The 121,896-nt window shown below is 39.2% G+C and overlaps 3 protein-coding genes across 19 annotated transcripts; 2 read left to right on the top strand and 1 right to left on the bottom strand.

Annotated features, from left to right (window-relative positions):
- The first annotated feature begins 1,389 nt into the window (after positions 1-1,389).
- CCDC28A (coiled-coil domain containing 28A) lies at positions 1,390-10,371 on the top strand. Of its 2 annotated transcripts, XM_082306324.1 has the most exons (6): positions 1,390-1,501; positions 2,343-2,537; positions 5,282-5,445; positions 6,359-6,513; positions 7,154-7,176; positions 8,250-10,371. In XM_082306324.1, the coding sequence occupies exons 2-6, from the start codon at positions 2,380-2,382 to the stop codon at positions 8,302-8,304; spliced, it is 555 nt and encodes a 184-aa protein (XP_082162450.1). In that variant the 5' UTR covers positions 1,390-1,501; positions 2,343-2,379; the 3' UTR covers positions 8,305-10,371. The 2 variants fall into 2 exon arrangements, with proteins under 2 accessions (XP_082162450.1, XP_082162451.1); XM_082306325.1 differs by lacking the exons at positions 7,154-7,176; positions 8,250-10,371 and having other exon boundaries at positions 6,325-6,420.
- Positions 10,372-23,547: 13,176 nt separating this feature from the next.
- On the bottom strand, positions 23,548-92,675 carry REPS1 (RALBP1 associated Eps domain containing 1). 15 transcript variants are annotated; one of them, XM_082306539.1, is made up of 21 exons: positions 76,490-76,552; positions 74,479-74,730; positions 71,919-72,115; positions 66,652-66,782; positions 62,470-62,623; positions 56,291-56,418; positions 55,644-55,806; positions 55,272-55,335; positions 54,256-54,410; positions 48,747-48,886; positions 43,891-43,971; positions 40,708-40,795; positions 39,765-39,866; positions 35,531-35,603; positions 33,121-33,239; positions 32,294-32,358; positions 30,961-31,146; positions 29,488-29,583; positions 28,739-28,887; positions 28,011-28,116; positions 23,548-26,914 (listed from the first exon to the last, which is right to left on the bottom strand). In XM_082306539.1, the coding sequence occupies exons 4-21, from the start codon at positions 66,724-66,726 to the stop codon at positions 26,846-26,848; spliced, it is 2,013 nt and encodes a 670-aa protein (XP_082162665.1). In that variant the 5' UTR covers positions 66,727-66,782; positions 71,919-72,115; positions 74,479-74,730; positions 76,490-76,552; the 3' UTR covers positions 23,548-26,845. The 15 variants fall into 15 exon arrangements, with proteins under 15 accessions (XP_082162665.1, XP_082162663.1, XP_082162672.1 ...); XM_082306537.1 differs by lacking the exons at positions 66,652-66,782; positions 74,479-74,730 and adding an exon at positions 92,404-92,674 and having other exon boundaries at positions 23,549-26,914; positions 28,782-28,887; positions 76,490-76,613; XM_082306546.1 differs by lacking the exons at positions 66,652-66,782; positions 74,479-74,730 and adding an exon at positions 92,404-92,674 and having other exon boundaries at positions 23,549-26,914; positions 28,011-28,111; positions 28,782-28,887; positions 76,490-76,613.
- Positions 92,676-111,668: 18,993 nt separating this feature from the next.
- Positions 111,669-115,938, top strand: ABRACL (ABRA C-terminal like). Of its 2 annotated transcripts, none has more exons than XM_082307892.1 (3): positions 111,669-111,734; positions 114,189-114,255; positions 115,413-115,938. In XM_082307892.1, the coding sequence occupies exons 2-3, from the start codon at positions 114,195-114,197 to the stop codon at positions 115,595-115,597; spliced, it is 246 nt and encodes an 81-aa protein (XP_082164018.1). In that variant the 5' UTR covers positions 111,669-111,734; positions 114,189-114,194; the 3' UTR covers positions 115,598-115,938. The 2 variants fall into 2 exon arrangements, with proteins under 2 accessions (XP_082164018.1, XP_082164019.1); XM_082307893.1 differs by lacking the exon at positions 111,669-111,734 and adding an exon at positions 112,004-112,049.
- Positions 115,939-121,896: the final 5,958 nt, after the last annotated feature.

Genomic DNA, 121,896 nt, shown 5'->3' with positions numbered 1-121,896 from the left:
ATCAGAAAACATACAGTTTTGAACATCTTTCTTAGGTAAAAAGTAAAATCTCTTTGCAAGTAGAAGAAATCCAAGTTGACAGACAAATTGTAGAGATAGTTGGTAAGTTCATCCCTCTAGGCACCAAACTACCAAAAACGCCTGGAGCTACTAGCCATAGCTAGGAAAGACGTGCCAAGCATTCGAGTCCACAAAGCCATCAATGACAGGGAGCACTGAAGAGACAAGTCATGACCAGAAATGCAATTGTTTGAGTTCCTCTACAATAGAGACAGTGCTACAAAATAGACTTGGGGGGGGCTGAACTTATTAATTACTAAGGCTAGGTAGACACGCCCTGCTAATGTTGCCTGCCTTGAAAATTAAGCTCCTGCAAGCCAGCTACTCAAGACTGGAATTAAGGTGGGAGAAGACAGAAAGCTGCATCAAACTAAACGCGGCAGCAGGGTCCTCCTCATTCAACTCGGACCAGTAACCCCCCCGAGAACGCCTGTCGCGGGGATGGGACAGAGGAGTGGGTCCTGCCCGTTTATCAGGCCGGTTTTCTACCCCTGCTGCTTCTCAACAGAGAGCTCAACAGCCGCGAAGGGGAAGGAAGAGCAGCCAAGGCTCGAAGAGCTGCAGCGTGCGAAGGGATGCCGCCACCTGGAGCACGGGGCCTGCCACTGACGAGAATCTGTCGCGCACCGAACTGCGGCTTCGAGCCTACAAAAGCTATTCCCGTTGGAGCTTCTGTACCTCTGCAGGTGACAGAGCTCCCGAAGTCCCACGGGGCATGACACGCACTGCTGCCCGGGAGGCGGCAATCCCTTTTCCAACCACTCTGCTCTCCCTCCGTTTCTCACATGTTCGAGCCGCGGAATGTGCCGTTTCACCCGCATTTCCAGCACGGCCAGCGACGCCTCCGTGAGGCGCCTGACACGCATGTACACGCTGGAGGGCTCTAAGGCGGCGACGCGGCCCGCAGCCCCGCGCCGTGCTGTGCCGTGCCGTGCCGTGCCCGCCGCGGAGGGCTCCCGCCCCTGTGGAGACACCGAGGCCAGAGTCCGCTGCCCGCCTCGGCAGCGGCTGTGCCCCGTCCCCCGGAGCGCCGCGGGAGGCGGCTGCCGGCGCCGCTCCTTTCGGCCGCTAACGGCCGCTCCGGCTCCACCCGGCACGGCCCCGCCCCTGCACGCGGGGGCGCGGGGAGAAGCGGGGCTCTCACGCATGCGCGGGGGAGCGCGCAGCCCCTCCCGGCGCCGGCGTCGGTGCCCTGCGCGCGGGGGGCTCTGGGAACGGCGGTCGCCCGGCCCGCCCGGGGGGGGTCGGGCCGCCGCGGGGGGCGGCGCCCCCACAATGCACCTCGCGGGGCGGGGCGGGGCTGGCCGGGCCGCTCCGCCCCAGAGGGCGGCGGTCACGTGACCCGCGCGCCGGGCTGGGCCGGCCGCTTCCCCGGGGGAGGGGTGAGAGCCGGCGAGGCCGGGGGTCCGCGCGCCGCTCCGGGGGCGGGGCCTCCCCACAGGTAGCGGGCGGCCGGGGGGCGGGGCCTGCGCGTCGGCGGCTGTTTAACGTTCGCCGGCGGGGGGAGAGGGCGGCGGTTGGTGGGGGGAGGGCGGTGGTACTCCGGGAGGAAGCGTCACGGGTCTCCGTGCTAATCAAGTGACGACCTACAGTAGGGGCTGCCTGCGCCCGAGGACGGGGGTCGTTCCTCCGGGCGGTGGGCCCGGAGCGGGCGGCGGCGGGGCAGCGGCCCTCGGTGGGTCAGCGATGGCGCCCTGCGGTTTACATCGGTGTGCCCTGGGACGGAGGCTTTCAGAGGAGGCGTTTCCCCAGGCGGGGACGTCCTTAGGCAGCACCCAGTAATAGCATATATAATAGCAGCAGTATAGCATATATATTATTGGGTAGCACCCCTCAATAGCATATATAATAGCAGGAATAACTCGGCATCAACTGAGTGTTGACAAAGCCTCTCCCTTTAGAAGAGGTTGTTTGGCAAGGATGAATCGCGGCATCCTCATGCCACCGTCGTTTCTCGGTCAGTTTTGATTGGTGCGGACTTGAGTCATCCCGGTGTTTTCCAGCAATAACCCATGGGACACAAAGCTTGAGGTCATTCTGAGGTACCCGTCGGCTGAAGCTGACGCGGATGATTTGAATTCCTGCTTGTTTTGCTGATCAGGCAGGCCTGGGCGGCTTCTCCTGAAAACTGGATTCTCTTGTTTGAAGAAATGAGTAACTGCTCATCTTTGAAGAAACTATAAAGCTGTATTTCCGTGCACTGTGACCTGTTTTTTCCCTTCCTTTTATTGTAAATGCCAGTTTTAATGGGTGTTTCTTACTTTATTTTCTTCCCTTTGGAGGACAAGAAATTAGTCTAGGTGCAGTAAATGGGAAGAGATGGAAGAAAGGAAAATCAAGAGGAGGAGCCCCAAATCGTCTACCAGTCACCCTGCCCAGGTTACTAACTCCAAGAAAAACTCCGTGCCAGTCAGCAAAAGTACAGCCTTTTCAAATCCCGCACCACAGCCTGCAGTACAGAAACCAAAGTTAAAACGGTAAGCTTGGGAGCATCAGCGGAACGCATCAGGCTCAGCGGAAGTGAGAGCCAGAAACCTGCCAATGCTCGGACAGTCTAAAGGGTGTTGAGCCTGGCTGGGACAGAATGAAAAGAGCGAGCTTCAGACTCTTGAAAATTTTTGATGACGTGTCCGTTTTAGCAAAGCAATTTGTGTTTAATGTAATACAATGGTTATTTTACAGAAAAAGAAGATGCTTGATACTACTCTTGTAAGCTTTGTAAGATGTGACAAAATGCTGTAGACTCACACTGGTAACAATTTAGCTGAAGAGATGATAGCCTGATGCGGCTGGTGAAAGACAAGAGTTGGGTGATCAAATATGGCAAATGTGAGCATCGTATGGGAGATAGCAGAGCCCCAGATGTACAGCTGTGAGGAACAAATAAAATATTACATGACTGCAAGGCTGGAACTCACAAGTAGGGCAGGAAATGAAGGACGTAAATTGAACAGGATGAGCTAGAACTGGAATTTCCGTGTGTTTTTTATTTGGGGACCCATCAGTGGGGGCAGCGGCAGCTCCCAGGCCATACTCATGCACAGAGAGAGGCATTCAGCTCTTCAGAAAGTACCATTTTGGAGTAGTTTGTGTGTTATCAATGATGCATCTATTGCAGTTTGAGAGTGTTAATTTTCCTGCATGTTAGAAAATATATTTCTTGGCTGTGGCAGATACAGTAGATAAATGAGTGAAGAGGGGTTTTAAAGTGAAATGTTAGCTGGAGAGAGGCAGCGGAGTTTATTGATCTGTAAGCATTAGCTGAAGATTAAATACTGAACTGTCCTCTTTGGCACAAATAGTTTGTCTAAAGGACCCAGTATTGGCCTGATGGAAACATAATGCATTTCTGCAATGTAAAGTCTATACTTTTTTTTTTCCCCCCAGGGAAAATATGTTATTAATTTGAGGGAAATAATAATAAATACTAATGTGCTATAAAGTGGTGGTGCTTGCAGCTGACTGTAGAGTTTATTAAGACTCCACACTATTCTGCAATCTACTAGAAATTCATTTTTTGTAGCCCACAATATTGGCTAAAGAAGAAAATGTCCTTTTTGCTTTAAGTTTTAGAAAAGGACATTCTTGCTTAATTGTTAAGTGAAGCTTCCCAAGCAGTAATAATACAATTTCTCAAACTCTCCAAGCAGGAGTGGCAATTGACATAACAATGCGACGATGAACGGCCGTTACGATAGTGGAGTAGGAGTATTTAATTCATTTTCACGTCATCTGCAAGAATCTAATGAAATAAGTTTTCCAGGAGCGGTAATATATTGTATTAAACTTCAGATACAGGCGGAAAAAATCGATGACCTTTCTGGCATACAAACCTTTCTTTAAGTCTGAAATGGAAGCAGAAATAGCCAGAGTTAAACCTCAGTTGAGACGTGTTGCTCTGAGTTGAACCAGATATGGTAACTGTTGGACCGTTAGTTGTTCCAACATATAGTCTATGTAGTCTATACAGTGTTTATAAACTACAGAAGCTGTTAGGCTGGAAAAAGAATGATTATTTCCCACAGGAAAGAGACAATTTATGACTTGCAGAGCATGGGAGTATTCAAGGGAAGGGTGGAGCTTACTATGCTGTAAACCCTCTTATCTTCACTAATTAAATAAAGCCTCTTTACTAAGCCTGTAATTTTTTTAACATCCCATAGTATTCCGAATTTTCAGTTTTAGGCTCATCATTTTTCAGATTTCAGGGTTTTTCAGAATCAGGTTCTGAACAGGCTCACCAGGAGGCTGCAGAAGCCACCGTGCCAATGTGAGAGGAAGGCTGTGCGCACACATGGATGGGCAAATCAGGGATGAGAACAGCCCCTTACCTGAATCGTATTAGGTTAGGATGCAGTCTGTCTGTCTGTCCGTCTCTGGGTCAGAGATGGAATATGCTATTTCTTACTGGTAATTGAGTGTTTAGCTTCCATGGTGATTGCGTGTTCATTTGGATTTATAATTCATTTTCATTCATGGAGTTTCTATGGGCACATGGTGCTCTGAATAAATTTTATGTCTAGAGAAAAATGTATGGATTCAGGGATTTTGATGGTTCTGTTGCAAAGGGGGCTGTAGAGAATTTTTAGCACATTTAACATTTGTTCAGGCATGGACTAGTTCCATTTGGTATGTGCTAGAGGACTGGGAGATTGCTTTTGGTGGCGAGTTTTACAAAATTGGCATGTTATTTGAAGGTGGGAAGAAGGAGCTCTAGGAAGATTTATCTGGACGCAAGGTCACCTTCCTGTATCGGTTATAACGAGTTGATTTCCACACTGTTTGCAGCCTCTAGGTGTTTGCAACAACAGGAGCATACGATTGCTGAGGGTTTTTCTCTCTGGCTTAAAGAGAGTTTGCAGATGCTTTTTGGGTGATTTTATGTAGATAATGCCCCATGCATCATGTGTCATTGTTGGGTAATGGTCACCTTTAGATTATTAAGATGGCCATTACATACATGTGCTCCACTGATGTTTCCCACTATTAATAGGAAAGGAGATTGTTGGAATCCTTCATTTTGCAGTATCAAAGTGTCAAGATAGCGATGTTGTTCTTTATTCTTAAGACAAACTGGTGATCCATTTTTTAACTTAAAAAGAGTGATTGAAATATGGAGTATATATTTTCCATTTCATTTTCAGAGCCCTACATTTCAGATTCTCAGTGAAGGTGAAAGCAGGAAGTAATCTTTTTGTTTAATTACTTTTTTTTTTTTCAGTGTAATAAAAGAGAAAGCCAAACCTCCAGGAGGCGAAGCAAAAGGGGCACAGGCAGCACCAATCCAGCATTCTTTTCTCACAGATGTATCAGATGTCCAGGAAATGGAAAGGGGACTTCTGAGTCTCCTGAATGACTTCCACTCTGGCAAACTTCAAGCATTTGGTAAGTGCATGAATTGTCTGTATACCGTAGTTGTTTTATACCTATACAGTGGTAACACTTGCAAACGAGTGTGCTGTATGGACAGACCGCCAGTTTGTCATGTTGGACTCTGCTGTATGAAATGAAGTTTAACATAATTAATAGATCTTACTGCATTTTTAACTTACAGTCCTATTGTAAGGTTGTCTTTGGTGTGAGATTATTCAAATGCCATTTCATTGTTCCCTCCAGCATGGCTTACCAAAGGCAGTACTTGGCTTATAGGTTTAAGATAGCAAGTTTAAAGCCACTTATTTATGATAGTGTAGGAATAATAAGAAGTAACTGTATTTAGCACCTGATTTTGCTGCATATTAACACTTTAAACTATTGTTAACAACTTTTATGGAATCCAATGCAAGTTGCATTTTACCCAGCTTACTCTTCTGTCTTAGGCATCTTACTCTTCTTACTACTTCACAGCTGATGGAGGTTTCAGAAAAAACATGACATTTCCGCTTCCTTTTTTTTGCTGTATGAGTAGAAAGATGCGTACGTGCTTCTGCAAGTTTAGCGTTAGGTCAGCATGTCACATCAATTCCACACCGATTTTACAAGAGAACCTGAAAAGTCTGTATTATATAAAGCATCAATTACAAGAAAGAAACCCCCAAGATTAATCAAAATTAGAAAGAAGGTTTATTGTGGTCATATTTAAAGTTAAAAACCAGGGCTTTCCTAAATCTGAGAGAAACACACCACCAGACAGGATGACAGAAGCTTCAGTAGTGAAACAGGGAGAAATCATTGAGAAAGCAAATGAACTTGTAAATTTGATGTTTAAGCTCCTCTTCTCTGATGTAAAGAGCTGCATCTTCGCACCTTTGTGTGCCTTCTCAGGTTTCTTTAGATAAAGCTGTTGCTTGTCCTTCAGGAAATGAATGTTCCATAGAGCAGATGGAGCATGTGCGGAGTATGCAGGAGAAACTTGCTCGCCTCAATCTGGAGCTCTATGGGGAGCTGGAAGAACTCCCTGAAGATAAAAGAAAACTAGCCAGTGACTCCAATCTGGATAGGCTGCTATCAGATGTAAGTACTGGGAAGGCAGAACAGACAGAACTTTGCCCACAGAACTCGGCCTAGGAAAACAACGCTACTGGGTGGGCAATGATTTACAGTTGAGGAGAACATAGTTCTGTAATGAACCAAGACATGAGCCCTACCCTCATCTTGGTTTTGAGAAAACACAGTGCCTTTTCTTTTTTTGTAGGCTGCTGCTTGTTCTGGTGAGTAGAGCAGTCTAGCTGGAAACTGTCTGAGGGTGTAGGCCTCTTTAGAGACAGCTGATGTTCCAGGGAACTACGACCATGTTCCCTGTGGTCCCTCCTCCTGCATCTGGGGAAGACCACACATAACAAGGAATTTAGATCTGTATATTCTACACTTTCAGATTCTCCTTTCTCTAGTATATTTCCATAAAAACCAAACCTGTTAAAATTTCTTTCATTTCCCGAGATCAGCAGATTTAAACTTAATTTGGGACTTGCCTCTGGTGTAGAACTCAGTGCAGGTTTGCTTTGCTTTTTGTAATAAAATCATAGATTTCGGCCCAAACTATTAGTGATTTCCTTCGTTGTTTTAATGTATTTTTCATCATACCACCGTAATTGTTGCATTTATTTGACTGACTGACATGCCACTTCTGATACTTTCTACATTTATATTGCAGCTAGAAGAACTGAATTCATCTATGTATCCTTTTCCTTAAACGCCTATTTTGCATTATAATTACTGCTAACTGTAACCAAATTACAGTGTATTTCCCCAGTAACTGTTGTCTTTACAGGAGTCAAATGGCTTCAATAACGTCCGTCCTTTTAAATTGCAGTACTGTAATACAGCATGGCTTTTAGGTTCTTCCTGTACATAAATGACCGAATCTTAACACTTTTAATTACAGGCTGTTTTTGCACATGATGATTTATTTAGCTAGTGTGTAGCACTTTAGACAACGTGTTGACAGTAGATGGCAAGGCCTGTCAGAAGCAGGGTCTTTCTACGTGCTTCTTGCCGAGACATTCGGGAACAAACATACATGACAATATTCCTTCTACGGTACTCAGAAATGTTCTGTCCCATTGCTAAGTGAATCCTATTACCTTTTAGTTTTCTCTAGAAATGTATGCAGCTGTTTATCACTGATTTTACTGTGAATAGTGGACTGACCTAACTTTTTATTTCTAGGGTCAGACTATGGTTGAGTCAAATACTTCAGCAGAGCTTTGGTGACTGAACAGATGTGTGCTCTTAGCCCACCCAGAAGAAGATAAAGCCGAATGTCTTAGCTTGTCTTTTACATCACGCTTCTGATAAGCTAAGAACACAGTTGAGGAGTGTTGCATTCCGTTTATACTGCAGTCTAGTTATTTCTGGTGTTACGCGCTTTGTGTGCATCGAGGAAGGTGGGACTCTGGTTTGGGACTTAAGGTACTGCACCAGTATATAGGTTCCTTGTGTCTGTGGAAAGCTGGTTAAGGCTAGGTCTCAAAGAACACAAGTGGAATGTGATAATATCACACAACAGTGATAAAAATAATCTGCCATCCCCTTTGATCTGCCAGCGAATTCTGGAGGTATGTAATGCCCAAGTCTCATTGAGGAGGATTAATGTACTGGTTGGGAACTAGCATAGGACTTAATAGAACTGAATTCATCTGGACTGGTGCATATCTGTCACAGGACTAAGCCTAGTTTCGTGTAACACTGCTATCTTGTTTATACCTTATCTATATGTGAAAATGTTATTCCTTAATGGTTTGCTTCAGCCAAAAACTACATTTAGCAGATGCTCAAGATATTCCAAATAGTGCCACAGGCTGAAAGAACAGCTTTGTCAATGTGGAATCTCCCAGAAGCTTTTCTTTTGTTTTTCCTGACAGTGGAATCTGGAACAGTTGTTGTTTTTTGGTTTTGTTTTGTTTTTTAATTCTACAGAATGAAGAATCAAAGTGCAAATCCAGGTGTTTATTTTTGCACATTCCTCTTTAGCACTGCGTTATGTCAGGACTCAGTATCTAGAGTTTTAAGTAGATTGTTGTGACGCTACTCTTTTTATTATGGCCTTATCTAACAGAAAAATTGGGGAAACTTGGAGGTACATTTCTTCTGCTCGGTGTTGTTCACAGGGTTGAAAACGATATATAAGTTCATTAGGATTTCTCCAATTTTTATGAAGGCAGCGATGATGTTGCCTTTCAGATCAGCACACAGACAATCTGCACACTATATCTTTAGTGTTTTGTTGATCAGTGATGCCACAGATTAATCTATTATTAATAAAGTAAAACATTTTAAATATATGACGTTTCATTTAGAGAAGCTGCTGTCTGTTCAGCTAAGATGCGAGTTCTTGCATGGTCAGAATGTTTGCACAGTTTACTTTTTTCCATTACTGTGAATAATTATAAAGTGTCACTAGATTAGAACTAGCATGCATGCTAGCAGTCCACGTACTCTGATTAAGTATTGTGAAATTCCAAAATTGGGTAAACAGTTATTGTTCAATAAATCCAGTATATGCAATTCTCTAGTCATTCCTATATTACAAATAGTCTGGTATTAACTGGTTATCATCTTTGTGTTCACAGTCAGAGAAAAATTTCTGTATCAGTGTAAAATCAGACTGGTTTTAGATCCAAAATGTCTATCCTGGTCCATCAAACTTTGCCTTTGGTTCTAGATTTATTTTATATTCAAGTTTTTAGGCAATACATTCAGAATCAATATTGCATATACTTACTGCACAAGGAATGAAATCTTTATCCTTCTACTCGAGAGTGAAGTTTTCATCAGCCGAAAGTGGGGATGTGGCCGGGGAGCAACAGGTGCCCGTTGCTTGGCACCTTTGGAGACGGTGCTTCTTCAGCCGCCGGAGGCAGTTGTGGATCCCGTTAGCGCCAGCTCCTTCCGGAATCGCAGCTGGCGCCAAGTCTGCACTCTGCAGCTGGGGACAGAAAGATCACGCGAACACCACAGAGTTTGTGCTCTGGCTACAAACTCGGCCTCAAACGCTGTTACTGCCTGCCCCGCCTGCCAGGCCAATCTCAGCGATGAAGGAACCAGTAGGGATCCCAGCTGGGCTCTTCCTTTGGGACGTTCGTGTTCTTCACATGATTTAGCTCCTTTGTTGTTGAGATTCTCTGGGAGTTTTGCATCCTGGTAAAACTACCTCCAGGTCCCAGCCTGCTGCTGGGTACGTACCTGCGATGCTGTGAAATCCAAAGTCAGCGTAGGAGAGCTAGAGTACAGCACGCTCCTCACAAAACGAAGCCAAGGGTTTTTTCCCCACTCTTCAGCCAGTACTCGGGCCGTTGGCGTTTTCCGCACAGTGACTTCTCGCTGTCGGCACCGCGGCCTTGGTTCTGTGCAGGCTTCTGAACCTCAAGCAGCAGAGCAGCATGATTTCGCCTCAAGGTGCGTAAAGGTGCGATGCACGTTACGGTGGCAAAAGTCACCAGGAGAGCTGCGTTTCTACCGGTAAAATGACGTTTGTGCAGCTCATTTGGATTCGGGAGGAGAGCTGTACCCCCACTCGCCACTTGTTGCCAGTGCAGTATATTGCAGCGCCATAAATCATACTGGTCCCAAAACACACTTTTAACCAGTAGCTTTCCAGCTGAAATTATTAAGCTATCCGACAATAAAGAGAATTCTTTTTCCTTTTGGGGCTCCGTCATCTACCTCTGCTTAGGCTTGTGACTTCAAACACATTTCAGGTAACTTACAAATGCGTGGTCTGTTGGATGTCTTGATCTCTACATTTCTGTAGCAATTTGTGCAAGTACATCAGACATCGGTATGATTTGAGATGTGGACACAAACAAATACCTTGCTCGAGCAGCTGTTTAGAATTACACAAGAATTAGCACCTTTTTCATCCACCCCCTTAAGCCCACAGGCAATCGCAAGTCACTAAGAATCATTAATTGCAAATAATTAAGGAATTAAAATTCTCTTCTCTCCTCCTGGATGCACATTTGCGTCTTTTACACGATCCATTAATGGCGTCTGCTCATTATCTTTTGGATTCGTACAAGAAAATTTTGTAGCAAGGTCTCTAAGAGACCAAGCTTCTCCTCAGGTGGTAATAAACTAATCACATTTTTCGGCTCTCGCAGGAAAAGAAAAAAATCTAATATATTTGTGACAGTCTCTTGTAATTATCAATGTACATAAATGGCTGCATAAAACGAGCTCCTTCTTTTCTGTTACCTTGTTTCCTGAAGAGTTGTTGATGGAATGAAAGTGCATTAAGGTGGAATGTTTCCTGGCCTAAACGAAGACCGATAAGCGGATACAGCGGTTGGAAGATGATGTTCTGTCCTGCGTCACTGATCTAGATTACCTCCCTCCAAGAGACATCTGTAGAACCTCGGTGAACCAAAAAAGAAAATAAAAATCAGGAATAAAAGCTCATAGGAAAGGAAGGTGTCTTAGAGGATTTGGTGGAGATGGGGAAGAGATGTGGCCAGCAGGGCGAGGGAGGGAGGCGGTTCTGCCCCTCTGCTCCGCGCTGGTGAGGCCCCACCTGCAGCGCTGCCTCCAGCGCTGGGGCCCTCGGCACGGGAAGGACGCGGGCCTGTTGGAGCGGGTCCGGAGGAGGCCACAAAAATGATCAGAGGGGTGGAGCACCTCTGCTGCGAGGAAAGGCTGAGAGAGCTGGGGCTGTTCAGCCTGGGGAAGAGAAGCCTCCGGGGAGACCTGATTGCGGCCTGTCAGTACTTACTTAAGGGGGGCTTATAAGAAAGACGGGGACAGGCTTTTTAACAGGGCCTGTAACAAGAGGACAAGGGGTAACGGTTTTAAACTAAAAGAGGGTAGATTCAGAGTACAAGGAAGAAATTTTGTACGAGTGTGGTGAAACACTGGAACGGGTTGCGCAGAAGGGTGGCAGATGCCCCATCCCCAGAAACATTCAAGGTCAGGTTGGACGGGGCTCTGAGCAACCTGATCTGGTGGAAGATGCCCCAGCTCATTGCAGGGGGGCTGGACTAGGTGACCCTTAAAGTCCCTTCCAACCCAAACCATTCTATGATTCTATGAGATGAGAGTCAGTGGTATTAAATTAATTGCCTTTTTCTTCAAAAATAGCAAGACAAATTATTAAGGCAGACATCTTTTGTTTAGAAAATATACTGAACTCTTAAAAATAAGTTTTAACATAAATAGGTAAGGCCTGATTTTTTTTCCAGTAAGTTTATTAAAATGACAAATGTACACAAACGCTAACTTCGCCATGCTGAGCTGTCTTGACATTCTCATTGGTGTAAAGGAACAGAAACATACATTTATCAAGGCCTACTGACCCGCCGGTACCAGTGTTGAGCAGATTGTGTTTTACAACTACAGTAACACAAAGGTACAAGGAGCAACGGCATCAGGGCAAAGTGTGTGTGTGGGGAACGTAAGCCTGGTTCAATTTGGATCGTGACTTTGTAAATTTATTTCAATCAGTAAGAAACTGGAGTATTTACTGTGGAGTTCAATGGCATGGTAGAGCCTTATAAGCCGCACACAACATATTGAGACTTCACAACTACATCGCAATCTTTGTATTTTATATCGGATATTGATTGTTAATGCCTGTTCAGTATCCCAAGTCATCACGGTTGTGTTGCAGTTCAAAGTATTTCACCTTTAACGCAGTATACGCAGGGATTCTGAAGCATCAGTGTATGATGCTTAGCATGTTTCATACGCTTCCACTCTTGAAATGCGTCTGTACTTTTAGTTCTGTTCATTACAGAAATTTAAAAATGCTACTTCACTCTCCTCACCTTCCCAAAGCAGAGAGAGAACTAAGTGTATCTATTTTTTTTTATTTCTTCAAACACACGTTCATGATTTTTGCACGAGTTATACTCTCATCTGTCACATAAAAAAATGAAGGAAATACACCTTCCCCGTAAAAGGCAGTAAACCCCAACTCCTGCCCTAGGAGAGGAGCAGATGTGGGAATGCTTTGTCCACACAAAGTCTCAAGCTTCTTATGAGAAATCAAAGCTCCTGTTTCCACGTGGGCAATTTCCCCAACTATTCCCTTGTGTCACTACCGACTGCTGTGGGTGTAACAGGCGCTTGGTGGGTACTTTTTTCTAGAAAGGAGGTGCTCGGCACTTACCTATCGCAGGGAAGCTGGGTACAGAGCTCACTTCTTAAAACTGAAGGTGGCCGCCAAATTTGGCCTAGACTATCCCAAACCGCACAAGGATGCAAGCGGGCTGACTGCACGTTAGAGTTGCTTCTTCTAAATGCACTTGCATTTCATCACGCCTCAGGCGATCGAATCTGGCACTTCATGTCAAATGTCACACACACGGATCAGTTCTGTCCACGTGCAAACACCGAGTTCTGCATTCAGAGGCTGTTTAGGATCACTAACACAGAACATGTTTTAGCCAGAAATACTGGAAATTCATTCCCTTTTAATTACAAATAATTAAATTCACTGTCAGTGATCTATGCCTTGTCCAACCTTACTGTCGTCATCACAAAACATGGGCTTTATTTATCACAGCCCTCTTCACTCGCTATAAAAAGACAGAATACTTAATGAGTACATACAGATCCTCGACTGGCTGCCCAGAAGCACCAATGCAGCGTAAAACATTTGACAGCGGGAACAAGGCGTCGGAGCAGGCCCCACGTAACAACTGCGCTGCAAATGGAGAGAAGGTATTTTATTAGACCTGCATCAATACAGCAGAGCAATCAAAATACAAGTTGTAGGCTTCAGCTGGCTGGTTGCATGTTTGCTTCTTTGCTCTCGAGAACGGGCTACTATTGCTATACCATACTATATAATTTCTTTACAATCATTAAAAGCTTGCAAGGAAAGAGTACTTCTCCAAATCACATCCTTTCAGCGTTGCTTTGGAAAAAACAAAGAATTTATCTGTGTCAATCTGGCAGCAGAGAAACTGATTGTATCACTCTTTAAAAAACAACGCTCTAAATGTTCGAACTACTGGAGATAATTTCGACACAAAATGTAAAGCAACTCTCAGAATGCAATGATTAATAAGGGGAATGGGGTATACTGCACATAAGAAACACCATCAAAAATACAAATATCTCTGCTCACCTGATTTGGCTTTTGGTGCACAAACAGCTTGGTGGAGGAGCTCAACTTCTCTCTTCAAAGGAATGAACCAGCTGACACATCTAGCTGACCAGCAGACCTAATTTAAACCTACAGCCATGGATTCAGAAAGGCACGCAAACAAAAACCAGCGGTCCCCTCAAAGCAGCCTAGCACTCAAGAGGCTGCTAGTCTGCAATGGAAAACTTGCTAGCCATTTCTTAATTTTTGTCACACACATTTGAAAGTTGTAGCCCCTTGGAGTAAATCTACCTTGGGAGAAGATAAAAGCGTGCCAAGTGTGGATTTACAAAGAAAATGATTATCAGTAATTTGTACTTTAAAACACCAAAAGCATGGGTAGTCAGGCACTGGAACAGGCTGCCCAGGGAAGGGGCTGAGTCCCCATCCCTGGAGGTGTTTAAAGGACAGGTAGACATGGTGCTCGAGGACATGGTTTAGTGGTGGACTTGGCAGTGCTAGGTTAACGGTTGGACTCTATAGTCTTAAGGGTCTTTTCCAACCTAAATGATTCTATGCTTCTATGTTTTTAAACTCCCTGCTCCCCATATGGTAACAGCACTGGAAATGGCTTTCTCTGCCATCAAACCCCCTAAGACATGGTATAAACGGAGTGGCTGAAGTGCTCAAGTTTATAAATCTGCAATCCCACATTATTAGGTAATGAAGTTGGTTTTTCTGCCAGAAAAGTTGGGTCTTCAATAGCAAATGAAAACCATGTTACAACAGAACACACCATTACTTCTGTAAGTGTATTTAGCCAAAGAACTGCTGGTGAGCTGGATCGGGAGCAGAAGAACCAGCCAAAGGCTCGTTTTGGGTAGGGTTTCAAAAACATTCTCAAGCTTCCAAAACTGTGCGTGCTGGAAAAAACCCCAGCCTGGCAGGGCTGTAACCGTGCACCTCAGGGAGCTACTGGCTCTTCACTCGTTCTCCCTAATGAAAAAGTCTAACAAACAGCAGCAGGGGGTAACAGCGGGAGATTTTTAATGGAAGGAAGTTGTTCCTTGTTACTATCCAACACTTCCAACACGATCATCGCCCCTGTTTTGCATGGATATCTGTTTAGACTGGAAAGCACCGGTCTTTACACAGAATTTGAAAAATATTAAAAAGATGCAAACTTTAAAACAGCTCCCTCTCTAGCATGACGGTATCAGGGACATTAGAAATCAGGGGGCAGGGGGGGGATGTTGGTGGTTATGGCATTCATCTTCCCAAGCAACTGCTATGTGTGCCAAGTCCCTGCTTTCCTGGGCACGGCTGAACACCTGCCTGCTGACGGGAAGTTGTGAATGACACTGAGCAAGAGCTGGAACAGGCTTTAGGTAAGGGGCTAACTGAACTTGGTCAGGTAAAATTGATGCAAGTAAAACAGTATTTCTTAATACTTGGAGGAAACAATAGCTTAGTTATTTCAGCATCTGTTTTCACATTAACAACTTTGTTGTGCTATATATATTTACGCAATGTTTAGTTAGTTGATTGTCCCTGGCTCTGACACCAAGGCATTCCTCTTTTCTTCTCCCTAGACTGGAACATTACCAGTGTCTCGTGATAAGTAGCTGCTGAATACAGAAAGGACTTGCAGCGACTGCCTGCTCTTGCTTGCCAAGTTTTTTCTTTTGGTCAGAAGGTCAGTCCATAGAAGACTGACCAAGTACCAAGATGAACACTCCAGCCAGAGCAGCACTAGAACTTACGTTGCCACGCTCGGAGACAAGAAGAGAGCAAGGGATTCTCATCGGGCAGCTCTCACCATTTTTCTGTACAAAAGGCCTTAAGTAAAACCGAGCCTGAATTCCTGTGCAAGAAAACTCAAGATTTTTCCTTTTAAAACTACCAACATAATTAAACATTCAAAAAGGCATCTGTCTGCTCCCCAATGAATGGCATACTCCAGGCGTATCTGTTGATTGATGGTCTTGTTCTCGGACTAAGTGCATGATGTCTGGGTCCTGAGGAACAATAAAAATGAAAGCTGCAGTTCATGACCTACAGCCAAAAAAATGTTTTAAATTAATACTTCTCCTAATGATCCTTCTCAGCTAGGTTTTGAAAAACAGTGACACACTTTGCATAACACTTACTAAGGAATTAAGGCTGACCACATTTAATACAATAAATATTAATTTCCTATAATAACCATGTAGTTTACAATTTTTTTAAGCAGGTCTCAGATTCTGGAATAACTGCAGATCCCTATAATGCTACTTGGTTCTCTAAAGAGTCAGTTTAGTTTTGATCATTTTTAGCTTGATTTTTAATTTTGACCCAAAACAGATTTATAAAACAGTTCTTGCATTGTCTGTTTTTAAGTAGTCAAACAATTGCTTGAAATGCTTTCGTTTGCAAAGTCCCAAAATAAACAGAACCTGACTGTTAATATGGGACATTTTTTGAAAAGAACAGGCTTACTAGCTTAGCTCTTACTTACAACTTCGCTCATTACCTTTTAGTTTTGACTAGGAATCTGCAGGTTGTTAAAAGCCTCATCAAGCACTTTTAACACATGCAAATAGATAAAGTGGATGAGCACAGATCAGTTTTACGAACATAAACGACATGTAGAAGTCACTGTGTACAGTAACTGGGATAAGGACTACACGATTAATCCAACTAAGTATCACATTGACTCCTTCGTGGATAAAGCGCTCACCTTGCTGTTGACTAATAAAGAAAACCAATTAGTATTTGCTTTTTTCCCTACTATACAATTATTATGTACACAGAGCTCAGAAATTATCCCTGCATGGAGCGTGACTTGGCCCATGCCTCCAGGTGTACTGCTCTCTCTTCAGTATACCGTGTACCGAGGCCAGCGGGTCAGTTAATCCACCCATCTGCCGGTTCTCGGGGTTTCCCTTCGATGTCTGTTTTAGGTCAAATCAATGTTTCGTGGCTCACCGTTCTTAAAGGACATTCACACCTCTGTCAGAAAAACACTGCTCGGATTGGAGCAGTGCCAAAGAGAAACACAGATTGCCACTGGGCTCTCACAAGAAAAGGAGGCGTGAAGATGGATGAGCCAAGTTTGCTGCTCGTAACTAAAACCTGTCATGCAGGATGAATTCGGACACTTACGGCTCGGGATGCAGAGCCTTTAAAAAGCATTTTCTCAGGATTTTGTTACTCCAGTAAGTTTGATTGCATTGCTAATACCTACTTTAAAAGCTTTTACCTGAATCTTTATAATCATAATCATTGTAACACATACATATTTAAGACTTCTGCCAGTCAAAAAGGTTCACAGAAACTATGGTAGCTAGACCAATGAATAACTTTAAAAGCTTAATGCAAGTAAATAATTTAAACAATGTATTTCCTAATCAAATGCAAAAAGGTTTGTATTTAATTCTCCAACATATCACAGAAAATAAGAGATCTCTGAATCACAGGACTAACAGCAGGATGAATAAGAATGATGTGTAAATCACCAGATATAGTTTATAAGGAGTGAAATTATTTTACATTGTTTTCTGTACATTTTTATTTTTAAGCTACAGCTTACTATATAAACGCTAGAAGACGAAAATGACCAGGAAAATAGACGTAGAAATGTACATACCAGTATTTTTGTAGCAAGTGCTACTTCTTGCTAAGCAGGTGCCTAGAGACCATTTTTATTTTGGAATTTGTAAGCAGAATTCAGAGCTGAATGCCTCAATGAATACGTAATTTTGACTTGTATACTTTTAACAACGAATAACCCTTGCCTTGAATTCAGTTCTCTGTTGTTCTTGTCCTCTGAGACAAAAACATCTATAGATATTATAGAGCAGAAAAAACCCAAGACGTTTTTTAAAAAATTTCATTGTTTAAACCATCATGGGAACAAAGTGAAACTTGAGGTGGTGCTGCATTTCAGCTGTTAGTCCCCAACACTACTGAAATTTAACATTACTGAGTTAACAGCACCAAAATTTTATTCAGCCTCAGAGTGAAAAGTCCTGCTGCATGCAGGAATACAGAAAATAGACCTTTCTTCAAACACCATTAATGTGACATTTTTTGCTACAACTTCTCATCTATCCTAGAACAAAATTTAAAATATTTTAATAAAAATATGTCACTGATGGACAGGGCTGCTATGCAGTTTTAAACTCAAGTTTAGGTTGTTGATTTGACAGGTCGCCCTGTGTTTACTTAGTAAAGAGCACAAGCCTTTTTTAGGATCTCTGCATTAAAGGGATAATTGTATTTGAGTAACTGCAGGACGAGTTTCCAATTACGATGCCATCACCCTTCTGTTTTACAATTACGCAAGCGTTAAAAAAAAAAAAAATATCTTTTTCTTCTCAAGCCGTGTAAAGCAATTCTCTATTTTAACCCCTTAGTGTATTTTTCCAAACCTCCACCAGTCACAGACCTTCTACTTTAAAGCTGCTGGCTGAAACAACTAACTCGGATTTTAGGGTGAAGACACAGCAGACACGTGACCCAGGCTTGCCAGGGAGCTGCTCACAAGTGAGAAGAGCTACGTGCAAACACTGGAAATTGTGAAGAAGGTTTATTTTATTCCATGGAAAGCAGCATCTGAAGTCATGTTAGTGTTCAAGCGATCTTCTCTGATATCACGACCTTACAACTGGCTAAGTGTGCCCTAGCAACTAAGCCAGGCAAGCAAGAATCTGCTTAAAAGAGCCGCTGAGACAGTACCCCTCCTCTCAAGCGACTGGAGCTGTCACGCTGCCTGGGGCACTGGGCTGAGCTGGGAGCCCTTACTCCAATTTTGCTCCTACTGCTGGCTTTCCACACCCCTATCCCTGGAAGGCTGTTGCTTTTCTCTTCTTTAATGGCAATCTGTAGCAGCAAAGGATAACAGAAGTCAAGAGCTCCAATATCTCAGAAATGACTGTGGGGGTTCTGCAATGAGACCTGACCTGGCGGATTTCCGTATTAGCACTGAACTTTGCTGAAATAAGGGTTTATAGGGAGACTTGTGGCCCGCTTCCATGAGAGCTGTAAATCTATTTGAAGCCAAAAAGCCTCCATATGACATTTCTAATGGCTGACGTTAGATCTAAATTTTGAACCTTAAAAAGTTATTATGATCTGTTATAATGATTTCTTCTCCCTCCTATTTAGAAATACCAAGACTAGTACAAGACCTCCAACATCTAGCTCTTTAATAGTACTACGACAACAAAAACCAGAACATGAAACAACCGAGAACAAACTAAGTTTTCCCACAAACTGGAAGACTGGGACCAGAGCGAATGAAAGAAAAAGAGTAGTTCGCAAACACTCTGACGACCCTGATCAATGCAATATTGCAGCACTAAGCCAAAGGCCAAAATACTGAAGACTGAAAATTTCAAAATACTAGAACAAATACAGTTTAACAGTTAAGCACGTGCCAATACAAGAAACATTTATATGCAGCCCTTAAAATTGCAATGCACTTGTGAAAGAAAACAGAGGTATGTTGTAAGAAAATGAAAATCAGCATTCCAGGTTAAAACCATTCAGACTACCATTGCAAGAAATAATAGTTGTTTCAATTTCTGTCAGGATTTTCAATCTAATTTAATGTAAAATAAAAAACACCACAGAAACAACAAGAAAAAAGTAAGCATTTCTTATTTTAGTTTTAAAAGCTGGCAATTCAGCTGGTTCAAAATGTAACCTTGGCAGACCTACTTCAACTTTCACTGGTTTTACAAGAAGGAATATGCAGCCTAGCTGAGAAGTAGTCTTTTTCTTACTTTGTACAGGCTAAAAGTTATAAGCATCTTAATACTTTCAGAACAGTAGCAAGGGGCTGAATAGGCCACCAAATCAAACAAGGTTTGAGATCAAAGCTGTACATTTATAAAGTGTCTTGAATTCACAGACATCCTGAGGATCTTAACAGCAAAACCAGAAACCTCTCACTGGGTTAGCTCCTAACTCAAGAATGAAAAAGAATAATTAGTCTTAATACTACAAACATATGCTAAGCACCAATCTAGAAAGAGAAAGTAGGCTAGAAATGTTTTTAAATTAGTAAAACTAGTCTAAAAAATTTAAAAAGCCCAACTAATTCGGATTATATTTTACAAGGTAACAACTTTTGTTCTCATTTGAAATCTAGGCAGATCTTAGATATTCTGACAGAAACATTTCCAGAGTAAAGTCAGCCCAGACCTTAAGCAAATTATTAAGTTCAGTCTACCCCTTCAAACACGTACAAACTTCTTCAGCAACATGCTTTATCCTGCAGACTCAGCAGTTTGCAGGGCAAAGTTGAGACCGACAACAGAAGTCCACATCTACCATGCTGGAAATGAAAAGGAACTTCTCACTTGACAGAAGAGTTAGTTTGAATGAAGGTTTGATTCCACAGGATCCCATGTCAGGACTGAAATCTTCTAAAGACAACTACAAGCAGATTGTAAATCCAGATGAAACAAGAATTAATTCTGCATTAAGACTATTAATTTCATGCAACTCCACAGCAACTAGAGGTACTGTACTACTACAGGTTTGCATCAGGCTGTATTTTCACCTGAAGGTTTCAGGAATGCACTTAAAATACAGAATTGCTTGGAAAGAAAGCTGCATGCATGCACACTTTCACATATCTATTGGTAAATTTACATGCCCAAGTGAGGATCACACAGAAATTCACGTAATTCACTGAAAGGCTCACTCAGTAAGTTCAGTTTGAAATTACCAGCTTGATCATCCAAACATGTGGATGCAGCATAAAATCATGCGCTATTATCCAAGAGCCTATCATTGCAAATCTCAACCCTATTCCTACCTAATTTAAACAGATTAAGTAAATACGTATTTAGACTTGTAATTAAGCACCAAGTATCAACATAGTATGAAGCACCCGAGCTGGACAATAGCACTGCATCTACAGATACTGGTACACACAGTTGCAAGCTTCCTTTGGATCCACCATTCAATCTATTTGCCCCCATTTTTCTCTTACCCTTACTGTTGGCTTTAAAGTGTGAGGACACAATATAAAATAACACGTAAAATAATACATCATAGTGCCATCTTTATCAAAATTCTAAACCCCAAATCCTAGCTTGGAATCAACATCATATCTATTTTCAGTTCCATTTCTGGCAGTACTCACTTTGTATTAATTGAGATCAGGACAGTCTGAAGTTGTGACAGCTGAAATGCAACCCCACTTAAATCAATGGATAACATTTTTTTCCACAAGCAGAACAAAAATCTTCCTATTATTCTACATGCACAGCTATTTGCAAAAAGGAAGTTTTAAAACTTCAAAGGATTCCATTGTTTGAAAAGGCTATGGGAGAGGATAAAAAAACATTCACAAAATAACATTTGATACTTTTGGCATGAAAAATTCTAAGAAATTATCAATTTTAGCATGTTTCTTGGTTAGTGAGTCCACCTATGGAAGCAACTTGGCAGAAGCCATAAAATCCATCAAAATGATGAGTGTCTTAATTTTGATAAAATTATATGTGAATTAATACTACTTTTCCATGGGAATATTTTTGCTTCAACACTACTTTATCCCCAAAGATAAACTGCAGAGCAAACCAAGCAATATATTCCTTTTAAGTACCCTTCTACAGCAAAAGGACCTCTTGATTCTTCTGTGACCTCTCGGTTCCTTCTGATGAGAAAGCAGGTGACTATGTTCCTTCATGAGGGCAGTGAAAGGCAATGAGATTGAAGCTCTAGAAGAAGGGTTTGTTGTAAATTGGAGCACTCTTCTTCCAAAGGCAGGGATACATAACAGAAGAGACAAGTTAAAGTTGGAGACACGTCACTTCTGCATTTTCTGATAGAATACATTGAATTATAACTTCCTATAAATTCCTTTCATAATCTTTTTCTTGAAACACATACTGTATTTTCATACTTAGACTGAATTCAAGCTTTGTATCAGTTCAAGAAGATCTGCAAAATAAGGCACAACAGCAGTTAGTATGTAGTGCTGAATTCCACAGCAGTTAAATGAAACACACTCCTAAGATACCATAGGGGTTCCCCAAAAGAATTTCCTTCAACATCTGCCGAGAAATCACATACTGCTGAAGCTACCCACTATACATACCTTTTTGCTAAGCCTGACACAGCCAATCATGTACGCTAGACCTGCAGAAGCCCCTGACAAGTGTCCACAGACACAAGTGCTTACAGTTTACAGCAACTGTTGTAATGCTTACTCCACTCCCCACTCCCCCACCTGCATGTCAGGGCAAGTCATTGATTTTAGTGCCTCCTTTCTCAATATGCAACTCTTCTTTCAAATGCTAGACTTTCTTATGTGCCTTTTGAATGGATACCAAAGACAACAGGCTCCTTGCAGAAGACGCTCCCGATTCAAAGTGCTGTTTCTTACATTTAACTTGTTCCACCCCAGGGACCATACCCTCTCCTGTCAGTTTAAATGCAGGCTTATTTGAGCCAAAGAGAGAAATACAATTAGAATTCTAAAGTTAGATGACAGAAAGCAAAAGCCACCATTGCTGCTATATAGGATGTATCAAAGAGTTTACATGCATCGTAGAGTAGGATGTATCTCGATCTCTGTGAGCTCCTCAGTAGACTGGGAAACAAATACTCCAGTCATGTAAGGTTCAACAGCAGTATTGCTAGAATTCGCTTCTTCATCAATACACCACTGAATGTCAGTTTAAATTGCTTTTGCTACTTATGATGTTTTGTTCACTTCCTAGGTCACTCATAATCAAGACAGTAATTTCAACTGCTTCCCGATTAGATGCATTCTTAATATCTGTAAGAGTGAAAGTGTCAAGAACATATTCTACCAGAGATGGAAGAGAATTCATGTAGCTTTCTGTACTACAGTATGCTGTCAAAGTGTGACAAATAGTACTAACAGTCTTAAAACTTTGGATATAAGCTATGAGATCACAAACTTAATATTTCATAGAGCCACAATTCTGAGTTTTTGAGTGTTATAATGAAACAAGGACTGTTGCTGACAATAACTTAAATGCAAGACATTGAATACCTATATCTCAGTAAGCTGGAAAAAAGTACTGTAAAATCACTTTGGAGTACACTGTTAGTGTACAATCTAGCTTTACAGCAGGAACTGCACCTTTAAAGCCCATTTTGCCGATTTAAAGAAATATTACTGAAAGGAAATTACACAGTATTAAACCCTCCCCCCAAACACAGAATTGAATTTTGAAAAGACATTAATTCAAAGACTCCTGTGAAGAAAAGGTTTATATTTTGCTTAGGTAGTCATTATCAGGACAACACTGTATAGTCTCACTTGGTTATTAGTATATAGACATTTTTAACATTGTTCCTATACAACCACTAAAAAGTTGTTTTCAAAGACTATTAAGAGAACATAACATTTACAATTTTTTTGTTATTAGAGAATAAAGTCCTTGGTTTTCATGTGTTTTCTTCTAGAGAGATGTATTATAAATAATTAGTACATCAATATGCATGGCAAAACATGCTGGAATTCTGCTTATGAAATTAAGTTGTACGTATCAAAAAATGGAACTTCAGGGAGTATAACTGAATAATCAACTGCACATGGACTGCTCTGTAATGTATTTAAGCAACTTAAGCATGTAAGTATGTTTAAAATACACCAGCTATTTTTTAATCTTTCACACAGAGTAAGAATTGCATTGTTATTACTCACTTGGGTGTAACATGCTGTTGTAATGCATTACCATTTCATGAAACTACATTCTTCTACAAACTAAGAATAGAATGAGTCAGGAGACAGTAATTTTATTTTATTTTCTTTTACGAAAAAGGGATTAAGACTAGGTCATCCATGAAGTTGCATTTAGAGACAAACTCTCTGCATAGCTGAACCCAGGAGAGTAGCTCAACTTTGCCCTAAATGTAGAGCGGAAACACAGCACACCCCATCCATAAGGGACAGAGACATCTCACACAAGAAACAACGCTGCAGATTTATTTTCTTTAGTTTTAAGTTTTATAACCTCAAATTTGTTTATCCCACATAAGACATCTTCAGTAATAAGAGATCCTCTAGTTCATGTACTATACAATTGCAAGTAAAATGAAGGGCACATGAAGTACAAAAAAAAAAATGAAAATACTAGCTTAACATTGGGTAGACTTAAAATACTGCTCAAAAAAAGTGGCTTTTCAGCTTTTTACCTTTGCAGTTTGGAAATCTTCTCTGCAGTCCAAAGACAGGCAGTGAACGGAGAAAAAAGCAACTCCAAAGCAGGTAGAATGAAGAAAGAGGCACATTAGCAGGAGAAACAAAGGAAACTCATATCAAACAAGAAAAAGAGACACTCCTCCAATCACAGAGTCCAAAGAAACACATTTTGCAGGTGTTTCAGAAATGCATGCTGCTGTCCATCCATTCATGTACCCTAGCTGGGTACATGAATCACACTCCAATACTATTTAGTAGTCTACATTTATACTTGCAATATGGAAAGCACATCTCTTGTACAGTACATAATTCCTTGCCCCAAAGAGCTTACAATCTAGGTTCATAAAAAAGGATGCATCAAGTAGCTGGATCAAGATCAAACAAATGGAGAAGACAGGGAAATAATTTTATAAGGGATTAAAGTTGGGTTACATTACTAAGTGAGGTAACTTCTGAACATCATTGGCAGTGATGCTCTTAAGACATAAGAAACTCTTCAGTTAGAAGCTCTTCTAATCATGAAAAACTGGTTTAAAACATACTGAATGATGCATTAGAAGTAATCCACAAAAATTCTTAAAAACAGACTTGTTGGCAAGACACAAAAATGTTCAGGTTACCCAAGTTCTTCACTTGAGACACTAACTTGTCATTCTACTAGAAAGATATGGATGTTACTGAAATTCATATGTACATGTCACACTTGAATGTAAAGGGCTCTTTATATTTAAGCTTAAAATGTTAAATTCTGATTTAAGAATCCTGCTGCTATAAACATAGGCTTAATACTTAAATATTAATATGAAAATAGTTCTATCTTAAAAATGTATTTTTAACTTTAAAATAAACTATGGACAAGATACAGTTCGTTTGAAATCAACATTCTTTGACTACAGTAAGTGACCCACTTTTCCCACTTTTTTAAACACTGGTCTTGCTACTTGGCAGTTGTAATAGAAGTGACTACTCCATCACCTTTAAAGTTTTTTAGTTTTGGGTTTGGTTTGGTTTCGTTTTGTTTTGGGGTGATTTTTTTTTTTTTTTGCATTTCCCTGGTTATATCTTACTTTTTAAAGTCAAAGTCTTGCACTTAATCTAGTAGTTGGCAAGACATAGTTAAAATGCAATTTATATGTAACCTTTGTGCCCATTTAGCTATCATTTCTTAATCCATTAACATGCAAGTTATCTTCTTTTCATGCAACTACGACATTTATGTCTTTCATACCAGGGAATCTTGCTTTGGATTATGTACACAAGCCACCTGCAACACTTCCATGACATTTGAAAAAATGCTGGAATAGTTATAGTAGTAAAATTTAACCATAATTATCCATTCTGTATATGATAACAAAAAAGAGAAATACTTCTTTTTCACCTTAACAAACAGCATATCCAGTGGAAAAATCTGACTTGAGCTATCCTTTTGTAAGGGAAGCAGATATTAAGAGAATTTTATTTAAGCATAGAAGTGAGACAGTGAGGATAAGGACTGCTAACAAGCAATCCATTTAGTTTTAATTTTGAAAGGTACTCTCACAGAAATCAAACCAGAAATGAACACTAAAGAACTATACATTTCTTTGACCCAAGTCAGTACTAGCATTTACTTTTTAGAAGTTACAACTATATTAAATTTGCTTATAGGAGGATACAAAAGGAGTATAGCCACAGATTACCAAGAGAATTTGATCACTTCTGACTAACAGCTAAAAAATGAGGGAAGAAAACGGTCAAGGGATTATGATCAACTGTTTCTTGTACATGCCACAAAATTACAAACAATTCCCTGCAGACCTGTAATAAAACCCTCCCCACTCTTTGAATGAGTTTCAATTCCCAGGTAAAGATGAATCAACAAGATTAAAATATTGTGCTGTTTTATTGGTGTAAAAATCACACAATTGCTAGTTCTGATTCTGCAGAGATACATCCATGCAGTTAAACATCTATGATCCCACAGCCAGAAGAAGCCATTAAATAGAATATCTGCTGTTAGTCAGCAATTAATGCAAATTTACATATGAGATCAAAAGGTGTGTATCATACAATATACAACAAATCCTAATACAGTACATCAACCTGAATAGCAGGATACACTCAGGGAACTCTGTTAATAGTGAAGCCTGTCTATATGCCAGAGAAATAAGGCCTGGAAACAAGATGACAGAAGGTACCCCAGAATTCCTAAGAAGCAAACTGTTCATTTTTTGTTTTTATTTTTTTTTTGGCTGGGAATTAGAAGTTCATAGAGGTATTGACATATTACTTGACGATACAATTTGTTATAGTGAAGACTGGTGGATGTGAACTGTTATTAAAAGGTCATGTGTGAAACATGCAGTTACAGGTGGTGCTTAGGTAATGTGGTATTAACATGTTGGGGATTTACACCCAACTCTTTTCACAAAAGGGAGGACTGAAAAAGGTCTGTTTGATAGACGACCAATTGTACCATAAATCTTTATATGCATGCGGCTGAATCGGGATCATGAATGGATAAAATGTGAACACCTGGCAATCTGTGGTTACATACTCTATAATGTATGCAACAAAACGACAAAATCAAATCCAGTTGATGTGGCAAACAGCCTGCAAGAACTCTGTCAACCTGAATAAGTTGTTTATTGCAAAGAGGCAGGCTTTATAGAATTGTGAACAACTTTCCAATTGTGAAAGGCAGCTTGGGAAGTAACATTGGCTGATGACAGATTACTAGTTTTTCTCTTTTCTGGCACAATAAAATAAATGCCATAGCGAAAGAAAAGTTTATGTGCTTAAAGTTTAAAGTCAACTGATTAGCAATCCTCTTCTGCAAAGATGTTTCAACGGGAAAAAGAAACCACTAAAAAATTCCAGTTGGAAATTTTGGCGACAAACCCTGCAAACTCAAGTCCAACAAAGATCACGGATGCCCACAGAAAATGATGTGAGAGGCAGTGTCACAGTCTAGGAAAAAGTTTTTTTTTTTCTCTGTACTGAAATTAAAATACTTAAATACAAAAGTGGACAAATTGACAAAACAGAACCACAACATTTAATGTAGAATACAGTGCACTGAGCTAGATGCATGGATCTTTAAATAGGCTTTGAAACCAATACCCCTTTCAAAATTAGTAAATTCACAGTTAACGGCAGTAGGCTTAGAGGTGAGAGAAGGGTCGAAGTTGTTCCAGTTGGACTTCCAGGGAGATTCTCTCTTCAAGAACATCCTACAAAAGAAAGATTTTTCTACTGACTGTCCACAGAAAATGGATATTAAAAATTTCCTCATGTAATCAAAACTAGTTAATGTCATCTTCAGGTTTGAGAACTAATGTCTAGGTCTTTTCTAGAACTCTGGAGAACTCTTCCCATAATCTGAATAGAATATTGGATCGCTAGTAATTACTCGTAAATGAAAATCAATACTTTGCTCAAAGGTGAAGCCATTTAGTATTTCTTCATTCCTTTCAAATCACCCAGAACCACAAAACTGTAACCAGCTGCAAACCCAAATATAATATTTTCAAATGAAGTCTAAAATGTTAAGGGGGTAAAAGCTCTCATCTCAGTTAAAGGATCTGAAAATCACAATTTTTTTCCCAGTTTTTCCTCTTACGTGAATTTTACACACCTTGACTTCCATAAACAGTAACAAGTGGAATTTAGGCTTGATAGTTGTTAAAATGGCCTGTCCTACAGTCTAGACAGTACCACATTCATTCATTCATGTTTACATTTAAGATTTTTTTTATTAACTTGATAATGAATATTAGATATCTTAAGGTAAGAAAGATGGCAAGAGAAAGATGTTAAGATGGTGCCTACAGATAAATCCAAAAGAATAACAGGTGACCTAGGTAAACAGGTGACTATTATTGTTCTTAAACTGCAAGTTTTGTATTCCACATTATTACATTTGTTGAAAAATACTTATAAATTTATTAAACCTTTAAGGTTTGCTTTTTCCTTTAGAAAGGAGGCCAATTCAGCTGCTCTTCTCAATACAGCTTTTAAAGCATCTGATGAGTGCAACAGCTACTCCAAGTTATTAATACTAAGTTAAGATTTCTGCTTTTTTAGTGTAGCTGAAAGAAAATCAATACATTGAAAAATGTGTTTTGTAGTAGCAAAAGCATCCTTTGGAATTTCACAAAGCTTGTCACAATTAGGTATATTCTATGATCTATAAAAACAACTAAATATTTTATATCAATATCCTCTACTATATATATCATTGGTTTGCAGAGATGCCTGTTACTGTGCATCACTAACGTCTTGCCCTCTTAGACTATTCTCTTAAACAGACAAAGATTATGGAATTACCTTTAGTTGCTGCTGTAGTTCACTATTCAATCTGGCCAAAACAGTGTTGGTTTCCTTGTTACGTCTGATTGATGCCTGAATTGCCTTCTTGTCTTTCCCCACTGATCTGAGAATACATTATAAGTATTGTAATAAGTAATTTTGTTGCTTAGCTGAATATCTCCTTTATAGCTCCTCTTTTTAAAATGAGCAGAATCCCCTCTTCAGTTTTTTTTACCTTGTTACACTTAATTTTCCTTCTGCCTGGCTCGATTAACCTTGATTTTTTTGCATGGAAGCCACATATACTTGGTTTCAATGACACAGCGAGAAGCACGTTTTTAAAACTTGTCATAGTAAGTTTTCTGAAGTACCACATTCATTTACCTCAAAGTGACTAATGTAATAGTTTACTTTCATGCTAGGACACAAAAACTATACATTTTGGACTGTTCATAGTGACTATTATTTAAAATCAAACACTACATCTTAATACTTCCACAATTTATTTCCAACATACTTGCAGAAGTTAAAAGAGTTCACAATCCAAAATTCAAGATCTCTAAAAAGGTCTCTCAGTAGCAGAGACTACAGGATGATCTTGTTTAAAAAACAAAAACCTTTAAACTGTTAAATTAACCTAATTCAAACACACTGAAATTGGTTGCAACTCCTAGAACAGAAAGCGGGTATGCTGTTTACATGTAAACTTTCCAGTAACAGATGTATTTATACACTTCTTGGGTTACCTAGGAATAGATGGCTGTGAAGCAAGAACAGCAGCTATGACACCTGTTTTCTGTGTATGTTCCTCAGCTTCAGGTCTTAGCTCATCTTCTGATTTTAATCTTCTGCGAATAGGCTTTGGTGGTGGAGCAAGTGGGGTAGTGCCTTTACCCTGAAGAGGAAAATACAGCCTATTAATTCTCACAAACTGCATTTTCCTTGGATTATAACCTGGTAATTTGTGTTACACACTCCTAAAACCCGTTACTGAGCTAACTGAATTTACAACCTATCAGATATTTTCTGATAGACATCTAGCTGCATTCTCATAGGGTCTGGAAAAAAAAACTTAAGTACTAAATCCTACCCCCTGGTGAAAGGTCAGTTAGTTGCTACACACTGACAAGAACTGTGCAAGCAGAAACATCATGGTACAACTGACAATTGCAAATACACAACATCTGAGAGCACGCTTCCCCCCCAATAATTATGTGTCTATAAAAAAAAAGCTACTGTTAACCAAGCTCTGCACTAAAAGCTTTGTTCTGTTTCAAAACCAAGTATCTTAATTCTCTATCTCGAGAATAAAGCTAATCATTAACATCTTCTGATGCAAAGATTCACCATACACCTGCCTATTTCAAGTACATATGGGGCCTAGAAAACTGGGTTCAAGTGGAAGTGTATGAAGTTGCTGTTACAAATCAAAACAGTTGTATAATTTCATATGCATCAGACAACTGCACTCTCCTTCCAAGTGTACTTTGCATACCGCACTAGTGGGGACATTAGCAGGTGCTTTGTCTTCAACTCTTCCATCTGCTTTGGCAACTCTAAGAGAACTTGCAGAATCAGAGGGCTTTTCAACCTAAAGGGATATAAACTATATTTAGCAGTTGGAATAAATAGAAGTATGCCGTGTTTCTGATACATGAACACAGTTAACACTTAGAATTCCAGTTCAAGTCTTCTTTAGAAGCACAGGCTGGAATACAACAACAATACCTGCTTTGGAGCAAAACCGCCTAAAACTATCTTGGTCACAAACGCTGTTTTGGCCTGGGAGCAGCTTACAGAAGAGACACATAGTACAAAGCTGTACTTCCAGAATCAATAGTCAGACCTGTCTTTTGATACGGACATTGGGATTTGATACAGAATCTAAAATCACTATAAAAAAAAAGATTAAGTAGTTACTCAAAAGTACTCTGCTCTCAAGCGTTGTACTCCAGATGTTGGAAGACCTCTGAATAAAGTCAAATCACCAATCTTATGAGGCACTGATATGAGGCACTGTATATTACAAAAGAGGCTGTGGCCTGATGATAAACTGCCACAGCTGTTTCGGCTGTTATATTACCACCATTATCTATTTGTTACTGCCAAAGGTTAGTCCCTCCAGTGAAACATAAAGCAACTGTTCCCCACCCACCTCGATGCAAAACAACCATCAAGCTTAACTGAAGCAGTTTTCAGTAGCAGCCTAAGCCAACATAGCTGATTTTGCAATGAGGTACATGGAGAGTGCTCAAACCATTCTTCGTCATTGACCTTCCTGGTTAAGGGAAGCAAGAACATGCTGCTGGTAGTTGGGAGAATTTTGAAGCACCACAGGTACTTTTGCAACTGAGGATGCAGAAGTGCCCCAGAGAACTTACAATCTGGATGAAGGCTACAAATTATGAAAGGAAAACATGAAGTAATTCATGTAATAGCAGTAAGCTATTATGACATCAATAGTAATAAACCCTGAGGCTTCCAAACTTTAAGTCCTGTGTTTGTAGTAGGAAACAAGGTTTTGTAAACATCTCTTAACGATCTACTATAGAAGGATGCCAAAGCTTATTCACTTTAGCTGTCTGTCCAATGGCTTTGAACAAAACCAAATTACTGGAGTTTTAGCAGATGTTTACAATACTTGACAGTCATCTCATTTATTAAGACAGACTGCTTGAAAACTTACCAGTACATCAGAGCAGAAGAAAAGTTTTGCCTGTCACAAATGCACCAACACAATCATGTTTGTGCACATATATGCTAAGTACAAAATCTTTTAAATTACAATCTGCCTAGGTGTTTGGCAGTTACTAAATAAATGTAGCCGTGTCTAATGCAATTGCTTTCTAGCAATGGATTGGGACACCATAAAAAAAACCCTACCGAGTTCAAACAGCAGAAGTAGGTTTTAAAGTCTCATAACTGTTGGTGGTATTAAGTAATCGACAAAATCTTCACTTCTGCTCACCTGCAAGACTTCCGAGTGTGTTTCGATTTCATCTTCCTCCTCTTTGTTTACACCTGAAACAGCAAATGCCTCAAACTGGCTGAAGTCTGCAAAATTTGGCTGTTCTGGTATTTGCTGAGGTGAGGTACTGGTATGAGCTATTAGGCCTTCAGCATCTACTGGGCGATGCACATGAGGACCTGCACCCTACAATAAAATAACAAAAATATTTAGTGACGTTGTTCTTAACATAGTTATCTGATGCAAAGAATCTTGCCAAACAACACTTTGTGACAGAACGTTAAGAATTATTTGCCTTTTTAGTGGACAAAGATTTATGTCCTGTCAGTAGGACAAGGTGCCTCTAATCCAAGACAAAGAGATAGACCACTCTCTGTACTTATAAAAATAGAGATATATTTAAGAGAGAAGGAAGTTCAATCAGATGTGCTATTATTCAGAGAATGAGACCAAAGATGGATGCACTGTAGGGCTATCTAGACTCATTGGACAGTAGATGTTTCTGCTGTAACACAGTCCGGCTTGGCTCTGTCAGGTTTGATACAGATTTTTAATCTAGTTCCATAGGGAAACATGCTTATGTGATGACACTTTATGTAATATGTCTGCCATTGTACCCTCTTTCCTTGCAGATGATTTCTGGATCCATTGACTGACTTCAATTGCTGGTAACTCAGACTCTAACAAGTAGCTGCTGCTGAAAAACAACTGAAAAGCAATTTTATCTGTCCCATGTCAGATCTGCACAGCAGTTGAAGGACTCAGCTGGTTGAGACAAAGAAAAAACAATTTTCCAGTATTTGTTTTCTACCGAATCAGCTAACTGAACTGACTCAGACGAGGACTGCGAAGATCACCGAGTCTATGACAAAGGAAGAAGTGGGATCACTCCTGGGAGCAGGCATGTTATATAAAACTGTGCCCTGTGCCACACACGGATGGAACACAAACACTTATTTTTGCAAAACTTTGAAAGATTGCTCTCACACTTTGTGTTATGGCCTATTAGCTACACAGGGACAGGTAAAGAAATGTGAAAGTGTAACTTTTTGTAAGAGCTCCAGAGCCACTCATTCCTCCTCAATCTCTACTTTAATCCATATTAATCCAATATTTAGTCCAATTCTACTTTAATCTGGTGCCACCAGAAGCAATTCTTTATTCAGGAAAGGCTAACATTTGGCTATAGCCTAGGTTTTGCCATTATACACATCCTGGCGGTTTCAAAAAATGCCAAGCAATACTACTCATTTCAGACATAAGTTAAAATTCAGAGTTAGATAACAATGATGCACCAAGTTGAAGTATGATTTTTGAAAAATGACAATATCACCTGTGAAGGCTGTGGTCTTGGAGGCACTGCAGGGGGATAGGCAACAACTCCAGCCTGTTGCTGTCCTGTAAAAGAGGCATCACATTTGGCCAAGATTGCTACTCTTCACATTACAGTGCTATCTAGTTTTTTGACTTGTCAACATGTCAGCGCAATCCTGTATTTTGCCTACATATTAACCTGTCCTGTTGAGGACAATAATTGTAATGTCATCTCCTTCCAAATTTGCAAACAGACAAAACAAAGAATCAGAACATGGATCCTGTCCTTTGTTCCAGTTCAAAGTACAGACATGGTCATACTTTTCTGATCTTAGTCCTGTTTTTCTTTTACCCTCATTATACACTCTTAACACTTTCTCATACTTTGTGATCCTAAATTGGAAAGTACTGACAAGTCTGAAGTACAATAAAAAACCTTAAGCAAAGCATCAGAAGTGACCTTTAATCATTTCCTCTGAAGTGAAATACTTAACACCCGCCTCTAGTACATCTGATCCAAAATAAATCCTCTTGAAAATTTACTGGCAGATGCAATTCATTGCATGTGGGTGCACTACCAAAATGTTATTTCCTGACTTTGCTTCCCACATTCATTTAAAGGACTACAATGCCAGCATTCGGAATTTATTTCTAAATTATCTGTTTAAGCAAAGTGGAGTACAAATTTCAACACAAACAGGAAAAGTGACAACATTTTCAGCTTTTTCATTCAGAAGCATTATTTTAAAAACACACTCTAAATCTTTCTTCAGAGGAAAAAAAAAAGTCTGCTTCAGGAATCTACATGCTGAAAAATAATATACGCTAGGAACACAGTATATCTACCTGGGGTAACTGAAAAGGATCTGTTCATATCTAAAGATGATGATCGAGAATGAGAAGGATGAGGCCTTGGCGGGGGTGGCGGCGGTGCAGTGTTATCTGGAGATGTTCCTGAATGTGATCTGCAAAACATATAAGCTTCTGTAGTGATTTTAGGCAGCCGCAACAGAACTAAAATTCAAAAGTTCTTCAAAGTATGCAATTAAAAAATAAAGTTTGACAAATGGAAAAGAGCCTGATTGCCATTGATTTTGAAGATTGCAAAATCAGTTTTAAACTTCTGGTATTCTTTGATTTCACAATTGGTTTTATATTTCTATTTACTTAAATCTCCGTTATCCAAATTATTCTTATATTACCACAAGTAATTTATCTTTGGGAAACCAATAGCTTGATACACATCCCAAACAATCATAGTTCAGGAACAGAGAATCCTAAATATGATAATTCCATCCAGATAGTAGTCACTATAATTTGCAAAGTATGTAAGATGTAGTCAACATCCTGATTAGGTTTTAAACGGTTTAATTTCACTGTAACTAAAGAACAACATTAAGTTTCTGTTGGACCTACCTCCAAGTATATCGAGCTTAAGGATATATCTCAGTGCACAAGATAGCTATTTAATTCTCTGCCTGAAATTTTCCAAATCTATATACTTGGTAGCATCTTCAGAAATTTTAACTCATTCTTAGGTAGGATCACCATCTAGTGGATACCTGTCGTAAGTTCATCGAGCACACATGCAGAAAGCATTGAAGGATGAAATACTGCACTAAGTGCCATTTAAGTGGGATTTATTGTATACAGAATTCTTGTACAGCTTCCATTTAAAAACAGTTTGCAGATACTTCCTAACTAGTCCACTTTGAGCAAGACAGATTTACTGAATCACTGACATGAATATGGCTACTCTTTTATTCAACTCATAAATAAGTGATAAAATCTTTTCTATGACTGACTTCTGTAACATTCTTCTATAACTATCATAAGATATAAAACTAGGACAGGTAAGAGGTACCCAAAACCTGAAATCCCTGAATGTGTAAGTCCAGACAGAAAACTGAGTTATTGCAATAGAAAAATCTGGTTCCTGAATATACTCTCCAGGACAATGCTTCTGTAACACTGCATAACCCTCCAGCTGATGAAAAACAAATCTAATTACATGGACTCCTATGGTCACCCCTCTAGCTAGTCTAGTATAAAAGGCACAAGTAGGATAAAAAAGGAAGAAAGTGGTTTAAGGACACTCCTGAAGTATCGTTACCTGACATAGCCTTGTCAGTTCTTGCTTTTTGAAAATACAAAAAGTACTCTGGACTAATGGTAGGGTTAAGGACCATGTCATCTCTACAGATAAAGTTGCAATTGGTAGAAGAGATATCAATGGAAGGAAGTAAAAGAGAAAGTGGGAGAAAAATTTCCTGTGTGGACACTGCCAGAATTGCCAGATCTGGACAGAAGCTACCTGTGCCATGAAGCAGCAACTCATCAGAAAGCTTCACTCATCTACACAAGTTCAGCAAAAGAACCCAACCCAAAATCAGAGATGAAAAGAACGTGTTGAAACCATTATGTTGATAGTGCAAAAACATACATAGAAGCAGGACAGACAATCAGATTTGCCATTAAGTAACAATGGAGGAAAGAAGTTTTCAAGCTGCTGTACTCAAAGGCAATTGCAAATCTTTCTTTGCTATTGAAGTCACCCTAATTATTTCTGTTTTGAAACTTACCTCTGCAACTGATTGTAAGATGGTTAATGGCGTAGCTGGTTTTTAATCCTATTCAGGCAGATTTAATGGGAACAATTAGCACTAGCTAGTACAGCACATTCTCTTATGTCAAACGATGCAGTTGTTGGTTATGTGCTTGCATAGCTTCCTCCAGTCTCTTAATTTGCTGGGCATATGACTGCCCTTCATTTTATAAAAGCCCATTATTAAAAGAGATTGAGTTACTGCTGTGATATTTCTAATTTATGTTTTATTCTTCTTTTATGCTACAAAGTCACAAGGTCCTTCTCCATTAACGCCTAATGGATATTTTTAAAACTACGAAAAATTGGTTTCAAGTAACGTCACGATCTCTTGTGCATACATTCCCCTCTATTTAAGGAGAAAGTCTTTATCAAGATTTCTGATTGAACGTGGAGTTTCATTTGACTGGCCAATCCCAAACAAGTTTTTAGACTACATTATTTTTTGAATTTTACACATTAACAGGAACAGCATACATTGTTAATGCATTAGAAAACAGACTGCCTCCAGATTCCCAGGTGTTAAAGTTAAGAATCTCTTTAGCCATCATTTTACAAGCTAGTTGTCAAACAACCAGAAGCTCAGAACAGGGTTCTTTAATTATAATAATTCTTTCTTATTTATTTTTTTTCAGTTGCTACTCTACTGACCGTTGCCGCGTTACAGTGCTTCCAATTTGCTCTGGATCTGAAGTATAGGAGTCCGAACTGCTGTAACCATCTGCTGGTAAGAGAAAGCACAACATTTCATATTCATTTTGCATCATTAATATACCCTAACAGATATAGGTAACATATAATTTCAAATAACCAGTTTTTATTTTTTAAGAAAGTTTATGTCCTTGTATTGCTTCCCTGTAAGGTATCATCTGGGCAGGATTCATAATCACCAAGTCTGAATAATTGCAGGATCCAATACAAACCAACTCCCCTCACCCAATACGATGACTTGTTGATTACTACTGGGATGTACTGAAGAATAAAGAATGACAATAATGTTGTATTTAAAATACAAAATGTAAGTTTCATAAGCAGTAATTTTTAAAACACTTGACATTCTATCATTTCAACAATCTAGCCAACAAGAGTAAGGGATATCCAAGAAAAAAAAGCAAGAAGTAGAACATGCTTGATTTTGGAAGTGCTGAAGGATTATCACCAACCTTACAAGTCAGAAAAAGGAAAAGATATGTACAGAACACACATTAACTCAGTAACTTTGCTACTACTGTAACTTCTGTACCTTCAAGGTTGGTAGTCAGCTCTGTTTTGGACTAAATCTTTTTGAAAGCTTTCAGCTTTTGGTTAAGGCAACCTATAAAATGAAAGATGCTATTACAGCATCACATAGACAGTTTCCTTAAGGACACCTTTACCCTTAAAAGCTGTGCAAAGCTTGAGTTTTCTTCCCCAGATATGAGGAGTCTTCACCAAAATCACAAAATTTGTGTGGAATGAATGTAGACAGAAAACCGTCTCTCAATAATTTATCACAAGGGATGATTCCAGAGCACCCGATAAAGCACAATTCAAGGTGGAAAGTCACTGGAGCAATGAAACTCACCCGATTAGTTACCAGTAAAGAGGAAAATCCTACTCAAGAACATCAAGATTTTTTTCTGAATTACCCAGTCTCAAAGGATTACTTCAACCCCCTAGGACACTAAAGTTTTCAGAAGTGTCAAGACACATCAACCAGGACCCAGAGACAAGAATCCTGCAGAGATGCCTTTCCTGTTCAGCAAGGCATATTCTTACCTGTTACTTTTTTTTTTCCCCTTAAAACTGCAGCTACATTTACCTAGTGATGTTGGCTTGACCTCTTGCACAGTCAGTTGAGGAATACCTTATTTCAAGTTAATTTTAAATTAAAAGTTATTGTGCAGATTTACAGGTGTGTGTCTATTCAATGAGGCCTACAGAGAACTGAAAAATGATACACACATTCTTTAAAACAAAGAAACAGAAATGGCTACCATGAGATGACATTTAAGTTTTCAAGGGTCACGTGTGAAAATTAAGTTTTAAGCAGAAGTTGGTTATATGGTGAATGAAATAATCTTTCTGCAATCCAAACATCTCTAGTACTGGGTATATTTCTCAAGCTGTTCAAGATGTAATATAACCCAGTCAAACAAGAATTCATGTAATCACACTTCTAAAGAGGAAAGAGTAAGCCCTTCTGGACCAAAAAAGTTTTTCATCATTTCAGTACAAAACTACTGGGTTTACACTGATAATAGAAGTATTTCTAAACCAATTTCAAAGACATTTGGACAGTAAACAATTCCCATGGTTATATAAAGCAAAGGATGGTCACTTAGCAAATGTAATCTTCATACTGCACTGATATTGTCTAATCCAAACTCATGACTTTGAACATGATCTTAAATCTAACAGAACCCTTTTTCAGCATTTCCAGTAACATAAGCATGATAGTCAGGTAAAGTTCCTATTATGAAGGCTATAGAGACTTTTGCAACATTGTTTTTGCCCTGAAGGCAGGTTTCTACTTTTCAATGTTAGTAACACAAGTTAGTTTCCAGCTTTGTCTGTATTTCATTATGAAGGAAGGTAATTTAGATAATCTTTACCTTCCAATTGCTGTATTCATGATCTTGTTTTTATCATTTAGCAGGAGTTTAAAATAACATATTCACAAACTTGTCCTTAATGACATATTGAAGTAGCATGTTGCTTTAAACTTAAAACAATCTGGGAAAACAGCAGTTATTTTTGCTGCTTTTATCTTTACTTGCATAATAACAGTTTCAACAGGGTGGGTGTCCAGCAATCAGAAGAATTATTGATGAACTTCTCCAGTTATCACTTTCTGAGGTTATGGATCCTCTCTCCTTTGTTCCAAATCGCACAGCTTGCACAGAAAGACAATTGTGCAGTGCCTATGTCTACTGACTTCTTTCTTATCTCATGCAATGGAAATGCTTGTTCCTGCTTCCTGGCTTAGGCCTTAGCTGCTATTTACAAATTCGTAACTTCCAAGCTGAATTACTGTTGATGTAAAGCATGGCAAATACAGACAAAATGCTAATTTCTCAACATCAAGATGATGCTTATAAATCGCCATTGGTTCTCAGTTCAAACACTATTTTAATTTATTGATATATGAACAGTAGACTATGAGAAGTAACAACCTGCGTCTAAATTTTGATCAATAAAACACTAAGAAATCTGAACTCTTCTGTACAACGCAGAAAAAAAGCATGTGAACCTATGAACAAAATATTCTAGAAGAAATGTTCTTAAGAATATCCACTTATGAAACAAGACTTCCAAAACAGCGATATATTAAAAAAAAAAAACAAAAACAAAACCACTTGCTTAATTTAAGACTGACACTCCCCATTCTCAAATGAATTCTGGCACAGCTAAACAACAACTACAGCAAACACTGAAAAATGAGCCCAGCCCAATAACTCAAGGAAGCACACTATAGACATTGTCACTGATTTAGCATAGAACGTGCTCAGATACACTATTAAAGTAAGACACTATAGAACATAAAGAAATGTAATTATCAAGACAGCAAGTCTGCACAAAAAAAAAAAAAAATCCTGTTAAGATTTATAGTGGTTTTTAAGCATCAGAAATTCATCTTCTAGAGTTAGCTTGCATTAAATGATTTCTTCAGGATTCACCTGAAAGGTGTTAACTATCCAAATTACTTACGATACTGACAAGAGCCATTTCCTTGGAAAAAGGATGGGCATCCCATGACAACTACAGTTTGAGGTACTACAGGGTGACTTTATATAAAACTGCAATGAGGTTTGTTTTATTTCGCTACATTCTTCCTCTGAGGATCAAATGCTTCTTGGTATAATTACAGTTACAGGCCCTTTATCAAAGGTTAAGCTATACCTGGATAAGGAAAAAGGAGTACAGAAGGGCTCTTAGAACTTAGATCCTGCATATAGTAGTAGTTTCCCCACTAAAAGAGCATATTTGCTCATTCTTTCTTTTGCATCAAAAGACTATCCAGTAAAAAGAGCTCTGCTTGAAAAAGACAGATAGGCTCAAGACACTGCTCAGAACGAAGAGTGCCACTGAAACAGAGTTCATGAGGAAAACCAAAACACGTTGCAAAAAGGCACCTTCTAAATTACTCCTGTATTACAAACTAACCAAAATACTTCTGTCTTAACACTGCACAGCAAAGGACTCAAAGTAATGAGTTCTTCAAACCTTATTTTCACTGAAGAAAAGTTCTCAGCTTAAAGAAAACAAAAGATGTCAGAAACAGACTCCAGAGATTCATTCAGGCTACATATAATCTGGGACATGTCTCAATATTAGAGAAGTAGACTAATCAAACCAAAATAATGCAAAATGTTCTGGACACAGGAGATTCTGAAAATCAAAAAGGCTATTAGAAGCAAATAAACACTTGAAAAGCTGTACCTAAAAAAGAAATCTAGAGGTCTATCGCATTTTCTTAGTAGCTAAACCAGATGAGAAGTGCCTTAAAACTTTGTGGTCAACAGGTTTTCCACTCTTCAGAAAACATGTTGTTACACAGTTCTGAGAAAGTAGAATCAAATGCTACTTAGTCAATTTCACTTTCCATACATTTAAATTTCTCATCCTAAGATTAAAAGAGAAAATAGGAAGATGGAAAAGAGCTGACAAAAATGAACTTTTTAGAACACACATGGCAGGAAAACATCTCCAGTGACATCAGTAGAACTTTCTTAATTACTACTTCTAAAATATACTTCATATCAAAAATATCTCTATTCTTAGGGCAAGTTTATCTCATTTTAGAGCTGCTGTTATCTACCAGGTTTTCATTCACTGAAGAATGTATCAGATCTACACTTTGCATAATATAAAAAATGAGATCAGAAAGTACTTTGATACTTACTAACTGTATTTGCAGCTGTAAATTTTACAGATGAACTCATTTTGTTTTCTTCTGGGAGATCAGGTGGTTTCACAAGTAGTGGGCTAGTAGGGTTAGCATGATCTAGATGGAAAAACAAGCCTAATAAACAAATGTATTCAAACTAGCCTTTACTTCTGATGCCAAAGCTTTACATTAGTTTTCTGCCCTTATCTGAAGTGCTGCACTAAAGACTAAAATTGTTTTATTTTAACACTTTTGGTGTATGAATTATTTTAACTTTGAAGTTTTACATTGTAATAGCATTATTTCTATTTCTCAGTGTTAAGAGTTGGGAATCTACCTATTTGCAAAGCTAAGGAAATTGTCAAAGAAATGTGTTGTGGATACTTGTTTATTCTCATATGCTGAAGACTGTGCATGAGTTACATGACTTTAGGAAACACTGGCATATTGGGATGCAACTGTAAATTGAGACTCCACTGTTCTTCAAGGAAAATTATCAAACCAGCTTGCTTATTTTTATTAAAGAAAAAAAAAAGCCTGCCAACATTCCCAAATGCTGTCAAGTTTCAAAATAATAAACTCAGTATTTCTGACCACAGTAGAACAAGCTTTATCAGTGCAGGCTATGTCTTCCATCTTCACAGTCTCCTTCAGTATTTAATAAGGAAACGCAGACATTCTCCTGGAGATGCAAATCAAATCTATATCATGATGCTCCTGAACTACTCCAAGCAATGATCTCCCATAGGTGGTGAAATCCTCACTGTAGCAAATGCCCAAATCAAACTCTTATCTGAACAGTACTCTAATTCTTAACTCAGAGAATCTCACTAATTATGCTGGTTACAACTCCAGATACATTCATCTGAAGAGAAGAAAAAAAGTCAGCATGTTTAGGGAAGCAAAGCCAACTCTAATTTTACAAAACCTTCCTCATTAGCAAGAGAAAATACCCTACCACTTCCAGTTCTTTTAAGCTCCATTTCCTGCATGTGGATTTTGCTTGGAGTCATTCTTATGGGAACTGGGTGCACAATTGCAGTGTCCTGTGGAGGAGATGAGAGTTAAGTGATGTTAATTTTATTTTTTCTAGTTTTAAATTGTTCTGTTAAGAGTCTCTGACACCATGCCAAATGCCATTTCTAAACAAAATTTCATAAATTTAATTTTTTTTTTTTTTAACACGTTGAATTGAATATACCCATAAAACCAAAGCTTTGTAAGCTGAAGTTTCTCTAATGATTTATAAGGTGTAACCTAGCATACTACTTTAAAAGGGCACTAGAAATGTTTGCATAGATTACTGCATTGTAAATAGGACCTGAATTTTACCAGCTTTCCACCATTTTTGGCATACCAGGTATCTGTTACTTCAAGTGCATCTTCAAAAAAAGAGAAAAAAAAAATTTCAAAACCCCACTCCTCAGCTTTACTTACGATGTCTCAGTAAGTTATGGCCTCTTTAAATAGTATGAGTAATTCTCTATAAAATGGGTACTTTGTAGTAGTTTAACGCAAATAGTTTCATGAATCTTTTAAATAGTAAAATCTTCTAAACTTTACTATAATAAACCCTATGGATTATATCTCTAGAGAGATGCTGACCTCCCACTTAGGCATTTTCTTTGTAGTTCAGACAAGGGACTCCATTTTAATGTACTTAACAGACAGCCCTTTCCATTTGGTTTGGAGACAGCATAGATAGCTTAAAAAAAACCACTCAAAACTTTTGTTTGTTCACAAGTAACCTAAAATACGGACATAGCTGTTTGAGTTTTTCTTACTGTCATCTCTAGTCAGAATATATTAATAGGTGGGACAATTACAGCACAGAAAAAAATCCCAGATTATATTCTGTCCTTAGAAATAACAAGAAGTTGCAAAGCTACCCTTGTATCAGAAATTTAATCTGTTCTGACTACTCAAGTAGATCAATTTCACCAAGCATAATACATTTACATTAATATTTTCTAAAACTGTTTAAACTGACTTGCACTACTCTTGTTGCAAATATAGGCTTTTAAAACCACTTTCTAGTCACAGCTCAAACAATCTTGTCGCACCAGGCTTTTAGGAATAGTTATCACTTTAAAATATGTTGCACTCTTTTCCCCATGTAAGGGGATTATCATGCAAAGATCACTCTTGCTGTAGCTACTTCAGTCCTCTGCTGTAATCTAATGTGCAGCTACTACGAAAATCACATCTCAAACAGTTAAATGGGTTTCTATATAATGTATTAATTCAGATCATAAATCTAATTTTACACAAAACAACTTAACATGTTACCAACTTTCACTTACAATAGGCAAATTATGTTCCTATGCCAGGGCATGAATGTACTGTTTTACTCTTTCCACTTATCTTTTACCTCCAAAGCAGATGCTTTTCCAACAAAAAAGAGAAAAGAACTTGTCTATGAATTTACTCTAGTTAGCTATTAAGCACTGCTAGAGAAAGCTGATTCTTTCCTTTGGGAAAGCAGGAGTTGTTCAATACATCAGTCCTATGCATCACTGTTGAGACTGGTAAAATAAGAAGTCTGCACACTGCCACTGAAAATTTGCTGTCATTTGTTCTTATTTTCATATGAAAATAAAGAGTCTGAGTATCTGTTCCCAAAGCCTGTTACCTTAGCAAGCATCAAAGATGCTCACCATTCTTTAAAATTTGTCTCAACTACAAGCATTGTAACAAAACAACTCAAGAATGTGATCTCCTAGTATTTTTTTTTTGTATTTCTATTGAATTTCTGTTTATACACACATGCATACACACACACATACACAAACATATATATGGCTATATATGAGTTTTCCATATATCACTGTTCTATTTTTTAGATTATCAACATATGGGGAAAAATTTCAAACTTCGGATTTCTGTCATTTACTAATTTTGTGTAAAAATAAATTACTATCTTACTGTGGAAACAAGACAGTGATAGCTCTTTACTGTCAAGCAATTATACACAGTGAGAAACAACTATAAACTGATTTCCATCATGTTTACTTCATTAAAACAAAAATATAATACATTTAAACCAAAAAAAGTCTCTCTCAAGATGAAAAAGGGGTGGTTTTCACTTTAGGTATGACATTTTCATTTGTTTTGAATGTTTACTAAGGGCAATTCTGAGCACAGGGAACAGTGCAGTTTGAATTCTAGCTTCCAGCATCTAGAAATGCTACTTCCACATAAATAGCAGTGTAAACTCCAAGAGGGGAATACTGACATATTTAAAATGTGTGTATATTTATGTATTATATCTTTTCAGAAGTGACCCACTTACTACTAAAAGCAGTTAAATGCATATTATGTATACCTATTATATTTTGTTATATAGTCAAATGGACACTAGCACTGTAATTAATTAAATTAAAATGGACACTAACAGTGGTAATTAAATCTGTAAGAAAAGCAGCATGAAAGCAGCAGCTAAATACTGAAGTAATTTTAATGCATTTCAGAACTGCTTCAATGTCACATGCTGTGAAGTTTAAAACCAGCAGAACTTGAAACACTGTAGTGAATTTCTGGCTCCCAAACTTGGCAAGATATTTAACTACGTAATCCTTCAGAGCACTCCTCACTGAGTAAAGCATTAGAACATCACAGGTTTAACTGAAGAAATACTAAAAGCCTTATTAATAGGAAGTAACTTGGTGAAAACATTAGGAGTATGAAATACCACACCCATTAAAGCCCAGTAGTTTTTTCAGTGAAGTTGGCATTGTCAACTCCTAAGAGTTTGTGCAAATCAAGCTCTGCAACTCGAAAAAAACAGAACACCACTGAAGACAATCTAAAACAGGACTGGTTTATCACTGGGAGGGGCCCTTGCATTAACTTCTAAATATTTTCAAAAAAACATTATGTTTAAATACTTTGTGTAGTACAGGTTTTGATAGCAGTGTTGTATTATACCAAAATCAAGGGAAAAAAGCATTCTTTACACTTAGATCTTAAACATGAGCAGTACTAGAAAATTTATATTCCTAAAATAAGCAAAAAAAATTAAGCCTGCCACCATTCCCCAAAAAGCAGTCCATGGAATCATGCATAACAGCTAAATACAATGAATGGAAATTCAGTGTTAATAAAATTAATTTCAAACAAGCAAGCTAAGTGATTGACTTACAGGATCAGCTGGTGCAATGTTAGAATCAAATTGGGTCAGAGTTTGTGAGCTTGAAGAGCGTTCGCTAAATGTCTCCCACTGCTGAACAGACAGAGGAGAGAAGTCAGCATGATAAGAAAGATGGGAGTAAAAGATCACTGAGGAGATTTAGCATAGTAGTTCGGAGGTTGCACTGGAAAGTACTATATTTGCACTGGACAGTACTTGACTTGGAAAGCACACTAATACACATTAAGTATTTCTATTTCAGTCTGAGATTCTTGTGCAACCAAGTTTGTAATCTGTCAATATTAATCTTTACATTCACATTTCATAATGAAGATACAGGTGCGCAGTCAATACAGAAATACCTTCAGAGTTCATGTTTGCCAATGAAAGTCATAAAAATTAAAAAAAAAACTGGTTAAGTCATTCAAATACTGTAAAGATAAAATCAGTGCCACATGTTGTGTGTATTTGTAATTATAAAATTCACAGAAAGGTTCCTCAGCTTTGTAGCTGCTGAGTTTCAAACATATTTCATAAATGCTGATTTTCTTACAATATCTCAGACAAATAAACACTGAGCAGAATACTCCAATTACACCAGTTCAGCTTGCCAGTGCAACCTCTGAGAAGTGATTCTATGCTGTAAAAGAGTATTTTTACAAGTCTAAATCACTGACAAGGCAAAGAATTAAATTCAAACATACTGCTGATTGCTAAAAGCAAATAAGTCAATCTCTGAACAATTTTATAAGATATAGGCATGCTGTATCAATACATGGTTGTCAGGAGTCCTCATGATTAGTAAGTCAAGCTACAGCCACAACTGGATCAACAAAGTACCAAAGTACATAAAATTAGCCTGTGATCCAGAAACCAGATTACAAATCACAACAGGAATGCTAAACTTGTTATTTTGGTAAAACAACAAGTAAATATTAACCAAGTTTCAAACACTACAACAAAAATTACAAATACGAAATTTTTAGTGCTCAGAAAATTTGATAAAAATTATGTTAGCATAGTTGTGAAAACAAACCAATATTCCTGTCCCACCTCTACAGGCAAATCAATGTAAATGCTTCTAGAACATACAGGACAAACTATATGGTGTTAGTCAACCTACTCTCATGTGCTCCTCTATGCCGAGCTACATTCAGTGAATGGCCCATATATGAACCTAGTTTAAAACAGTTATTTCACAAATAACTCTTTATGCACCTTCCTAAATAACTGTTTTCAATCCGCTGAAATTAAATTCAGAAAAAGATTAACTGAATTTGTAAGTGGATTCCTGCATGGTGCTGCTCCTTGTAGAGACAGAGCCTTATCTCCTCATTTCAAACTTTAAATTAAGGCAAAGATTATAGGATAGTGTTCATATGGGTTTTTTTGAGGTGGTTTTTTTTCCCCTTTTTTGTTGTTGTTGGTTTTTTCATTTTGTTTTGGGTTTTGTTTGTTTGTTTTGTTGTTTTGCTTTGGTGGTTTGTTTTGGTTTGGTTTTTTTTTAACCAGACAAAACTACCCCCTTTATGGACAGAATCTAACCAAACCTTTTTAGTAAGGAAGGAAGGTTTCCCTTGCTAACTGTTCTGTCCCACTCCCTGTATTAAGCAGTTCATCTCTGTGTCATTCCACCCCTGCACGAAGGGGCAGCATTGCAAGTAGTCTGAAGCTATACAAACCTGTTCAGTGAGCTGGTTTGTACTGAGTCAGAGACTTCAGGGTCAAGTTCTGCCAGCCTTTCCCCTGATTTGGCCTCTTGCATTTACACAGCTGCTCATTTTCATGAAACACGCATTAATATTTATTTTAGGACTACCACTACTCTTTCAAACTTGATTTGGCCAGTGGCTTCAAAGTTACCTGTGAGACTGGCAAGCAGACCATTTGATTGCAGAAATATGGTTTCTTAATTTTTCAAAACTTCCATAAAGGCATAAAGCATCTATGTTATAGTTAAGATCAATGCTAAAATATTATTTTTTAGAGATGGATGCTGAATTTACCTCTTATTCTACTCCTCTGGAGCCAAATTGCAGGACATTTATTACTTGTCCTCAAGCTCCCTAGCTGGGCACAGACAAATGAACACCAACACCTCCCGGCTGCTCTAGGGAGTATGCTATTTGTGCTCCATCCTGAGATACTACCAGAAGCTAGTTACTGCTAATTCCCTGGTTAATAGAAAGCTACATATATTAAGGATCTACTGGACTGCATCTTAAACTCTGTGTAAGGTTTAAGAGCATTGACAATACAACTGATTTGCTAAGATAAAACTCCTACTAGCTGAGACTAAAATACTTGTCTTCTAGACTTGCAAAAACGTTTCAAAAATACTTTCAAAAGGTTAATTACTAGAAACTAAAACTCACAGCAACCTGAACTGTTACTAAAAGAACACCAAGACATTTGAAACAAGGTGTAACGGTTGTGAACTCAAAAGCAAGTCTCCGTATCTGTGTCAAAGCTAATATGACCATATGACACTAGATTGTTTTCAACAAAAATTTAGTAGGCTTTTCAATTTTTTTTAAAGCTCTCAGAACTTAGCGCTCAGACTTCAGACTGGATTAAAAAGATGTCTGAAGTGAGAAAGATGAAGCATGTAGTATCCAGAGTTACGTGGATTTTCATGGTGCTCTTTATTGTGAAGTTTGAGATTGATGCCGTGATCTGTACTAGTGGGCTTACAGTAACTGAGCCTGGCAACTGGAGTCTAAAAATCAACTATGAGCTAGAAAGAACAGAGTAACCAACAGTTTTGAAACTAATGGCGATGAAACTGCCTGGAAAGGCAGATGATACAAAGATGCATAGCTTTTTCAAGCAATTCATTTGTTCATGACAGTTATAAGAGGTTCAAACAGGAAACAATTAGACTGGTGCCTGCAGTAATACCAGAAATTTTTTCATGGCATTAAAACCTTGAGGACTTTGACCTGACTCGTGTTGAAAAGAAAATGCTGAGGAGCAAGAAGCATGCACAGCAATATAGCTGAAAAATCAGAAATTCCTTTGTGTTAGAACAAAAAACATTTAATAAATGTTCAACTCTCATTTTAGTATAGTTAGTAGCTGGTAGTATATTTAGTTTGAGAATTTTTCCAAACCTCTTGAAGTTTTAATAGATTTTCAGAAAAAAAAACAACACATTATCTATCTGAATAGGCAAAGTCAGTTTTGTAAGACAAGATTTTGGCTGACAGAGAATTGTCATTAACTTTGTTCCGCTACTGCAATTACTCTATTCAATTGGTTTGAGTTGCATTGGACACTGACGAATCTGTTCAACTATGATGCAGCTTACCAAATGATTAGCTTATTAAACCTTTATTGCAAACATGAGGCAATGTATCAAAGCAAATTTTAATACAGTTGCAGACATTAACAGCTTTTTAGCAATAACTGAATATCTGCTCACCTCCCTTCTAAAACATAGCTCCCTACCAACAGTCTAAGAGTCACTCTGTCAAACAGAACAACTAAGAATCACTAAATCATTTCCTACATTTTTTATTTGGTAAGGACATCACTGTGAGGCTAGCATTTGCCCTTAAGAAGAACAGCAGACTTTACAAAGTCCTTCCTCCCAACAGAGGAAGAACATTTCCTCTGCTCCTAACTTTAATCCTAAGAATTTGCTTATTTTCTGTTTCCTACTGACTCTCCTTTGGTTTGTCTAAATCTTCTACTACCAATCTTCTATTCACTTGAAGTCTAACAAAGAAAGAAGAAAGCCGCAAACAATTCTTTCAATAACAGAAGCAGGTAAGATAATACTCAGTTACTGACACAACTATCTCAGATGTTAAAGCAAGTTTTAGATTTTTCTTGAGAGTCTCCGACTATTAAATGAAAAAGTTTTCAAAAAATAATTTCAATGGTTTTCCCTTTTTCTTCCCTTTATAACGAAAAATAAGCCTACATCATCTTTGTAGTATGGCTGCTGTCAGGAACTCTGACTTCAGAGACTCTGAATTTGAGTCTCTGAAGTAGCTCTTAGAATAAAACACTGGTTTATTCTAAGTCAAAGGCAAAAATGTTAAAACAGAGCAATAAGAAAAACTCTAGGAATCAATCCCTTATAGGCTTTTTAAACAATGGATATTTGTGGGGAAAAAAAATATAAAAAATCCTCTTTGGTAACTTCAGTTTCAAATTCTGACAAAATACAGCTTTACTATCTAAGACTGCTTATATAGCAAATATAGAATCATAGAAGCATTTAGATTGGAAAAGACCCTTAAGATCATCGAGTCCAACCGTTAACCTAGCACTGCCAAGTCCACCACTAAACCAATTTAGCTAATGGCTGGCTTCAGATTCAACTTTGAGTCTTTGCTTCTGAAACAAACCTAGAGCTATGACTTCTCTATATGACTGGTGACATATTTTATATTTCAGGGTAAATTCATCTCCAGAAATAACTCTTAATGTCCAGATCCGTCAGAAATTTATTTTGAAGTTTTGCAAAAGTGTTAGCTATAAGAGCCCTTTAGAGGTAACAAAAAACCCCGACCAAAAACCCACCCTAAATGAAAAAATCAGGAGTGAATTCAACTTTTCCAATAAATGCTATGAGATCATTCTGTGATTAATATAAAGCTTATAAATAAATTTATAATATAAATTAATATAAAGCTTACAACATTTTAAGTGGTAGCTCATCTCACAAGGAGACAGAAAAATCAGAAGGAAAACATTACCTTTTTTACAACTTAACATGTGCAGAACCTTCCTGTGTCTATTGTCCTGCTAGCTTTTTCACAATTTGTGATCAACAGTCCACTTATGACGAATCATGGATGCATACACAATTTAGTTATTGACTGACAATGAAATAACTCTTAAATAAAAATGCTAACCTCACTGCTCTGATTCAATTCTGGCCAGGTCTGGTTTAGGGATGGCATTGATGGAGACTTGCTTGGAGGCGCTTCTGCTGGAGAGCTGGAGTAACCTACCTCACCAGTCTGTTCCCCAACTTCTGAAATGACAGGAATCACTATAAACCAAAATCATGCATTGCATTCAGTTTATTCTCAGAAGAGCTGCTCACATCTCATGGAAAGTGCAAAGTACCCTTTGGTTTCATCTCTTCCAAGTAAATACTTAGCAACAGACAAAAAACACTCATTCAAGTCAAATACACTATTTATCAGGTGCTACTCTTATTTTGAGGATCTTTCTGAAAATTGGACTTTGAAGATTACTCTGTACCATACTATCTCCTGGTACTTTGGCTTTTAGATAGCATTTTCAGATTTTGATTACATGTAGAAATAAATATAATTCCTTCTTACATCATGAGAAAATAACTTCACACTAATGTTTATTAAATCCAGCACCAAGAAGTTTATCTTACAGAATAAAATACCTCCTTTTATGAAAGGTTAAAACAAAACCAGTGTATCAATGCAAACACAAACCAAAAATATGAAAACAGAGATGAAGAAAACCATTCCCTTAGATTATCCCCCAAAGAATATTTTAAGTTTTAAGCCTCCTTACTAAAACAACAGTGTTTCCATTCACTACATTTTGCAAATTGAACAAGTCTAGCAGCTGTCACATTGCAACTGTACATTTACTGTTATTTATGTTATTACTGTTATTTCAGTTTTCTCTGAGCTTTCAGCAAGTACAGTCCCTTGCAGAAACACTCCTTCAGAGTTGTACAAATTTTCATGATGCAGCACACTTATTTTTGTTCTGTTCAAACTATAAGAGAATTGGGTAAAGTAAATCTGAACAGCAGATTAAGCATTCTGCGTAACACAGGAAAATCCTGCTTACAGTGTCTTCTATTTTGCTAGATAACACAACACAAGCTAAAGCAATGCCTTGAAAGCCTTGAAAAATGAAGTTCAGATTACAAATGTATAACGTCAGGAACAGTTGAAAGAGTGACTGATAAGTAGCTAGACGTATTAACAAGACGTTTGTAGTCCGAAGAATTAAAACTCTGAACACGACAAAATACTGCACAAGAGGAAAGATGGCTTAATTAAATTACCATTTAACAGGACTGCTTGATAGATATGTGATTGAAGACAACTGCCACAAGAAAGCGTGACACACTGTACCAAAAACTGATTAAAATTTATGAAAAGGATTGGTTTCATGCTCCTGAAGAGCTGAACTCTGCAGCCTGCTCTTCCACTACGACAGCTCAATATTCAGTCTGCTGTCTTCCAGAAGAAACTCATAACAAATCCAGTGTCAAACTGAGATGTGTGGCTTGTGGGAGTGGAGGAGGCATGTATGTACGGTGGCATAAAACTGGCACCAACAAGAAGTTTGAACTGGAAACACTTGAATAGTCAACGGTGACTAACTGCACCTTTGAAAACCAGTAACAATCTGTTATTGTCTCCAAAGTGGTGCTGGGGACAGCAAGAGTCAGAGCCTAAAAAGAATAGCCAAAACACTGAAGTCCAGAAAGAAATTAATTGTCCCATCTTGAGGCCAGGGGAGGCTGAGGTGCTACTGATGTGAAAAAAGCCACACAAATGAGTAACTCATCAAAATTTCAAAGGTCTTGTAAACTTCCTGTAAATAGCCAGGCATCAGCTTGAGACTCAATGTTCCCAAACTTGTGCCCAGCACCTAGCATCTTGTACTACTGTCCTTTAGGGAAAAGGGCTTCACAAATTGTTCAAGAGAGAAACTGCATTTAATACCTGCTTCAGGCAAAAAGCATCTGGCAATAAAAAACACGCTACATCAAGCTGATATCTACAGGCGCAATGATGTCATCAAGTAGCCAAGATGACATGCTGTGGTCATTGTACACAAAATAATATACTAAGTTCAAAATATGCCAGTGGTAATGTTTTGGGAATGCGTACTGAATATCAATTGCTCTGAAGTGTAATATGAATAAAAATTTTCTAACGTGTTAAAAAAACACTCAAAATTCTCATTTCAACGGTGGTGCACTAGATAACTGAACTATTAGTGTTAAACACAAGGTCAAAAGATAAGGCTGAAAACTGCTGTGGATAGACTACACAGCTACCTGTAATTAAGTTAAAATAATTAAGTTGTGTAATACACAAAGCATGGCACATTCTTTTTCTTACAAAGAAATGGCATTGTTGCAGCAGCCCAAACAAAAACCAAATTCACAGAGAAGAAAATTTTGCTTTGAGTTTTGTAAAGGGTTGGTAGCTTTTACTGAGATAAAATTGAGTTTAAAGGCAAATATTCACATTTATTTACATAATAGGAAGTGAGACTAGTACTCTTTTCAGCTGCAGATCATAAATTCTGCCAAGACAGATGAAGATGCTACCAACAGTATTCAATTCATAAAATAAAACGTATAAGCACTTAGAGAAGCATTTGTACAACTGCCTGACTTAATACTCCCATTTTCATTTACTGCAGTTTTCTTCTACAGGCTGTTCTTACACAGATCTTGCTCATTCTGAAGAGCTGACATTATCTATCTACAAACACCACAACACACTGTTAAATCTTAAGTGGAGCTGCTGAAATCTAAATAATTCTTTGAAGTATACGATCCAATTCAGAATACTAAAACCAAACATACCATAGAATTACCATATTATTCTAAGAACCTGAAACACCTCATTTCTCTCCCTAGTGAACAGAAAGATATTAGCACTTCATTTAACATTTTTTTCCTATTAGAAATCTGTAGGGGCATAGTGCTATACCGGAAAAATGACCAACTATATAAATGCTTCATTATACAATACATCTATGTCACGTGAGAGAAATACATATGTCCCTGGTCATGAAACCAGATGTTAGACACGACCAATATACTAACGGGTTTGGGACACCTGCAGTTGGTTGATATAATAGATTCACAGGGGCTGATGAGGGAGAGGCTGCCAGAGCAGACCACAAGTTTTTCCCTCCCTCTGTCTGAAGAGAGACATAGGGTGCCAGGAGCCCTCTGTTAGTTTTCTTTCTGCTGGCCACTAGTTCAAAAGTCAAAATGGAAAGAGACAGCAAGTTTCAATTGCAGAGTGGAAGCATGGAAGATCAAGGGGAAAGTTGCTAAGAAAAGGACAGAATTAATAAGGGTGGTGTTAAGATTTTTGAAATAATTAACCATCTTGCACATTGGTTTAAAAAGACATTCAAGTAATTCACCTTCTTGAACAGATTGAAAGTACGTTATTCACACTGAGGCTTCAGTCAGCAGATCACCAACCATTTCTTTCTTTGAGAAAGTTGAGAAAGTTGTATCCCATGAAAAAAAGTGCACTCAAAAAGACACTCTGGTGCCACACTTCACAGTTTCTATTTCTGAGAAGGCTGTTGGAAGCAAGCTTTATTGAAATACAGCTTTTATGGAAACTAAAAAGTTATTAGAGAAATTTAACTGGTTCATCTTTCTAGGCTGATTTACAGTCCTTAAGTTGAACCCACGTAATTTAACATGCACATTAGTCTGCACATAGACCTATGAGTAACTTTTAATTTAGATTAAAATAGTAAACGTACATTGGCAGGACTGTTGTAACTACAAGTAAAACTACAGTCAAGTCAATAACTTCTAAAGTTTTTTATTCAACATACAAGTTTTGGTGATAAATCATGTTAGGTGCTAGAAAAGATTTGCTATTTCCAATACTGGTGGCTCAAACAAACAAACAAACAAAAGATCTAGTTAATTAGATAAAACTCAACCAGTTTGCAAGAACTGTCACTTTTCATTGTAGCTATTAATAACAGCAGAATCAAGTATCAATAAGAACTTTTCTTCTTTAAGCACAGCTTACTCAGCACAGTAACCTTTTAACATTCACTAGAGCAGGGTAACTTCCCTTTAATACCAGATGGAAAAACTTTTTTTTTTTTTTTTTTTTTTTTTTACTATTTTTAAAAGTAGTTTTTCCTCAAATTTAAAGACTACTTTGTACCTCATGAAAATAAGTCACAAAGTTTTATATTAACAAAGTTGCCTGTAAAATAAGAACAATAAACACACACATAACACCTTTTGGTACAATGTCCAATTTATAAAGTTTTCAGACAGCTTCAGTTAAACGATAAGAGCCTTGAAATCTACTACCAATAAAGGCAGTAGAACATCAGGTACAGATATAGTTGGGTTTTTTTTAAAAAAAAAACAACTATCAATGTTTTATACAAATTAATTTTACTCCATTTCTTATCAAGACTTTTGCTTGGCCATCACCTTAACACAAAAATAGACAGAATGGGTAGGTTTTAGACACTTGCTAGGTATTCACCCAATTACTTGTAGATATTTCTTATGAATGCCTTCATCACAGTAAAAGGCTTATTCATACTGAAAACACTTCAGTTGTGGCTGCCTGCTGTTGGAAAGGTTCTTTGAGGAGCCAAGTTACTCCCACAAAAAAATGGTTTAATTATTAAAGCAGAGGTACTAAGAGCCACAGTATCTAGGTTAAGAACTCGTCAATAATTGTCAGATGAAAGTCTTTGACATCCTACAAACACAGTATGAAGAGATCCCCTTTTAAGTATTTAGTAAAAAGAAATAAAATTCTAGGAAATCATAGTACCTGTGAACCCACAGTATAACCTGACTTTCCAAGCAAAGACTGCTTGTTAAATAAAGCAGTTTTAAAATATTCAGTTTTCCTTTATCTGTTTTAAAATAAAAAAGAAAGATGGCCACAAGCATCCTGCTTTTAAACACCACTTTTACATGGAACAGTAGTTTGCTTTTCAGTTATGGGACTGAGTTTTTGGTACATATTAACAAGCAGAACTCGTACATTCAACAGTATATCTGGGAGCATCCAAAGGTAAAGGACTATGCACAGAAAGACCAGGTGCCAAAGCAACGGAGGATAAATCCTGCATCAAGTCAGGAGTAGAATTAAAAAAAAAAAAAAAAAAAATCTGTGCTACTGATCCTGTACTTTTAAACTACACAGTCCTACCTCTAGCATTGAAACTGGGAATATTTTCTAAGTACCTTCAAGACTTAGAAACTCATGCTGTATTTTCAGAAATGAGGGTGAACAGAAAGCACATTCATTTGAAAGCAAGTTTGAAGTATAGCTGGACTGGGAATCTGGAATACAATAGTTGATCATGAATAAAATCCATACTCTGACAATCTCATTTTCCTTAACCTTTAAAGGACACAAGCAGTATTTCCAAATGTAATAGTCAATATGTGTACTGTTCCTAAATAACATCTCCCTGTACAGAAATACGTATGTGCTCAGATTAGCACTGAACAATGATTAAGATTTCTAAAAATTGCACATTGCTTTACTTCATACTGACTAATGTGTTATGCTCATACAAACCTATAAATATCTGCTGATATACTGTAACCTTAACTATACCATCATTTGAAAATAGCGAAATTTGTGTTGAAGCATGTCTTACCCGTTGAGTCTTCCAAGTCAATCAGTTTGGGCATTAAACTTTCAGGTAACTTTTCTGGCAAATCATACCCATTCTTCCTAGCAACTACCAGATGAAATGCAGCACAGAACTCATCCAGTGTCAGTGCACCATCTTTATCAAAATCTGACAGTTCCCTAAAAATGAAAACTTAGTATAAATAAAATAACCTTAGAAATTTTATTTCCAAAAGACATACTTCTGTTGTGCTACTTGGAAGATCAGAGAATGCAGTTTATAGTTCATTTTACCCTATTAAACACTTCATATTAACGCCACATGCCTTATTCTTCAAAGAAGATGAGCCTTCATTAATAACATTTCTTAGAGCTTAAAGATCATTTAAACCCACTTTTATCTCGCCAGGTTTTTAACTCATTTAAGACAGTACTACACAATATTATTGGCCTCAGATTTGTGGCAAAGTATACTAAAGAAACGATAGTGCTGAGGCAATGTGATTTATTTTAAATGGGAAAATACCTGAATTAGAAATCATTACACCAAAAGAAAGATCAAATCTGCCAAGCTAAGCTGTTTAATGGCACGCAATGATTCAGCATGAATTCTAGAATACAACGAAATACAAGCCTTGCACCAAGTCAAAGCTTAATTTGTCATCAAGTCCCACTAAGTACATTTAAAAATATTTGGCTCTGTACATTTCATTTAAACTTAGACTTGAATAAACAAACATAGATAAGGAATTAATTATTTAAATTTAAATGCATCTTTTACAAAAAAATGCAAATAAATTACCTCTTACTCTGAAGTGTTTGAAATTTCTTCAAAAGCTCAAAATGCCTTGTAAATAGTGCCAGCCTAGACCCATTAAAGCCCACTAAAATAATATTGGCATAAATGTAAGCAGGACTGAATATACTAGAGTACTAGTGAAATTTCACTTAACACCTTTTTGTAAGTAGATTATTACACGACTGCCAGATAGCTGTCATCTTTCTAAATAATTATCCCGAATAAAGACACATCACACTTACCAAATATGAGAAAGTTCAAGAATAGGTAGTTTTGACTTAGTGAAAAATTCTTTAGCTGCAGATCCTGAAAAATTACAACAACCATTTTTAATATTTAAAGCAAGTTAAATCATTAGAAGACTCAGAGTTATGGTAAAGGAGATGAGCTATTTAGCAAAGATTTTGGGGAAAATGGCACTAAGTACTAGGGTTAAACAAAGGAAACAGGCAAATCAGTTTCAAGTCCTTTCTTGAATTACACTGGACTTTACTAGAACATTATCAATAAAATGCAGAACTTTCTTCAAAATGGTATGCAAACCTAAATAAACAACAAAGTCTTTATAAGAGAACTGCTGCACCCACAATTATATTTTTTAAAGAGTAACTTACCTGGTATAAATCCATTTAGATCAGGTTGAATGGTTTTAAACTGATTAACATAATACTGCCTTTGTTCATCAGTTATTTTCCAGGGGTCATCATAACTACTTGATTGCCTACGAATTTCATTTGTTGTTGTAGCTGATGCTACAGTTCGTACTGTTGTCTGGTCCTGAAATGAAATATTTTTCCTCAGTATTATCTACCTAAAATGCTTCTATGAATTCTCAACTTCTTGCCTTCAAAAAATAAAGCATAGTTAAATCTCGCCGTAGTTTAAAAACTGCAGGAAACTATCAGCAGATTGCATCTATAGGATAATGACGGTATTTTTGCACACTGATACATATGGATAGGAATGGCTGCAGGTATGTAAGCAGAAAAAAAATATGGCACATATGCAAAAAAGCTAAACACAAGTTTTAAAGTCATAATTGTTGACATTTTTCAAATTAGTAGCTTTCAGTTAATCATTCCAAATGAAGTCAACTCAATGAAACAAGTATCTGTTGGGTAAATAGCACTGAACAGACTACAGCACAGATACACAGTAAACATCTGCAATGAAAATTATATAAAGAAAAAGAAAAGAAAAAATGAAACGATTGCAACATCAATCTGAATGAAGCAAATCAAACACCAATAAAGTGTCACACCTGGACAGAAGCAGGATGCATGGCTAAAAGAGCACTGGTTGGTGGGGTATCTGCAAAACTGACCCAGTTTTCTTGATGGGGTGGTGGTGAATGGCCAGACCATATGGGATCACTAGAAGTAGATGAGCCTGAAAGTAGAAGAAACATTTCCTTTTCAAAAGACAACCTTGAAAACTGAGTAAGAAGTATGGATATGGAAAGCAGTCAAAAAAAAAAAAAAAAATCCTGAAACGCATGCTCCTGTCAGGTAGACAGACACTTGTAGAATGCTGAAGAGAATGAAAACCAAATTGCACGAAGGTCACCAAGTTCACCTCCTGACAATTCACTCCTGTAGATTTTTACATTACGTCAGTTTAAATCTGTACTAAAAAGACAGAAGTGAGGAATGAGCTTATTGCAATGTGTAAAATGTAAATTGGGTTTTACCCATTTAGTGGGTTTTGAATGAGTTAATAGTCCACATTTTCACGTAATTGAAATGAGCAACACTTGCATCAACAAATAGCTATTTAAAAGTGGCATATGATATTAGCATGCAACTTTATCATCATTATTATTAGGTTTTTTTTCTTTTTTTAGGTTTTAGTTTGCCATTCAAAGAACAAAGCCTTGGAAATTCCTCTTAAGAATCAGGCTTTTTGGCATAGATAATTTTTTTCCCCTGAATTATTTCTAGACTAACTTAACTCAGTTGCTTAGAAACAGTCCAAGAATAATAAAAGGCATCCATATAGAGTGCTGACATCTGCTATGTATTAACTATCTGGAACACAATAATTGAGATTCACCCAGTGCCTTGCTATAATCTACTTCTGAAGTACTGCCGATGTTCAATGTCTTAATATTAAAATAACGATGAAGCAACTATAGAAAGATTTGGCCACCCACTGCTTTATGTACAAACCCCTCGAAATTCTCTTAAATTGCAGTTGCAAATTAAAAATTTAAGGAACTCTGATCAGAGGGAAAACAAACCATCTAGAACAAGTCTAGAAGAATCCCAGGAATCCATTCTAACTCCTTGACTCCTAAAAGAAATGAATTCCTTAAATCTAAACAGTAGTTGTGCAGCTGATTACTCTAATCACTCCTCTTGCACAACTAAATGCTTTCTCTTGGAATATGTTAGAGTCAGATAGGAATTTCTGCCTCATATGTAGAAGCAGATTTTCTTTTAAAAGACAGGTCAATGTTTTTCGAGTTTCTGTAAGCCCTCTACACAACCCACAAACAAGAAATATGACATTAATGTCATAATTTTAATCCTGCCACTAAGATCTAAATTGAAGCAATAAACCCCAAGAATTTATCGTCAAGATGCTGACTAAAAATATTGCTATGAGAAGTCCATTTATATACAGGTAATCTATTTATGAAGCAGACATATCAACAATTTCAGGTTCTTGGAAAGTGATGACACTACTAGTACATAATCTGCAGGAAACAGAGTGAAGGAAATCTAAGAATCAGTGAGGCATACCGAGGGCTAACATTGTTAGTATACAAAATTGCTATTTAGTATCTGGCAGCATGCAATTACTCTTTCATTCCATAAAGGACCTTTTTCCTAGGAGAAAGTAATGAGAGAAACAGAACTGGTTTATCTTTGCTCTTCTCCTAGATACAATAGCCATAATTGTGCACAACACATTTACTCTTGCATTATGTAGAGTAAAAATTGAGATTTCTAGGGGGAGAAAGATTTTTGAAGGAGGAGATAAGTCAAATACACAAAGTTGAGAGGTTACATTATTTCTGAATTTCATCAAAATATGAGAATAATACCAAAGGGCTTTTTTGTTTTGTTGTTGTTGTTGTTGTTTTTGGGTTTGTTTGTTTGTTGTTGGTTTTGTTTTTTTTTTTTTTTAAAGTTAGCTTTACTAGGATAAAAAGCCACTATTAACTAATCCTTTTGTTCCCAAATTTGTACTCCACTTCTGGAAGCTCCTGATGTGGCCTGGAGCTTCTAGTGACTTTATCCAAAATTGCTGAGAATAAAGACACTGAGTTTGACAATGCTTTTTGCCTTGGGGCTCCTCTTCAGTAGCTGGCCTAACTCTAAAACACTAGAAGGAAACGTGCAGAAAAGCTCAGTCTCTCTCAGCACAGGGCTAACAGACAGTAAGATTCAGACAAGTCCTTCCCATCTCTCCTATGGATATGTTACACTCAAATTTTACTTCTGGTACAATGGCTCTCCCCTTCTCTGCCCCTCAGACACTGACATTATTACCACTAACCTTATATATGTTTACTCTGCTTTTACTTCTCCCAACAGCTTGTCTGGGTACAGTTCAATTTGTACCCTACTTAGCACAGCACCTCTTCCAAAGCAGTACTTTGACAGCGATGGAGATGCCAGTAGCACCAAATTGTCATACCTTCCCAGTACTTGACAAGTATCACAAGAACAGTTTCCTTTCTCCCCTGTTCAAATCATCCCAACAAAAATACTCTTGCTTTACTGTTCCTGTTATTCACTCTGCAATGCAATGTTTTAGGACACAGGACGGGAAGGCTAGAGAACACTGGAGAAAGATTAGATTACTAGTAACTGTGAACACCTGGATCTACACACATACTCATGGACTGCCACCAGCCAATAATTCAATTCCTAATCATTAAAACTACATCTGTTTGACATTTGAATTAGACATAGTCACCCCTCACTTTCTTCTCAAACTACAAAATCAGACTGGGAGCACTGAGGTAGAAGGGAAGGTGGAAGATAATTGGTTCACAGAGAAGACTCAGAACAATTTTTTTTTTTTTTTCTTATGATTTGTATCCCAATGAAGAAACAACCTTCAAGGGTCTCTGTACATTTTCCATCAGTGAGAACACCATTAATAGCACTTTGAATGGAGAGCAGGCCTAAGACCACCTATCAGATTTGAACTAGCTGGTGAGGTCTATGCACTATGTTTAGTATGAAGACCTAACTTGAATTCCTGTTGCCGCTCTATATCCTTCTCCTCTAGCTTGAATACCTTACCAATACATTCATAACTTGTGGAAAATAATCTTATTTCCCATGGGAGAAAAGTTAGCCCCTCACTTTAAGCTACAAATGGAAGTGTACGAAATGGTCTACCTAGATAACATCTAAGTAGCTTGTGTCCAACTAGTTTGAAATCATTATTTGGATACTACCAACATAAGCGTTCTGTAGTCCAAACAGACTACAAGGTTATAAAAAATAGTTTCTAGCCCCTATTCTGACGTGTCACTCAACTATCATTTGAAGTGGGGAAGGGGTTCTTTCTCCCAAGTTTGCCACAGTCAGAATCCTTCTAGCAGCTGAAGTTGTAGTACAAAATGAGCTGAAGAGGTAAAAGTATGAAGTCGTTTTTTTTCCTGTGTTGTCACTACAGGAATAGGAGGGTCTCATCTCATATACAATTCTGTTTCCTACAAAAGGTTCAGTCATCCACTGTATTGTTCCGTGAATACTGATCTAGAAGAAATGTTAAAAGAGATCAGAGATGCAAGCCAGAACTGAGACATAACAACATGACTTTTGAACAGCTTTATCTTAAACTGTTAAATCAAAGACACCTGAAAGACTTGAGAGACTGAGTTTTTAATAGAATTGACTCAAACATGAAGGATGAGACTTGAACTAACCATAAACTTTGTTTCACACAGGTGATCAACATCTGTCATCAAACTTTTAATTCCTGATATTAAAGTAAAATACATGCACCCTTTGGGGCTCCCTTTACAAAAAGCCTTGAAGAAAGATGGTAACAAGCCTTGGCTTCTGATTTGAGGTCACTTATGTGTAAGCACACTGAGCTAGTCATGACAGTGCCTCAGAGTCCAGCTACTTATGAAGCATTGCTAACACTATCCTAACTGAGTTACTGGACAACGCTGTGGCAAAAAATTTTTAAAATCCAAATTCTTTTGCTCTGCTGAGATGAGAACAGGTTTTCTTCCTCAAGAAATTGAGAACTACAGCTATAAGTTATGCTTAAGACTTCTGATACAAGACAACGTGTATGATTTTTAAAAACAAGAGTTGAGTCATTCTCTAATAATTACTGTACAGCCCAATTCAATACAGAAAGCACAATTTAATTTTGTTCATGGTGAGAGTACGATGATGCACTGGAGTGTCTTTTCTATGCGTAAGTCAGAATTTTCCTGTTTAAACACATCTTTCTCCAAACAAAGAAAAAATACTTGATTTTTGTCCTTCTGGTTTAAGGCAACATGCTGTTTATTATTAGATCTATCAGAAACATTTTCACACTTGAGATTCCATGCTTTCAGCTGACAACCCCATTATCCTCAAACAATATTTCACATAATGTGAAATGCAAGCAGAGAGACCTGGGTTCTTATTTTTCTTGGATCACAAGTGAAATGGCATAGCCCTGCCCTAAATCCTACTGAAACAATACCATGTTCTTGCAAATTACCTGATTTCAAGAACATCTTGCATCGGAATCAAGATGAGCTTGCAGCGCTGATTTTAAGAAAAGTAACCAACAGTCTAGCTGGTTCTACCTAAATGTCAGCAGAACATCATTTTTCTACAAAATACTGCCCTTAAAAAGTAGGCTCAAGAGAGGGGAAAAAGAATGATGAACTGTCTACAACAGCTGAAATTCAAAGGAATAATCAATCATCTGCAGTGCAAAAGAATCACCCACAGTGGATCAGGATGACAATTTTTGTTAAACTATGAAAATCCACTCTACCCTTAGCATTGGCAGAACAGACAATCCTTCTATAACAGTATCTTCAAATTACTTTAAACACACTATGAATGTGTTTCAGTATGGAATATAATATTGACCAATATTGAGCTAGTTCAGAAATATTTTCAAAATACTACTGAAAAATTTATCCATTAGACATCACAGGGAAAGCATTGCTAAAACAGAAATATTAACATGGTATTACAACTTTATTTTTAAGAGGACAATATTAAACTCTTCAACAGTAGGAACAGTTTGCACACTTTCCTGGAGTCCTTGACTTCATAAGTTAGAAAAACTTCACAAGTTAAAAATCAGCTACCAGACAAACTTATATTTCAGCTTACAAGAAAAGCAAATCAACTGAACTATGCAAGAAAAAAGTCCAGAAATTGACTGCTGAAAAATCACAATGCCTAGACTGAACCCTTAGATAGGTGATTATATATGCAACAAGCAGACTAATATTCTGTATTTTTTTATTCTAAATTGACTGGCACTTCCTAGCCAATAACACTCAGGACAATGGCATAAACCTCTGCATACAACCCATTTCACTTCTAAAATAAGTTTTATTTCCTTATCCAACCAATTCTAACAACAAAATCCCTGGTCCTCCCTAGATGCTTATAACTACAGAATGACGATAAATGAAAAGGTAACAGATCAATTTTGGAATATCACAACTGAAATCAACCAACCAACCACAGTTCAGTCTGAAACTACAGCCTACAATATACAACATGTTATTCAGCAGTATCATCAAAACCAGAACCTGAATTAGAATTGCTCTACTGTTCCCAAATTTATTAAGTCTATCAGATATCAGAAAAGAAAACAGAACTTTTTGAAATATGAGATATTGAGGGGGAAGGCTTTTTTAAATCTGAACACAGAGATACAACAAGAGGGAGGGTCTTCATGCTAAATGAGGAACATTAAAGGATGAAAAGCTGTACTGAAGCAAGTGGTTCTACCTTGACAGACTGGAGATACAGTAGCTTCAGTTATGTTTACATAAACTTTAAAGAAAGCAAAAAAAAAAAATGTTGAGAGAATTAGTTGTTCTGACAATTCATCTAATCTACCAGAAACATAATTCAAACAACCAATACATTTGCTGCTTTCCCTTGAGCTCCCCACGTTTTTGGGTATACTGACAGTTCCCGTACAATTTCAGTAGGATGTCAGTTTTGTATTAAAAAAACTTTCCACTGGGAAACTTTCATACTCTCTTTCCCTCCCTCCAAACTCTAAGCATTTCCCATACCACACTAAGAAATGGATCCGCCATATGCAAGACCACAGATTCCACAGTGCTGCCATACACATGAACATTTGAATCTGCAAGAAAGTTTCCAGGATTGGAAAATACAAAGATAAACTGCCCTAAACTCATTTAATATACTTATTTAAGAATTCCACAACTTTGGATTACAGCTGAAGCATAACAGAAGACATTTATACCTGGTTGTGCTTCACTAAATGGAGCCCAAAAAGGCCCAGGTCCAGCAAGAGGTCGTTCATTATTCCCTCCGCTGGGATGGCGGTTGTGCTTCCTCCATGTATGTGGAGAGGTTGGTGGGGATTGCTGTGGTGAAACAACTGGAGATGTGGACTCCTAATAAAACAAAGGAACCTTTTAAGTTTTTTTACTAAAGAACTAAATACATAAAAACCTATCTAAAACCATTACTTCTAGGAGCAACCATCACTGTAGTTAAAATCTCATTTTAGAGAGTGAAAATTTTAGTACTTATTAAAATGAGGGAACAGGAGAAGTCAGGTACAGCATGACTGGCACTGGACACATTCACTTCAAAACATCATCTAATATATTTTTAACTTGGCATTCTTAAGACAACAGCAATGCCAAGTTAAATGACTTAGCTACAAAGGAAACTAGATTGTAAGACTCACTTTCACTTGTGATAAAAGTTACATTTGAACCCAGGTCTCAAAAGAAAAGATTACTTACTGTACAACTTATTATCATACGTAATTTTCATCAAGTGATTCACAATCAGTTACTTTGATTTAAAAAGCAAACCAGAATTAAACACTGAATAAAAACAATCACTAGACAGGCCACATTATTTTTGTTTAATACACAAATACATAGATGTAACTTTTTCAAAGAATGATGCCATGACATCATCTCTGCTGTACAAATTACAAGGTAGTTTTGCCCTGATGTTAAGGCTCAAGCTTCTCTTTAATCCCATATTGTTCTATATCCTCCCTGAACAGGTAGGAAAACAGGCAATCACATGTGCAATTTCTACCTGGAATCAGTTCTCATGAGACATTCAAATTAGCAGATTATTCAATTTCAAATAAAATACAAAGGAAAAATCATTTATATTGTACAAAGTATTTATGTAGTAGAAAATAAGTTCCTCCCTATATCTAGATCTTTTGAAATTCCTGTTTGCCAGATCTCCCAATTTGAATTAAACTGTATTAGTGAAAACCGGTACAACAAGAAAGCAAAGCTTGAACTCTGAGTTTCCTGAACAGTAAAAACAGCTAAAGATCTCAAAATCTGTTTCAGCAGTAGGCAAAAAAAAAAGTGTGATACTGTATGTTAACAACTCAATGTACTATCAAGTACCAGCAGCCAGACTGACTGAAGGCTTCCACATGATTCCCAAAACTGAACTGGTTTACTTTGCCAAATATTCAAAGGTCATTATGCTTTGTAATCAATATTACATCTGCAAAAGTCTAAAAGTCAATGAGAAAGTGCCATAAACAAGCTTTTCTCCATGCGAGGTACATACTAAAACTACATGCATCCTAACAAAAAAGTTTTAGGGCCATGACGACTGGTTACTTTCTAATGTGTTGATGTAAACTTTCACTTTTCTCACCCCTCTGATTTTCATATTTCCTGTGATACAGGGCCAGCCTGGTTGATTCTGCAACTGAGGTATTTTCTGAAAGTTCTGACCATTGAGTCAGATTTCTTTAAGTAAGTTCCTAGGCAACAAGATTTTGAACTTTCCATTCAAAGCATTTAAACGATGCCCATATGTATTGGCAAAGAGTATTACAAAGTCACTGGGAGCAGTACTAATTTCCTTCAACTTTTAATAAAGGGACCAGCTGATTGCACAGTCAAACTCACTGTTCTTCCACAGTACCTCCACTAGTTCAAGATTTTTTGTTGCAGTTACATGGGAATTTATTTTTAGATACCAGTATATTCTTATCCTTACAGGTACCTGGGGGCAAGAGGGGAAGGAGTGAGGGTATCCAGAGTGCCACTCACAGGCTGGAAGCTAGACCCAAGGTTGAATGGTTAGTCCGCTTAGCATAGTGCAACAGGTGCTAGGAGAACCATGATGATGCATCACTGAAATCAATGAAAAGCTTCCTGTTCCCTTGGCTTTTATACAAGCCATCTTTTATCAAACAAGATTTGAAGGATGTTTGAATTTTTAGACAAAATACTACGAGCAAACCTAGGGAAAGCTATGCTTGGTCACAGACACTATTCGTTTACTCTAGTATTCTTACTCTGATAAGTCAGATGGTCCAGAAAGACACAGAAGAAAACCTAAGGCAGACAAACATGTGGTAGTCTACCTAAAGGAAACCACTCACTACTTTAATAACTGCATGTGAACATTGAAACTCTTGATGCATAGTCCTCATGAAGCAGCTTTGCTCTAACGAAGCTGACAAGCGTCACTGTTCAGTAAGCCTCCATCTAACATTCGGCCTTATGCTCAAGGCAGAGGAGAAAATTGTAAATATGATCCTCAACTTCAATTCTTCTAAATGTTTACATGTGATTCATGTTATTCTGTAAAGCATGTAATAATGGTAATCAGATCATCAGAAGTACAAGCATAATAAATAATTAACTTTGTTCGCAATGTTCCAGTCAATGTTATATCAGAATTCTGAACATTTACAGATTTCTCACAATTGATTTGGAGCTTCAGCTTACAGACTCCAAAATTATTAACACAGCAAAAGCACGTCACCAAGTCTGATGTCAAAAAGCTTCTGGAAGAGGGATAAGCCACATCTTCAGCTTTACCGTCATTACGAGACACAGAGTCCCAAAACAGCTTAAACCAAATTTAGATGGCATTACTGTGGCACCATCTTTCCCCTGTGCAATCCCAGTCACTCTCATATACCACTCATGGTATTCATTGATCTAGCTTACTAGAAGCTTAGGAGAGCTAAACTCCTTAATTATTTTTTTTAAATATGTATGTGTGTGCATATATGTATTTATATATACACACAAATATATATATGTGTGTGTGTGCATATATATATATATATAAATAAAATGGCTCAGTCAAAATACTAATGGCTCAATGCAAGTGTAAAGGAGGAAGATGCAAGACAGAAAAGACTGGGGAGGAAGCAGGACTGTAGAAACTGACTCAGATTCAAAAGCAGTCATGGGAAAACACAGTGAGTTGGGATTTATTGAAACTGTAATTACATACAGGTTCATTCACCCATTATATATAGGTTAACATCAACTGTCTGCCTTTGCAGTGGGTCAGAAGTTGTCATTTTCATATACTCATGCCTAGAAAACATGGTTTATTGTACCAAGTTTCCACTTCAACTTTGCACTGAGCTCCACATTTTAGTAAACAGAGGCAATACGTTCATTAGAATCACCTCTGTTCCTCAACTGCAAGATACACTCTCATAAACTGAGTGTATGTTGCAGCTGAGGAGGTAGGACTGTTCACTTTCATCTGTCTGATCTATTAATAAAAGAAACTAATTTTGAAAGCCTGAAAGATCCGGGCTCAGATTTTTCTGAGAGTATTAGGGTACAGAACCTAACTTAACTGCTCTTCAAAATCCTAATATGTAACAACAACAACAGTTTGCCTAATTTGGGTTACTGATAACTCAGCAATTTTGAATTTCACTAGTTTTAAGAGAAGTTACCCACCTAATCTCTTTGGGAACTTTGACAATTTTACTCACAATCTGCATACTGTAGTTGATGTATCATTTATTAGATCAGCTGCTATTAAAATCTTATTTTGATAAACTGTTTTAGCACTTTCAATGCAATGATATTTAAACTTTTAAAACACTAGCTTTTAATTTCTCTCCAAACCTCAATAAAAATCACAGCAATTAAAACATTCTGGTTTTTATTATCTTAAGACATTTATTTTTCCTCTTTAAATTATTCCAGAAAACAGATCTAAATAAAAGCATGTTGACATAAATAGTTAATAACTATTTAACATTTTCATGTTAAATCAAACTGCTGAGAACATTCTTCTCAATAACCAATCAAAAAAATAAGGTTACAGCTAACAGGCAAAACTTAAGTAATACCTCTTAATTTAAAAAAAAAAAAATCACATTTAAAAAGTTGTAAAAAAGCATTATTTTTGTCAAACTGGAATTGCAAAACGAAGACACTATGAAGGACTCAGAACTTGGACTTTTTTGGACTGACAAAGCAGTTATAAAAATAGCATGTTAATTAAAAAAGATGATATATAGCTCTAAAAGAAGAGCCTTAGTGAAGATAAAAATCAAACAAACTGGCGTAAGGCAACACAATACTGTGCTTAGGCAACTCTGGAGGGATTTTAACCTCAAAAGGGCATTGCAAGCATACATGAGTCAAATGAGATTATAAACCTTTTCCTGGATCTCACACCTCAGGCCAGAAGAAAGCCTCCTAAGGAGAATTCCAGAGACAATGAAGCCAGACATGGTATCCGAAGGGTAGCTTTAAGGGTGTTGTGATCCAGGTCCTGACACCACACAGCCTGCATAAGAGTCAGGGAACAGATCCATCATGAAGAAAGATTATGCTGGAGATGGTAATTGCATTGCAGAACCCATGTTTTTGTAATCAACTAGCATTCATACTGAGAACAAAATAGTCCAAGGTTCAATGTGAACTTCTCCACATGCAGCGCTACACATTTTTAGAGAGGGGAGGTGTGGTTCAGCCAATTACAAACTTGTTAGTCTGACCTCAACAGTTTGAAGTTTTACACTAGGTTTTGAAGAAAATCATAATTAAAAACACAAAGACAAATGGAAAAGGGGTCAATCACAGCATGGGAAATTTTACTTTAGTTGGCTGATACTATTTCTGTGATTTTCTAGACAAAGGAACTGCACTACATTTAACCTGAACCTCAGCATACTTCAGTGAGATGCCACACAAGACAATTCCAACAATGTGGAGATTAATACAAGAATCTAAGGTGCAAAAGAACTGGCTACAGAAGGAGCAAAGCTGGACTGTATTAGAATGGGAACTATGGGATTGAAGGGAAGTTTCTAGTAACGCTCCTGAATGACTGATTTGGGGAATGACCTAATTTGATACTTCAGGTAACTGTTTATGCACATGAAACAGCATGCTGATGAATTCTGACAACAAATGTAAGGAGGTACCAGATGGATGGATTCCTTTCAGGACACAGGTAACAGTAAACTATCAAGTTTTAAAATATAAAATACAGTTTCCTGCATAGTAGAAAGTAATAGCAAAGTGCATAATGAGAACTGATCAGATGAAAACAAAAAACTAGATGCATAGGTCAACTATCAGACCACTACAATGTCAAATATGACAGATTTGCTTTATTCACAGCTGCTAAGGTATATGAGGTGAGATATATCAAGCAGAAGTAGGGAAGTATCCTACAAAATATTAATACTGGTGGGATCTCATTTGGAACAAGAAATACAAATCTAATAAAATATTTTCAATAAGAAAAAATTCCAACTGGATCAAAGGCAGAGAAGGATTATGAAGATTACTGGAAACTACTTTACGAGACAAAACTGAGACTATGGATTGTTTTGTCAAGCAAAACAAAGCTAAGGGGAATACGATGGTTTTCCAGTAAGCACTGGCGGTGGTCTGCAGCAAATACTAAGGACAAAGCTGTTAAAAGAACAGGTATTATGTGATCTGAGTAAAGTTAAGTGGGAATTCCCACCATATTCCCACGAATATTCCACTATATTCCTACTGAGGCTCTGGAATAGTTTTCCTCAATGCAGCCAGTGTGGATAAAAGGTTGTGATTTCAAGAGAGAACCCTGATTATTTTTTTAAAACTCATTAGATAATACAATTTCTCATGGAAATAGAGGGTTAGACTCAATCACACGAGGTCTTTTCCAGCTCTGTGCTCCTAAACAATTTATTTAATACCAGATGTATTTTACATGGAATTACCTGTTCACTCTACAAAACACAAGTGAACAGAAATGGACTACTGGCAAAACCTTAAAAGAAAGTCACACAACTTCTCACGTAGTTAAAAAAAGTTGAAATGATCAAATTTTGACTGCTACAGGTACCAAATTTGAGCTGTCCCCTCCTAAGGTTACACTGATACGGCAATAAATCAATATAACCTAGAGTGCCAGTATTACGCTTAATGCACACATAGGTAGATGAGTACCTTTTATTTTCACCTGATATAGGAAGGTCCAACCTATGAGCATTCGCCACATACATGTTTTTTAGCTGTCAGAGCCTTAACATCTATTGAAACTAGCTACCCCCCTTCCCTGGAAAAGGTGGCAAGCCAGGTGAAAGTATCTAAAGCAGTACTGATCAACACCTGGATCACACTTAAAGACACTGGAAAAAGTATTTGCATTTTGGCTTTAGCAACAAAACACAAAACATCCAAAGGCACTATCTAATAGACTGATATTGAGAACATTTAGTCACTTGTAAGCTACTTTCAGAAGATAGAAAATACTTCCTAATTTCAACGTTGCTGCTTCTTCTAAGAAACTGCTTTCAGTACATTTGTCTTATTCCTCAAAAAAAAAAAAGCCAAAAAAGCTTCCATCTACAATGACAGCTCCTCATTCAACCAGGAGGATTTCTTTTAAAAAAAGCACAAGAACTCAACAGAATCTAAATTCTCAAGATTGGCCTAAATTAACATTTTTAGCAGCATAGCTGCTGCTACCAAGGCATAGAGATATGTATGTACACCATGGTTAACATACCTATGTCAACAAAAGTGCTTGTTTATATGTCACATTGTCAGCAGAAGCATTGCAATCTACTTAAGCCTCTATTATTTAGGAAGAAGAAATTACGCCAGCAGAAAAAAAAAATTCCCCAATGTTTTATCTCCACTAGGATGTGCAGTCAACATGCTACCTAGTGTGGAAAGGCATCTTTCACCATTTGGCTTGACTCCTAGAATCAGTTCTGCAGCTTCCATGGCAGCTCGTCATGATTTCAGTCACCTTCTATTAGCACTAACAATATTAAAAAGACTAACCTCTGACCAGTGCTATATTTACATAATATTTAGCCATTATAAACTAAAAATGCCACCACAAAAATGGCTTGAGATAGAAAAAGGATATTACTGAAGTTAGCTCATGCTTACTTTAAAAGATGAACTCATTTATAGTTAACTCTTTGGAAACACCACCTGATTACCATTTCCTGACTCCCTGTCTCCGAGTGAAGCTCACTGAGGGGAACTGCCAAAATACTGCATTGATAAAGAAATAGTTTTAGCTAGGACATTTCAGTAGACAATACTCAAATTCTTTTACATAAATTGTCTGTAATTATAAGATATTAACCTACGCATGACAAATCTCACCAATATGGAAAGCTGCACATGAATGAACCCAGTTTTTAAAGATGAAGATTAAGATATCTTATGATTTCACACAAATAATACTTCAGCCAGAGTATTTCATGAGATCAATGTATTTTGAAGTGCCAGGCATATTACCAAAGCCAGTAAACAGTCTAAGAGAAAAAAAAAAAAAATTCAAAACCCAAACTCACTAATCAAGTATCTAACAGCTACATGACAAGCTCTAGGAGTGAAATATCCAAGCTTGACTTTGACACCTAAATTCCTCCAGAAAGAACAGATCCCTAGGAAAATTACATGCTGGAATTTACTTCTCAGACTTCAGCTCCTCTCATCCTCATCCCTGAAAGAGGTGGCATACAATGAAGATTCACAATCTTAACCTCTTTCTAGATTTTATAAATCTGAGTGGTATCTCCAGGTAAAGACAACTGGATCAGCAATTTCTACAAAAACATGGCTAAAAACTGTATCCTTCTTTTGGAAAATAACCCAGTTAGAGTATTTATGTGGTTAAGCAAGAAACCTGGGTTCAAGCCCCTTTCTCAGCCTAAGGGGATTCAAATTCTCAGCTTGTTTCTAATGTGGTGTCCGAATCAATAAATATTAGACTGGGACAAGAAGGCTGCTTGAATGGATTCATTGTACAGTCAGAAATGCAGAATTAGCCACAGAAAATGCAGTTTTACAATAGGGTACAAAATCAGACAATACTTCCCTGATGTTCTCAGCCACGAATACAGTTTAAAACTGCTGGACTCAATGCTGTGTTGTCTGTTACATTTGCTCCAAGTCTGTTTTCTGGGCCAGATCTCTCAAAGGACTACACAGAGTTTCTTTATTCTGATGATCCCATAAAGTCTTGTGTGAAAGAGATACCAAGCTGCTTCTATCAGCCAAGATGGAAAAACAAAATTTGGATGCTTATACACCTTTGTGAATATGTGGCTGCTTTATCCAGAACTTCAAGACCTCAAACACCAGTTTTTTGTTATTTTAAAGTTACACCAGTACAGACTCCTTTATCAAATTACAGCTGTTCACTAAATAAACTCAACACCATGATGGAAGCATACAAAACACTATTTCAAGCAAATTGAAACGTCATCATCAGATCAAGGAGATCTGTGATTCTTGATTTCTTCTTGAAGTGCTTGGGAGCTCTCTCAAACACACCTAACCAAAACTAGACAATGACAAGCTGCCTTCAGATCTACTGCCAGGCCTCCTTTCATCCCAGTCCCCATCCCCAGTTTGGAAGAAAGGAAGTGGCAGACAAGCACTGATTATGAATGGCCTCTGCTAATTTGCATTTTCTTTATATTGGATCAGTCTGCGTAATTCCCAGAGAGATTAATAAATGTTTATGAGTGATTCCTCAATTCCCGGAGAGATTAAGGGATGTTTGCAAGTTCCCTGATGCCTTACAAAACAAGCCCAGAAAAGAGCATACCATGGGAAAGAAAACAGGTCGTTCAACAGTTATGCACAGACACACATACACCCAGTAAAATTTAATATTTGCACTCAGTGTTCTTGCTTGTAGAAAAGACAACCAGCCAAGATTTCCCCACGGAAAGAGAGTGTAAAGACTATAAAAAACAAGGAATTATGAGGAGGCACAGAGCTGTAAGCCTTTACAGTTTTCATTTACTCAGATACCCTGTAGCTGAAGATGAAAGAACCAGTGAGCAAAACAAAATCAGTTTTCTCATTGTTAAAACACAATAAAAAGCTATGTGAAAACTTCTGTCTTATTTCTGGTTCTCATTGTCTCTACTTAATGATTAAATAGCTGAATAATAAAAATGTAAGGCAGAGAAAAGTAACTGTGAGACTTTAAAAAAATTTTTCTAAATAAGATATTTCAGATTTAAAGGTACTGGAGCATGTTGAAAGACTAGAAATCCAGTCTTCCATGGCATCCAGTACCACTGTTCCAATGACCAGGAAGCCAATGTGAAGTATCTAATAAACAAGGTATTAACACCATAATGATTACAACTTGATATTTGCTACTGTATCTTACACATTGATTTTCTTTTCTGCCTCAATTCTTTGTCCATTACCACCAATATTTTAAACACAGATTATAAGACTTCATAAAAAAGTGTCTCTTACATGCAAGTATTTTAGAAGCATATGTGGTGGTCTTGTATAATATACACCAGTATGATTTTTTTTTTTTTTTAAAAAGAAACTATATTGAAAGCAACAAAGCTCAGAAACCCTATCAAATTGACACCTATGCAGCAAAGTAGTGGTTAAAAGCCCCATTTAATCATTTAAGTTAATTTACCTGTTGATCAGTTGATGTACGTTGTTGAACTGCGTCATGGCTCACAGAGCCTTTTTTGACTTGTATCCTACCAGGTGGAGGAGGAATCACACCTGAATATGAAGCTGGGTTATCAGCATCTGAAGAATACAAGGCTGCGTGTCTTGATTCTTGTTCATTCTTTGACACAACAAATCTGGGAAGAGGGAGGTCCTTTACTGTTAAAAGAAGACAGCAGGCCATTTACTATACAGAAGTATGATGATTAAAAATAAAAATGCAGTCCTATTTTGTAGTTAAAATTTCACACGTGCCTCAATTACTTGAACACTGAGACTGCTGCTATAGTCAAGCCAACATCTGCCTGTTGGAAAAAAAGAAAATACCCTTTCTGCATTATACTTCATGATTCTGCTACCTGAGTTCTGGTTTTGGTATACAAAGAGGACTTCACATAACTCTGTAACAGTTTTGCACGACAACTCTGCATTAAATGCAGTAGCAATCAGATCATCTGGATTTAGCTCATTTTTTCTTAGTTTTGCCCACATTTAATTATTGAAGTGTGATTGTCAAAATTTATCCACCGTTTCTAGCACATATATAAAATTAGAGTCTTCATACAGAATGGTTCATCAACAAAACAAATGCTACAATACTGCAGTATATTCAACATCACCTTTTAGAGAGCTGATGTTATGTTTATATTTACAACAGATAGCATGATCTAGTCTTATTGCGGAAACTGCAACTATTGCTTAAACATATTTGTGTACACCTTTCTACAATAGAAGCTAAATTAGCTGTTTTACTGGGATACAACTGGGAGCATTCCAATATCACCTCACTTTGTAACAAACACGTATAAAGCAAAGTCTCTACAAAATGCTAGGAGGTCCTTAGTTTTATGTACCATGGTTAACAGTAGTCTGATCTAAAAATGAGGCTATGGAAGTCTTCAATTTTTCTCTGCAAGATTTCTACCATTTTTCTGAATCCCAATCACAACTTTCTTACTGGTCCACTGTGAATAAAAATAAACTGCAAATTTGCTGTACAGCTTACTTGGAATTATTATTCCAACACAAAACAAATTTACAAGCGTGGCTCAAATTTAATTTCTCTTGTTGACCGCTTACATCGATTACTTTTGGTATTGGAAAGGAGTCAGTGGTACTAACAACTGTATTAAAATACGAGATGAAAGTGCATACAGTTTATTACATAAAACATTTTTATGTTTATGTTTATTACATAAACATTAAACTGATTTGTATTTGAAGAATGTCATTTGAATCCGTAGTATTCAACAACTATAGACACCTTTATGTATCCATCCAGCATCAAAGAACAACGCTCCAGTAAGAACATAAATTCTTGATTTAAGCCTCTATCACTAAGCACAACTCAATGTGCCAAACAGCTTTCATCACAGGGAAGGAGCATGCAACACAGCCTCTTTGCTAAATTTGCGGTTACCCATCACGTGGAAACACTGCTAAAGCAACTCCTGATGCCTTCCTCATTCCTAGATGCCTATTTTCACATTAGCCTTGTACCCCATCTTGTGCTAGGAAAGTTATTCATGTAGCTAAACAGTGAACTACAGCCAGCCAAAAAGTGAAGAAGTCATTGCATACAAATGAAAATTTGTATGCTTGCAAAACAGGGGATAAGACTGACACTAGAACATCCCACTGACACAGGGGAAGTCTATGCAATCAGTTGCTCCAACATGAGGCTTTGGCATGAGATATCCAGTACTATTTCACAAATAGAGAGGGCTCAGAAGGAACACGAAATACTCTATTGTCTTCTTGAAAAACAAGACCAGATAAATATAGTTTGTTTTGCTGTACTAAGTTTCTACATAGCCAATTGAAATCTGCTATTTTTACCTCTCTCCTCTGTCTTTTCCCCATAAGAGCAGGAAAAAAAAAAAAAAAAAAAAAAACAAACATTTTACCACTACATTTGTTACCATTCAGAAATGCCTCAATTATAAATGCAATAGCTGTTATGAATGGAATGAAATCTTGATATTGAATAAATTAAAAAGTTCTCTGTACTTTTTATGCCCACATCCTTGTTAACATTTTCTTGCACCAGAAACTGTATTCCATACTTAGAAAATAAACATTACTTTGAAATAGACACTGCTCATTAATTTCTCAATTTTTAGCTTCTTGGAAGGAAAATTTTCTGGGACAGCAAAGGAACAATGGAGGCTTATAGTATAATAACTAAAGCCAGTATTTTTACTACACTGCATATCTGAGTAATCAAGAAAGCACTTAGTTAACTAAGAACTAACTGGATGACACTTGCATTGAATGGACTTAGTACGCAAAATTTGACTGTAGTCTCCACTCAGCAACTTACATAAAGCAAGCTTCCTGTCTACTTAAGAGACAGACAGTGAACCAAAGAGCAAAAGAAACAAGAACAGAAGGGGAGACAAAATACCGAGATAAAAGAGTGAATAACATTAAGAAAATCATTAAATAAAACATGCATAGAATGCAGAGCTAAAAAGTAGATGTCCTAAAATTTAAGCTTTAACTAATTTTACATGTTTTACTTTGAAGAGAGAAAGAGTATACGCTTTAGTTTGGGATGGCTCTAACAGTTCCTCTTCAAGACCTCTTGGAGATGGACTGTGGGCAGAACCCAGCTGGCCAGGCTGCTGAACCCCAGTTTTCAAAGGAAGGTAACCCAAGCTCAGAATCATTTTATGAGTCTTCAGGCTGCTGTATTTTAGCTGTTTAGTAGCTGTTACAACAACACTTGAATCATCCTAGGAGCAGGAACTTCATAGACAGGACTGGAACCACTGCAACCAAGGCAACAGACAACCAAAGCTAAAAACAGTTAGGGTAAAAATAAATGCTCTGTCAATTGCACTTGTTGTATTTAGTAGGTTTGGAACCAGTTACAGAAACTTATTCCTAGAAGTCTAGAAACCATTACAAGTATTTCTAGTACTGTCACGAATCAAGGAAATGTATTGCATTATAAAAGTTCCAATGGCTGCTAATTTCACAGCAACATATTTTATATTTGGAATTAATTCTGTACCTTCATTTCAATTCCTTCCTTCAAATTTCTTCTGATATAATTTTTTTAAATAGGAAAGCTCCTTCCAATTAAGGTATCTTGCATTAAAATAAAACCAAGCATATAAAAACCCTGGTAAAAGCTACATACACAGATTTTAGTCTTTGCCTTCTTCAATGGGTATTTGAATTCCACAATTGTTATATCAAATCCCAGTTCTATCAGATATTAGGAGATGAAGGTCCCTTTTCCGGCTTTCTGATTCTAGGGCATTTTGCTACAACTTGCTGAAGCTTCAGATTTGGGAACTTTCATCAGGAAAACTGTTTATAGACACAGGGGGGCTTATGAGCAGAAAGGAACTTGAATACTAGCAAAACGTTAACTGAAACTATGCACTTTTCCAAAAAGCTACAAAAAAATCATGAAAGCAGCATATACTGTTTGTACGAGATTAAAATAAACATAACTGTAGAAGTACACAGAAGGATTCCTTTCTTTTTTATAGCTTTGTCAAATACTTCAGTCCTATCAGGTTGTTTTTAAGTCTCCTTAACTACTGCTTAATCTATACCCATTAGACACAAAAAACCTCCTAAGCTTTCTTTTAATTACTAGCATATACAAATTATATCATAACATGTATTCTACAGACAGAAGATCTACTAAGGAGGTCACCTTAATGCAAAGCTGTGCTCCAAAAAATATTTTTAAGTTGCGAGTTGTGTACTATGCTGCAAAGGGCTACGGTGGCTTAACACTCACTGCTTCAGCTGCCTAAGTCTCTTTTCATCTCTCAGAGCAACATCGATATGGATCCACTATGTCACTGAGAAGGCTACAGTAGAGCCTCATATTAAAGCTTTCTGCTGTTCTGAACCATCTTCCTAAAGTGAGCCTTTCTCCTGTTCCAATTTCACTACCCACACCACAGCTGACCTTTGAAAAGTAGGATAACAGGTGTTTTGGATGATAAGACTTCAAACATCTTTTACAGGTCAGGTTTTTCACTAGAAAAATCTTAAACCACTAATCTTCATATTTGCGTTAAGAAGGGAGAAAACTGTCAAGCCAAGTGTGAAGGAATGTGACTTTAGAAAAGATGACCTTTCATTTGTTGCAATCAAGGCTTCATAAACTCAGCAACTACAAAAGCCTGCAAATGTTGCATCCTTCTTTTCCTTCCATTTCACATTAGTCTTATTAGCACTTTATTCAGAAGATAGAGCACACAGGTTCTCACATTAGTAATCTATAGAATGAACTTGTACCTACACAGTAGTCAGTAGTAGCTGTTCATTTACCCCATGACGAACACAATACTTATTTTCAATAAGGGTACGGTATTTCACCTCATATTTATTGCACAGTAAGAATACACTCCCTCATAGTCTCTCCGCAATTTTTTTTTTAAGCTAGCAACACGTATAAAAAGACATACCACACAAATTTACAAGGTTACTCTACAAGAATCTTTGAGCCAAGTACAATAATTCTGCTTAGCAACTCAGTTTCCCCCCGATCCTGTGATTTACCTGTATTTAAGCTTTCCACTCTTAGAGGGAGACCAGACTGGGCCACAGCAACAAGTTTCAAAGCAATGTAAAATTGACTTCTTCCAAAATAGCCAAGTCTTGTTGCACCACAGAGCTCCATAATCTGAAACAAAATACAATTACTTGTGCAAAGAAACATAAGATTTTCTTAATTTCATTTAATTTTTTAAATTGCATTTAAGAAATGCAACAAAGAATTGGTGTTATTTTATTCCCTTTTCTTCCCTTTTCTTCCCCGATGTTCTATATAACGGAAAGGTGGGTTTGTATTTTGTTATGAATTTTGAGAAACTTTGGTCTCTCCAGACAGCAGCTGTGCACTCAAACATACTGACTGCACATCCCTCCACATTGAAGACCTACAAACTTGCTGAGGGTGCAGTCACTGGTAAGATACTAAGCACGACATGTCCCAAATCAGACTCTCCAAGCTCAATGATCCAGACTGACTTTTTCATCTACCTAGCAGTCTCATCTAGCCTGTAATGTTCCAAATGAGACACAAAGGTGCTCTTGGACACCATGGTGAAAGCCTCATTGAAGGCAAGGTAGACGACATCACCGCTCTTCTCTCCTCAACCACAGTTCAAGTCTTTCCATCACAGCAGGCAATCTGGTTGACAAATATCCCTGGTGAATCCATGCTTGCTAATCGTAACTACTGTTTTCACCTTCATATGCCTAGAAATAGCTTCCAAGTGGACTTGCTGTATTTCTCAGGGAACCAAAGTGCAGCTGACCAGTCTGCAGTTCCCCAAATCAACCTTCCTGCCCTTCCTGAAGACGGCTGCAACACATCATTCTCCAGTCATTGAGGCCCACCCCTGATCTCCAACTATTCAAAGAGAAATCTGACTTGCAATGACATTATCTAGCTCTCTCAGTACCCTCAGAAGCATCCCATCTAATCCCATGAACTTGGTATTTCTCAAGAGATCCATCAGACTTCTTCAGAAACTACTACTAGTTTCTCTGCTCCTTCAATCCCATCTCTAGGCACAAAGGCCCCTGAGACCCTGTCTGTAAAGATCAATGCAGAGAAGGCACTGAGAATCTCAGCCTCATCTGCATCCATGGGTGCTAATTTCTCTCCTCACCCTTCCCACCAGAGCTCACACATAAGTTCCCTGTTTGGCAAATCTGGTCTCTTGACACATCTGCTCATTTTCCTAACTACTGGGATGGACTGTTAGTGGGCTTAGAGAAAGCTGTCCTGAAAGATTTCCCAGCTTTCAGAGGACACAGTTCTGAAGGGCAGAGGAGCCCTGCTCGCAGGCAAGTTCCAGCTGAAAAAGTCAACTACATTTTCACATAGCAGCAACTGAAGCACACGATCCACGAGGAGTTAGTCTGTATGCTTCGGCACTGCTGAAACAGGAAATAGGCTTTGGTAACTCCATACAATCAAACGGATGGGTTTATTAACTACAATTGACCTAGATACGGCTCAACAAAAGCTGCTTGGGTATCTCCTTACCATGCACCAGGACTCTAGGACCTCATGAAAATAAGCTGTTGTAAAACCTGTCACAGGAAGGTGTGGAAAGTTGACAAACACTTAGTCCCAAAGAAGTCCCAAGAGGATCAACAGGTCTAGGGTTGTGCATGCAGCTCAAATCCTGCTGGACAGAAACTAGCTGCATTAAATCACTTGGCTATATCTGCATTACACTTCCCATATTGTCCTACAGCACCTGTGTTATTTGTATTTTCCCATTATAGTATTTCTGCAGCATGATGTCTAGACAGAAGTCAGAGCATTTTCTAAAGTTTGTTAACTAAAAGAAAATAATTCAATACAGTTGAATACAATACATTAGTTTCAACAGGTTGGTTGGACTACAAATAGTGCCATGAGGAAAGAAGCGAGTCTAAATTGACAGGTGACAATTCAAACAATAAAAACTTGGAGGCATCAACATCTAAAATAAATTGCCTGTACCCAACCTAATCCCAAAAATAATTACACTAAGTTCAAATAACTGGCAGAACTAAAGCAGTGGAGATTCAAGAGACAGCTAGCAATCAAAACTAGTGCAACAGCAAGAGCAATTCCTTTTTTTAAAGCACTGTATCCTGGAAGATTGATGAACATCCATGTACTTGACTATACCTAACAGAAAAAGCTTGTGGATCCAGTGGCCTGTCACTGACAGATTAATAACTGAGCAGACTCTGGAAAAGCTTCTTATGAAAGGAAGCAATGACACAGGCATTTGGAGCCTATAGAATCATTAGGCAGTAATGGCTTTGGGCAATTTCAAAGCCAGTGCTGGACTAGAAATTATCTTGCTTGGAGCTAGTCAGTACTGCCAGATTGAAAAAAAACTTCAGTTAAAAACTGAATTAATAATTAAGCTACCATGGCAGGTAAGTATTAGAAAGGAAAGACAAGCATGGATTCAAAGTAAATAGATATTAATGTAGAAAATATGCCAGATATAAGTATCAAGAAAAGGAGAAAGCTAAGGATACAAAAAAAACCCCAACCAACAAAAAAGAATCCCCTTATGCTGCTGAACAAATAGCTGTCAAACCCACCCACAGCTAGCTAAAGGAGTCCTCTATTTCAAACACAGAATATAAACCAATCAGAAACATGACTGAAGATTGAGTAAAATCATTAAATGCAAACATCTAGTGGAGACTCCTCTGCTGACTGACAGCATGCTTGAACATAGTCAAAACAGTCTACCTATAATCTCCTTGAAGGAGGAGTTAAACACTCAACAGGTAATAAACTATATTAACGGGGGCAGGGACTAATAATGAAGAAATCACCAAGGGATTGGTTCTCTGAGATTTATGTTTAGGGCTTTCATCTTCTTACGAAGAGAGAGGATAAGGAATTTCCTTAAACTCTTCAAGGAATGCAGAGCCATCTTCAACACAAAACACTCCATGACTGTTTTAATCTCCTCAGATATGAAGATCCTGAGGTCACACTACTGCAATTAACCAGATTAAGGCCAACAGCTCTGTGAAGTTCCAGAATTTCTGGAAGCTGTTGATACAAAAGGAAAAGAAACCTCAGTGTAGTAGCTGTAAATTATGAAACTGCACACTCAGTCATCATACTGCAAAGAAGTAACAGCAGCATCAACAATATCAGGAGTTGGCGCAGATCAGACATGCATAGGAAGCAGTATGTTGACAAAGGGCACTGTTTCAAACACATACCTTTCTAGAACTCTTACAGGTTTCAAATAAGAGATCCTTGAACTTTCAAAGGTTGGTGAACCAAAAAAACTTAAGACTTGAGAACCTTTAAAAATTTCAGGTGAAGTGGAACCAATCACATCTTTATCAGATGTGGTGAAACGCATTTTCCAGAACTCAGAAGACCTCTCTGGGAGAGTCTTCCAGAACAACACAGTCCCCCTGCCCCCAAGTTCTTCTACAAGGCAAATCAAGCCCATTATCTGTAAACGTTAATCATGTGAAAGCACAACAATATTTAAGCAGGGATGACTTCAATGGTAAAACAATAAATGAAGCAACATGCACGCCACTTACATAGTAAAGATAAAAGTATTTCATCTGCTTGAAGAGAGTTACGAAAGTACCTACTGTTCCATACCAGAGGGTGGTAAAAGGCAGACTTTGAGACAACTTTTGAAGGCTAGAAGTCACAACACACATCGTGTATGCTGACAGGAGAGGGGGTGAACAAACTCAAAGGAGGACCTTTTGTATCACTTCATCTGAACTAGGGCATTAACACAAGTCTATCCACTAAAAAAAAATATCACAAATACAAAGCAAGAAAGAAGAACTGGGATTCAGAATATACACTTTGGTCCTGATTTTATTAACACATTCTTAATTTGAGGTATTCTAGTAGTCCTACTGTGACTTGGCAGGAATTTTCATGTTTGTATTGCTGGTGTAAGACTTTTTTTTAATTAATAAACACAAATAAACCCTACGTAGAATCACAGAATAGTTGAGCTTGGAAAGGTCCTCTGGAGATCATCCACTCCACTCCCGCAGCTCAAAGCGGGCTCAGCTACAGCAGATTGCTTAGGACTGTACCCAGTTGGATTTTGAGTATATCCAAGGAGGGAGACTCTACAACCTCTCTGAGCAGCCTCTTCCAGTGTTTGATCACCCTTACAGTAAGAAAGTTTTCTCTTATGTTTAAATGAAACAATTACCAGGAACAATATCATATAAACCATGGACCAGAGATGCAAAACAAGTTTTCGCATTCACTTTACAATATTTGATACAAACTTGACTTAAACCAGACCACATGAATATACTTGTGCTTCAGTATTTAGTACATGATTTTTGAGTTTTACAGTGCGTATTGACAGTAACCTTTTAATGAAAAGCAAGCAATACATTAAAAAAAATTTATTTACTTCAGACAAAAAAGCTAAAAAATTAAAAAGAATAACCTGCATTCAGTTTTAGGTTATTTAATAAAAATCTAACTATGATTGCAGATTGATTTTGATTCACAGTTTAAAATGAAAAATATTATGTCAACAACGTTATTTCTGTATCCTATATGCAGCAATTCACTGATGAGAATTCTAAAGCTCTTTGGAAACTTAAACAGATATGACAGGATGTTTTCCAAATTAAAAGTTTTTTGGAATACGGCCTCAAATTGGGTACTAGAATATGCTGTCCTCCAAAGGTGCTCTCCTAAAGTCATGTAATCCACTCACTCCAGCTACAACAGAAATTAAACATATTTCTACAGTGTAAGGCATTCTGGGGGCGTATAAGGGAAGTTGAAAAAAGTATTTCCTAATCATTGCTATTGTAGCAGAAAAAACACCTGACCACCACTACATACCAAAGACCTATGAAAACCTCTTTTGTGCTTTTTTTCTAGACTGAATACATTTCTTTCCTCACAATTCGTTACCTTCTAATCTTGTTATTCTGCAACCACTGTTCAATAGATCAACTCCTGTCACTTCATTTATCTCAATCTGTCTCACCAATTGCAGACCACAGCCTCACACAGTTTTCTAACTACAGTCTCTCACCTATCATCAACTGGACAAAGCAATACTGATTAGTTATTCATCAAGAATTTTCTTCTTCAGAAAAATCTCACCTGACAGGTAGCTTCTCAGATACAACAGTTATTGACAGCAATGCGTAGCAGGGACAAGACAGAGAACTGACAAAGATCCTTCTTTTGATGAGTTATTTTTAACCAAGTCAAGTCTCTGACCTAGTTCTCCACAAGGCTCCACAAACCCTGGCACACAAGAAAAAAATTGGAGACAGGACAAAAAAATTGCCACTAAAAGAAACAGTCCAAGCATTGCTCTGAATTCTATGTTTCAGCACTATTAGCAGTATATGACAAACATTTAAACAGTCTTAAACCTATCCGACAATCATTTGCAAAATGCATTTATGAAGGATATCAAGAACTGCTATATTTAACTCAAGTGTGAAGTAGGCAATGTTTATGTGCTGAACAGCAAGTATAATATTACCTCTAATACATACATTTATCTTATTAGGTACTTAGGAAGCATGGTAGTAAATATACTTAATTAGTTGATACTAAGAATTCCCAGGCACAGGGTATATTTAGGACATTGTTGTACATTCTTGCATAACGAATAGTAAGGTCTCCCTTTTAAGTCTTACTGACTGTTCCATGAAGATGGATTGCAGTCAATGCCACAAACCTGGCTTCAGAACACAGGCCTTTAAAGAAATAAAACCAACAGTATTGGAGGACTTCCAAGACGACACACGCTCTCTGGCAATGAACTATTTAGAGTCTCCTACTGTCTGAGCCTCTCCTAATACTTCTCCGCCCTTGATTTTCACACTGCGCATATCCACAGTGGAAACAGGCTGCTAAAACACCATCAGGAAGAAAAAACTACTCATCAGCTCTAACAATTAATTCTCTATAGATACTTAGAACTAAACTTTCCCATTCCACAGGTCATTTTACATTCAAACATACGTGTTTCAATCACATGAAATTTCAGAATTAATCACATCAGAAATAAAGAAGTTAATTAGCTGGTCAAAAAAACAACCCAGTATTTTAAGCCTCAGAGGAATGATTCTGCCCCTGTACTTTGGGATCTGTTTTACAAGGATGTCCACTCCCTAAGTAAGGGTTGGCAGCTTGGAGTCATGCTTTCACTCTGTTAATAGAAAAGCAACAGTCAAAAAGCACTGAAAATTTAAAACTCTGATTTATGACAGATGCGCATAATAAATATATATCTTAACAAGTGAATATGTTGAACACCACACCCACACAAAAACCCAAACAAACCCCCACAGAATTTTCACCTACTGTAGCAGTTTTTGAACCAGTTATATTTTAGGTCATTCCCGACTTCAACCCATTCGAAAAGCAGTCTGCAGCATCTCCTATTGTTCCTGATAATACGTATGTTCATGGTGGATTAGCCTCACTTATCAGAGACACTTCCTAATGCAATAGCTGTGATTTTTCCATTTGCAATCAAAGTTTGTGGTCTTGCTAACAGCCCCTGCAAAAGCTGTTACAAGCCACACACATGAATCTTACCTGAAGAGCCTCTTATGCAGAGCTCCACAGCTCTCTAGAGGTCAGTGGTTACCTTCTTGATTTGGTAGTACATGGTAACCACCTAACCACCATCAATCAATCCACAAAGATGAGGCAGATGCACCCTACATGCAACTACAAAAGAGTTCAAGATAGTGATTTAGAAGGGCCATTTCTCCAAAGATCTAGAGCCATACTGTCCTACTCAACTCTAAGTCATAAACAAATTATTGCCAAACACCCTCAAAAAGAGGACAGAATAAATAAGTGTATTCCTTTCTGACATGTTCAATAGCACCAACAAAGGAAAATCCAGACAGCCCGATGAAGACCCACTTAGAAAGCAACTACTATCCTCCCAAGCAAAATGTCATAGCTGGAAGACCTCAAGGCAGAGTTGCTCTTTGCTTGCATTAAGATTCTCTCTACTGCTGTTCTTCTGGCAGAGTAGGTGCTCATGAGAAACGCACCTTACAAGCAGTAATGGTAATAAAGCAGCAAGAAGAACTGGAAATAAAAAAAAATCTGATGCTGCAAAAGACAGCCTGGGGACCTACAAGAACCGTTTTTGGTTCTTAATGCAAAAAAAATTCTTGATGCTTGTTCTTTTAAAAGGAGATATTCCACATACCTGTCTCCTCCTCCTATGCAATTTTACACTACTGCTTAACCTAAATAGCTCCTCCCTCCTCTCAGCTGCACAGTTCTCTACTCCTGAGCACTAACTATTGCTCATCTATCTGATCACACAGTGATTACTCCACTCGGTAATACAGCAAAAAGTTGCTGTGTTAGTTACCTGCTCTTTTATTAATCTGGATCTGTCTACTGTACAACCACTGAACACCTCAGCAGCTACAAGATCCGTGGGAACATGTGGCTGGTAGCAACAGTTTGTTCATTTGACTTTAAACTTCTGGTAAGGCTGCAGCCTCAAGAAAGCTGTGTGCTTTGCATTTAAGAGGAGCAGAAAAGGTTGAAATGAGACGACTGAACAGAATACCACATCCAGAGCACTTGCAAGTCTAACTTCTTTGCCTTACCCAAAAAACCCCTCCTGAGAAGGGAAAGATATGTTCCTGTATCAGGCTGCTAAGAATTGCCCTCAAAACAAGGGTGTCTCCTTTCTCCTGGTGGTGCCATGAAGAGTTCAAACAATAGGGGATGAAGAAACACACTTTAGCAAGAACTCTCAATGCCTGAGCCAGTCTGTGACGATTTGAGACTCCAGGATGATTCTATAACACTCAAATGATTGTATTTTCTGGAACAAATGGTAGCAGCCAAAGTGTCCATACAAGCTTCAGCAGGTAGAGATATTTTACAGCAATAATATATTTAGTATTTCAAATTATTACTCCAACAACAAATAGTGCAAGGGAGACCACATGGATGTTCTAATTGTGGATGCTCCTGCCATGCAGCATTAAGTTGAATATTTTTCCTTCAAAATTTCTACTTAAGCACTAAATGCTGAAGAGAGCAGCATTTATAAAGACATTTTGATTCCTTTCAGACCTCCTTTATAATTGAAGCATTCCAGTGATTGATATTCCTTGCTAGTAATTATTTTCTTACTTTTTTTGATTTTAATATTTTTCTCCACACATCACCTTTCATCACTATGCCAGAACAAATGTAAGACAGAAAAAAGTCTCAAAGAATGAACACAAGCTTCCGGCTTTTTGCTAGTGTAAAATGAAGATTAAGGCATTCTCTGATCCTAGAATTAGTGGTTGTGCTGCGGCCTGGCCAAATAGGACTGCTCAGATCTGGTCTTGGTATTCCTGAGCGCTTCTATACAAGTCTACCTGCAGCTACTGTGCCCATTACTTTATGCTGCTTTCCCATCTCGATCTGTTTTCCTCTGAATATCAGTCTGACCAGTGTTAATTAGTTACTTAGCTTTGCACTGCTCCCCTTCTCCCAATAAGGCCTTTACAAGTCTTAACAATGTGTCTATCAAAGTTTAAACAAACCCCAGGTAAAATTCTAAAAACTGCACATTTACAGAGCTACATTTGAGACTCGGAACAGAGCTGCCAACACTAGGTCTTAAATGATTTAAGACATTTTAATTCAGAAAAAAACAAGTACACAAACAAAATACACACTACTGCAGTAAGAATGGACTTTTCTACAAAAGTCACAACTAATAGTCTGAAGCAGGAGTAAGTCAGCACCTAATGCTAAATTTTACACAGCTCAGTCCTGATCACCCTTTTCTGGGATTACTGAAGTTGAAAGATGTATTTGAAACCGAGTCTACTAATCGCTCTGTTACCATACTTCAGGAGCATTTTAGATGTCAGGAGTCAATCATTCCAGAAATTCAGGTCAGACTGTCATCTTTTCCAAGTTCTTTAACCTATCAAAACACAGTTTCTATACACAGACAGACATGCTTAAGTTATAAGGTATTTTTTGTATAACAAGTGCAGGGGATAATTTAACTCTTTAGACACCAACCCCAGCTGGAAAAACAAGCAAGTCACAAACATGGTCACCAACTCTGTATGTTAGTTTAGAAAGAATGACAACTGCTGGCTTAATAATATCCCTATGGTCTAAAGAAATGGTAAAGGAAAAGGAGCAAGTGGGAAATACATTCTTACACTAATTGTTACTAGAACTCCAGCGAGAAAAATCTGATAGTCAACATATTGCTCCCACACTCACTTCTGACTTCAAACTCATTTAAGCAAAGAGCAGAACTGCAATTTGAAGTCTAGGAATTCTACAAGAAGGACTAATCTAAACATCAAATATTTATGACCTATTAGGTGTGAAACTTGTCTGTAAGGACTAATATTATGAAAGCTAGCAAATATAGTTGAAAAGTCAGAGACTGCCAGCAAAATCCTATAATTTCACAGTATCTGCAGTAATATTTATTGAAGATTAGACTAAGAGGAAGGCATGTTTGCAATTTTTCACAGACAGCGGGTGAAGTGCTCACAACTTCTAATACAACAGAATTATCTTTACAGGAAAAAGATGAAGTTTACAATACATAATTTTGTACAGCTAACTTGTTTCTAAGACAGCTGCATTTGCCAAAGGCCCTGATATTTCTGAATAATTTTAGAATTCTATCCAGTCACGTTAGAATGGATATTAATCATCCGTGCTGTCATCTGACGACACATTTAAAAAGAAAAAAATAAACTGTTTTCAAACAAAGCTGAGCTCTGATACTTGAAATTAGCTGAGTGCTGTTCTGGCATACAGAATTATGGAGGAATTATTTACTAGATAAGTGCCTATACAGTATGAATGCCAGCCAATTAGACTCAGAAACCAGCTGAAAGTAAATATAAGTCTAATAGGCCTAATCTACACTCCTGAAGTTTTGCCATTAACTTCCTGCCTTTTGTTTCAAAAACAATGATTATTCTCTGACTAAACGCTGCTGAGATATGAGACTACTCAAACTAATTAACTGTAAAGAGAAAACAATTTCCAGGCCACTATAGTCTCTGTGAAGGTAACATCATTAAACTAAACATTTTTACCAGAATTCTGCAGAAAACTCAAAGCACAGTTCACAGGATACAAAGCAGACTAAGAGCCATTTCTGGCATGAACAGAAAGTTGACTGCTTATATATCTCATCATTACAGAGAAACAAAACTAACCTACTGCTCAGCTGAGAGCAAAGAAGAATACTCTATTACAATAACATTTGAGGGGAAAAAGATACATAGTTCACAAATCGGATATTCTTAACTGCGGATCCAGGCACTGTTTGTATTTACAACAGATCTCTAACAATTCTTATTTCCTAAACAAGAACTGAGATACAGCATAATGTATGTACAAACATCCTTTAAATATACAAATATTATATATAAATGTTATACATAAATTACATATGGTTATAATCCTAAAAGGCTACAGACTCATCAACTTTATGGTGCTCAAACTAACAAAATATTAAGAATGAGTAAGAAAAATGCTATAGTTATACATTTCTACACTGGAAGAATGCCTTTATGATGACCTGTTGTGAATGCTGCCTCAGAATAAATCTAAACTCATTTTATTTTAAAATGTCACATAGAAAAGCTATAAGCTTTAAAATAAAAAAATATAAACCCAAAATGTATGGGTTAGATTCAATTAAGTGATTTTTTTTTTTTTTTTTTAAATTTGGGCTTGTTTGCAGATTAGGTAAAAGGTCAGTATTAGGAGAGGAAAGGTTTTTACATAGCATACTTTTTTTTTTTAAAGATCTGAAAGTGCCATGTATTTTTAGATATACTCCAAATCACTGAAAGGAAGACATGGGATTTGCAGTGTATAAGGAATTCTAACTTCTTACCCCACCAGTTAAGAAAAGATAATAAATTCAACAAAATAACCAGAATGAGGTTGAGTCTTCTGCATGTCTCCACCACACAGGTAATCCTAAGCATGCCCTGGCTCACCTTCCATTTGCAGTTGTCATTTAGTAAATTCTACTGATTTGATAAACAGGTAGTCTTTCTGTAGGAAAATTCACTGAAACACCAACTGCAAAAATAAAATCACTGCGAACAAGTTTTTATCTTCTTAGATTCCTTTCTCTCTACACCCATTCCCCAACAGAGGCACTAACATTTTAAATTAAGAACCTGCAATTTCATTTTGCCATATTCTGCCTACGGATTATAATTCCAATTATAATTGTACCACATGCCACAGTTGAACTCTGGCATCTGAGAAAACTACCATTCCATGTTCTCCATTCCCTATGTTTGCCAAAAGCTGTCACCTCAAGAACAACAGAAGGCAGCACACATCTGCACCTTAGCTGTTTTTACACATAGTGCAGAAATTGTAGCCGATGAATGAGGCTTAATGCTAACAGTCTGGACTTTACAATGAAGCACCTACATCACAGGTATGCACTTTCTTGCAACTTTTGATGCAAAGGCAGCAACCTCTGACAGAGAGTTGAGGTAGATAACCAGAGACAGTAATTTTTTCCATCAATGACACAAGAATAATCAAAACTAATCTCTCTGAGACTCCTTAGAAATGAAAAAAAAAAAAGCTCAAAATTGGCTAACAAGAGCCAAAAATAGGCTTTATGCTAGGTTTTTAACGGGCTACTGCAAGCATATTGTAATTGAAGAAACTGGGCGTAACTGTAAGATTTATCTGTCTTTTCAAAGACCTTCTAACACTAAATTAGAAGTCAGGTAATGTTGCTGTACATTGCCAACACTGAAGATGACAATTCATTCGTTTTAGAGAAAGTACATGCAAATACTCACATCTTTGTTGTTTTATAGTAATGTTGTATTTTAAAGCAAGATGCCTTGACTCATTAATTTCAGATGAGTATCATATGCACAACTGATTTGCTTCTTGTCTTGTGAAGTTTCTATGGTTCATAATCAGAGAAGAGAGTGCAAGTTCATAAAACTTTCTGTCATTAAATCACCTTAATAAGAATTCTACAAATGGAACAAATGGGACAGCTATTTTATTAATCCCATGCACAAGTAATGAACTTTACAATACATTTTTTCACTGACTGTAGCTTTTACAAGCAACTTCACCACCAATACAAAGGCACCAAGAACTGACTTTAATAGCATACCTACATGAGCATTTCAGGTCAGATATGAAATGTGCTTTTGAAACCAATTTCCCCAATCACCCTCACTGCACTGGTTCATGCTGCACAGCCACTCCAGAGGAGGCAACTAGATTTCCTTTGTATGAAGCTAACCTAGAAGATACACTCTAGGAGTACACCTAATGAATCCCAGCTAACATTCAGTCTACAGGACGAGGCCAGAACTTGATCAAAGGAACGCTTCTGAAATACACATACAGGGTGGATGGCAGCTCCTCAGCATCACTTGTGTTGTGTCATACTACTTGTCAATACAAACACCGATGCACATGCAACTGAGCCATGAGCTCAGGCAGCTGAGTCAAGTGAAAAATAACTTGACTAAAACCCCTAATTTTTGTCTGAACAAGCTCCCTGAACCAGCTCACTGTCTGTTCAAATCAACGTCAGTGCGAGCGTAAGGCAGCTCCAGCTTCTAGGGATTTAAGCTACCACGAAACCCATGCTAGATTACAACTGAAACACCCAATCGCTCTAGAAAGAGGAAAGTTCTCCTCTTCCCCTCCATCAGCAAATGGTTTTCCTGCCTCCCTCCTTGTGCCAGCACTGACAGTCATTCAACCCCACTGTTAGCTGATACAGAGTTAAAATCAACAAAAAAATGTGATTAATTTTTGGCCTGCATAGCCCCTGATGGCAGCATACAACAGCATGGGACAGGCACTATCGCCTTTGCAAGGAGAAGCAGCACCAGGAGCACATGGCTGGGGGAAGGGGGAAGACTGAACCACCTCCTTCAGTGGCAGCTCACCATTAGATTGGTATAGCTGCAATGTGAAACCACACCCTGAGAGCAATTTGAAGACTCATCTAACTGTTGTGAAGTAGTTGGACTTGTTATCCCAACACACGTACTTTTATTCGCTGTTTAATGCAAATCTTCTAACTTAATGTTAATTTCAAAGACATGCACAAAAAAGCAGAAATACAGGTTAATAAAGGCAAGTGTTCTCACATGTGCAGCTAAGGTTGTAACACAGTTTGTGGTATTTTTGTTCTGATAATAAGACTGTCCTTTTTGTAGATGTGTATTAAGTGGACATATAGCTTTTCTTTTCCAGGGTTTTCTTGCTTTGTGAGCATATGATTTTTATACAGCAACTGTAATTGTTTCAGTCTTCTATATGTTCATTTATTCCCATTTAATAGGCAGCTGACAGTGTCCCTTAGAGGCAGAAATGAGAATGATTAGGAACAATTAGCCACATGTATTAACTTTTCCTGTTGCAAGACAAAAATCTCACATAAACATGACTCTTCGCAGAAAAGGTTGTGTGTGTATCCAGCCTTTAAACAACAGATTTGCAAGCAAAACAAGTTATGGGTCTAAAAATGGAACTGTCACACATTTTCATTTCCAACAGAATCAATTCTGAATCATTCAAAGGTATCTACGGACCTGTAATACTGAAGAGGAAAATCTTTGAAGTAATTCCTCAGGACTACTTGGTCCCTGTGAGCTTGAACAGCAGTAATTTTGTACTATGTTTTGCACACCTACAAAGGTACTCAGCATTCACATGACTAGTACTACACTTGCACTCCAGGATTACATAAGAACTGGGTAACTGAAACAAGTTCCTTTCCCCACAAGCATCGGGTGCTTCAAACAAACAGGTAAGAACACAGCACCATGGGGTCAGAACAAAATTCCACCTCCTTCACGAGGTCTCCTTATTTCTTAAGATATATCACCTTGATGCTTTAGTTACATAGTCACAGCTTCCGGAGCATCAAATGCAATTTCCCTTGGAAGAACCCCCACCCAATGTATTCAAGTCTGTGTTAACCTGAGGTATAGCCCAATCTCAAGGAGAACATAAAATCACTAGAAAACGAGATTCTCTCCCTCACAAGTACAAGGTACTTTACAGGTGACCAACAGTGATTGCACAAGATATTTGTAATGGGTCAAACTGCTAAGGGCATTTTGACTTTCTTGTATTATTTACAGTCTCATTCCTCATGCAATCTAATATCTTGTTTGCTGTTTTAACTGCAAGGTTTTCCTTGAGATCACTACAGTGATAAGCTAGGTCTGCTTCTTGAGTTAATTTATTTAGAACCCGTGGAATGATGCCTGAGTAGTTTCTCTTCTTCAGATGTGATCTACTTTGCAAGAAAATATTTGACCTCCTCTGCAACAGATAAGGATATAATCTGTGGCCACTTGTATTCAAAATTCCAAGTCTTTCTACCTTCTTGCACTAAATACCCGCATAAAACAAAATCTCTAACACTAGTCTACTTTATCTTTACAGTAATCCGGACAAGTTTTGTGAAAAATTCATTTTTAAATACAACAAATGTGTAAACATTCACTTCCCTGGGATGATTCTTCTGAAATTGGTTGGCCACACACAAAAAGCAGCAGTGGGTGGCCCTTGAGAAACCTCACTCATAATACTGAGCATGCAGACTCTCTCACCATTAAGTCCAGTCTAACAAGTCATCAAATAAGAGATTACTAGTTTTACCAGTAGGAAGCATTTCTTATTCAGCTCTCTTCCACTTTTTTGCATCTTAAACTAATTTTAAGTAACCAAGTGGCTCTTAGGAGCCCAAAACACATCAACAGTAACCCTAGTCAAGCATAAGTATTCTCCTGAAATCTGGTACTAAATTGCAGAATGCTGAAACTTGCATACTGTATTTCCAGCTACAGTAACTTTAATGCTTTGTTAAAAGGGCTGCTTATCACACTAGGCTGAGGATGAAACTGAATAAAAGGCAGCATGGCTTTTTAGATACAGTTTTACCCACAGCAGCTCAAAACACTACATAAACTTTAAAGCACTGAACAATGAGGGAACTGCTAAAGAAGCAAATCATTACAAACAGCTGTTCATAAGAATGGTTCACTGGGAATACTTTCCTCAAATAATTAAACAAGGCCCATCAGAGCAGACCTTCCCTGTTCTATGTTGGTAGCTAATACTGCTACACCTTTTAGATGTAACCTGGCCAAGGAAAAAAGTGCTAAAACTGTGCACATACATATTGCAAGTATAGGCCCGTGTTATTCTTAGCACTGCATTTTTCTTTGTTAGAAATGCTTTGATGACTACAGGTAAGTTAATACCTGCCGGGAACCGATGTCCAAAAAAGACTGCATGGCTTAGGTGAAATGGATTAGCATCAGTAGCACCCAGCGATACAAACCCAGATTTCCTTCTGTATTGTTCTTCATCAGCAGACTGTGGGACAAATCGCCCTCACATCCCCAAAGTGCTTTGGGGTTCTCATGCTTTGGATGGCCTCTGCCGACACGATGCAAAAGAGACACTTTCCCACCAGTTGCCGGACACAGCCAGCGGAGATTATCATCAGCCCCTTCCCAGACTTGCAGTCGGAGGCCCCACAAGCACATACGCGGGGCCCTGCTACAGGCATGCTCAGCGCAGCAGCTCCCTGCACCCCCCGCCCTTCCCTCTCCGCCGGAGAGGCTCAGCCTTCGCCCCCCGCCCGGGCTCAGGTGGCCGGCTCCCGGGCCGGACAATAGCTCCCGAGTCTGCCGGCGGGTCCCGCTCCGGCCTCCCCGCCCCGGCCCGCCGCCGGCGGGACGACCCCCGCCACAGGGCTGCCGGGCGGGCCAGGGGGCGAGGGCCGAGCCGAGCGCGGCGGAGGGGAGGGGAGGGGCGGCAGCTCCGGACGGGGCTGTCCCCCCTGCGGGCAGCAGCGGCGGGGCGGTGCCCAGGCCCGCCGCCCCCCCCGGGGGCCCGCAACGGCTACCTGCATGACCACGTCGTTGGGCAGCTGCGCGGCGCGGAAGAGCTCCAGGACCCGCCCGTTGGACGCCACCTTCTTGGTGCTCTCGGTGTCGCAGTAGGAGAAGAGGTCGCAGTAGTAGCGCTGCTCCGCCTCGCTCAGCGTCAGGCCCTCCATCTTACACCCCGGCTCCGCGCGGCGCTGCCGCCGCCGCCGCCCCGCATCCAACGGCGGCGGCCCGGCCGGCGAGGGGGCACCGGAGAGCGCGCGGCGCTACCTCGCGCCGCCCGGCCCGTCGCGGGGGGGGGGGGGGGGGGGGGGCGGGGGGAAGAACGGGGACGCTGCTAATGCTGCTGCCGCCGCCGGCCGCCGCGCGCCCCAGCCAACCGCCGCGCGCGAGCGGCTGCTCGGCACCTTCCCCCCACCAACCGCCCTCCCGCCCCCACGGCGGCGCGCGCCTGCGCGCCTTCCCCCGCGCCTGCGCCGACCAGCCCGGCGAGCGCGCGCCCCGGAGAGGGAGGCGGGGGAGAGCGCCGCGCGCCGCCGTCCCCTCCGCCCCAGCGGCGGCGGAAGCGCCGGGCCCGGGGGGCGGGGTTCGCGGGGAAAGGGCCAACAGCGCTCCCCGCCGCCTGCGGGCCCGCCCCTCCCCGCCTCGCGGTGCGGACGCCATCGGCGGCCCCCCCGGCGGGGAGGGGAGGGGGGAGGGGGCGTGGTGGCAGCCCGGGCGCACCACCCCCTTCCCGGGGCCCGGATGTGCGGTGCGGCCGTGCGCGGCAGCGCCCCCTGTGGCTGTGGCGGTGCGGGGAGGCGGGCCGGCAGCGCGCTCTCCTCAGGGACCCCTTGGGCGCCCTTTGGGGTGCCGGGCCGGTGCGCGGGCGCTCGGCTCCCCGCGGGGGAACCCCCGCTTTCCCCGAGACAGCGGCGTTGGCCTCTCGCTCGCTGGCTTGGCCCGGGCTGCGCGCAGCGACCGCCGGCGGCCGGGCAGGCCCCCGAGGCAGCTCCCCAGGAGCCGGCGCGGGGGTGGGCGGGGCGCTGCCCACGCTGCCCGCCCGGTGCCGCGGGGCTCCGCGGGCGGCGTGCGCGGGAGCCGGCCGTCCCGGGCGCCGGGGCAGCACGGGCGCGGGTTCTCCTGCTGAGGAATTGCCCGGCGGGCCCTGCTGCCCGCGACGGCCTCCCTCAGCGTGCTGTCCCTTTCCACCGTCAAGACCTTGCGCAGCAAACCACGTCACAACAACAGGTGGCCTGGATGGTCGCTGCGTGCACCAGTCTTGCAGGAAAGGATAGGCAAGAGCTTACTTAATCTCTTCAGCCGGAGCGAGAGCTGTGTCTCTCGGCTGCCTCTTCCTGGATTCTGAGCGTTTCCCTGGGTAAATCTACCCCCTTGCTGCAGTACGCTCCCAGAGTTCCCTGCAAGCTACTTTGGCTTCTGGAGGGAGTCTGACATCCCTGACAGAGTACAGGGCCTATGCAGAATGCCATGGTCTCCTGCTAGACCCTTTTGACTACCTGATCTGATTTAAGTCCTGCTGACGTGGCAGTCTAGTACTTCATACTTGGAGGCATCCTCTCATTTTTTAATTTATCCTTCTCCTTTTTCCACTTCACCTTCCTTCACAACTCTTCCAGTTTTTCCTCTGTCCAGGTTGCTGTTCCCAACTGCTCTTCTTCCCTTAGGCACCTCATCCTTTCTGCCTCTTAGGATAGTTATGTTCTGAACTTAAAGCAGCGATTCATCTTCCTTGCTATTTGAAATACACAGTATATCCTTTTGCTGCTAGCTAAAGTTTCTGAAAACCACTGATGCGTTAGCTTATAGTTAAAATAACAGACAAAAGGATCTTCCCAGAAATGTAGCATTATCAAGCTTTTGCAACCCCAAATGATATTAATGATGAAATCACACAGATTGATCACATTTCTCAGTTAGTTAAAATTCCTCAAAATAGGCTATGCTGAAGAAATAATTAACTTTTTATATTATATCTAGTTACTATGATTTTATAGACTTAGATAAGGCCAACTTAGCATCGTAGGTCACTTAATTGGAGCTGTTGTCGCATCAGTATCTCTGCAAGTAAAACAAATGTAACCTTTCCTCCACAGCTAAATTGCATACTGCAATTCTATTAGTTATACAGAGCCGTTTGTAGAAGAGGTTTTTAAATCACTTATTAGCAGATGATTGGGTTCAAGTGCCTTTGCTTCTTGCAGGTTCAGTGATTGTATGCTAGTTCAGGCACTGGTGTTGGAAAGATTAATATCTGTAGCTATAAAGTTCTTCAGAAGTTAGTGTAAGGACCCCAAAATACTTTTATTGTCAAAATAATTTTGACTTTTATGTCTAAAAGTAATCTGAACATCTTATTATTTTAATTGAGTTGCTATTTTATTATTTGCATTTTTGCAGCAGGGGCAGTCTTTTGACATTAATGGGGACCACTTGTCTGCAACAGTTTGCACAAGACACAAAGAATAATACAGGGAGGAGGTTCCCTAGAATGGACTATTTCCACACGTCCAAGTGCCAAACAACTCTGAAGTAAGTTTAATAACTGTATATTTCACTAAAACCATGATGTGTCATGTGAAAATGTCGCGTTATTGATTACTGGAGAGTTGAATGCTTTGGGGGAACATGCCGGGCCTTTCACTGTGTGTAGCACCACTCTGAAGCTGTTCAGGTATTTTGGAAAACGCATTGTTGAGTCTCATTTCCAACTCCCGTATCATAAACTTACTTTCTTGCTTTGTGCTAGTTCAAAGACCGAGCAGAAGGAATAAGAATGACATGACATGTAGCAAATTCATTTCTAATTCCCAAGATCTACATGTGGGAGAAGCGTATTTGCCTCAGAGAGTCCTGGTACAATGTTTCTGCATTTGGCTATGGGATTTCCCTTCCCCCTGATCGGCCACTTGCAAACCTCCAGGCCAAGGAGGTATCTGCTCTTCAGAACATTACCTGTTCCCATCAGGCCAGACATAGCATCTACTGTGATGAAATAAATAAATCTTTTCCATGGATTCTCAATGAGGATTCATTTTGTTTGGCTGGAGAATATGCGGTTTGCTACAGGATGAACCGAGGAAAATGGTATTCCTGCATGTTTGTAAGATATATTAGCTTCTCCGTATTTGCACTTTTCAGTGCAACTGACCCAAACAATGAAACCATATTTCTATTTTTAGTTCTTTTGGTTTGGAAAGATCTGTATCACAGCATTTCCCAGAGCTCACATTAGATAGGCAAAAAAGAAGGTTTATGGCAAAATACCCACCAAAATGTATCGTTAGTGATATACTTTTGATATAGTAGATTCAGCCTTTGGTGCGTGAAAAACCTGATATTGTGATTTAAACAGAGCAAGAAGAGGAACTTTTCTTGGCTTTTTAGGTATTGTACCTTTTATTCTCTCTTTTTAATGTATCTTCTTAGTATTCAGAGCTCTGAATAGCTAAGAGTTAAGCTATTCTCCACATGGTGCCTAATTTTACTGTGTTTTATTTTCTGTGAAGCAACTATTAGATGACATATATTGATATCAAAGCAGTCATCCTTTTAAGAGATCAAAGTCAGAGAAAATCATCGTCGTCATAGGAAGGCCAAGACTAATGACCCGGATGGAAGGAAGTGCAAGGTTATTTTGCTGCCCATAACAACTCTTAGAATCAATCAGAGCCAAATTATACATCAATAAAACATTACCTTTTTTTTAGAAAAGGAATACTTTTACAACTTGATATGTGACCAGAAATATGTATGTCCATTGCTACTAAAAAAAAAAAAAAAGTAATGTTTTATTCATTTAAGGGAAATGCCATTTAAAACACTGGTCAGGTTTCAGTATCTTTTATCAGCTGTGAAATTACTGTTCTAAAAACTAGTTGTTCCACATGCTGACACTCATTTCTGAAAATAAACATAACTCGTACACATATGCAGGGTCTAGTCTTCACCAAGTCTCGTGGGAGTGCCATGTCTAGGGTCTACCTGCTTTTGATGGGCCTCTGAATCTCTGAGTTCTTATTACAGTTAATGGGTCTCATGTACTTATTTGCACTAAGGTAACTTATATGCTCAGGTTTTTTTTTTTTTATTAAAACACTTGCAAATAACTTTCAACCTTATAAAATATGTCCACTTTCCATCTTGCACCTGGTTCCCCAAGTTTAGAAAAATGGCCCTGAGGTTATTTGTCACTGCCTTTCTAAATTCTTCCGCATGCATAATGCTGTGGAGCAGGTTTTACAATCTCTGTCAATATACTCCTTTACTTGCAGCTCATCAAGAGTTATGGGAACTTGTTCTGTCCTGATTCTTTAGTGGAAAGACAAGTAGATTAAGGCTAGAAATGAATGGGAGATGTTTAAAAAAGCTGCTGTCTCAGAATTCAGAGCTGTTTTATTGTTTTGTTGTTTATTGTTACTGCTTGATCTTTTTAAAAAAAAGAGCTACCTTTGGGGGTAGGGTACTTTATTCCCAGACAGAATAATATTTTGAGAATGCTGTTAACGCGTACAAATGAAAAAAGTCCCTGTTCTGCTTTTTCTAAAAGCATCCTTATTTCCTTTGTATAGGAGCAACATTTTAATGCACGTATAGCCACTTTACAGATGTTTCTACCCATACTTTTGTAAATTTCTGCATGTATGTTCTGTGTGTTACAGTTTACAAACTCTTTCCAACCTTGATGTTTACATTCTTGCAATTTTGAAAAACATCAGTTTTGTCATATGGTCAGGTTTCACCTGCTGCTGATTTTACCTTCTACAAAATGGCATCCTTATTTCAAACAACCTACCCTCTGTTCTACCAGTCCTGCTGGGATTGTTTCTCCATCAAAAAGACGTCCCACATTTAAGGCTATGAGATTTTCCATGGTGGATGAAAAAATCCTTTCCACACAGAGCCATGCAGCAGACAGGAGCAACGAGGCGGGTATCGTTTTTTCCTTCTGTACAAGGAGAGTGCCTTTGCAAGGAGCGTTCAGCAAGCAAACGGTGGATCTAAAGCAATGTTGTTACTCACCAAAATGTGGTCATTCTGGTCCCTCCTGCACCACTGTGGAGGCACATCCCGTACGGGAAAATAATAACTTCTTTCTCAGCAGCCTCTCTAGTGTGTTGTCACCACTGAAATATGTATGGGATCCTGGCTGGAGACATCTACTGTCTGTAGAGTATTTAATAACATTTCTCTGTGTAAATTTCCTCAGTGGAGAATGAATAATAGTTTTCCATATCATTCACCATTGCGCCTGCTCAGTTTTTCCCGGTCTCTCCTTTAAGTTTTTAATTTGTATGTATCTGTCATGGTCCTTGTAAAAGTTGCACATATTTAAAAAATTGCCCCCTTTTCACTTTCATCCAAATATGTTAATTGATTGAAAGGAGTAAGCAGTCAAATGAAAGCCTCTGAAGGAAAACTTTTTTGATTAAAACAATCAAAGTAGAAGATACTGGAAAGGAGAAACCTTTACTCCTTTATGATTTTGGCAGATTTCTACAGGAGATTTCATCTCCACATCTCAAAAGGTGGGGGGGCACCTACAGTCACCCCAGCACAGCTGTATGTGTTTGGTAGCTTCCAGAGAGGAGTTCCTTTAGAGAACGGATTGAAGGGAGCGTGACTTTTCATATTTACCTCAGCACCTCAAAAGCCTGAGCAGCTTGTCAAATCCCACCTCTCTAGATTTTAAAACTATCCTTGTTTCTTCCAAAAGGAGAGGATGTCTCCTGCTTGCATGATACTATAAAATAAGTCTCTTCTTATAGAAATTAAAACTCCCTTTAGAGCCTTTCAACATTTAACTATTAATCCATCTGGTCTTGCTGCTGTATTTATTTACAGATTATTCATGACAGTGTCTACATCCTCTTTTATAAATATATTCTCTGTAATTCTGTAGAGGCAGGAGGGGTAAGATAGTTTAACTTTTCTTTGTACCTTTTGGCACTATCTAACATACATAATCCTTTGTAAAATTATTTATATATTGATAACAACTGCCTTGAAGTATGATAAGGTTATATTCAAATTCCTTTTTCTTAATGATTTGGGTTACCTTTGTGGTCCCTCAATATCTTTCGTTGTTTTGAAGCCCTAAAATTTATATTACTGAAGCCCCAGCTAGTCTGAAAACAGTCTTATACCTCCTTCACTACCTTTATTTACTTAGCTCCCGTCTCCCTGGATTCTTGAGCAGTTCTCATTGTTCTCGTACTTTTTACTCTTTCCTCTTGCTGCCTGAATGTGGAAGTGCACTGTAACTTGCTGATGGAAGAGGATGTTATCCCTTCCTAATGGATCATTATTCCACTGAATAATGATCTCCATCTGGGAGGGCTGTTAATGGCTACTTCAGGAAACTTCTGGCACATTACTGAATTTGTTGTCAGAAATTGGTTACGAGGTGGGAAGAAGTGCTGAAAGCAAAATTTCACATCTCTCTCTCCCATATTACACACATACTCACCCCTCCTTCCTTTTCCTATTCTCTGCTTTTAGCTGTGTATTCAAATGTATCTTTCCTTTTCCATTTCCCCTATATTTTAGTTTCCATCTTACTATTTTTTTTCCTTAACAGTTTTAAGTTATAATCAGTTACTCAAGGATTTTAATTTCCCCCTTTAACCTTTCTTTCTACATATTTCTTCCTCACATTAGCAATACAGTCCTCCACAATATTGATAGTCTTGGGATTTGTACTCCAACTCACCTTTTCCTTGTGCTTTGGTACCGTCTCTATTCTGGATTCACCAGTTTGTTATTTCACAGTGTGATTCTGCCTCTTGGTCAGAATTAGACTCAGCCTGTTCTTTTAGCTGTTTTCCATTAAGATCAATTTCCCAAGGATTTTAATCTCTTCCTTTTTCTCCATGGTGATGTGTGCTATTCTTGATATGTTAAGATAAATAAAATTTAAAACTCCCTCTGTGTCTTATATTTGTTTAAGATAGCAATAATCTAGTTTATTTCTTTTTCATAAAGTCCTCTAGATCAAAAACACCACAACGTGCTTTCAAATCTGCTTCTTTTGTTAAAAACAACACTTACAATGGCGTTTCTCTGATGTTTGAGTCAGGTATAGGAGGGATATTAAGAATGCTGTATGCTCCATCTGTGGTGGCTGTAGGAAGGAGTCTGATAATTAAAGGTCTCTCTCTATATATATAGTTTTGCTTCAATATGTTTTACAGACTCATTTCTTTGCACTTTCTGATTTTTAGGTTATTTTTTTCTGTCCTCTGTCTTATCTTTTTCTTCCTTTTTTTTTCTTCCCAACATCTTGATTTATTTTGAAGATCTATTTCCAATTACATCTCTTTATCCACGTTTATTGTGAGGGATTAGCAAGGGAAGCCGGGAGCTAAGCGTGATGACGAGACAGGCAGTGGCCATCTTTGCCCACAAAAGTCCCGTCCCGCCACCCCCAGGGCACCAGGCAGGGCTGGGAGGTCTGGACCAGCAGCCCATGGTCAGGGACTGGCAGGGCTGCGATGCGGTGGGGCTGGAGCTCCGGCCAGGCCCCACAGCAGAGTCTCAGATGAAGGCAGCTCCCATGGGATGAGGTCGGTCCTGGCTGTGGCTACCCCTCCGGCAGCCGGCTCGCAGCTGGCCCTGACCCACACAGCCAAACCCCCCACTTACCTTTAGGTCATTGAATCACAGAATCATAGAATCGTTAAGGTTGGAAAAGACCCTTAAGATCATCAAGTCCAACCGTTAACCTAGTGCTGCCAAGTCCACCACTACACCATGTCCTCGAGCACCACGTCTACCCTTCTTTTAAATACCTCCAGACCTCACCTCCACGTCCCTAACTTACATATATTGTTGTAAAAGCTAGGATAATTCCATCACATTGAGGAATATAACTTTGCATTTACATTAGTGTACCTGGGAGCAGAAATTGATTTTGAAATATGGTAGCATTTTCATTGCACTACCATTCCTATTCACAAAACCCTCATTTTTTTAGTTTGACGGTAAGATATATACAACATACACAGAACTGAAACGTCTTCTGTTTGCATTAAGACACTCAAGATGTCAGAGAAGAAAGATGTAGTTTTCCTGTTAGTGTATGAATAATTCCTGAGGCAAAGCTCTTACCATCATAACTTCCTGCTAAACTTGACTCAGTTAGCAAATGCTAATGACAGTCCTGTAATGTAAAATCAATAAATGTTATTTGAACTGAAACTATTATTTGAGCAGAGTAGAAATATACTTAATTAACACACATTCAAATGTTCTAAAGAAATTACATTTCTTTATTTTTGAAACATCGTGTTCTGTTCCAGTCATTTTAGAGGGACTATATTTGGTAGAATGGGTGCTAAGCCTACATAGTGCTATGGCTCTCTGAATTTAAGTGGAATCATTGCCAAGTACTTTATTTCTCCCTGTGCCTTCTAGAAAAAGGTTGAGATCTTACAGTTCTTGAAATGAATCATAAAATGAGCATATTAGAAACTGGCAGGATGGAATGAATATACATGCATAAATACAGAGAGACATTGCATCTTTTGCTACCCACAGGTTTTCTTCATGTAACCGTTAACTTGTGTGTGCCCTTGTGCGTGCTTCCCACCAAAAGCCTTTGTCGGGATTTGTGTTTGTGACAGAGGAGAGAGAATACTCTGAGTGCATGAAGCGCATCTCTCTCTTTTACTGGAGAGTGAAATAAAAGGTGAAGAAACACAGCTCTTTGCATCATTACTCATCCCATGCCCCTTTTGTTTCAGGCTAAGAGCAGTTTGGCTCTCTTACAGAGAAAATAGTTTCATTAGGAAAGGATTCGAATGGATAGTCGCCCCTCTGATTGAAAGGTTGTGTCCCCAACGGGTATCTCTTCTGTTCTCCCCAATAGATCAAACAACGGTTGTGATAAAAGGCAATGCCGATTCTTTGCAGGAATCCAAGCGCTGCTGTTACCTGGCTAAGGTGGCAGCCTGGATTTCCTAGCCTGAACAGGTGCTAGAAAGTAGCAGGCTATCTCATCCTCTCCTCTTCCTCTCCTGACCCAGGGAGAGAGGTACTAGTAGGTTTCTTCATGGCCAGCTTTGGGAGATGTCTGGGTAGCGCCTGTTTTTATAGGTGCCTTGCAAATGGCTGAGAGACTGAGAGAGGACAAGCCTCGGGCACGATCACTGCAATTCCTCCGCGGAGGATCTCGTACAGATAGAAGAAGTAGCTCTGGACAGCAAAGCAGGGCCTGCTGGGAGCGTACAGTGGTCTCATGCTTGCTTCCCCCAATCTCCAGTTACGGCTCGTCGCTGAGTGAGAGCAGAAACTTCTTGTACCACTTCCCAGTTCATTCCAATGGGACTTGTTGCAACCCTGGCAAAGAGCCTGGGCCTAGGGTAGCCAAGAGTGGGCCAAATGTCCTTCATAACTCAGGCCTTTCTCTTGTTTATATTTGATCATCATACTCCAGCCATTCAAAGGACTGAAGACTTAGGAAAAACAGCTGAGAAAAAGAAACACAAAAATAGTTTACTGGGATTTTGTAGGCAGGTTATTTATTTGTATAGTTTGATCTTATTCTCTTGGAAGAGAGAGAACACTCTGAATGAAGAGCTACTATATTTTATATGAAAGAAAACCAGAGGCAGCAGTTACCTTTGACGTACAACCTTTTTATCAAATAAAGGCTTTTCTGATATTGTCTGTGTACTACAAGAGCCATTGATATATTATTAGATATTCAAATACACTAAATAGAGATGATGCACTCAAAGTGGCAGACCCTTGCTTTTTCGAATAAGGCATAGTGAAAAAGGAGGCAGGAAACTGTAAGAACAATAGGTCTGGTCCCATTTTCCTCTTCTTTTTATATAGAGATTTTGAAGGAAGTGAAATGGCTCTGTTTCCTCACATCTGACCCGCGAGAAAAATAGCCTGTGCAGTCAGTTTTTAGCTTGGGAACACATACGAATTCTATTTCCCAGTAATGAAATAAAGGATGTGTATTCCTTAGAAAGTAAGTGAACGAAAAAATGCCTGCATTTCTTCTGGTGTGAGATACTGGTCTTTCCACCCTCTGTTTGCCTCTGTGATGGAAACATTCTGATATGTAGTATCAATTAACCGACGTACCAAGTGTTTATCGATGACTATTTGCTATTGTGAAAAGCCGTTAATACTGAGGATAATTTGTGTGTTTGCTTAGAGAATCTTTCGTTAATTGATAGAATGGGGTCAACAATACAACCCTGGTACTTTAGTTTAGATGTCTTTCAGCCTGCAGCTGTGACCAAAGAACTATTATTTGTTCCATGTGTCTTTAGCTATCTAAAAGTTAGTTGTCGTCTCTGACCTACTTATTGAAGTTCTCTCTAGCGGTGCTTTTTGGAAGGTGAGGTCTTTCTTCTTTACTACAGAGGCATAACTATGTATACATGCAGAGAGTTAGTCAAGTAACTAACTTAAAATAGACACCTTACTTTCAGGTAGCTGAAGTCTGGTGAGATGAATACTGATGTAAGGTGTATGCACAGGTAATACAATTTAAAAGCCTGACTGAAAATTAGGGATCTTTCAACTCCCACCCAAAATCTTAGCCACTGCACTTTACCCAATGGTTTCTTAAACGCCTGCTGACTTTTCAGGGAGATTGTTAATTGTTCCCTACGCAGGTCACAGCAGTCCTACTTTGCTAGCATCTGCAGATAAACAATGTTCCATGGCTGATGTGCATCCTAGCGCAATGCCAGCCATTTTAAACAGCGTGCGTCATGGCCAGTCTTTCTTTTGAAAGGTGCACTAAGAAAATGCCAACTGAGGTCGAGGGAAGTCGTCTGAAAGATTAGAGCATGAAGGGCCACAACCCACCCTTTTAAGGAAAAACAAGAGGTTAGGCTCTCCTTACATTTTCCCGTCATATCTCTTTGCTCCTTTGCTTCCCCTGGCAAGTGAAATGATTCAATAGGAGGAAAGAGGGAAAGTTGGCTGGCTGGAGTCTTTGGCTTTGCGTGCCTGCCCAGTACTAGACAGAACTGATCCACTGATTGACCTAATGATCAGTTGCCTCTGTTTTAGAGACTGTTTCTCCAGTTTTCATCCACCCAGAGGACTTCTGTCAACTGTCCTCTTGCAGCTCCAGCTATGTCACTGTGTAAAATAACTGAGAATAAGTCCGTGTTTTGTTTTTTATTTCCATTTTAAGACCCCCACATCTCCTGAATGTACTCCTGAGGAAGACAGCTACTATTTCCTCTGTACCTTATCCCAAATACTGTACCTGTGCCCACCTGTACCTTTTCCCTCTGATGGACATGCATACCTTGTTTATGGAGCTGGGAAGTTCCTCATCCTACATTGACTTACTTTGCCCAATCTAGGATGGAACTGATTGCCTAAAGAAAAAATAAAACTGTCCCTCCCATTTCTGTTTCCTGTTAGCACTGTAATTACACAGTTATTTATGGTTTTAAAGCAGAAATACATATATAAATTCTGGAATCATCAGCCCCTCCCATTGTTTCTGCCAAATTTGCAGACCATCAGAAGCATACTTTCATGTCATCTAATATTATTTTATAAGCTTCCATTAAAATGAGAATGGAGATGAATTTCTTAAAATGGAGCAATACGCTGGTTCCTAATAGTGGAAGGAAGTTGAAGCTGGTCTAAACTTGCGTAAGGAAGACTTGGATTCAGAGGAAGTGCATTGGGAAGTTTCTGTAACAGTTCACAAAGGAAAAACGTGTCTGTGTGCAAGACAGCTTTTGTGCTTTCCTTCAGTAAACATAAGGGAAGTGAGATTCATTTGTGCTGTTCGTGTGACAGAGAACAAATAATATTTGCTTCAAAATACTACATCACAACACCCTGAGAAGCAAATATTATTTATATATGTGTAACACAATTACATAGGATAACTATGAACCAAATAAGAAGATGGTTATACTTAATTTTCTTAAGTGTGTTTTTAAATCGAAGCTTCTCCAACAGAGATGCTTGGACAAAATTTCCTTGAGGAAAAATAAAAAAGGTTAAGACTTATCCCAGAAGTTTGAGATTCACAATTACAATTAATTTTGCAGATGAAAAATTCATGAAAATTCATAAAACTTAGGTGTTAGATGCAGGATTAAACTGGCACATCATTTGTAATCAAACCATATGGTGTGTTTAAAAGCGTAAATTAATTTGATGTTCTCATAGTACTTCTGTGGTTGATATTTGTCTACTATTTGACATCAGCATACAGTTCGACCTTCTACTCGGCGTCTGAAATTCCTCCTAGGCTATTGGATCAATAGGTGAGACCATTAGTAGTGCTCTATGGGATGTTGTGTTGGGCGTCTGATCATTGTTCTGTGTTGCAGTTTCCAACAGCATGAAATCAAATTATTTAGGATCAAAAGACTTGTGGCCGCAGTGCCAGTGAAATTAATAAAGTTTGATCAGTTATGAATCTGAACCTCATTTGGATTTTAGAGCTGGCATTGCATCCTGAAACCAGAAAAGAATTCTTAAAAGGTAGTTTATATATAAATTTGACCCTAAAAATACACTTCCTCATATGCAGGAACCAATAAAGTGCTCCTGTACTTGACTTCAAAATATAGTATAAATTCAGTGTCATTGCGAAGATTATCAGATTCAAATGATCCAATGTGCACCTTAAGCACAGTTTTTGAGCTGAGAACCTGGAATGTAGATGAGCAAAATTACGGGTTTATCCCTAAAAATTCTTATAAACAGGATTGTTGCATTAAATGATTAATTTTTATTAATCCAATGATAAATAAACTTTTCTTATGTTTTTTAGCCAACTATAAACTTCTGTGAACCATGCTTGCATGGCCAGCAGGAGGTCTTGACATTTCACTAAAAAAAAATTTAATGTAATGACTTTTGCCATGACAAGATTTCATATGTTAAGCAAATGCATTCTGACAAATGTCAATCCACAGTTCCATTTCAGTAAGATTTCCTTCAGGAAAAGATTTGATGTACTTCTGTTATGAGTCATTATAAATGCCTGAGCTTTAGGAAGGCAATTTATATGAAACTAATAAATAAAGATATTACACCTAGAGCTGTATTTGATGTGGATGTGAGTAGTAAGTTTATATTAATGTAACTGTCATTTCTGCTACCATTATTTGACATCTTTATGCAAAGCCAGTATTTTTGGTTTTCTGAAAAAGTCCCCAAAATGTCAGTATGTCTATGTGTATGTGTAGAGGGAAAGGGAGAAGAGGAGGTGATTTTTTTTTTCATGATGCATACCAAACAAGAGGACAGAGGGACTGGATGATTCAGTTGTTACCATGCTGTCTGGAGATCAGGAGATGTACTGCTGTTTCCTTGCTACAAGAGATTTTTTGATACCAGGAATCTGAGAAAGTAATTAGTCTTCATGTTCCTCGCTCTCAAATATTCAGCTGTTACAGCAAAGAACACCATAAAACATATTAAATGCAATCAGCTATTTATATATTTCTTTTTCTCTTTGTAAACTGTCTCCAAACACTTTTTGATACTCAACTCCCTCCAGATATTACTGCACATCCTCTTTACTTCACATCCTTTTGTGTAGAAAAACATCACCCAAGCTCAAAATACACCCCCTACTAATTCTGACTTTGTGCATATTTAGGGAGGTTTTGAGTTCAGTCTTACAGTTTTCAAGTAACTACTCTCAGACACACGATTAGGGTCATCCTGTAGTTCTTTTTACATTGCGTGCTGTAGGACTAACATGATGGGCTCAGTCTTTTAGCCTGTACTGATACAGCATCTTTCTGTCATTCCATACAGAGGTTTACTCTTGGGTTAGGGGTAGAGCAAGTAATTTCGGTGATTTACATCAAGATTTTAAGTACTCCTTCTCTTTTCCATTCAGCTGTAGTAAAGATTTTCATGTTTAATTTAGGAAGAAGCAGCATTACTTTGTCTGAGGCACCTAGTGGATAACAAGAAGGGTACGATGATGCCCGGAGGCCATTTCTGAAATAAGTCCCCTCTCCTGGACAGACACAGGTGAGTAACAGCATACGTGAATCACTCCATTTACCTCAATGGAAGTGCTCGTTCAAGTGCCAAGACTGTCAGCAGTCACTGTCTTTGTAGTCTCTCTTGTTCTGAGGCTGGTCCATTGTGTTTGCTTTGACATTAAAAGAAGCGCGTATGTTTTGCTAGGTTACTTTTTCAACTCACTGAGAGAGAAAAAAGAGAAAGTGGGTTTTTTTGTTCTGTTTTGGTTTTGGTTTGGGGTTTTTTGGTTATTACAGGAAAAGTAAAGCTAAGAGCCCATACAATTAATATTTTAAAACATGGCTTTACAGGAAAATTCTTGAAAAGTCTTCCAGAACATCACTATCCTTTTCATTTTGGTAAAATAATTTTCTCCCTTGAAACAACTGCTGACTTAAGACAGAGAGAGCGGCCAAGGAAGATGCTTTGGATATGGAGTTTGTAAGAGGAGAGAGTGCTATTTTCCTGGTTGATTGGCTTATCTCAAACAAAATAGTTGTTCTTCTGACTATCTCTAACAACCATACTCTCTGAATATTGTTTACTTCCCTCAGATTTCTATAACAGCATTGACTTGCTGTGTTTTTTTCTTTCTTATTGCAGCCAAGGACCCTGTCTTTTTCTAGGAAAAGATATCTTACTTTTTCTGTGGCGTTACAGAGTCCACAGGAATAAGGAATATAGTAGATCCTCTACCACTTGAAATCTTTAAATCATGCGAAGACATATTTTTAAAGACCTGTTTTAGCCCGGGCTGAAGTGGCCTGACGACTGCATGTTGAGTCATGACCCTACAGCGGGTTGCATAATACGGCACACCCATGTTGAGAAGTGACTCAGGGCAGGCCAACGGCACAGGTACGCGATGGGGTTGGGCTGAGACAAGACGGACACGCACACTCCTGGTTGAATCACCGCACTGTAGCTTCTGTCCAGCTTTGGAGACAGTAAGGAGAATCTCTGGCACTTTGCACAGGTATAAGTTGATGTTACAGCAAAGGGATGGGACACAGGCATATGCGGCAGGAACTCATGTCTCTGCTACATCAACAAGTCAAACAAAAATGTGTTGAAAGAACAAAGACAGACCTGGACTATGTAAGAAGACAGATAAGATGATCTCTTCTAGCAGTGAAATCTGCAAATCACAGTGGCAGTTCTAAGGGTTTTTAGCTGGAGAGGATCTCAACAGAAAACTGTGTGTATGCACGTGTGGTGCATATGTCTGCCTATTCACAAGCACGTATAATGCAACGAAAAATCAAGAGAACAGTATTGGACAAAACAAGAACAGTATGGGTTATCAAGACACACTAGTAAAGTGAGAATATTTAGTTAATATATGCTGGAAAACAGAAAAAACGGCCATTACCTAGCAAATGACCTTGTAACTTTCTCCTGCATTTTTCAGGCTTGGCCTGTGCTGCTACACACCTGTCTCTGGAGAAACCTGTTGCAACAGATACGTTTACAACATGTTTACTGTAAATATTAAATACTTTTACAAAACTAATTTCTCATGGGGTAAGAAGGCAGGCTCCATTCAGAATCAATAAACAGCTGAAAGGCAGGAGTAGACAAAGAGTTAGAGCTGATGGTCAACTTTCACGAGGGAGAGAGGTTACTAGTGCGCGCTTAGTACCATCTCTGTTTGAACCTGTGTTGTTCAAAGCAGTCATTGATGACATGGGAAAAGGGGTGACAAAGTTTGTGTGATCCCATTTCAAATCACACAGTAAACCAGCCGATGGTACTCAAAAATGCAAAGTAATATACTGGGGGGAAAATACAGAACAATTAATTACTACCACTTTGGAAACAGTTTATGAAACCACTGTGGATGGTGCTCAGCACTTTTCAAAAAGGCAAGTAAAATGTTGGGAATTATTAGGAGTGAGAACAAAACAGAAAGCATGATTATGTCTTTGTATATACCATACCCATGCGCTGAATAATGCTGACAGTTCTACTAATTTAATCCCAGAAAGGAACATGGAATTATTTGAAAAATTATAAAGAACAACAAGAAGGATCAGCAACATGGAAAGACATTCATCTTACATGAGATTAAATAAAACTAGGGCTCTTCAGCTTGAAAATAAGATGACTGATGGGAGAGCTATAGGCATGAACCTGATGGAGAAAGGAGAAGATGAAATAATTACTTGCTCCAATAAGTACCAGGAGCCAAGAGACAAAGCAAGGGATCAAACGATAGTTTTCGTTGATTATACTGTTTTCCAAATGCCTGCTCTTGGTTACTGCTGGAGGCAAAGTGTTGGGTTAAATTGATTGTTAGATCAGATCCAGTACGTCTACGGTGGTGGTCTCAAGCTATGTTTTTTAAATCTTGCATTGCGTAATTCCTCTGTTTGGCTGCCTTCATGTAAAACTGTGCATCTGGGGGGACAGTAACAGTACAGTGAGATGCCAAGGAAGGTCAAATTAAAATAATCTGTTTTAAGGCAGAATCTCACGACTTTTGGGGAGCACTCTTAGTAAATGCAGCTAAAATGCATAATGAATTATGAGTCCGATGATGACCTTAACCAGTGATATGAAATATGTATGAGCAAATTTCCATGTCTGTCCTGTGAGCTTGTAAAGGCCAATTTTGTACTTCTCTTTTTTTAGAAAGTATCATTTTGTGGAAGCAGAATGACCAAAAATCACCATCTCCATAATTTTCATGTTTACTGCTCTCTGCTGCTCCCCCTGTAAGGACATAATCAGTCACTTAGTCTTGATGCTGCCCAGCTCATTTTCATACTTTGGCAGCATCACGGTTCCCTTAACTGTCATGGTAACAGATGGTTTTAATTACTTATTTACCTAGAATTATTTTAACATTACATGACAAGGAAGGGCCATGAAAGAAATAGTAATGAAAGCATACCGTGTTCCAATAATGTCCTGATTTGTTCCTGGGTACATAACACTTTCTTTTCAAAAGGCAGAATTTAAAAATACGAATTGTACTTCCTTAAAAAGAAAAGGGGGGTTAAAAGAAAATAAGATCAGGAATTACAGAGTTTTGTTCATCTTTCTCAGATGTATAGTTGATCTGCTTATAAATTAGTTGCTATGATTCAAAACAGACTTAGAAAATAATTTCTAACATAGATTTAATAATAATAATAACAGCAGCAACAGCAACAACAACAATAATAATACCTTTGGTCTGAAAAGCCCCAAACTATTACTTGATCAAACATAAATTATCCATAATAACAATCACATTATGCAAAGCAAAGGCCTACATTATTTGTGCAAATGTAATGGTGGTTTGATGATTAAGAAATCTAGAGTATGTGCATGATACAACTGAAAGCACGTTGTTAACAATAAAACCAGAAGATAAGCACTTTTATTCTATACTGCTAAATAACTGAAATACTTGCCATATTTGCTAACATACTAATTAGATTCTCTTTTAAAAGGTTTATCTCAGATTTTCCTTAAAAGTCTATTCTTTTTACTGTAGTATTTAGCATTGTGTTGGCCAACAAAACGAAGATCTTAGGAAAAGCAGTATGCCTTAATATAAACACATACACCACCATATGCACAGAGCATCAAAGCTCTTCAGATGCTACATTTTTCTGAGAATTCTCCACTGTCTTTTGATTCAATTCAGACAGATTTAAGTTTCACTAATTTCGTTATCAACTTGGGAATGTAGCCCTTTCAACCTTAACTTGTTTTCCTGACTATCGGGGTTTGTTTTTTGAAAAGAGCACCCTTTACTGATGTTAAATCCAGATAATCTGTTTGGGAAACTGTTTTGATATGCTATCACCTGCTGAATATATAGCTCCTTGAGCAGAAAGCAGCATGGGGTTTTTTGACTAACCAAAGATTCTGTTACTGATAAACAGTGATTATTCTAAGGAAAAGTTAATCTTGTAATAAAAACACCAACATCAAAAAAATCCCTCAGAGAAGCAAAGGGCTTGAACTCCAGTTATACGTCCCTGGAGCGATACAAATGTGATCTCCTTGGCATCATTTCCACTGTGCAAATCAATGTCTCTAGCTGCAGGTTCTGCCAAACGAGCCCTAGCGGAGCTTGCTGTAGTGGTTTAAGGTGCCATTAGCTCTTTATTCATCCTTCCACCAGGGACGGGAGAACGTAGTAAGAGACCAGACCTAACTGGCACAGCTCACAGTCTGAGAAAGTACCTCAGCCTCACCCTCAGAAGCTAATGCATGAAAATGTGAATGGCAAGGGCTGGAAATAGCTTCTGATACCAGCTCTGCAGTAAGGGCAGTCGTGCCTGGTAAGGAGGTGGGAGAGACGGCCAGGAACGGCGATGCCTCGAGCTGCGCCAGTGAGAATTTTCTGGAGACGCCCGGTGCAAGCCTCCCCTCTGACTAGCAGGTTGGCGGCAGCCTCATTGCATTGTAGGAGTTAACGCAGCTCTCGGTTTCAATGCCTATGTCCTTGAGAGAAGAGGTAAACATTTCTGTGAAGTGAGGAAGCAGCAAGAGAGACAAGAGCAGCAGTGAATACCAAGACACAAGGCGGAAAAAATTAAATTGCATTCTCTCCACAGCGTGGAGTGCAAGGACGTGGCGCTGAATGAAAATTTAGATAAGCTGCAACATGACTTTATCGAAGGTAAACGTTAGCCGAGCTCATGCACTTTCTCTGGCAAGAGAACTGTTTTTCTAGGAGACGAGAGACGTGGGACGCGTAAGGAGAGAATGTGGCAGGGTGTCACCCGGGGAAGCCCGTGGAGACGGAGCGCACCAGCCACGGTGCGGTAACAGAAAGCGACTGAAGCAACAGGCCGTGTTGAGAGCTGACCCACTGGAGGAGAGGCAGCTGCTGGCGGGCGCGCCGGGACGGCATTTCACCGAACAGCTCAGTGACGCCTCTGCCCCGGAGAGGAGGGGGGCGCTGGTGAACTCCGTGGGTGGCACGAAGTTGGAGTCGCTGGCGCGGAAGAGCGAGGCCCCCGCGGCGGGGGCCAGACGCGCCCCTTCCGCCGGGACGGCAGGGCCGGGCCCTTGCGAGGGGCCGAGGGAGAGGCGGGGCTGGCGCCAGGGGCGCGGTGCCCGCCGGGGGCTGCCGCCCGGCCGCCCTCGCACGCCGCGGGAGCGGGACCCCCGGCCGCGCGGGGCGGGGCGGGGCGGCTCCTGCTGCAGCCAGCAACGGCAGCACCCGAGGTGGCCGAGGGCGCCGCCCCGGGGCGCTCAGCGCCGGTGGGGGGCCGGGGCCCGGGCCCGCGGCGGAGGCCGAGTCACCGCCGCCCGCCCCCTCGCCCTGCCCCCGCCCTCCGCCCCCGCCCCCGCCCTGCCTCACGCGGCTCCCGCCGGCGGCGGCCCCTCGCGGCGAGAGCGGCGACGGCAGCGGGTGAGTGGCGGCGGCGGGGAGCCGGAGCGGCCGGGGGCGGCCGTCCTCCCCTCCGCCCCGGGGAGAGGCGCTGCCCGGGCAGCCGCCGGCAGCGGCGGCCGGCTGCGGCTGCCCGTCGCCCGGGCGGGGCCCGTTTCCCGGTGCGCCCTGGGCAGGCGGCGGCGGGAGCCCCGGCCCGGCCGTGCCCCGGCAGAGCCCGGAGGGGGGGTCCTGCCGGAGGGTGCCTCGGTGGGAAGGGGACCGCGCCCTGCCTCCAGACGCGGGCCCGCCGAGGAGCCATCTTCTCCGGTATCGGCGGCGTCCGCGGCGGGAGAGGTCGGTGCGGTCGGTTGCGAAGATGTGTTTGCGCTCAGTACCGGTGAGGCGGATTTCCGGCAACTAAAGAGAAGCTTGGCTGTCGTACCCCCTCCTGAAAATCGTGCTGGCTTCCAGCAGCGGGTTGGCATCGCAAAGAGTAGTTTAATAGTCGGCGTGCGCTTTTGGTAGTTGACGTGTCAAGTATATGACAATATAAAGGAAAATATTTAAGTGTTCTTAAAATAGCTAGAGCCCCTTCTTCCTTACTCCTTACGCAGCCACAGTTCTCCGATCTCAAGTGTTGCATCATAATGTAGATTTTTTTTTTTTTTTAATTCGAAATGTTGGTATTTGAATTGACTGTATGAGGGAAAAGAATTTTAAATTAACGTGAATTTAGAGAGTTAAAAGTTAAAAAGCCTTTAAAGTTAAAAGAACATCTTTAAAGAGAAGCTAATTATGCCATTGTAATGACCAATATTAAAATTGGCAGTTTGACAAATCAGTGATGATAGTGTAAGCTTTCTGGTAGATGGGTCATATTTTCCCTGGTGACTTGCAACGGTATATTTAGTGCTCAGTTAAAACGAAATCTAAAAGTTTGTAGAATTCATCTGGGGCAGTTAAAATTCTGCAGCCCTGTTGCCCTGCCTTTCTGAGGCAGCTTCGCAGGGGCGGTACCAGGGCTGCGCGTCCCGGTGCAGCGTTAGGTGTTAGCGCCTTAATATCCGCTCCAGCGTCTGCGCTTGCCGCGCGTCAGGGATGAAACTGTGGTTTGGATGGGGCTTTGCCTGACCGAAACCCATGCTGATACTAAGCTTGCTCAGTTCTGCATGTTAAAAAGACAGATTTTTGCAAGTGAATTTGGGATCTGAAAATCAGGCTCTGTTACAAAGTTTTTTTGCCTCTTGGATAAATCATGAGGGGTCAGGAGGTGGAACTATGTCACACTTGCTATTTTAACTCAATCAAAAAAAGAAAGGAGGGGAAGCTTTTCTCTTAGGAAGAGTTTGTCATGCACCCAGCTGTCCGTTTATTAACTCTGCTTACTTACCGGCTCTGTGTAGACATCCTGGTTTCTTGAACGGTGGAGGCTGTCTGCGTGCTCACTGAGCCGCCCTCGGACAGTGCTCCGCTCCAGCAGCGCGCTCTGTAGCTTTTGTTGTTCGCACCTGCGGAGGCTGCATTTGGTGCTTTGCTTTGTCTGTGGGGCCCAGTTTCTTGTGCTTGCCTTGATGCCAGTTTTTGCTTAAGGAGCTTCAAATCTAAAGGTTTCATTGTGTTAATGCTACTATGCATAGCGTAGATCCCCAAACACCTTTCAGGTGCCTGCAGTTATTAACCATGGTCGCTTTGCAGCCAAATAGCGTTTTGTGTGACTGTAGCGTTGCCATCTACTGAGTTGCGTATAGGTAAACTGTTGCAAGGCATTGGTGCAGATTGGTGAAAATCGCTGTGTTTCACAGCAAAGATGCGCGCAGGGTACGTTTGGTGGTGTAGCAGTTCCTTGGGATCACTATGAATGGAAATACACGTTGGCCTTCTTAGGACGCTTGCATAGTTTGTGTCTGGTTCAATTCCGCTCTCGGCAGCAGGCGTGCGGTAGCTGCTGTCCTTTCAGGCACCGCGCGCGTAGGCCTGCTGTAACCAGCTGGATGTCTGCGGTGTCTTGCCAGGATAAGTGGAAAGCTGTGGTGTGGTTTAAAAAAAACAAATCTACTGCATATCCCAGAGAGGAATCTAAAGGAAGATGTTCCATTTTTATTGAGGGCATTGATAGAAAGTTGCAAAGCCCCTGAAGACCCGTGACGTTGCCAGGATGCTCTGATTCTGTGGCAGCCTAAGCTCATTCTTTAAAACAAACAACCACCCCCGCCCTTCCCACATTTTTTTCATATTTTGAGATCAGCCCATTATATTTGTGTTTAGAATGTACCGACGTTGTAGTTTCTTTTCACTTCCCCTCAAATCTGGAGGTGTGGAGGCTCTTTATCTGTTCAAGACTGAAATCTCAGATTATCCTGTAGCCATGTGTCGCCAGGCTACTGGGATTTACAGAGTGCCGTGACATTCCCGATGAACTGAGAACAGGCCAGGATGGCGCAAAGGATTTACAGGTCTCCTAATAACTTTGTCAAAATTTATTTTACTTTTTAGACCACGATGAATGTGGAACATGAAATTAGCCTCTTAGTTGAGGAGATTCGGCGGTTGGGAACCAAAAGTAAGTATTGTAATATGTCTGACCGTACAGATGTAGTCGTGTAATAAATACATGTATGTATATGACATACATGTCATACAGATGTAGTCATATCAACCAATGAACTTGGCAAATTTAATTAAGCAGGCTCAGGTAACCTGAAAACTTGCATATATACTTAATGTTGGACTGTATGGTACTCCCTGTGTCCTATCCTTTCAAGTAGCTCTGTTATGATGTTAAACGTTTAAGCCTCTGCAGCACAGAGGATGTAGGCTTGAAATCCTGCTCCCACTAAAATCAACTGCAAAATTACCCTTTTCTTTAGACTTCCAATACTCGCTACAGCCAACAAAGAAGAAGATTGCACCTTTTCCTTCCACTCTTTCCTTGGTAACTTCTGAACTTCGGAATTCATACACTTCAATTCTGTTCCTCGTAGTATTATTTGGAAGGAATTCATCTGTATGCCTAAAACTAATCCAGGAGTTATAGGTGTAGTCCCAACCTTCCTTAAACTTGCTTAGAAGGTAGCCTTTTCTCTGAAGATTGTTTTTCATTGTTAAAACTCCTCTTTCTTTACAAATATTTATGCAATTTGTGGGTGTGCTACCTGCTTGTATATTTCAGTTCTGATGCAATTTCATTAGGTTCCATTTGTTTTTCAAAGCCTCAATGGATACGTACATGTTGCATTTTGTATGACTGCATCTGCCTTTTAGGAATAACCTAGCTAACCTTAACATATATTTTAAAATTCTTGCTTTGTGTGAGAAATGAATTCACATTGCACCTTTTTCAGTGTGAACTTTAAATATTAATAAGTGAAAAAAAATGGGAAAAAAAGAAGAGATTTTAACATTTTAATTATTTAAAACTAATTTCTTCCTTATGTTTTGAAGAGGTTCAGTAGCCTGTGCTGGTCATAGGTTTCAGAAAGTCATCAGTAAAAATAAACATAGCAGATATGTGATCCTTGATACGCGTCTCTGGAAAAAAGGGAAAGTCATACCAGGCAGGAGTTTCGCCTACTATTTATCATCAGCATTCATAATATAAATTGGGAAACACCATGGGATTTACTTTCAACATTCTGACTGCATGTTACTTTGTTTCCCCAGTAATCTCCTAACTGAAAGAAAATCTGCATGTGTTTTCCTGTTTTATCTTTGATTTAGATGCTGATGGACAAGTGAGCGTGAAATTTGGTGTGCTCTTTGCTGATGAAAAGTGTGCCAACCTCTTTGAAGCCCTAGTGGGAACTCTTAAGGCTGCAAAACGACGGAAGATTGTCACTTATCAAGGGGAGCTACTTTTACAAGGTGTTCATGACAATGTTGATATCATGCTGCTGCAGGACTGATGCAGTGTTTCAACTATGCATTAATGGAATTGTTTCAGACAGTGACTTGCAACATCCTCTGAATAATACTGATCATTCTAAGGTGTTTTGATGTATTTTCTATATCTTTATAGTCAAAAGGCAACTGCCCTATTTTGGAAAACATTCCCTTTTGTAATTCTTCCTAAAATGGTACTGTATGTGAGTAAGGTAAAAGATGCCAGATCTCTCTCTTTTGGTTTTTGTTTTGTTTTGTTTTGTTTTAAATCTCAGGTAATGCTCTCAAATGTCTGTTGGTTATTTTCAACATATGAAGAAGGGGACTGGTAATTTAATGTTTACAAATCAAAATGTGCCATGAAAGCGTAAAATAAAAGCACATACTTAAATTTATGCAATTCTTATTGCTGTTGTTTCTCTTTTTATTCGCAATCTGAAATTAAAGCAAACTGAATTCCTGTAAGGAACATAGTTAAGTAACTGTATAGAAAGCATGACAGTGAGATAGAAATAATTTTGCAGCATGATTCAGTTGAAGAATGACCGTCCTTTGGAGTGACCAGACTGTGCACAAAAAGCCACGAATGATAGATGTACCTCATTCATCTCTGGCAGTGTAATACGCTTTCATTTTTTTGTCCTCTAGACTTTGAAGGAAGCGGGTGAGGAGCTCCCTGAATGCTTTCATGCAGTGTTAATGAGAAGATGGTACAGCAGCTTGAGGTTGTGATTATTTTCCTCACAGAAATCGTACTTTCTCTAAATCACTCCAGGCAGAAAGTGGGAGGGGAGGAAAAAAAAGCCCTTTTGATCGTTTTCTAGCTTACTGTTAATTCTTCTTAGCAGGTAAAAATGCTCCCCCCAGTAAGGAGAAAGAGTTGCTGCATGGGGAAAGCAGCAGCGGGTAAGCAAACTGCTCTGTACTTCCGGGCTGCGGCTGCAGCTCTTAAAGTTGCAGGATGGGTGAATTTCCTTTTACTTAGCAGCCTTTTACAAGTGCAAAATGCTTGAAAAGTGTCTTCTTATTTCCAGATACAGGAAATGCACGCACGGTTATGGAATCTCTACAAAGCTGTGTAATTCCAGCTGCTGCCCCTTTCATCTTTGTTTGCTCTGCCTCATGCAACAGGAAAACAACTTAAATCCTGTGTGCAAACAGATCTGGGCTGCCTCTGCCGGGGCTGGCCCCAGAATCCGGAGAGCAGGGAAGTGATACGCAGAGAAACTTGAGCTGTCTGGGTCGGAGCCAGCTGGAGCGGAGAAGCAGAGCAGGAGCTCAGCACAGCTCACTGGCTCCAGTGCCCTGTCACTCACGTGCAGCTATCCTGCTTCCAGACCCAAGCTGGCAAGTGCCTGCACCCCTCTGCCCCGCAGGTGGAAAGGAGGAGGGCTGAGACCCAGGCCTTCAGCGTTAGGGGTGAGACCAGACAGTTCTGCGTCACCAGATAACCACAGTTGTTTCTTCCTCTGCCTCTGTTTTGCTGACAGCCCGAGTCATTGTCCGGGTTCGCGGGACAGCCTGAGTATGCTGACAGATACCGAGCGCTTTGTGATCGTCCGAGGTGCCGGTTTTGGTACGGGAGGGCACGAGCCTGGCCCAGCCAGGGTATAGTTCTCTGCGCGTGTTCACGACAGCCCTTTAAGCACAGCAGGAGCCTTCATCTTGAAAATTTAGGTACCAGTGAATTTAAGGCTCGGTGCTGGGTTGGAGCTGAGACGGGACTATGAAGAGACCTTTGTGTCTCTCTCATTTTGGATTAATCCTCTTAACAATGCTAATAAATGTATTCAAGGCTTCTGGGAACACTGTGTAGCAAGAGACAGAGAAACTTGGCACTAAAACAAATCTGTAACAACCAGAGGAGAGTGTGACTGTGTACTGCCCAGGGGAGTCGAGATTTGTTTTCCCTCTGTTTCTGAGAGCAGAAGAGGAACAACATGAACAAGGATGCGTATCCACGAAGTTGACCTCAGTGCAATGCTTAATGTGTCTACTGGCCTCAAAATTGTGTAGGCTTCTTCAGGTTATATACAAGCACTGATGACTTAATTTCTAAATATTTTTTTTCTGAGAAAATCAAATACTAACATTGCTTCACATGCGTGGGACCACGCCTCTGTGAAGAAAATAATTACCACAGCAAATGGCCTGGAGACAAGATGTAGTTCCTGGAGCAGCTGACACAATAATAGAAAAGCTAACTATGGGGAAGGCGTTACCTATTTTTGTAAACAGTAGGACAATCAGCGGTCCCCTGTGATGGGTTCGTGACCTCACCAGCCGTGGGTATGAAGGAAGTTTGTAGGTCAGCCAGGAGCACCACTGACTCCAAAATAGCAAGTCATTCTCCTGACTGATGGGAAGTAGGAAGGCGTAGAGATCTTTGACAACCGCATAAAAGAGTTGTCAGTAGGGTGGTTACCTGCCGATGATAATGCTGGGAAATTAGTGAAAGAGTAGCTTAGCTAATTCAGTCTCCATCCATGTAAGATCCGAGCGTGTGCTGGAACCTTGACAAGAGGCAGGCGAATCTAGCTGGTGCAATTTAAGATGTTACCACTGTATGTCTTCAGCAGTGACTGTTAGAGAAACTGAGGGAGTGGAGCGTATGCGCTCACCTCAGCCGCTTCCATGCAAAATCCAGTAACTGGAGATACATGTGCTTCTCAAAGTGGTTTTGACTAAGTTGTGAAGGTGCTGAGGCACAGGTTGCCATAACCTCTGGCGAGGGGTGGTAACATCTTAAACTTCATAGCTATTTCTCTTGTAAGCATAGTTTTTTGCTGGGAACTTGAGCAAAGGAAGGGTTGAAATATATGTGATATTATCTTTTCCATGCCCCTCTCATGTTGGAAGGAATTTTGAAAATGCCTGTTACATTTTGCTCGTTTCTCATCTCTCCTCCAAAGCTTTGCTGGAGGTGTTCTTTCCGCTTCAAGGGATTTCTCTCAGTGACAGTAGTGTCACTTTTGCCGTTCATATCTGTGTAAAGTTGGTTATCTTTACTTAGTTTCTTTGTCACAAAAAACACTTGAATGAAAGAACAAGAGTAAGAGGAGCAGGAAGTTCTTACATGCTGAAAATGGGTATATGGCCACTGATACTTAGCAGTTTTGTTTAAAAATAGATGTTTCAGAAATAGGCTGAGATTCTCCTTTACTCCAGGAGCACAAAGTGACTATTAAACATGTTTAAACAGTTCCAGAGCCTTTGCTAAGATGACGCAGCATGAACCAATGAATGCCACAGGACTGGCCTTATGGCTCCCTATCAAATCACTAACCATTAATGGTATCTTTGTATCACCTCTCCCTAGTATAAAAGAACAGTCCTAGAGGTTTGGTCTACGCCCTGCAGCATAATTCATGTTTGGTGTTGCCTGAAAATCCTCTGTCTGGTAATCATATGATGGGAATCATGGTTTCAAGGACTTAAAAAAAGCAAAAAAGCCCAAGATGCATTTCTTTTGGAAGCTGGCAAAGTCAATAATTTTGTAAAATTCATATTCTTGTTCATGTTCTTCTCAAGCAAATATGGGATGTTTGGTCTGTAATGGATCTTTTTTTCTGATGTGTAAGAAAGCGATTCATTCCGAAGCCAGCCACAAAGGGTAGAAGTAAATGTGAACAAAGCAATTTGAAGGAAAATGAACCCCCTAGACCAAAAAATATGTTTCAGTGCTCTGACAGCTATTTGGAACAGGTGATCTGGCTAGCTTGGAGAATATGAGTTTGGTGACCCAGTGACATATTTAAGCCTGAATACCTTTCAGGACAAAAGTCAGTATGACATACTTTGTTTTGCAACCCAAAAGATGATGATATATGACAAAATACTCTGTTTTTTTTTCTGCTTCCTTACAGACCAGTCAATTTTTACTTTGGAAACTGTCCATTAAGCTTATGAAACAGACCCAAACTGCCCCCTTTGGTGCATTTATTATGTACCAGAGAAAAAAGACAAGGACAAAAGAAATGCTTAGTGCTCTCCAATACATGCAGACAGGATCCAAGTCAAGACTGTTAATGTTACAGGTGATGCTAAAAAACAACAGCCTGCCTTTGCTCAAAGGTCCAGCACCCATACCAACTTAGATCTCCTACAGGTTTGATTTTCAAGGCAAGATATCTTCAGCGTTTTGATCTGAAATGGCATTCTCAAAGAAAATCAATAGCAGGTTGAAGAGTGCAATGATTTCAAGGAACTTGTATGGTCAATATTTCCAGGTACTCCTTTTAAAAAAAAAAAGAAAAGCTGAACGGGTTAGTCAAGGATAAGTGCTTGACAGTGTTTCTAGAAAGCTGGTGTATTTAAGATCCAGTTACATAAACTGCTTAATGTGAAATTGTTCTAATAAAGTTTTCCTGCGGGTGGCAGTTCAGTTTATTTCTGCCACTCTGAGTACAGCTTTAGCCACAAACCCACCGTAGATGCACATTGAAGCAGCTGAAGCTAGTCTCCTGGCAGGTATTTTGAATAATGCACCAGAAGAAGCATTATCTTGCGGTGTCGCCTAGATGTCATCGCAAATTATGCTTATCTCCGCCAGAGCATCTGAGCGACTTGGGGAGGTTAAATACCAGGCTGGTACCTGGGGAGGGAGTAGTGCGATCTACAAACACGCTCCAGAGTCTTGTCAGATCAGATCCAGATCAAACTTCCTTTCAGAGAAAAGCTTAGGGTCAGACCTGGGCATTTTCCAGTACAGCATTTTCACAAATATAGCAGCATTATGTCCATGACCTTGCTCCTTTTTGGAGCTTATTCCTGCACAACTATTGCAAGCTGAGTGACGCTGAGAGTCTTATGGCCACCTTGCCATCCTTAAAGCTGTTGTCCAGAGAGAACAACAGTATGTACCTGTATTTGTATATGCGTATTATGCATATGTATTGGTACAATAAGTACTCAAAACCTGACTATTTTTTCCCAGTGGGGAAACATTCAGTAAATGACAATTATGGTTGAATGGGAATATAGTGAGCTGCATTTTCTGGTCTTTGCTAAGTCTGCTAAATGCCACAGAAGATCACATTAGAATAATAGAGAGTTTGTATCTCGCAGAATTGGTCTTTTGTAAAGCTTTGGTGATAGCAGACATATTATTGCCAGGTCTTTATTAGTTTGGAGGCCTTGGTCTGTCTCTCTAGCTACTGTTCTAAAAAGCTTCCTTTATAAAGTTGTATTTTGGAGCACAGTATGATTTTCTTGGAAATTGGCTTTCAGTTTTCTTAGGAAAAAAAAGACATAAAGGCAACAGCAGTTGAAGACACTCATCACCGTTCAGCAGGAGTTCAACCCTATGTAGCAGCTGACACAGAAGTCAAGGTCCAAAGATGGAAATAATTGCATTATAGGTACCTTCAGTGGCATTTGAGTACCTGAATTCAAGTATGTGGTTCATAACATCTGCAAGGTACTCAGGTAGCTCCAAGTCCACAGGCATCTAAGGTTTGACTGGAAAACTTTGCTGGGAACCTGAAATCATGCGAGCCTCCATATACCCAGAGGCATTGCTACCTCGTCTGTGCTGAACACCAAAGTGCCTGTCCCAGACTTATGTCCCCAAGGGATCAGCACACACTCATGCCTAAACCCCCCCAGGATCCATGCTGGGAAGCATGGACACTGAGTAGTCCTCAGCCCTGTACAGAAATGTTTGGACTTTTCTTCTTCAGAGTCCACTAAGAGACCTTTCGTTATCTTGGCAAATGGTTCTGGCTGGAGGGGGAGGGGAGCATCTGCAGCAGGTGAGCACGGGTTGCTGCTGGGCCCGGCGTGCTTACCCCCTGCGTGCCACATCGTGTGCTGAAAAACAGATGAAGAGAAATCACTGTGTAAAAAACTCTGCCTCGGGCTCCTTGGGAAGTTGGTCTGTGCTTCTGTGTTAGCAACGCTGAGGTTGAACGGTTTGCTCAGAGCCAAGAGTGGGATTCCCTAACCTGTATCTTGCTTTGTGTTGTGGAAAATAACGCATGCTCTGTGTGCTTACATTTGTATTGTATTACACTCACGCAAGCCCAGCCAGCTGGCCCGATGGTGGGGAACTGCCGTAGCGGGACTTCTCAGAATTGTTTTCTTCTCTATAAACACATTTGGCAGTTCATAGAATCACAGAACATCTCAAGTTGGAAGGGACCCATAAGTCTGTGGCACACATCAGCCTGGTTCCCTCTCAAATACCTTGCACAGTGAGAAAAAGAGCTCCCAGTCATGCTTGGGACCCCATTCACAGATGTGCGCCCTCGTAAGGGTCTTGGCAGCTTTGGTGACGTTACTGAACACATCTCGTCTTAGAAGTATAACCTTATGCGGCCCA

The sequence above is a fragment of the Platalea leucorodia genome, assembly GCF_965183815.1.
Source record: "Platalea leucorodia genome assembly, chromosome: 3".
NCBI classification, from domain to species: Eukaryota; Metazoa; Chordata; class Aves; order Pelecaniformes; family Threskiornithidae; genus Platalea; species Platalea leucorodia.
Note: the sequence above shows the minus strand (reverse complement) of the source record. Positions and strands in the feature narration are given on the sequence as shown.

What these genes read in the sequence shown, in the direction of transcription:
- CCDC28A (XM_082306324.1), top strand. Translation starts at nt 2,380, where the DNA reads ATGGAAGAAAGGAAAATCAAGAGGAGGAGCCCCAAATCGTCTACCAGT. An exon ending in CAGAAACCAAAGTTAAAACG is followed by an intron (nt 2,538 to 5,281) that starts GTAAGCTTGGGA and finishes TTTTTTTTTCAG; the next exon opens with TGTAATAAAAGAGAAAGCCA. An exon ending in TGGCAAACTTCAAGCATTTG is followed by an intron (nt 5,446 to 6,358) that starts GTAAGTGCATGA and finishes CTTGTCCTTCAG; the next exon opens with GAAATGAATGTTCCATAGAG.
- REPS1 (XM_082306534.1), bottom strand. Translation starts at nt 92,556, where the DNA reads ATGGAGGGCCTGACGCTGAGCGAGGCGGAGCAGCGCTACTACTGCGAC. An exon ending in ATCCTTTTCAGTTACCCCAG is followed by an intron (nt 32,359 to 33,120) that starts GTAGATATACTG and finishes CCTCTTTTACAG; the next exon opens with GACAGCAACAGGCTGGAGTT. An exon ending in CAAGACCACAGCCTTCACAG is followed by an intron (nt 31,147 to 32,293) that starts GTGATATTGTCA and finishes ATTTTATTGTAG; the next exon opens with GGTGCAGGTCCTCATGTGCA.
- ABRACL (XM_082307892.1), top strand. Translation starts at nt 114,195, where the DNA reads ATGAATGTGGAACATGAAATTAGCCTCTTAGTTGAGGAGATTCGGCGG. An exon ending in TCGGCGGTTGGGAACCAAAA is followed by an intron (nt 114,256 to 115,412) that starts GTAAGTATTGTA and finishes TCTTTGATTTAG; the next exon opens with ATGCTGATGGACAAGTGAGC.